Below are 144,179 nucleotides of genomic sequence, written 5' to 3'. Positions count from 1 at the left end.
CTGCCCTCAAAGAGCTTATGTTCAGCCATTTAACAAGTTTGTTAATGTTGCTACCCCTAAGACATACATGCTGACACCCACATCCCACGCCATTGATTTTGGAAAAATTCTAGACTTTTTAAAAAATATTTAAACATTTAAAAAATAAAACTGTGTAGACTGACATATTAGAAGCAATGAAAGCCATGTCATGTGGGGTTAAAAAATAACCCATGGTGACACTGTCTGGGTTTATGCCCTGATACCATCAATTATCTCTTGTAACCACGGGCAAGTTTTGTAGCTTCTTTAAGTCTCAGTTTCCTCCTATAAAATGAGTATTATAATAATAGAATCTTTCTCATAGATTTGTTGTAAGGGTTAGTGAAATCAACAGTATTAGATTCATAAAAATTGAGCAATAAGTGTTAGCTATTATTGGTAGTAAGAGTGTTTATAATTCAAAAGGAATCTTAATCTTACAAAGATCCCTTGAAAAATTAGTATTTATGTGCTGATTTACTTAAGATTAAGTCTCAGTACACACAGAGAAACTCAAAGTATTCTTATCATTAACTGAAAATCAGAAGGGTAATAAATCAGAAGGGTAATATAATATTTCTGAAATTATAATGTAAGTTAATATGATATGATTCGTTTTAAGATTTTCAGTAATTGATCTGGGCACAGTAGTACATGACTGTAAACTCAGAAACTCAGGAAGCTGAGGCAGGAGGATTACAAATTTGAGGCCAGCCTCAGCAATTTAGTGAGACCCTCTCCCAAAATAAAAATAAAACTAAGCGTGATGGCACACGCCCCAAAACCAGTGGCTCAGGAGAGTGAGGCAGGAGGATTAGAGTTCAAAGCCAGCCTCAGCAATTTAGCAAGGTCCTAACCTGTCTCTAAATAAAATACAAAAAAAAAAAAAAAGGGCTGAGGATATGGCTTTGTGGTTGAGTGCTCCTGGGTTCAATGCTCAGTACCATTAAAAAAAAAAAAGAAAGAAAGAAAAGAAAGAAAGGAAGGAAGGATTTTCAGTAATTGGCTAGAGGTTTAGATCAGTGGTAGACAGCGACAGAGTACTTGCCTAGCATACATGAGGCCCTGGGTTCAATCCCCAGCACCACAAAAACAAAAACCTACAAACCAAAAACCTACAAATTATGTAACATAAGGAATTTTTTTTAATTAAAACTGTTTTGTAAATACCAAGAGTTTATTTTTTAATTTTTATTTTTTAATGTTTTTAATGCAACTCCTGATTCCGGATGGAATTATAACTCAGGTGTGCATTTCACTGAATAACGTTTACTGTTAAGTACTCACACACTGCATTCCCAATTCAACATTGTGAAACGGTGCAATTCAACAAGAATGGTTATCTAACTTACATGTGTTGAGAATGCTGGGGCAGCACTCTATTCTCTGGGACAGAGATGGTCTGGACATTGATCATCCCACACTGGCAAAGGGTCCTCTCCAACATGACAGTGTCTGATGGCAGGGCGGTACATCCCATCTGTACATTTCTACGGCTCATTCCTTCTCGCTGATCTCTTCTATCAACATTAGATGGTAGCTATTTTGGGAGAATGCCTAGTTTATCCAGAGAAGAGGATTTGTTTTTTATTCAACAGATGCTTTCAAGTGGTAATTTAACTGTCAATGAAAAATAAATAAAAGGTGCCTCAAATTCTGTAAGATTTTAGCAATTCATAGAAGCTCTGTTGTTATTGAATGTATCTCCTGCTCAGTTGCCTGGGGAACTGCATTTTAATGTCACACATCAAGCAGTTCTTTCCTGAATGTAATTGTAGTTTATCTGATGCCTTGGTTAAAGCTGTTCAAATGTTTGGCTTCTGGCAAATATTTCCTAACATGGCTCATGACAGTGATGGATCTGAAGCAATTTTAATACATTCTTAAGTCCCATGAACTTGTTAAATAACCGGAGAAAGAATCCTATATAAATTGAAAATATCTTTATTACCAGGAGGAGTATCTAGGAAGACATATATGAATCTGTAATAATCGGATGTTTTCAAGACTGTGATTGTATGACCAGAGTCCTAGGCTAGAGAGGGAACTGACTTTGGGGAGTCCCAATAGACCAGGTCCAGCCACTCACCCCAAAAATCAAACACAAAAAAAAGTAATAGTAAAGCAGGAAAGGAATTTATTCAGCTATACTGGGAAGACAGGGGAGACCAATATCTTCAGTCCTATTTTGTTTTGGGTGTGGGGGGTGCTAACTGAGCTCCCAAATTAAATAGGGAAAGGAGCAAGAAGTATGTGTAGTCAAACAGTCTTGGTCAAATTGTGATCTGTTTGATCATTATCTCGGGATGGACCATGCAGAGCCTCATCAGCTGTTAGGTCGTAGATGGTGGCGACTTGGTGGTGACTTAGAACAAAGCAGCCCACTCGGGAAAAGAACATCATTCAGGTGCTGGTGGAAACGCCTGTCAATCAGCGAGATCTCCTGACAAACGCCTGTCAATCAGCAGGACCCCCTGGCCAATCCTGGAGTTGGGCCAACTCCCCTGACCAACTCCAAAGGGACAAGGGACCCTAAAAACACCTTTTCCTGTCCCAAGCCCTTCCCTTCCTGCTGTAAGCCCCATAAAAGTCCAGTCTGGTCGAGCTTCCTTGCAGTTTCTCCTCAGACCCTTCTCCTGTCCACTCTGTGGGTCTGATCGAGTAATATCTCAATAAAGCCTCGTTCAGTGGCCCTTTTAAATCTGCCTCCTTTGGTCGCTGCCCACCTCGCCTGATCTGACATCAGCAATGATAAAAAAGTTGCTAGCCAAATGCAGTGGTACATGCACTGTGATCACAGATACTTAGGAAACTGAGGCAGGAGGATGGCAAGGTTGAGGCCAGCAAGAGCAGCAAAACCCTGTCTCAAAATCAAACATAAAAGGGCTCAGGTTGTAGCTCAGTTGTAGAGCGCTTGCCTAGCTTGGACAAGTCCCTGGGCTCCATCCCCAGCACCAAAAAAATACCTACCTACCTATGTACATAAAAATTAAAAAATAAAACAGTCTGAGGATAAAGTGCCCCTAAATTCAATCCTCAGTATCAAAAAAAAAAAAAAAAAAGAAGGAGGAGGAGGAGGAGGAAGAGGAAGGGAAGAAAGAAAAAAGAAAACAAAGTTGCTATTGCCTGGTGGGGGAGGGGTTGATCCTTGTCACAAGATGTTTGTCCATCACGCCTCTTATTCCTGGAATCCAAAGTGACTGTAGGAGAGAAAGACTCTAAAAAGGACAAATCAGAAGATAAAGATGGAACTAGTCTCTTCAGGTTCAGGGTAATGACTGGAGACTTCTAGGCACTGTTCCAGAGAATCTGGAACAGGATGCTAAGGTGTCGCCAGAAGTTGAGAGTTGACTCTAGAGTGATCCTCAGTCCTTAGGTGTAACGCCTCAAATAGGCAGTTATGCCAGTGCAGGGACAGGTACAGCAAGCCAGGGATGGACACAGAGCAGGTTTATTGCAAGACAAGGGAAAGGCAAGAGAGAGTGAGATATGCCCTGCAGAAAGGGGCTAGGCACTAAAAGGCACCAAAATAATTAGGCTTTAGGCTTTCATTAGGAATAGAAAGTGGGAATGTGCAGTGGCTTAAAACCTTGAAGCAGCAGGTAGATGTGCCTCTTTGAGCCGGGAGCATGTGCTGCCCACTTAGAGCAAGTCTTATGCCTGCTTTATGTGAAAATGGGATATGTGTCTGTGTACGTGGGTCACTTCACATTTTCCGTCCTAGTGCCACTGGTGGAAGGTCATACAACAGGCAGATGACCCTTGGAGCAACTTGTAGGTGCATGCATGACCTCAGGAACATGATGTGTGCCCATAAGTCTATGGAGAAGTGTGATGGCCTCCTTTGGTGGAATCAGGGGAACTGGTGATATCATTCGGTGGCTCTGAGTAGTCTGCCCACCTTCCCAAGATGGATTTCCATAGCCCCACCCACACAAAAAGGGGTAGGAATTTATGTCCTTATGGTGCCTTGTAATGGGTACTGAGTCTTCCAGGTCAGTTGCCAGTCAGGAGTCCTTTTGCAACCACTCCCCTTCTTGCATTTCGTCCTTCTCCCATTCCAGCTAATCTCTAGCTAACTGTCTATGCTAACAAAAACTGGCAGATGATAGACTCTGTTGATTATCGTGTCCAGGAAAATCTTGAAAGTACCTCCATTGTTCTTATCTTGGTGCCTTCAGCCTTGAAGAAGAAGATAACCAGTCTTAGATGAACACTCCTTAAATTATTTGCATATCTACGTGCAAATTTAAGCAGGAATCTGACCGAAAGTTTAAGGTAGAAATGAGACAGATACAAAATGAAGGCAAAGAAGCAAAAGCAGTTTCTAAGTACCTGTTACAATTAGTTCTTTGCCGGACAGCACCTTAGTGGCCAGCCATCATGTCTCCTCAGGGGATGCCAGATGGCAAGATAGATCCCTGTCCTGGATGGCCCATTGGTTTCTGGCAGCAAATGATAGATGCCTACCCCAATGTCCTTTCACGCTCTTTTACTAAAAGATCTCCAACTTAGTTCAGAGAAGCGATAGGCCTGGCTGAGGGAAAAAAATATATATTTTCTAAGTTCCCTGCTGCTGTAATGGCCGTGTATTTAGTTCTGTCCAGTGAGTTATCATTGAGGTCATGTAATGAGGACTTAACAGCTGCTTTTGCTAAAAGCACTGACTCTTTCCTTGGGCCTGCAGATGCCTGATGGGTAACCACAAGCAGGAAAAAAGCTTAGCATCTCTGCCTTCATTTTGCAGCTGTCCCCTTTTCTACTTTAAGCCTTGGGTAAAGCTGGTCATCCTCCCCCTTCAAAGCTGAGGTCATCAAGGTAAGAGTAACTAAGGTATTTTCAAGATTTTTCAAGGATCTCATCATAATCAACAGATTGTCAACTGCCAGTTTTTACAACATCCTGTTCCAAATCCCAGGAGCAATATGTAAAAGTAGTCATTGTCCTTGAACCTGAAGGCACTAACATTATCTTGACTTTCTATCTTTTCCTTTCTCTCAGACATTCTCTCCTGCAATCCCCTTGGATTCCAGGAACAACAGGTCTGAGGGACAAACATCCTGTGCCCAGAGTTGACACTGTCCCTTAGGCAATAGTGACTGTCCAACCCTGAGATAATGACGGAGACTGCCTGACTCCGTACACTTTTTGCCCCCTACTTTTGTTCCTTACTCTATTTAAACCTGAAGCTCAAATCAGTCCCCCAAAGCTTTGGCTGAGGAACTAATCCCCTTGTCTTCCCAGTATGGTGATGGTGAATATTAATTTCATTCTTACTTCACCATTACTGTTTTCCATTTGTCATTTAGGACAAACGCTACCTCAGTCCTGCGACCTCTCCTTAGACCTATATAAACACACAGCCTTTTGTAATAAAGCGGAAACCTCTTTGGTGATCTGTGTCGTGTGGTGCGGCATCTTCCAGTCTTACAGTGGTGCCAAAAACCCGGGAGAAGGCGTGCTCGACAAACCGAGCCCCGTCTCTACCACCGCCATCACCAACGACACATTTCGCCCTTGTCTGTCTTTTTGGGCGCGGGCTTCCTGCACTCACCACTGATCCGGTCTAGGTAAGGTTCCCCCTCCCTGGCTCGCCAACTCCCTTCAGATAAGCACTCTCCTGACACCCAGTAGGGAGGAGGGAATGCACTCTACTAAGACCTTCACTGGTCGCAGTGGACCCTCTGGCGACCCGCTTCCCTTTGAGGCATGAGGCTTCTAGGTTTACACGAGAGAGGCTCCCTGGTCTCTTCCTCCCCCCGCCAGAGCTGTGTTCAGCCCGGAGCTGAACTTCTGCTGAGGCTCTATCTTTCCTTCCTTGACTTTCTCTCGATCAGGTGGAAAAATTTTTCTGACGTCAGGTGGCTTGCAGCCTGGACCTTACAGGGTCACACAGACTGCACTTCGTTGGTGACGACCGAGCTGTGCCCTCTGTGCCTACTCGCAGTGGACTGGTCACTTCGGGGACGCCCACGTGATCCTCCATCTGCTCTACGCTTCCAGGAAGCCTCTACGGCCCGGGTTAATTCTTTTTCTCCCTCTGCTGTCCCTTCCTCCACTCACTAAATATGGGAACCTCCCCGTCTATACCAGAAACCTCACCACTCAAGTGTCTCCTTAAGAATTTGGCTACTCTCTCTCTCCCCCCGGACCTCAAGCCCAAAATTCTTATCAGACTCTGTACCCAAGATTGGCCCACATATCCGCTAGATAATGACAATCATTGGCCTCCAGAAGGCTCGTTAGATCCAAATTTCCTTGGGAAACTTTTAACTATTGCCGGCGCCTGAAAGGGTAGAAAGAGTTCCCAGGCCTCCCCGTCCTGCCTTCTGCTCTCTGTTCCCAACCTTCCCCTCTGCGCCTTGCCTGTGCACTTCCCCCTCCTTTTCTTCCCCTCGTCCCCTCCCTGCCACCACGGCCTTGTCTGCCCGCTTCTAGTCTGCCTGGCCACCAGACACATGCACTGGTGCTCCACCTTCCCAGTGCGGCGGGTGAAACCGGCCGGCAGTGCGCCCTTGGCGGCTTGGAGAGGCCTCAGGATCCCACCTCAGCCGGTGGGCGAGCCGCCGTCCTTCACCTTCATTGCGCCACAGCAGCTTTTGCGTGAGCCCCTGACTCGCACGTCTCCCTTTGCCACCCGGTTCCAACAGGCAGGCAGGATGGGTCCCACCTGGCTGCAATGGGTGGGATCTCTGGATCCCTCAGAGCCTCTCCCCCTCCTCCCACTCTGCTCACTTCTTCTATTGATAAGCCCTTCCCCTCCCCCTACTCATGCCTCTCTTCTCCAGTCAGTGCCTCACTGATCCCTCTTATCAGATAACTCACAGTTCCTTTGTTCTCTCAGGGAAGTAGCTGGTGCTGAAGGGATAGTCCGAGTGCACGTCCCATAACTGAACCTAACTGGGACTGCATGCAAGCAGTTTCTAATAAGGTAGTTAACTTTGATAAACTGAAAGACATTACCCAGAACCCTGATGAAAATCCATCCTTATTTCTCAACCGCCTTACAGAGGCCCTAACCAAATACACTAAGCTAGATCTTGAGTCCCCCATCAGGGCTACAGTGTTAGCAACCCATTTCATTACTCAATTGGCCCATGATATTAGAAAAAGCTCAAATGAGCTGAGGAGGACTCTCAGACCCCTATCTGAGATCTGGTGAAAATGGCCCTTAAAGCAGGATCCATTGCAGAAAAGAAGGTAACACCCCAAACTCAGGCCTTGGCAGCAGCCCTGAGGCCTACATCTCCAGCAAAAGTTTCAGAGGGGAACCAGCATTCCTCTCCACCAGAGGCTTGCCTCAAATATGGATGCGAAGGTCACTGGGCTCGCCAATGCCCAAACCCATGGCCTCCTTCCAGGCCATGCCCCACCTGTAAGCAGACAGGACATTGGAAGATTGACTGCCTCTGGCTGGCCCTTCCTTGGCGCCTCTACGCAGGTGGTATGACCAGTCAGGCAGTCCCCTCTCCTGAACTTTTGGGGTTTGCAGAAGACTGAAGAAGCCCAGATTCAAAGACCCCCTCAGCCCTCTCCGAGCCCAGGGTAATGCTCCAGGCAGCGGGTAAGTCCATAACCTTCCTTGTGGACATGGGGGCTACCTATTCTGTCTTGCCTGCCCATTCTAGGCCTCTGTTTCTTTCACAGGTCTCAGTTATGGAGATTGATAACAAACCCTTCTCCCCAAACAGAACTGTAAAGCTGGCCTGTGCCCTGGAGGGACACCCATTCACTCACTATTCTGGTCATTCCATCCTGTCAGTTCCTCTCCTAGGCAGAGATGTTCTCCAATTATTAGGAGCCACCCTCCAATTACACCTCAAGAATACTACCACCCATCTCCTTTGGCCTTTAACTCTTACCCTCTCTAATGACCTGACAGTACCTACTGTGCCATTGCCCCCGATCCCTAGACATCTCCATGCTGGTTATTGCCTCCCACCACAAGCCAGTCCATACCCAGCTGAAACACCAAACTAAACTTCCTTGTGTTCCCAATTTCCTATCTCCAAAACTCATAGGGAGGGATTTAAGCCCATTATACACTGGTTGCTGGCCCAGGGACTCCTTATTCCTACCCCCTGCAACACCCCCATACTGCCGGTGCACAAACCCTCTGGAGCCCATCGCTTAGTCCAGGAACTCCGCCTAATTAATGAGGCAGTTATTCCCATCCACTCGGTGGTTTTCAGCCCTCATGCTTTTCTTTCTCATATCCCCCTTTGACCATTCACTTTACTGTCCTGGATCTTAAAGCTGGCTTCTTTACAGTGCCTCTGCCTCCTGACTCTTATTACCTCTTTGCCTTCACATGGGAAGACCTTACATTCTTTAGGTTTCAACAGCTGACATGGACAGGCCTACCCCAAGGCTTCAGGGACAGTCCCTACCACTTTGGTCAGGCCTTGACACAGGATTAACTGTTTGTAATTTGGGGATAGCACTCTCTTACAGTTGGATAGAAGCCTTCCCTACCTCCAGGAAAACTGCTGACAATGATGTCGCCTCCATCCTCATGGAGCAGATCATTCCTAGGTTCGAACTTCCTGCCTCCATCCAGTCAGACAATGGTCCAGCCTTCACTTCTCAGATTGTTTAACTAGTTTCCAAAGGCCTTAATAGCACTTGGAGGCCCCACATCCCCCACTGACCCCAATCCTTGGGTAAGGTTGAGAGGCCTAATGGCATTCTCAAGGATCATCTCACTAAACTTGCTTGAACTCAGACTGTCCTGGCCCGATATTTTGCCATTGGCACTCACCCAAATTCGGGCAACCCCTAGAGCCCCCTTTGAGCTGTTCTATGGATGCCTTTCTTAATCAACTAAAACTTTCCTGTCACTCCTCCTCCCCTTGTGTCCTACCTGCCCTATCTCAGGCTTCTATTCAAACTCCTAAGAGAACACGCAGACCGGTGTCTTCCTGCACCATCTGTTACTTCTGTTCCAGCACAATCGGGAATTAAATAGGACCCTCTTCAACCGGGTGATGCAGTTTTACTTCGAGAGCTACATTCTCAGTCATTGAAACCTTGCTGGACAGGACCCCATACAGTCATATTTCCACCATGCTGGGGCCCACCAAACTCAAAGTTTCTCGCCAACCCTCTCCTATTACTAATCATTAATCTCTCTCAAGCTTCTAAACCAACCCACAGATGGCATCTCTACATCCAAACGACATGGCAACAGGATGGCACCATCCGCTCTCAGTCTGTGGGCCAAGGTGATTGGCCTTTCACTGACTGTAATTGGGCCCTTAATGTTACGATTCAACTGGGCCACCTCATCCCACTTATGTTCAGCAATGCTATGCTTCATAGCAGATCAAATTGAGGAATCCTGTTGAAGCCATATCACCAGGAGGCCGCCCCACCTGCTGATGACAAGACTACCCCAGGGGAGCCTTAAGAGTCACCTCCTAGACCTCCCCTTTACTCCTGCTCTCCACATCCTAACTCTCCTCTAAAGCTTTGCCTGTCTCCTGTAAACGCCCATACTCCACCATGATACTTGGAGATTCAAAGTCAGAGGGACATATGTCCAAGGCATATGTAACAAGACATATGTCCTCATTACACTCGCCTAGTTTCTTCAGTCGATTGCGCCCCTACGGGATGTAATGCATCTATCTTCCTTCCCCTCTCCTCCCAGAATTCTGAACTTTTAAAAACAGCTGCTAGGCTTACCTTTGCTTCTTATATGATCAGACAGAGGATTACTGCAAATGGTGGCCAGAAACCTATGGGGGATGCCCCTACTGGTCATGCAACATTCATAACCCACATGCATGCATCAGGGATTCCTGCATTGGAAACTTCAGATTGATCGGGGGGGGGGGGGGGGGGCTATCAATTGGCTATCACTGACCCTAACCATCCACGCTGGACTTCTAGGGTAAATGCTTCCTTCTACTGTGACATATCCTCTCCCACCCACTGTGGCTCCATCTCCATCTCCCAGAGCTTCAACCCTCCCAGCCCTTAGTAGCTATAATCTCTACTGACATAAAGCATTCTGAACAGCAGTTGTTAGACTCCATACAGGATCCATGTGAGCCTAATGTCGGGAGTCCACCACAGTATTCATGGCTACGACTACTTACTGAAACTGTAACCTTAAATCTAACCCTCCCCGCCATCACACCAACTGATTGCTACTTATGCGCCTCTCTGACTCGACCTTTGCTTGCAGCGGTTCCCTTGAACTTCTAGGCTTCTGACCTTTCAAATTCTCCACTCCATCTGCCCGCAGTTCTCTCCGAACCCTTTCACCTGACGCTCTATTATGGGAGCCTGAGGAGTCTCACCATACTGTGATTCCCCAGCGCTGCCTCCTGGGCTTGGGTGTCTCCCAGTCAAAGTTTTGCCACTCTAACATCACCTTTAACTTCACCCTCTATGCACCACCTGGCTCATTCTTCTGGTGTAATGGTTCTCTCATCACTATCTTATTCACCAACACCTCTACCCCATGTATACTGGTGATGCTTGTCCCGCAATTGACTCTCTATACCCCAGCTGAAGTGCAGGCCCTCTTGTCTCCCCCATCGAGGAATAAGCGGGCTGCTTTCCTTCCAATACTGGTGGGTCTTTCACTGGCTGCATCTGCGGCGGGAGCAAGAATTTCTGGTGGAGCTCTAGGACACTCCTTATGGAATGTACAGGAATTAAGTTCTAAACTTGAACAAGCGCTCACTTCTACGGCAGAATCTCTAGTATCTTTACAAAGGCAGGTTACATCCTTGGCTCAAGTTACTCTTCAAAATTGACCAGCTATAGACTTACTCACAGCCGAAAAAGGTGGAACCTGTCTTTTCTTGAGGGAAGAATGCTGTTACTACATCAATGAATCAGGCCTTGTGGAAACTAATGTAGTCAAGCTCACCGACTTGGCTACCTCTTTGAAAAATCCACCAAACCAAAACCCATTTGCCACCTTCTTTTTAGCCCACTTCCAATCATGGCTGTTGCCTCTTTTAGGGCCCATATGTCTTCTTTTCCTGATGTGTCTGTTCCTGCCCTGTCTGCTTCGATTCCTACAGGGCCAAATACAGAAGATCTCTAACCAAACTTTCAACCAGCTTCTGCTTAGGTACTACCAGCCTCTGATGACCAATGAACCCCCAACATCCTCAAGAGAACAGCTCACTCATTGCTGAAGCTCACTACCAGGCGCAATGGAATGCAACGGACATCGGACAGTGGGAGACAATGAGCCCGGAGAACCTCTTAATCTGCCATCCTGGATTCTTGAGCCTTTATGTCCTTTTAAGCCTCCTCATGGCCCTTGACCTCTTCTCTGTCAGTCCCCCGACATGGAACTTCTGCCAAAAACTGACATTTGCTTTAATGTTTATCTTCATCCTGCCTTTGTTTGCTCTGATCTTCTTCAGGTGCTGGTGACGCCATGTCCAGGCAACGCTTCCAATATTTCCTAGAGTCTCTGTTACAGGACCAGTGGCTGATACCAACAATCTCCTCCATCCAGGACTGGTTCGACGCCATCAACAACTTGTGGTTTCAGGGAACTTTCATAGACTTCACCTCTACGGAAGTAGCTGTCTATAGCCACTGGGTTTTATTTCTGGTTGCCACGATATCCCCAGACCCGCCCCCCCCCACATTCCTCCACTTCCCCTTCTAGGCCCTACGCCACCCCTGCAGAGCCGGAAGCAGCCAGATCTGACTAACAACGCCCCAATTCCTAAGAAAACAAAAAGGGAGGAATGTTGGGAAAACATATAACGGCGGCAGCACCCCAGAGAAAAACCCCAACATGTCATCTAACGACCCTCTTTCTCCTCTTTGTTTCTTTCACTGGTGCGAAACGTTCCCGCCGGCGCCAACGTCCAAACCCTGCTGGTGGGAAGCCTTAGCCCCAATTAGAATTAACTTCTTGGGCTCCGGAACTGACATATGGAAGAGCTTGCCAATAAACGGGCGACCTGTTATCTACCTCAGCCCTGCGACCTCTCCTTAGACCTATATAAACACAGCCTTTTGTAATAAAGCGGAAACCTCTTTGGTGATCTGTGTCGTGTGGTGCGGCGTCTTCCAGTCTTACAGGTAGACCTAATTTTGGTGGAAGGGGTTCCTCCAAGTTGAGCCCTAGGCCAAGGAAAACTTTGCTGGATGGCACTTCGCCTTTAAATGGGGGCAGATAGTGTGCCTCTGGTATGTCCCATCATACCCTTCACCTTCTTTTTCTTTCTGGGAATGGAGGGGCCATCCTGGAAGCATTATTAGCCATCTTGCACCCCAAAGGCCACAAACACATGCTCAAGATGACTAAGAAAGACAGGAAGATCCTGAGTCTCTGATGACACAAACATGGGCCCTGTCCTTCCAGACTTCCCAGTACTTGAAAAACAAAATTTATCAAGTCACTGGTATTTGAGTCCTTGTCATTCCTATGCAGATGATCATTACTATGTATAATCACTATTTGATACAAAATCAATGAACCTAATCACAATGTATGTAATTAGCAAGCCAAATTTTTACACTATCTTATTGGCAGTCAGATAACAACCACTACAATCCCTGTTTGAGTATGAATTCCCTGACACAGCACAAAATACACTGACATCATGATAGAAAGCTAAAAATTAAATACCAAATGATCGGGCTGGGGATGTGACTCAAGCGGTAGGGCGCTCGCCTTCTAAAGGTTAAATTTAAGTTTTTCTCTCCTGTTAAGTTTTGCTTTTCTGTAAGTTTAATTTCTGTTTTCCTGGAACCCGAAACTTATGTTAAAAACAGTTACTATGTCAAAATGTACCCTGGCCCAACACCCCCTGACAAAACGCATGATTATTCTGTAATGGTTATTTTGCAACAACCCCACTCTCGCACCCTAACTGCCATATGAACTTCCCTGTTTAAACACTGTATAAAAACTCTGCTTAAGCTGTACTCGGGGCTTCAGTTTCTCTCAGGAGAACTCTGAGCCCCAGCATGCTGGTTCCTCCCCCCCCAATAAACCCTTTGCTTTTGCATGAGACAAATCTCTTGGTGGTCTCTTCCTCTGACGTTTGCCTGACCCCAACAGCCTGGCATGCGTGCGGCCCGGGTTTGATCCTCAGCACCACATACAAAGATGTTGTGTCCACTGAAAACTAAAAAATAACTATTAAATTAAAAAATAAATAAATAAATACCAAATGATCTTTGGCTGTATCCCGTCCCAGTCCCCCTTGGTCTCACCAAAGGCTGGGACCCTCCTGGACCAATTTCCTCTTCTCAAGGTTAACTCTATCTGCCTAGTCCTTCCTACTGAAGCCAGATTTAAAGTTAGGTAGTCAGTGTAGTTAGGTAAATCGGGTCTAATATCGAGTAAGATCCAAAAAGGAGGCCATGTTGAGAATGAATTCCGGGAAAAGCAGAACAACTCTTGGAATGTTAATGTCCCCAAGGCCCAGAGCCCATCCCAAAGAAATGTTAATAAACATCACTCCTTTGGCCCACCAGTGTCCCACCGCTAGGGCCTTCCCACCTACATTCCATCACTGAAAGAACTATAAAAAGGGGAAACAACCGCACTTCCACAGATTCCATCTCTTGGGTCCCTTTCTTCCTCTGGGAGAAGTCTTTTCTGCTGTCTTTTAATAAACTTCTACTTTCCACTCTGACCTTGCCTTGGCGTGCTTCTCTGGTGTTAATACTTCAACATTGGGGAAGCAAGGACTCGTCACCTGTCAACAGCAGTAACACTACCACCTCAATCACCAAACTCCTTCACAATGTAAATCAGTTTATCATTAAGCTCCCAAGCCTAGCTCAGTCCCGATGGCGATGTCCTTTCTACCCTCAAAAGATATTTTGCTTATTAAAGACCATTTGTTCCCTGGAAGAAGACTGCTCTGTTAACTCAAACTACCGTTTTCCTCTGCTGTATTTGTTACCTCAAAATGTTGAAGCTTCCTCAACCAGCTTTTAGCTCTTTATTGAAGTTCTTTTCATTTAATATTAGCGGAAAAGTTTAAACCACAAGGAAAACTCCTGATCAGAAAAATAAAAAAGTGGAAGGATTGAGGTTTTGGGGTTTTTTGTTTTGTTTTGGTACCAGGGATTGAACTCAGGGGCACTCAACCACTGAGCCATATCCCCAACCCTATTTTGTACTTTTTTTTTTTTTTTTTTAATTTTGAAATAGGGTCTTGCTAAATTGCTGAGGCTGGCTTTTGAACTCTATCCTCCTGCCTCAGCCTCTGGAGCTGCTGAGATTACAGGCATGCACCACTTCGCCTAGCCAGAATGATTGAGTTTAATCAAAGTCCTAGCAGTTTCTTAGTATTTTGTTTGCATAGCACAAATTACTTTTCTCAGTCTATAGAATATGCTAACTTATATTTATGTTATATGTGTTTGTACTCATATAAATTAAGTTGATGTGCAGTCCTGTTCAAGTATCAAATTCATATTATTGTAAGGAATCTAGAGACAAAAATGTTAGAATTATAAGCTGGTAGGAAGGTATTTTGAGCAGAAAGCCCTAGAGCCCCTCAGTTTCTAATATATAAGTTCCCTGTGCAGTGCTGGCTCTGGCTTCCACATACAATTAAGTATGGGGAGCTGAGAAAGGTTTTGATGGAATCAGAGAGTGGTGAATATCCCAGCAAAAGCAGTGGATAAATTCTGGGTCTTGGTTCTTTTGTTTTTATTTAATTTTTATTTCTGTTATGCTGGGTATCAAACTGAGGGCCTTGTGCATGCTAGGCAAACACTGAATTGTAACAGGGCTTCACTGGATGTTTTGATTATATCCCTTGTAGCTTTGAAACTTAAATGTTTTTTTTTCTTTTTCCCAATCTTCTTTTCCTCCAACTTCTCCTCCATGATCTTCTTTTCCCTGATTCTCTCCTCTCTAATCTCATTTTCCCTGAATAACCTCTCTAAAAACTCCCCTGTTCCTGATGGTGAGCAGAATCACAGCCTTTGGGACAGGAGTCCCCTGAGTTTTATCTTTGCTAGCAAAGCAATAAACCTTCTTTCTCCTTTTTTCTCAAGACCTTGTCTTTGTAATTAGATGGGCATGAGGACTGAGCTTTCTTTCGATTACAGTACCACTGAGCTACACCCAAGCTCTATGGTTCTTGAGAAAGAGCACAAGGTAGGTCTGTACATTTGCAAAGTTGTAGAGAATCTAAAAGAGAAATTGTGTAAACATTCCTTCCCAAGGCCACTTCATTGCTGTGATTTGGATTTGGAATGTCCCCCAAAGGTTCATGTGTTGAAGGCTTGATCCCCATGACAGCAATGTTCAGAGGGAGGTAACTGGGTCATGAGGACTCTGACCATATTGATGGGTTAATCCACTGAATGATTCGTACTAGAAGTTATGGAAACTGGACCAGTGGAAGTGGCGGAAACTGTAGGAGGTAGGACTTCAGTTGAAGGGAATCAGTCCTATCGAGCAGGCCCTTTTGGGAGTCTCAGATGCCTATCTCTTTCTGACTCCCTCCCTCCCTCTCTGCTTCTAGGTTGCCATGAAAGGAACAGCTTTCCATCATGATGTTTTGGCCTCACTTCAAATCTAAAAGCAACGGAGCCAGCTGACCATGAATTGAAACTCTGAAACTATGTTTCCTCCTTTAACTTATTTTTCTCGGGTATTTTGTCATAGCAGTGAAAAGCTGCAAACACTCATTTTCTTATCTCTAACTCCCTGATTTTAATTGACCTCTTTCCTCTTTTGGCTTTGTCCACACAGGCCAAGATTTGATGTTATTATTTTTAAATTTTTATTTATTTATTTATTTTACAGGGGATTGAACCCAGGGCACTTAGCCACTGAGCCATATCCACAGCCCATTTTTATTTTCTATTTTTTTTTTTTTTGAAACGAGTTCTTGCTAAGTTGCTGAGGCTGGCTTTGAACTTGCAGTCCTCCTGCCTTAGTCTCCAGAGCCACTGGGATTACAGGTGTGTGTCAATGTGCCTATCCTCTGTTTTTATTATATCCATAATATTATTATTTAAACATATAAAACACATTACCAAATTGTGAGGTTTTATATATAGGCATATATGGCAAGATCTTCTTATTGGAATCTGTATAGAATTACACAGAAGTAACTGTAAATTTTGTGAATGAGTTTGGGAGAAACAGTTTAACTGGAAGATCAATGAGAGTTTTTAGAATGTGAACGTAACAGAAGTGTGGGTTTAAAATAGTATATTTCAAACTTTAACTACTCCAGTACCATCTGGATCTCATGAATGTCCCTATTTCTGAGGATATTTTTAAAGCTCCATGATCTGCCTACCCCATACAACCAAAAAAAAAAAAAAAATTGGAGGAAAGTATAAAAATGTTCCCAGCCTTGCAGAGTCACCAACTTTAAATAAATTTAAACTATTAAATAGAACAGGCCCCTTTGTGTCCAGGCTGTGGCAAGGTATACAGCTGAACACAGATCAGAGGGAAATCAAGAAACATCCAGGGGGGCTGGGGATGTGGCTCAGTGGTAGAGTGCTTGCCTCACATGCACAGAAGCAGAGAACCTCAATCTCTGCCCCTACTCCCATTTCATTCCCTCTCTACACTTCCTCAAGCCAAAGGAGAAAGCCACAGATAGAGACCACTCTAGCCTCATTGTGGAAATCAGCAGTGGCACAGTCAAAGGAAGGGGGTCTTTTGCAGGAAACCCCTGATAAGCTTTGGTTCTGATTTTGGCAATGGCTCAGGGAAAGGAGGTAAATCGACATGGGACCCACCTCAGTAGGATCCCAGTTTAACCACTCATTAGTAGCTGTGCAGTCTTGAGCAAGTCCCTTAATTTCTCTGTACTTAATTTCATCTTCTAGAAAATGGGACTCACAATATCCTTCTTGTGAACTGCTTAGATGATTTTTCAAAAATATAACCTATGGTGTGATTCTGTGGATAAACTAGACCAAGATAGTGGCTGTCTTTGAGAGGAAGGGAGGTCATGCTCAGGAGAGACAGAGTGTGAGCCTCTGGGGTGTAAGAATGGTTGCAGACAGTGTTACTTTGTGTAATCCACTGATAATTTTTTTGGTTTTGTTTGGTTTGATATTTTTACTGTACTGAGAATTGAGTCAAGGGGCATTCTACCACAGAGCTACAACCCCAGCCCTTTTTATTTTTTTCACATTGAGGCAGGGTCATGCTTGGTCACTAAGTTGCCAAGCCTGGCCTTGAACTTGTAATCCTCCTGCCTCAGCCTCCTGAGTAGCTCACGGTGCCCTGCCACTCAGCTTTGTTGTTTTGTTTTGGTGTACTTACATATTCTTCTGTATATAAATAATACTTGAATTTGTTAAAGTTGAAAAAATTAACACGTGCAAGGGCCTAGCACTGTGCCCAACAGACTCCAGGTACTTGGTGAATGACAGTTTGCCCGCCATCCATTCTCAATACCAAAGTCTGCTGAAAATGTGTAAACTGAGAAATCAATAAGAATAAAGTCCAATTTGAAAGCTCCCAAAGGTTTGTTTTTCTGACATGTTATTAGCAGCCTGAGAAATACTGCTTTTAGCCTCAGAGAAGAATATAAGTGGAAGTTACACAAAGAAGGGGAGATCTTGCTGTTACATAGTACTCCTCCTAGTTCCTACATCCTATTGGAGATTTTTTCTCTCTAGTCTTCAGGCCACCCACCATGTAGGTCCACATTAAATTAGAATTGAGTTGTCATCAACTAAAACCCAAGTTGTCCTATTGAAAATCTGGGGCAAACAAAGTCTTATGAATCTTGCCAAACCCTGAGTAGTGGCCCTGTTTTTTTGCCTCACAGAGCTTTCTGTCCAGGCTGAAGACATTCAACATGAAATCCTCATCTAAATAAATGTTTTTGGTCATTGTCCCAGCTTCACAATTAGTTTAAGTGGAAGGTTTTATCCCTTTGGTGTAGAGAATCCTCAGAAATACACTTACCCTTGACTTTTGTGTAAGTCAGCTTTGCGTTGCTATGACCAATAGACCCAAGAAGAACAAGTTAGAGGAGGCAAAGTTTCTTTTGGCTCATGGTTTCAGAGGTTCAGTCCATGGTCAGCAGACTTCATGGCTCTGGGCCTAAGGTGAGGCAGAACATCACAGCAGAAGGGCATGGTGGAGGAAAGCTGCTTAGTTCTTGATAGCCAAGAAGCAGAGAGAGAGCTCTACTCACCAGGGACAAATTATAAACCCCAAAGTCATGTCCCCAGTGACCTACTTCCTCCAGCCACACCGGACCTGCCTGTAGTTACCTCCTAGTACAGTAGTCTCTTTCAAATGATTAATCCATCAAACAGATTAATCCACTGAATAGGAGGATTAATAACTCATAATCTGATTCTATCACCTCTGAACATTCCTGCATTGTCTCACACGTGACCTTTTGGAGGGACACCTCATATCTAAACCATAACAATGTTTTGTTGTTGTTGTTGTTGAGGTCCCGAGGATGGAACCCCGGTTGCTCCACCACTGTGCCACATCCCCAATCTTTTTTACTTTTTATTTTGAGACAGGGTCTCACTAAGTTGTCCAGGCTGGTGTTTGAACTTGAGATTCTTCTGCCTCAGCCTCCCAAGTCTCTGGGATTACAGGCTTGTGCCGCTGTGCTTGCCTTGACCCTTGACTCTTAACTACTCTTGCCATACCTCAGTCCAAATTTTTTAGACTGACTCCTTCTATTGTGTCAAAATCACACTGAACATTTACCTATGGAAGACAGTTACAGAGGAGCAAAATGTATCATAAAATAGGATCTTAAAATGAGCTTAATTGGGCTTACTTAGCTTAAACCCCAGTGAAAAAGTAAAAACTGGTCATTATTGCCAAGTGAAAAGAACTGATTAGAATAAACGGTTACACTTAAATAAATAAACAAAAAGAGACGATTCCTGGGGCTGGGACAAAAGGAAATTAGCGGGAAACAGCACTTCATGTTCATAGTCTCACAGAAGTGTCCTAAGGCTCTTGAGAGGAGAGAACTGTTATTCCATTTTGTAGAAGAAACTGCATTTTACTTGCAGAATATCATGATTTGTTTGATTCCCAAATCTGAGCTAGACCACTCCACCCTTCTAGCACCCAATTGAAAAAAAAAAAAAAAAGAAGAGTCCTGTTATCAACAAGGTTTCTTTCCAGGTATGGTACCTGTCTCCGAAGGGCAAGAATGAGGAGCTCCCTTCTGACCACTCACTGGCTCAGTAAGACCCTGGATTGACAGCCATGAGCCCAGCTGCTCACTGGATGCTTTATCCACATATACTTGCCTACCACCTTTCACCTTATCTCTAGATCCCCCCGAATCAAGCCAAATTCTAATGGCTGCCCATTAGTGTCCATATTGTCATTGTCCATTTGTACTTTTGTCCAGAGGGATCTGCTTTTAGGAAATCTCCTCTCCAACTTCCCTTTCACAACTTCCCTGCTCTAAATACCAAAGAAAATTCATCTTCCTCAGGCATCCAATGTATTTCTATAATACACTGCCCATCCTAGGCACCTCGAAGAGAAGCAGGCCAAACCGTTGACATCCATGTGCAAAGTGAGTGACAATAATGACTGGCTAACCCTTTGTAAGTTGATTGTTCTTAATTATTTGCTCTCATCAAAATTAAAAGAGGGCCAGGGTGAGATTATAGCTCTGTGGTAGAGCATTTGCCTAGCATGTACAAGGCCCTGAGTTTGATACCCAACACTACAAAAGAAAAAAAAAATCAAGGACCTAACTATGTCATCAGCTAATAGATCATTTAAGATAATTTTTGATTACATATTTTTTCACATATAACTTGAAAGCAAGATAAATAATAGAGTTGCTAAAACTTCAGCTAATCCCATCTATTCAGTGCTTATATTTATAAAAACAAATTGAATAGAATTGAATGGAATAGAATTATTTATGAATCTTCTTAGTCTCAGTCCAGCAATAAATAATATTCACTCAAGGCTACATGAATATAATGAGGAGAGCAGATGAGTTCTGCCATTAAGGAATTGATTTCCAACAATACTATTATTTAACAGTCATCAAATTTTGTGACATATATTTTGTTGTGGTACAAAATATACCACTAATAATGAAAATAAAATACAATCCAGAATAACTTAAATAACATCTGAGCTCTAAGTCATGGAAAATATTCCTTAAATTTGTGCAAAAATTCCTTTTTTTTTAAGTACTGGGGACTAAATCCAGAGGCACACTACCACTACACCCCCAGTCCTATAAAAATGTATTATTATTATTTTTTTGAGACAGGGTTTCATTAAGTTGCCCAGGGCCTCTAACTTGCCTCAGTCTCCTGAGTAGCTGGAATTATAGGTGTGTGCCACCACACCCAGCTTTTATTGACAAATTATTTTCAGAGCCTAATCAGAGAAATTATCAGGGCTTTGGGAAAAGTTCTGTGGAAGGAACGTGAATGGAAATGCCAGTTTAGGAAGAAAAATGAAGAAAAGTGCTTACTAAATGATATGTATAATTGAATAATAGAGAAAACAATGGGACATATTATTTTTATTCCTTTGACTGTTCTAAAAATATTCTTATACTTTGTTTTAAAGTCAATGTTTAAAAGAACTACAGGCTAAGGGTTAGCTCAGTAGTAGAACATATGCTTGGCATGCACAAGGTCCTGGTTCAATCCTAGCATCAAAGGTGGGCAGGGGGAAAAGACACTACAAATTATATCCTTTACAACTATTTAATCTTATAAAACTTGATTATCAGTCTAACAATGTGTGTGTGAAGCACAGGAGAGTTGGAAACACATAAATTTCAAAACTTCTTTAGGAGATACTTTAGCAAAAAATGTTTGTCAACAGCCTGTATGGAATTTGGAAGCCCTGGACCTACTCTCTGCAGTACGATAGTCTAGCTATATATTGTTGCTAAGCACCTGAAACATAGTCTGAATAAGATATGCTATAGGTGAAAAATACATCCCAGGTTTCAAAAATTTAGGATTGAAGAAAAATAATATAAAATATTTCATCAATAATTTTATACTGATTGAATATTGAGTGCTAATATTTTGGATATATTAGGTTAAAGTATATTATTAAAAGCAATGTCACCTGTTTCTTTTATAATGTAGCTACTTGAAATTTTTAAATTATATAGATAGCTTGCATGGGTAGCTCACATGATACTTCCACTGGACAGCACTGTGCTTACACAAATGTTACCCAATACTCAGGAATCCTGGTATTCCTTTAAGATTTTTGTGATATGTGCTATAACTGATGGTATTCACTCACCTTTTAATTTAATTTTTAAAGAAATATATAGGCTGGGTGTATTGGCACATGCATGTAACCCCAGCAACCTGAAAAGCTGAGGAAGGAGGATTACAAGTTCAAGGTAGCCTCAGCAACTTAGTGAGACCTTAGGCAACTTAGCAAGACCCTGTCTTGAATTCAACAATAAAAAAGAAATAAGGCTGGGAGATGTAGCTCAGTTGTAAAGCACTCTTGGGTTCAATTCTAGTACTTCAAAAAAAGAAGAAGAGATGGGCTGGGGATGTAGCTCAAGCGGTAGCGCTCGCCTGGCATGCATGTGGCTCAGGTTCAATCCTCAGCACCACATACCAACAAAGATGTTGTGTCTTCCGAAAACTAAAAAAAAATAAATATTAAAAATAAAATTCTCTCTCTTTTTTTAAAAAAAAAAGAAGAAAAGAAAAGGAATCTACAGATTTTAGTTCAATTTGTTAAAGTATATTAAATATATAACTCTTAAAAGAAAAAACAACTCTCTCTAATCTCTCAGCCAACCTCTGAAACCAGTAGTAAAAGGCCCACCACTGTGTACAGGGAAACCTGGCCTGGACTGAAAAAGAGAGGTTTGTGGGAATTTCTCTGGGTAGCAGAAACTTCTTGGCCACCAAAGGACTGGCCAGTTAGAGCCACAGCTTTGGGAGCAGCTGTAAGGCAACTCTGTACTTCAGATCTGAGCTTCAGAGCCGTGATGGAATTGCCTGCCTTGGGGTAACTCAATGGTAATAAACAGAACTGCATAATAAAGACTTCTCTCTGTTTTCCAAAGCAGTCTCCAACTCCATCTTCTAGTGTAGTCCTCAAAGAAAAGATTGCCCCGTCTTGACAAATAGGGATTGAGGTCAAGTAAATTTATTTAGAAAAATAATGACACTCTTACCCCAGGATTGTGGATGAAATTTAGACCCCTTAAACACCTCTGCAACATAGGTGCCATGATCCTCATGACTCCCCCAAGGTCATTCAGTAAACAAATGACATCTCACTGGTTCTGACCCTGGAAACCTCTTTACTCCCATTTACTCCTGTTTTGCATCAGCTATCAAGAGCACAACAGAGATGTGGTCCGGTTCTCCACATACTTGAACTATAATTGAGACCTTAAATGTACACCACCACCCCCATTTATGTATTAGGAAAACACCAGAAACAGTTTTCACAGGTGTTAAATTCCATTCCCACAAATAGAATCTAGATCCATATTCAGCATCCTTCAGCCTCTACAAAGAAATTGCATGTTGTCTATCTTAATACTTTCCTTTGACCATAAGGATATGATCATTCAGCAGCTTCACTGATAAGAGCCCAGGCTCAAGTCCAACTTGACATGGATTTCAAATCCTAGCTCTTCTCTTTATTACATGACCTTGGGGAGATACTTAACCTCTCTGGGTTGTAGTTTTCTCACTTGTAGAAAGGGAAAAGTTGTCTGGAAAATTAGGAATCATGTATGCAAAAGGCCTTGGTAAGTGTATTAATAATAAATGGTAGGACAATCAGATCAAGTAACCATTCTTTAGTCTTCTCTTTCCTCAAAATCTTCCATCAGCTTTCAAAACAAGAGCAAACCTTTCATCTAAGGAGAAAAAAAAAAAAAGGCTAAGTGCTGTTTGTGTGGCTGCACCTGTCTATTCACTTACTTAGTGTCACCATTTCCAGGGAATCGATACGATTATTTGCCTCTGGACATAGTTTCCCAGCAACACACATCTTGAACCAATTCAGTTGAATCTCCTCTGTCATTTATGGTCACCTGGCTCTTGCTTCAAGTGGCTTTTTGTAAGCATCCATAAATATTAGTATTATGCCTGCTCAAGGGAAATGAGCAAATGTTATGTATATACACCATCTTCCTCCTGGGATTGTCTAATACCGAGCAAAGAACCAGCAGCAGGGGCTGCCACAGTCTTTTTGAAGCCTGTTGGTGTTTTTGTGCCATGCAAACAGAGCAGAACAGATTTATTCCCAGGATTTTCTGATCCTAAGGAAAAGGAGTAGTGTCTCCATGAATACTCAACAGTCATTTTTGGTAGTCAGTAGAGGCCCAGGGAATATTCTGATTTTCCGGTATAAGGATCCACCCTGACATTTTCTCTTTCTTCCCAGTGGGAGCAGGCCGTCAAGCATCTTTAAGGCAAAATGACAGTCAAGTTATTGCCAAGCCATTTAGCAAACAGTATAGAAATTTTCCATGTTTTAAATGTAAATATTCTTCATTTAAATTTCCCTGTATTCTTCCAAGTCTGATTAAAAAACAAAACAAAATTTAATGTTGTTTGAACCTCTACAGATAGGACCTATACTTGGCTATTCATTAAGTGAATTTTGGGGATTGCTAAGCAAGCTTACAATATATTTTTTTTAATATTTATTTTTTAGTTCTCGGCGGACACAACATCTTTGTTGGTATGTGGTGCTGAGGATCAAACCCGGGCCGCACGCATGCCAGGCGAGCGTGCTACCCCTTGAGCCACATCCCCAGCCCCAAGCTTACAATATTTTTAATAAAATAAAATTTTACTGGAAAAATAATGAGTACTACTTTTAATAGGATTAAAATCTCCCATAATCTTATCACAATGTTACAATCATTTTGCTCTACTTCTTTTAAGTCAATACAGTTGTGCTTTATTTTATACTGTTACCTGCCTTGTTGTGTTTTTTTTTACCACTATATTAATTTTTCCATGTTACAAAATTTTCAATCACTGTTTATTTTTTAAATATTTCATAAGGTAGCCACTTGGATTTTTTGTATCATTGAAGTATTAATTTTAGATTAAATTTAGTTTTACCTGGTGTATAAAAACATAAGTACATGGGGCTGGGGATGTGGCTCAAGCCGTAACGCACTCGCCTGGCATGCATGCGGCCCGGGTTCGATCCTCAGCACCACATACCAACAAAGATGTTGTGTCCGCCGAAAACTAAAAAATAAATATTAAAATTCTTTCTCTCTTCCCTCTCTCTCTTTAAAAAAAAAAACATAAGTACATATGAATGGGGTAATGTGATGTTTCAATACATGTATACATTGTGTAATGTCTAAATCAGATTAAACATATCAATCTCCTCAAACATTTAGGGACCCAGGTTTGGTCCCTAGCACTGAAAAAAACAAAACAACAACAACAACAAAAACCCATTCAGACTTCTTTCTGTTAGCATTTTTATGTACTATGCATTTATCTATAGTAACCCTATTGTACAATAATAAGCCAGACCTTCATGATCCTATCCAACAGTTATTTAGAACTCATTGATGAATCTCTCTACATACTCCCTCCCCACTCTCCCCAGCCTCAGGTAACCAGTTGTTCAACTCTCAACTTGTATGATATCAACATTTTTAGATCCCACACATGAGTGAGATCATGTGATACTTTTCTTTCTGTGCCTGGCTTATTTCACTTAACATAATGATTTCCAGTTCCAACCATCTCACAAATGGCAGTATTTCATCCTTCTGTATTGGCTGGATAGTATTTCACTGTAAACATACGCACCACAATTTCTTTATATAGCCACATTGAGAAAATGTTTTCTTACTATCCAGTTAATTTGATGAAGTATCTTATTAATAAGAGTTCTTCAACATTAATGATCACTCAAGGACAGTCACCAAGATGAAACAGGGCAATAAATCTGTACCAGCTATGGATAAGCAAATTAGTTTTGCTTTTGAGAAACTTTAATTTGTACTTATAAAAATCTGAAGCCCGGGCATATCACAAGTCATGTGACTTTAAGTAAATTATTTAGCCTCTCAAAATGCAGCCTCTTTTATGTATAAAATAAGGGATGACAATAATAGTTTAATGGTTCCAGTTCAAGAAGATCTGAGATCAGGGCCTCTCACATACTGAGCTGCTGATAAATGTGGTATATGCCTTAAATAAAATTCATTTCTAGTCAAAACAAGTGAAAAAGGAAATATTAGACTTGGACTTAGGAATTAGGTTATGTTCTTGGCCAGTATGTTGTGGGGGCAGCCTAAAGATAGGCAAGTCATGTGCAGTTAATGGAAAATGTTATCTCCTGACCCAGTGGTGCCACGCTTGCCTTTGTCAGCCACTGCCAGCCTCTCTCCAGCAGAGCCACAAACAGGCGACAAGTGGCTCTCTGTGCCAGCCATGGCAGCTCAATGCCTCCAGGCAAGCTCAGCTAGCCTGCATCTCTCAACCATCAGGCAAATCTAGATGCTCTATCAGACAACACACTGTTTGCTAAAAAGAGCAGGACATTTTGCTTTTCTTTAGCCCTCCAATGTCTAAATGTTATTTATTCCAAGCAAAATTTTGTCACGGATCCTTCACTTTAAAGCAACTGTTTTTCAAAAATGCTGAAGTGCCTAATGTAGAGGAAAAGGAAAACGACTAGATTTTCCAGGAATTTTAAAAGAAATATTTAAATTTGTAATTTCTGATTTAAAAAAAAAGTTGAAAAAATAGTCTAAGAATTTCCATATACTGTAAACTTTAATCAAATACCCTAAATACTAATAGGCTTCATCATTTGTTCTCTCACTTTTTTTTTTTTTTTTGGCGGAGGTACTGTGATTTGAACTCAGGGGCACTTCACCACTGAGCTGCATCCCCAGCCCTATTTTGAGTTTTTAAAATTTTATTTAGAGACAGGGTCTCATTGAGTTGCTTAGCACCTCTCCGTTACTGAGGCTGGCTTTGAACTCATGATTCTCCTATCTCAACCTCCAAAACTGCTGGGATTACAGGAGTACACCACAGCGCCTGGCTTGCTCTCCCACTTTTTAAATCAACAATTTCTGTGTATAAACCCAGATTTTCTTCAGTGCTGGCAATTGGACCTAGGGGATCCCTACCACTGGGCTACACCCTCAGCCCTTTTTATTTTTTTGAGACCGGTCTCTCTTTACAATCCCCTGCTCAGCCTTCAGAACAGTGGGGTTACAGGTCTGCACCACTGTGCCTGGTGAAGCTGCATCTGTGTAAAAGATTCTGCAGACTGCTTGACCTTGGCTAACTACAATATCATGATTGTGGAGAGATGGAATGTTGAAGGTCAAAAGCCAAGATCATCTTGGGCTATCTTACACCCTTTAAGAGTCATTTCTCAGCTGGTCACAGTGATACACATCTGTAATTCCACCTACTTGGAAGGCAAAGGCAGGGGCAGCACAAATTCAAGGCCAGCCTGGGCAATTTAGTGAGAACTTGTCTCAAAATAAAACATAAAAGAGGCTGGAATTGTAGCTCAGTACTTGCCTAGCATGTGCAAAGCCCTGGGTTCAATCCCCAGTACTGGGGGTAGGAAGTCATTAACCTTAACTATTGTATCTAACTTTCTTCTGACAAAGACATAAACTTCCCCAATTGTATCACCAAGTTGAGCAGAAGCTAAGAATGCTGTAAGATAACATTGGAAATCTATAGAAGAGATTTCTCCACTTTGCTGTAGCTGCCTACCTAGTGTTCCCACCCATGTAACTGGTAAATTCTTGATTTATGCCTTTTTTTTTCCGTTCTGTGACTAAAAAAGTTCATGTGACCTCTTCCATGATGGAACATATCATTCAGGGTAACTTGAATCCATATTGCCAAATTCATGATCACTCATATTTGCTTCAGAATAAACCATTTTCTCATTTCTTTTAAAACAGACTCACTATGTTACATCAACACCACTACTGAGATGTTCATAATTTCTTCATCTTACAAGACAGAAAATCATGTGGCCATGGGTCACTACAGAGCAAGCAGCATGCTAAGAATCCTTCTCCGCAGGGCCAGTATCATGATCATGTGGAGAATACTCCCCCATGTGAAACCAAAATGAGAATTTAAACATTAACTTCCATCAGATCCCTTAGTCAAATTCTCATATTTTCCCATGTTATTTATTTATTTTTTTTTTTTTGCGGGGGATACTGGGGATTGAACTCAGGGGCACTCAACCACTGATGCACATCTCCAGCCCTATTTTGTACTTTATTTAGAGACTCTCTGAGTTGCTTAGCACCTCACTGTTGCTGAGGCTGGCTTTGAACCTACAATCCTCCTGTCTCAGATTTCCAAATGGCTGGGATTTCAGGCATGTGCCACCGTGCCCAGCTGTTTTCCCACATTTTTAAAATTTATTTTTATTTTTTGATTGTCAATGGATATTTATTTTATTTATTTATATGTGGTGCTGATAATTGAACCCAGTGCTAGGCAAGTGCTCTACCACTGAGCCAAACCCCAGCACCCCCTGAACATTCTTAATATGACGGGATCAGTCCTCATCCTGGCAACCACCATGACGTTTCACATGGGCTCCTCCCTCCTTGACAGACTTGTGAGCTTATAGGAATCCCTGAAAGGCTCTGGTTCTCTCTAGAAAATGTGCTTCCTTTCTTTGAGAACAGAAGCCTTCTACGAGTTGCCAAGAATGAAAGGAAATCTCGATATTTTGTCTTTTTAAAAATTATAAGAATGGACAGCCCTGGACCTTGGCAATAGTCAGGATGCAATCATTTTAGCTCCCTTCCTCTTACTTGAGTGGGCCCTGTGAGCTATGGGTTTTCAACTCGCGCTATGGAGAGCTGCAATACATCTCCTTGGCTCCAGCTCCACGCCTCACATCTCCAGCAGCATGAAGCCCCTCTCAGGTTCCACAGGGCACTGGTGATTCAACTGCCACTCACTCAACATGTGATCCACCAACCAGAATAGCCCACCATGCAGAAATGCCTGGGAGTTTCTTAAAAACACAGAATTTTGTGCCAGACCCTTGTCCAGCCAATCAGAATCTGCATTTTAACAAGTTCCCCAGTGAGTCCTATGCCCAAGAAGGTTTTGGATGGGTCTAGGCAGTTAGCTTATTTACTTTGGTTGGTTGGGGTTTTTTGTTTATCTTCCTAAATTTACCGAATTTTTTTTCATGTATGAATCTCCCCCAACCCCCTTCATGTCATTATTCATCATTGATTTTGTGGATTTATTTACTCTCTATTTTCAATTGTTTAATGGGATCTCTAGAGAGGGAAAGGTAAAATTTTGTAGGGTCAATAATTCAGCAAGTGATTCGTCAGTTTTTGGAATCCAGTCTTAAAACACTAGGGTAATAGAAAATTTTACCATGTCCTGTTTTTATTTTGTTTTATTTTTATTTTGTAGCTCTCCCCTCAAGGGCACAGATGCAAAAGGGGATGACATGTTTATGATCTTAACGGAACAAGTCCTCATGCCAGGGTCTCCTGATGCCCTTTGGTTCATTACTTTGCACCTGGAAAACACAGACAAGCTGCTTCCTGTAGGATCAGTGGCTACCATCCTGCCAGAAATACCAACATTCAACAAGCAAATGAGAAATTACAATCAAGACAAGGGGAATAAACAGCTCAGCAGAGTGGTGCGAAGCCATGGTTCTCTGTCGCTCTGGCTGTGTTTTTATTTTTAGCATCACAACTGCTACTATACATTTGTCTCAGCCAGCCATCCAAGTATTTGTGGAAATTAACTTCGATGTTATGAATGTTTCACATATGGATGAATCAAAGCCGATAAGGAAACAACCTGGCTCTGATCTTTTTCACCATGTGGGGGCCCTGAGTTTTATCTGGCTGAAAATAAGTAAGTTTCAAAAATAAACTATGCCATGTAGATTTTTTTTTGTTGTTAGAGATTGAATATTCACTAAAAGTGGCTTACACCAGGGATTCTCAAAATTAACTGCACATGAAAATCACCAGGAAGCCCAGCTCCCATTTGGTGAGACCTGATTTCTTTGGTAGAGGGTGTGGCAGGGCTTTAAGTGTGATTCCCACCTGCTTCCCAGGCTGAGAACTGTGGCTTCACACACTCACTTCCCCACAAGTCTGGAGATGGCATCTCAGGCATGGGTTAAGCATGCAGTAATGTCATCAAGGACTCCAGCTCTCACCAGCTTCCTCCTTAGTCATTCTTAGACTGTTGCCAGTGTCTCCACTCAGACACAGGGGCTGGCATAGCTCTGAGGGTAAAGAGTTCATATACAGCAGAAAAAGTGCCAGGCGCTGTGGCACATGCCTGTAATCCCAATGGTTCGGAGACTGAGGCAGGAGGATCACAAGTTCAAAGCCAGCCTCAGCAAAAGCAAGGTGCTAAGCAATTTAGTGAGACCCTGTCTCTAAATAAAAGACAAAATAGGGCTGGGGGTGTGGGTCAGTGGTTGAGAGCCCCTGAGTTCAATCCCCAGTAAAGCCCCCGTCCCCAAATACAACAGAGAAAGTGAGATAAAAATCAATTCCCCATACAGGGAGTTAAGAATAGAAATTATCTCCCATTCACTACAAATGCTAAATTAGGGGGTTTCATTGCCAATTGTAGGACATCCCTAATAGTTATTCCCACCATCCTCTCCCATTGTGAATATCTTACACAACTGGAGTATTATAATAATATCAAAACCAAGAAACTGACGTTGGTACAATTCATAGAACTTATTCAGATTTTACCATTTCAGTCTCATTTTTTTTTTGTGTGTGTGTGTGGGGGGCGGTAACATAATCACACATAGCCTGTGAAACCACCGCAGTAATCAAGATACTCAACTGGACCATCCTTACATGGCTCCCTCTTGTCACTCCTTCAGAGCCATGTCTCTCCTCTCTTCAACTCCAATAACCATTAATCTGTTTTCTGTCACTGTAATTATGTTGTCATGAATATTGTATGAATGGAATGATGTAGTATGTATCTTATTGAGATTGTCTTCTTTCACTCAGCATAGTTTCTTGAATAATCCAATTTGTACGTGTCAACGATTTATTTCTTTTTATTGCTGAGAAGCACATACTATGGCATGGGTGTACCTGCCCTAGTGTTTAACCATTCACCCACTGAGAGACAGTTGGGTAGTTTCCTGCTTTGGAGTATTACAAAAAAAGCTACTATAAATTTATGAACAAACTCATGTATGAAAATAAGTTTTCATCTCTCTGGGATAAATGTTTAAGAAGGAAATTGCTGTGTCACATGGCAAGTATATTCTAATTATGAAGGAAACTGCCAAACTATTTTCTAGAGTGCCTGCACAATTTTACATTCCTACCAGTGATACATGAATGGGTCAATTTCTCTTCATCCTCACTAGTATTTGGTGTTACCTGTTTTTCATTTTGGCTCTCCTGATAAATGTGTAGTGATATTATAGTTTTAACTTGCATTTCTGTAATGGCTAATGATATTGGGCATCATTATATGTGCTTCTTTTCCATCTGGCTTCCTTTTTTTTAACCTTTATTTTATTTATTTGTTTTTATGTGGGTGATGGGGACCAAACCCAGTGCCTCACACATGCAAGGCAAATGCTCTACCAACTGAGCTACAACCCCAACCCCTCATCTGATTTTCTTCTTAGCGAACTGTGCATGACTTTTGCTCATTTTCTAATTGGATTGTATGTTTTTGGTTTTTGTTTGTCAATGTTACATTTCAGAGACCTTTATGTATTCTAGATACACCCAACTACTATTTTTAATCAGCTGCTCTAATATTTCATTTGTGGAGGGTGGGGAATGATGCGATGGGGAGTCTCTATCTTATGAAACCACATTACTGCTCCTCCCTCCAGAAAAAACTGTATCAATTCTAAGCCAGCCGTTTGCAGAGGGGCAGATTCAAGGCTGAGCAAAACATTTTATATGCCATTAGTCCCCTTTATACTGTTGTTTTAAGAATTAGAATGCCAGCTCTTCACCCTTTTTTCTCTAATTTTTTTTTTGTTTGTTTGTTTTTTGTTTTTGTTGTTGTTGTTATTGAAACCACAACAGCAGTCATGATGATGGTGATGTGTTAAAATTTTTCTGTGTATTCTTAATTTTGCCTCTACTTTTCTGCTTTAACTAGATTGGTTTTCTCTGCTCATTGACGATTTCTCTGTATCCCTGCCACTTGAATTTTCCCTTTCCGTAGCTGTTGCTTTGATCATAAAGTTTTGTTCTTCAAATGAAATGATTCTGTTTCTGTGTCCAAATTTAAATATCTGGGAGACATATTAGCCTGCCCCCCCACCCCCACCAATAATGGGGTCAACTGTGCACTTTTAGCACATTGTAACCTGGGGAATTCTGGCAAGTGACAGGTGAGTTTTTCTTCTGGGTATGTGGACCATGCAGGTTGTCTGAGAATGAGTTCTAAGCTGGAAATCTCTGTCCTCTTTCTAATAAAGGGTCATAAGAAATGGAAATTCAAAGAAGCGAAATTTCCCTGAAATCGCTCCAGTTGTAGAGCAAGGATACGAATCCTAAACCCATCAAGCTCCAAACCTTGTACTGTGTCAACTAGGCCAATCACCCTGCCAACATAGTCCCTGCCCTCAAAAACCTGGGTTTGTGGTTGAAATAAACAAATAGATATCCACAATTACAAAAGAGACATAAAATTCTAAACAAAACATGCAAGGAGAACACCAGATAGAGATTTATTAAATAAAACGTACAAGTAAAAGAACAATAGCATCAAACAAGTCTTACAGTAGTTTAAATCTTTGCTTGTACTATTTTCCTCTGCATAAAAATATTTCAGTGTGTTTTTATGAGCCCTTGAGTGAGATGGTTCAGTGACATACAAAGTTAATTCCACAAAGTGACAGAAATATACCAGAGTACATATATGAAGTACATATCTATGCAAAAACACTTTAATTTTATCCTTGAATTAGCATAAACTGAGTTTCTAGTGTTAAACCAACTTTGTATTCTTAGCTTTAAATCAACAGGGTAGCTAAAATATATTTTTTATACATTGTATTGGGGATCGGGCCTACTAAAATTTTACTTCAGATTTTTCAACTATATTCATGAATGAGATTGGTTTAATTTTCTTTCTTTTTTTTTGGTACTGGGGATTTGGGGATTGAAGCCAGGAACACTGAGCTATATCGAAATCACACTCCTTTTTATTTTGAGAAATGGTCTCACTAAGTTTCCCAGGCTGGCCTTGAACTTATGACCCTACTGTGTGAGCCTCCTGAGTCACTCACTGCACCACCATACCTGGCTCTAATTTTCCTTCCTTCCTTTCTTTTTTCAGTACTGGAAATTGAACCAGGTGTGCTTTACCAGTGAGCTTTTTTATTTTGACACAAGGTCTTGCTAAATTGCTTAGGGCTTCATTGAGTTGCCCAGACTGGTCTCAAACTTGCTTCCTCCTGCCCCAGCCTCCTGAGTTGCCAGAATCACAGGCATGTGCCACTGCACGCATTCAATTTTCCTTTCTTGAATTAATCTTGTTGGGTTTTGATATCAAGATTATGACAGCCACTATATTTAATACTTTAAGACTATAATTTTTACTTGACTGATATAATTTTATTTTAAAATCATCTAGTTCAGGATTTTCTTTTTGAGAATTATAAATATGAACCAATTTTTTAAATTGGCTCTCAGCTATTCTTATTTTCTATTCTTTCTTGAGTCAGATTTTTGTTAATTAATTAATTTAAGAGACAGGGCCTGCCTCGCTGTTTCCCAGGCTAGCACTAATCGCCTGGATTCAAGTGATCCTCCTGCCTTAGTCTCCTGAGTAGCTGGGTGAGCACCACCATACTTGGCTTCTTTATGGTTTTGATTTGCCTTTTCCTGATGACTAAATATTTGGAACATCTTATCATGTGCTTCTTGGTCATTTTTTTTTTTTAATCTTCTTGGAGCAGTTGTCTATTCAAGTCCCATTTTAAAATTGGGTTGTCTTTTCATTATTGATTTGTGAGAGTATTCTATACAGTATAAATATACATGATCCTTATCAAATATGATTTGCAAATTCCCCCTACCCCAGTCTATGGGGTGTGTGTGTGTGTGTGTGTGTGTGTGTGTGTGTGTTACTGGGAATTGAACCCAGGGGCACTCTACCACTGAGCCACATCCCCAGCCCTTTTTAATTTTGAGACAGGATTTCACTAAATTGCTTAGGGCCTTGCTAGGTTGTTCTGGCTGGTCTCAAACTTGTGATCTTCCTGCCTCAGAGTCCCTAGAATTAGAGTCCCTGGAATTACAGGCATGCACTACTATGCCTGGCTTATGGTTTTTGTTTTCTTGTTTCTTTTTCAATCTCTTGATATTAGAGATTGAAAAATACCAATCTTTCTTGATAGAAATTGCATTTTTTGATAGGATAATGGTTCTTTAAGGCACAAGTGTTTAATTTTTATGATGTTGACTTTGTTTTTTCCTTGTCATTTGTACTTCTGGTGTCACATCTAAGAAACTAATTCAAGGTTACAAGGATTTACACTTTTTTTTTTCTATGAATCTAATAGTTTTAGCTCTTACATGTAGGTCTTAATCTATTTATGATTCATTTTTGATAGAGTGTGAGATAAGGGTCCAACTTGATTCTTCTCAATCTATCTAGTTGTCCCAGAAACATCTTAGAAAATACTATTTATCATCTCCCCATTAAACTATCCCAACAACTTTAAAACATTGACTATAAATGTGAGGTTTATTTCTGGACTATTAATTTTGTTCTGTTTTTCTGTATGTCTATCCTCATGCCAGTACTTGATCCCCATGCCATTATCTTGATTACTGTAGCTTTGTGGTAAATACTGGAGTTGTGTCTAAGACTATTTTTTTTTTTTCAAGTAAAAAGAATTTTACTCAGTTGGTAGAGTGCTTGCCTCACATGTAAAGGCCCTGGTTCAATCCCCAGCACCACAAAAAAAAAAAAAAGAATTTAAAAAATCCCTTTAAGATTGTGTTGCCTATTCTAGGTCCCTTGATTTCTCAAAAACAAAAACAAAAACCAAACAAAAAAGAAAGCCAGCTGGGTTTTGATAGGAATTACATTGAATCTATACATAAAATTTGGCATATATTATCATCTTAACAGTATCAAGTCTTCTGATCCATAACCAGAGGATGTCTTTTAATTTATTTAGGTCTTTTTTTTTGGTCTTTCAACAATGTTTTGTAGTTTTCAAAATGTAAGCTTTGCACTTATTTTCTAAAATTTATTCTTAAATTTTTATTTTTGTTGTTCTCTTCATTGTTTTAATAAGCTCTTGTTTTCTTGTCCTTTTCCATTTCATCAGTTTCCCAACTTATTGTTTTAATTTATCACCTTAAGTCAGTCAGTATTCAACCAGAGAAAAAGAACTAGTATGTGTGTGTGTGTGTGTGTGTGTGTGTGTGTGTGTGTGTATGCTGGCTCTATTTGACTGATTTATATATAATGTTGACTAATATATATATGTATATATGTAAACATATATGCAGTATCTATGTAAACACAAACACATTCAGAAAGTATTACCATTCTAACAGTATTAAGTTTCTCAACCTATTACTGTAGCCCTATTGGGTAAAGGACAGTCTTTTTCAGATTTTAGAGAGAGAGAGAGAGAGAGAGAGAGAGAGAGAGAGAGAGAGAGAGGAGAATATTATTGCAAAGAAAGAAACTGCTCATATGGTGCAGGCAAGTCTGCAATCCTGATTCCATGAAGGCATGAAATCTCCAGCTGAGTGTGGCCTACGTCAGTAAGGGCAGCTTGGAAATCTTGAGCATGAGCAAATGCTGTTATCCACATGGTAAATCCTTCTTTGTCAGTGGGGCCTCATTTCTCCTCCTAAGGCCTTTTTAACTGATTGAATCAGGCCTATATATATTATCTAGAATAATCTCCCTTATTTAGAATTCCTTGATTATGAACTTTAATATGATGTATAAAATACCTTCATGATAATACACATGCGTTTGCAGAAGGGCAACTGTAGCTAGCCTAGTTGATGCTAAAATTGACCACTACCAGCCTCTTCCTATCTGTACCATTTGTAGTTACTAAATTCCTTTCTATTTCTTTTTTTTTTTTTTTTTAAAGAGAGAGTGGGGAGAGAGAGAGAGAGAGAGAAAGAGAGAGAATTTTTTAATATTTATTCTTTAGTTTTCGGCGGACACAACATCTTTGTATGTGGTGCTGAGGATCGAACCCGGGCTGCACGCATGCCAGGCGAGCGCGCTACCGCTTGAGCCACATCCCCAGCCCCTCCTTTCTATTTCTAAGATCACTTATTTTTTCTTTTTTTCTTGACTAATCTTGCCATAGATTTTTCTTATTAGTCTTTCAAAAAAACCTGAATGGGGGCCAGTGATACTATAAATTTATTAATAGGACTATCACATGTGTTATCATATACACTATTGCCAGTGTTTGAGATAAGTGTTTATAGTCTGTGAGGACAGGAGCCTACTTTTGATTTACCCTTAAACTCGAGAGAAAGGTTAAAGGTACAGATCAGTAGTAGAGAACCTGCCTGGCATGTGTAAAGCTCTGGGCTTAATCCCTGGCACTGCCAAGAAAACAATAACCTCAGCAAGCCAGTTGTCCTTTAGGATCCTGACTTTATGAAGGGGAGAATTTTCTCTTATATACCTCACTATGGGTGAGCCAGGGGCTGTCTCCTGCTGACTGTACTCCATGAGGCCATGAAATCTCCAGCTGAGTGTGGCAGTTTGTATTTTCTAAAGATGGGCACAACGACACATTCAATTCCACATGCTCTTCTTACACATCAACATTCCTTCTTAGGAATGAACTAAGTTCCTTTCCCTTGAACATGAGCTAACCTTAAATGTTTTGCTTCTAAGGAACACAATGAGGCAGAAGCGATCCTGCTGACCTCTAGAGGCTAGAATGGGAAAGGTGATACAATATCTGTCTTTTGGGGTGCCTGTCATCCAAGTCACTACTTTGTGAGAAAGTCCAAATCAGGCCATATAGAGACTACATGCAGAGGTCAAGATGGAAAGGATCCAACATCATTTGCCAGACACAGCTAAGGGAGAGTGACTTCATTAATCCCAGGCCCTGCTTTTCATTCCTGATAGCCAGAATTCTCCCTTGAATGTGTATCTACCTTCCTAAGTAAACCTCTGCCTGTACCTTTGACTCTTGCTAAAATTCTTTTCTGTCACATATGCCAAGAACCCTGTTGGTCTTGAGTTGAGGTCCCCCTCTCCTCTGGGAACTCCTCGAATCCTTCTCTGGGGACATCTCTTCTCCCATGACATCTCTTGGTGACCCTGATGGGACTTAGAAAGCATTGATTTTGCTAAGGGTTCTCCAGTATTTTCTTTGTCTTGACTATGACTTGTTTGGTTAGTTCCTATACCTATAACCTCTCTCTCTGCTTTCTCCCCTTTCAAAGACCAGAGAGCATAATCTCGATTGGCTCATTTGCCATGGCTCCTCTTTTGGATGGCTGGGAAATCCCTAAGCTGGGTAGATTCAAGTGGCAATAGGTGAGCCATTCTAGGGATCTGGTAAGACTCTAAACAGTATTCTATAATTCAAATAAAGTTACTGAAAGGCTCTAAACTGGTCTTCTAGTGCTCTTGATTATAAACTCAATTATGATTTTAGTGAAAATCTCTACCCTTATATTTGAGCAATTGCCCAATAATGCTCTGCAAACTAACACAATGCCCTTTTGAAGAATGTAAAACTAAAATAACCTCCTTTGAGAAGCTTTTGTTTTGGGAGAATGAAATTAAGTATATAAAAACTTTCTGTGCTATACAAAAAGCTCAAAATAGGGAATATTGTTGATATGATAATGGCTAATATATTAATTTATTTCCATTTCCATTTTCTACTATCTCTTAGTTCTCTGGAAAAAAAAAAGAACTGGGGGAAAAAGAGATTTACTCTTTTATAGCAAAGACATGAAGATGTTTTTTGTTTTTTTCTGATTTGTAAGTTAAACCAAATCAATATAAAAACCTCTTTCAACCAAAGAAAAGTAGATTTAAAAAACTTGCAAATCCTTGGTATTACTTGGTTCCTAAGGTTCTAAAATTTAACACTCATGGATTATATACTATACTTTGAACAGTAAACAAGTTTGTTGGCGGCGGAGTCAGGTGGGGTGAATCCAGGGATACTATATCACTGAGCAATATCCCAAGCCTTTTTAAACTTTTGTAATTTGAGGCAGTGTCTTGCTAAATTGTCCATGTTTGCCTCATGCTTGGATTCCTCCTGCCTTGGCCTCCCAAGTGGCACAATATGCAAGTTGAGGAAATGAAGCCCATCTATAAACATGTTTTTCAAATATTAAAAAATAAATCTTTACTTCAGAAACTTGAAATTAAAAATTAGTTCATAAGTATTCAGAATCAAACTTGATTACAGCAAGATAAACTAAGCAATAGCATAGGAATAGCCAACACTTGTACAAAATATTACTGTGTCAGGAACTAAGTGCTTTTATCTCACTTAATTCTTAAAACCTGTGCTCCCAACCACTGTGCTTTATTTCTCTCCACATCAGCTACTGATCTAAAAAATCAGATATGTAGCCTTCCTAACCTTACTCATGGTGGGATAAAAAGTATCCTTTGACTCCAGTTCACCTAAATCTATAAACTACTCTTAATTTTGAGTCACCTGATTTTATTTTGCCATTTCCCCAACCTATACTTTGCCATTATGTTGCTGCATTTAATCTCTGCTTAGAATAGTCAAAATGAAATAAATAATTCAAATCTGTTTGTTCAAAATAAAAGGAGTTAAACACTTTCCGTAACTCTACTCTTATTAAGGTTTCAAAGATTTGCTCAGCAAAGTATTGCTGATGGCTGATAATCAGTGCACTGGGCTGCAGTACTCTCAAACAATGCCTTCCAGTCTCTACTGTATAGACAAAGCAGAGGTAGTGGTACAGGGGGTTTGGGGTGTAGAAATTATGGTGGTAAATGTGTAATATATTTTCTAGAAGCATTTCCACTTCATGGAGATACAATATTAAGACCATAGCAAGCCACATATGGAAAGTGAGAAAGTTTTATTTATCCAAAAAAGCCTACACTATACAGAAAATTGAAAACTGTATATAAAGAAATTTCTAAAACAAAGTTTTATTTGTAAGATTATTTACATATCTGAGGTCCATATTTAAAAAGCATGCCCCCCCAGGTCTAATATAGACAAAAAAAAAAAAAAAAAAAAAAAAAAAAAAAAGAGTCTATGCTAACATACTTGGGAAGAGGTCTACTGTGGTATTTCCCAGTACATGACATAAACCAACTGAGGAAACCCCTAGAAGATAACTTCCTTGTGCAGAAGTTTTACAATCTTGGTTTTGATGATTTTTGAAGGTAAGAAATAAAATCAAACTGACTTCTATTGGGATACAATATGGCCTGTAGTTAGTAATTACAATCATAATGCTTCTGCTCCATGTGGGGACAGAATAATTTGCACACATGCTGTTTCCTATATCAATATAATTACTACATTTTGTTTTTTTCTTTTTTTGTGCTGGAAATGGAGTCGAGGCCTTTCCTTTTGCTAGGAAAGTGCTCTACCACTGAGCTAACACCCCACTATCGTATTAATAAAAACTGTTGTCTTTAAATCTTTAAAATATATAATAATCCATTTCCTCAATATTAAAAAAAAGTTCATATTTAAAGACGAGCAAAAAAATCCATGAGGTCACTTTCTTCCTTTATACCTACTTAAATGCAAATGCTGACAGCTTTTGATTTGTAGAAAGATCTAAGGGTTTTTGCTTTTTAGGCAAATTCAGATTCTCCTTTGCTGCTTCCTTCTGGTTTTCTGCTTCAAGACTTTCATCAGCTGCATGTTTTCGCTTCTTTCCTTCAGTTTCATCACTTGGAGTTCCTCCCTTGGCCTTGTTAGTCCATGCCTTTGGAAAATATTGGGGGAGAAAAGACTTTTTACTAATAACAAGGAAATAGGATGGGAGTTATTACTTTTCTAGGAACACTTACATATATGTATATGTATATACACATATATATATATAAAAAAGTTGTCACTTGAATTGTTAAGTTAATCATTAATGGTTCTAATTGTTAACAAATCTTTTATTCTCTGGGAGAAAATATTTGTAAACTGTCCACCTGTCAAGGTGTGATATTCAGAATACTTAAAGAACTTAGAAAACTCAATAGCAAAAAACCCATTAAAAAATGGGCAATAGATTCTAAATAGACATTTCTCAAAAGAAGACATATAAATGGCAAACAGGCATATGAAAAAATGTTCGACATCATTAATCAGGAAAATTTAAATTAAAACTACAATGAGATATCACTTTACCCTAAGAAGAACGGCTATTATCAAAAAGACCAAGAATAACAAATGCTGGAGAGGCAGTGGAGATAAAGGAAAGGTTTTACACTGTTGGTGGGAATTTAAATTAGCACAGTCACTACTGAAAACAGTATGGAGGTTTAAAAATAGAACTGCCACATGATCCAGTCATCCTGCTACTCAGTATATAAAGGAAATGAAATCAGTATATTGAAGAGATATCTGTACTCTCATATTCACTAAAGCATGATTCATAATAGCTAAGAAATAAAAACAAGTGAAGTGTCTATCTGTGGATAAATAGATAAAGAAAATATAGTACATATGCATACACAATGGAATACTACTGAACCATAAGAAAGAATAATAGCTGTCACTTGTGGCGACATGGTTGGAACTGAAGATCTTTTTTTCTCTTTAGTACCATGGATTCAACCTAGGGAGTGCTTAACCACTGAGCTACGTCCCAGCCCTTTTTGTTTTTATTTTGAGATAGGGTCTCTTTAAGTTGCTTAGGGCCTCACTAAGTTGCTGAGGCTGGCTTTGAACTTGGTTTCTACCTCCCTCAGACTCCTGATCAGCTGGGATTACAGGTGTCTGCCCAGCTGGGCACAGAAAGACAGGTACTGCAGAATATCATTCATATATGGAATTTAGAAAAGCTAGAAATGTAGATCAGTGGTAGAATGCTTGCCTAAAATTCATAAGGTCCTGGGTTTGATGCCCTGCACCACAAAAACAAAACAAATATATAAATACATTAAAATTTTAAAAAGCTGATCTCATAGAAGTTGAAAATGGAATGGTGATTACTGGAGGCCAGGAAGATTAGGGGCTGGGGAAAGAATAGGAAAATGTTTATCAATTGGTACTAAACTATAGATGGCTAGAACAAAGGAGTACTCTTGAACAGGAGAGTAACTAGATACAATAATAATGTATTGTACATTTCAAAAAGCTCAAAGAAAGGATTTTGAAAGTTTTCTTCACAATTGATAAAAGAGATAAATGCTTAACCTGGTTTAAACACTACACAAGGCTTATATGTATTGAATCATCATGTCGTCCCATTAATATATAAGATTTTTGTTTTCATGCATCCCTTAAAAATCAATTTTATTTAAAAATTTAAAAACAAAACTCGATGGACATCATTACCCTAGGTAGATGTATGACTGCATGCGGTACAACGCTACATCGTGTACAACCAGAGAAATGAAAAGTTGTGCTTCAATTGAAAAAAATGAATCAAAATTCATTCTGCTCCTATATACCTAGTTAAAATAAATATTTTTTTAAAAAAATTTTAATTGGAGAACACATTAAAAATTTTGCATTCTATTTCTGTTATTTCAATCTAAATTCTTCTTGTATTTAACCATAATAAGTGCAAATAATAAAACTGCAGGAACTTTTTGAGATAATTGTGATTTACTTGGGATTATAGGAAAGATCCCAAGTAGCCTTTACCTAATTTTCCCAAGTGGTAACATCTTGCAAAACTACAGCACAATTAGCACAATCAGGGTGTTGACATTGATACAATCATCAGTTTTCCTTCTACTTATTTGTTTGTATGGGTATATCCATTTAATTTTATTGTAGGAATGTGCATTTTCCAAAGTCAAAATACAGAAGAGTTCCATCGCCACAAAGATCCCTATTGTTTCCCACTCCACCAAATTTCTATCCAGGTTCCAACCCCAAGCAACCACTATTCTGTTATTCATCCCTATCACATTGCCAATTTACAAATGTTAAATAAATGAGTTATATAGTATATATTATTTTATGATTGATTTTTATTCACTCTGAAAAAGTCAAATAACATCCACATCTATGAAGTCTCATTTAATCTATAATAGTTCCTTTCCTCTTACTGTATTTTTCTGGCCATTTATTTCTTTGAATATAAAGGAGACATTTGACCTGTAGAATTTGCTACATTAATAAACTGGATTAAAGAGAACATTTAGCATTTACCTTAAAAATATTGACTACACCATGATCAAAATGGTTCAAGAAAAAAAAATGTTGACTTCATTTTTAAATATTCAAAAACATAATCACAGGTGGGGATACAGCTCAGTGGCAGAGTATCTGTCTAGCACGTACAAGGCCCTGATCCCTGGCACTACAAAACACCCCACAAAAAACCAGAACTGATCACAACTTTTGCCCCATCTCTTCCCCTTTTGCAATATAAGGTCTTATACATTCATCTGCTAATTTATCTAATCCTTGAGAATTTTAATCCCTTTATAATAGTTAACAAAAATAAGACACACAAAACTACTAAAGAAGTTCTAAATGAGGTTAGAAGTGATTAGACCAGTTTCTAGTTTCCTCATTATACAATACCTTCATTCATAAAACCCAATTCATTAAAGCAAGTATCTGTCAGTAGGTGCCCATGTGGCACAATGCCTCCCTAGGGAAGTGAAGTCTGAGGATTATTGGTATACCAGACACATTCCTTTCCTCGTTTCTTCACAGTGCAGCAATTCACAGGAGGTGTAAGCCACCAGACTTAATTTACAATGAAATGTATTTTCCCCCCATCAAAAGGAGAATACTCATGTGTAAGTAGATAGTATTTGTCAAAATTCTACTTGCAAGGACCCTGAGGTAGTAGTCTGAAAGTATGAGTTAACTTTGTATTCAATTTTCCAAACATAGAAAAAGGCATTTCTATAAGAATTTTTTAAGCCTGGAAAATTCAGTAAGATCTCAATCTCCAGGGTCTGGGATTATGGCTCAGTAGTAGAGCATTTGCCTAGCACTCGTGAGGCACTGGATTCCCAAGCATCAAATAACAAACTAAATAAAATAAAGGTATTGTGTCCATCTACAACTAAAAAAATATTAAAAAAAAATCTCAATCTCAGCACAATTTTCCTTACCTTTCTTTCTTCAGTTGACAATACTCTAAACCGAATCATTCCTTCTTTTATTATGTCTGCTTCATCTGAAAAGTCAGGATTGTCAGACAAAATATTACTTCTGTTTTCTTCCAGCCACATTTGGAACCCAGTCTTTGGCCTAAAACAGTAATTATGAAATAAATTTATGCTTGATATACAGCTTAAAGTACTTTATGGCTTTTTAAATTAGCAATTAACAATTCGTTTTTTGCAAACCTATATAAAGGGAGACAGTTATCTCTGTTAATATTCATATTACTTCAAATTGACTGGAGACTGCTGGATTAATTAAATGACAAAATCTACTACAAGGCCAATTCAAAAGGATTACCCACATTTGTACTTTCTAAGTGCAGCAACAACCTTAATGTCATACTTGGAACTTTTTATGAATGCTGACAGGCTCAAGGTCTCCAAGCTCACTTAGCCCCTCTGGTATGATAAAACCCTTCCAACGTCCTTAGAAGGCTCTTTCTCCATTTCCAACGACAGCTATTTGAAATCTTTCTGATTTCTCTCAAGCCCCTTTCCCATTGTCTCACCCTTGTGCTCACAGCTGACCTGTATTATCTTTATGTAAAGCATGGACAAAAATCACACTTGTAAATTTTACTAGATTCTGCTTGTGACACAGATTGTCTTTAGGTCTTAAATAAAAGTTTAATTAGCCATTTGATAGTTTCTGTGCACTTATTTCTGCCAGTCATTGTTCTAAATGCTTTATGTGCACATTATCTCATTGATATAGCAACAACCCTATGAATACTTGGGAACAATTAGTTATTTCCATTCCACAGATGAGGAAATTGAGGAGAGAGATGAAATAACTTACCCCACATTAGAGATAGTAAAAGTTAGACCTGAGACTCAAAAGCCAGGCAGTTTGACACCAGAGACCCCCCATTTAACCCAACAGCTATTTTATCTTTCACTATGCTGAAGCTGAATAAATCCTAAATGACGAGTTTAAATATACAACAAAGATACCAGTGTAAAATGTTAATGATAAAAATGTCGTGTCCCCCCAACCCCACAATACTAAGGATTGAACCCAGGGGTGCACCACAGAGACACATCCAAAGCCCTTTTTTAAAATTTGAGACAGGGTCTAAGTTGCAGAAGCAAGCCTTGAACTTGCAATCCTTCTACCTCAGTTTCCTGAGTCACTGGGATTACAGATGTGCACCACCATACCCAATAATACCAAGTTTAAAATACCAAATTATTTTAAAATATTAATATTAATTGGGTGACTATAACCATTTGTCCAATTTCTGAAAATATAGATCCCAAGTAATCTTTTAATGTAATTCTTTTTCCAGAAAAATAATACAAACAAAAATCAATGCTAAAATAAACACTGAACAAAGATTCTTGAATTTGCAGAAAATAGTAAAGACTTATTTTAATTAAATTTGGAGAAATGTCACAAGTCTAATAATATACAATCATCTGCCTCTAAATAAAAGTTTTAATTTTTTTAAAAAAATATTTCTCTTCTGATTTATTTTTTCAATATCTGTGACAGAATATTTGGTTAAAAATGGTAATGCCTTGGGGCTGGGGTTGTAGCTCAGTGGTAGTGATTGCCTCTAATGCATGATGCCCTGAGTTTGATCCTCACCACCATATAAAAATAAATAAATAAAAATAAAGATGCTGCATCCATCTACAACAAAAAAAAATTCTTTAAAAAATGGTAATGGCCTTAATGATATTCCAAAAGATATGTTTTCTGTGTAATCAGTTAATATTAAAAGATGAATTACTGGGGCTGGGGTTGTGGCTCAGTGGTAGAGCATTTGCCTATCAGGTGTGAGGCCCTGGGTTCAATTCTCAGTATCACATATAAATAAATAAATAAATACAATAAAGGTATTGTGTCAACTACAGCTAAGAAATATTAAAAAAAGATGAATTATCAATTTTTTTTTTGTGGTACAGAGGATTGAACCCAGTCATCCCATATACTAGGTTCACATTCCACCACTGAGCTACATCCTCAACCCTGTCTCAATTTCCTTAAATAATAAAACTTTCACTATTTAAGATCTAAATCAAATTCAGAACAAAACAGGAAATAATCATGAATTAAAACCACAGGTACAGGTACTATAAGACCCAATTATCCCAATACACTGAGGAGTATTTATCCAAAAGAATTAAAATCAGCATACTATAGTGATATATCCACATCAATGCTTACAGCAGAAAAATTCACAACAGCCAAGTTATGGGACCAGCTTAGATGTCTGTCATTAGATGAATGGATTAAGAAAATGCAGTATATATATATACACACACACACATATATACACACACAATGGAATTATGCTCAGCCTTAAAGAAGAATGCAATTATGGCATTTGCTAGTAAATGAATGGAAAAGGAGAACATCATGCTAAGTGAAATAAGCCAGACTCAAGGTCAAATGTTTCTCTCATATGTGGAAGCTACAGCAAAACAAAGGGAAAGGGGAGGAGGTGATCAGATATCATAAAGATATAGAAAAGATCAGTGGAACAGGAGATCAAGAGGGAGGGAGGAGAAAAGAAGGGTGAGAAAGGGGAGGAAATATGTAATAAATTTAACGAAATTATCTTATGTGCATGTATAAATATACCAAGTGAATTCCACTTTTATGTAGGTCTATAAAGCACCAATCAAAAATAAACAAGTGAAAGGAAGACCAGTAGACTAAAGGAAGGAGAATAGGGGGAGGCAAAAGAGGGAGACACCAGGGATTGAAATGGAATTCCATGCATGTATGGTTTTGTCCAAATGAACCCAACTATTATTATTATTTTTTTTTTTAGAGAGAGAGGGAGGGAGGGAGGGAGAGAGAGAGAGAGAGAGAGAGAGAGAGAGAGAGAGAGAGAGAGAGAGAAGAGAATTTTTTTAATATTTATTTTTTAGTTATTGGCAGGCACAACATCTTTGTTTATACGTGGTGCTGAGGATCGAACCCAGGCCGCATACATGCCAGGCAAGCGCACTACAGCTTGAGCCACATCCCCAGCCCCCCAACTATTATTTATAATGATAATGTACTAATAAAAGAAGGAAAAAAAAAGAATTATCCCTTAAAAATACAAAAACAAGCTATTCCCTTTATTAAATTGGTTAATATAAAGCCATTAGAAAAATTAGATAATTTAATCAATGCATTTAAAACAAATCGAGAAAGCAGAGATCAAAATATTTAGTAAGCCATGTGTCATGGTGTATGCCTGTAGTCCCCACTATTTGGGAGGCTGAGATAAGAGGATCACTTGGGTCCAAGAGTTTGAGACCAGACTGAACAACACGGTGATTCCCTCTCCAAAAAAAAAAAAAAATTTAGTAACACACTGTATTGATAAGTAAAGAAGATATGGGCAAACAGAAACTCTTACATTAATAGTGGTATATAATAAGACATCATTGTAGAACAATTTTGCATTATCTATAAAATTATTAATATTAGTGCATATTAATTTGAACTGTATTCGTTGCAGTACTATTCATACTAGCAAAAGTCTAACAACTACTTTTCTGTCCACATGAAGAGATCTAAATGAATTAGGACTTATCTATTCAATGGATGTTAAAAATTAAAGAAGTTCTTTATGATCTGTAAAAGCTATTAAGTAAAAAAATCTAAGGTCTGTTATCATTTGTGTAAAAATTTTAAAAAACAAACAAATGTATCTGCACATGCAAAGAATAATTTTGGAAAGCTACATAAGAAATGTGTTACAATGATTGTTTTTGGAAAGAGAAATGGGTGACTAGGAAAGAGATTTATTTTCCATAATTTATCTTTTTGTATCTTTTGCTGTCTACCTTCCAGTATAACTACATTATTAAAAAACAAATAAAACATGAATTATAAAATAGTGTCCCAATAAAATGAATGTGCAATTTAGAACTTAGAAGTTTATTAAGGCAAATTATAATAAGTAATGTAAACAGCCATTAGTCAATATTTATTTGTGTCACAAGTATTTAAATACCTACTATCGGTGATTATAAGAATAATAGAGTTGTAAAAATTTGTACTTTGAATAATGGGTGCCTACTGTATGCTTTTTTTCTGGGATACTTAGAATACAAGTCTCCCTATTACTGACCTTTGATTTTCAGTGTTTTGGGGACAGATAGCTGGGGTTTCAGATGATTCATTTTTAGGATTTTCTTCTTTCACTTCCTCAGTCTTACTGGCTTGAGAAGTTCTTTTCTGGAAATAGGATGCTGCAGATGCCTATAAAAAAACAAACATCTTAAGTATCACATGTAGCATTTTATGTTACAAGAAAGTTCTGAAATATGTGAAGAAACAATTATAATTGTTTATTATTTAGAAGTATTATACCAACAAATAAATCTTGAGTTCTCAGTTGAAATTAACATTTACACACATAAAATCAAGAAAAAAAAGTACTTTATTTCATGTTCTGTTTTTCAAATTACATGAAATGGAAAAGAAAAATAATGAATGTATTTAACTGATGAGAATTTTGGGGTGAAACACATATGAGAGTGGATAGAGTCAGAATACAGAAGAAAGATTAGGTCCGTATACTAGAATAGTCATTAGTAAACAGGGATATGATTCAGAACCTCCTGGGAGGTATTTCTAAAATATAGGTAGATAGCTAAGTCCCCGGGGATAGGGATGTGTGTGTGTGTGTGTGTGTGTGTGTGTGTGTGTGTGTGTGAGAGAGAGACAGAGAGAGAGAGAGAGAGAGAGAGAGAGACACACACACACACACACGATTCTGGAACAAAACCATAATTAAATCCATTTCCATACTAGAATGATGAAAGACTGGTTCCTCCAATCCTATACCTGAAACAGCAAACAACGTTGAAGACAAAACAGTTCACATGCTCTTCATTGAAGATGTGGGGAGATGAAACACTACCTGCTTAGACTTTGGCTTTGGAATCAGAGGTTTTATAACTGGAGACCTTTCATTATTTGCTGCCCGATTAAGTGCAGAAGATTTCTTGGATGATTTGTTCATACTGTCCAAAATATTAGTTGAACGTGTTGAATTCAATGACACAGCTGGCTCTTTGGAACTGGCTAATACCTAAGAGCAAACTAATGTTAGCACTTTTTGTTTAAAGAAGAAAACAAAAATTCTAAGAGGTTTATTTTTCCTTTAAATTTCTGTTAAGTTTACATTGTGGTATCATCTTTGGAAATGAATACATATAATATGATTCAAATTAAGATTGATGCATGTATTCTCAAATAACATCTCAAAGAAAAACATGGAGTATCTTTTAAAACCATTGGTATATAATTAGAAAATATAATTGGTTCAGATGTGAACCAGGGCTGCTTTCTTCTTTGTTTTCATAAAGGTAAGTCTTCCGTGCTTCTAAAGAGGGTCATCTGATCATTTGGAAATATTTCTTTGTATAGTCATGTATTTAACAGAAAATAATGCTGGACAAAAATTTACCTTGAAGGGGTTTACTCGTCCTTGGTTGCTAGAGATAACTGCACCTTTCACAAGAAAGAAACCCTCACTTAATCATGGCAAAAACTAGATGACTTATGACTTTTAATACTAGAAGAAATATTTAAATCTGTATTATATGAAAGCAAAGGCACTTTGAAACTTTAAAACTCAGTAACAAATATGGATGACTTTTGTCCTACTTCCCCAGGCAAAATAATCTCAGATGGGAACTAACCTAACTTGCCACTGTGAAATATACCTGATATGTACAGACCTATCCTTTTCTCCCATTACTATTACCTTATTTTAACTAAGGTTAGTAATCCCTTTATTCTGGATTCCACCCCCTCCTGCTTTGTCAAGAAACTTGACCTATCAATCCATTTTTCATCTTTGGCTTTTTCCTGTTATAGTATCCTCAAGTTTCTCAATAAACAAAAAAAGATACCCCACATTCCTTCCAGCCACCACTTTCTCTTTCCATCCTATCCAACCAAATTTTTCAAAAGTTGTCAGCACTGTTATTCCCATTTTCTCCCTGCTCTTATAACCTACCAAATAATAATGTAGCTTTCAACCCTGTAACCATACAGAATCTCTTTTTGCTAAGGCTCCCAAAAATCTCTGTATGATCAAATATGGTAGATACTTTTCAATCATCTTATTTGACCTCTCAGTAGTATTCCATAATCGTGGAATATTCCTTTCTTCTTCATACTTCCCTTGACTTCTGAGATATGGCAACCCCTGAGTTACCTCCTTTCTCCTTGGACCAATGTGCTCATTCTCTTTCAACAGTTCCCCCTATTCCTCTATTTGATGCTTACACATGGGGGTTTTCCTAGGCCTAAGTTCATTTTTCTTCTTGCTTCATATACTCTCCCAAAGTGTGCTCACCCATGTCCTGGTTTAAACTGCTTTGCTACTCCCAGTTATTTTAATGTACATTATCTAAGCCAGACTACTTTCCTAAATTTCTGATCCAAATATCCAACTGTCTGTGTAACATTTTATGTATCTCATAATTCATCATCATACTATCTAAATCTGATTTTCCCTCATGTTTCCTGACTCAGTAAGTGGTATCACCATTCACTCAACTATTCAAGAAAGAAGTCACCAGCTGCAGGGGCTCAGGCTGTGATCCCAGCAATTTGGGAGGCTGAGGTAGGAAGACTGTGAGTTTGAGGTCAGTCTCAGTAACTTAGTGAGACCCTGTCTTAAAGGACTAGAGATGTTGCTCAGTGGTAAAGTGGTCCTAGGTTCAATCCCCAGTACCAGAAAAAACAAAATAAAAACAAAAATACCTAAGAGTCATTCTTACACTCTGAACTCCTTTACTCTCCACATCAGAAACACCTCTGTACTCTACCCATTCTTTCAACCAACACCATCACCACCCTAGTCCAAGCCACTATTCAATCTCACTTGGACTGCTTCAGCAGTTTTCTTATAAACCCATTCCTCCTCCTCAGCTGTATGCCAGGCTATGCCCCTGCTTAAAACCTCTAACAGCCTCCCAGTGTCCTTACGATAAATATCAAAATCCTTAATATGGCCTACTATGCCTGCAGAATTTCTCTCCTGCCCAAACCCCTTCAGCACCACTTTCTTCTTGCTCCCTGCGCTCTTTGTAACTTCCTCTACTCCTGCTCCTGTTCATCTTTGCCTGGCTGACATTCATCCCTCCAGTTTCGGCTTTAAACACTCCTTGAGACCTTCTTTGGGATCTCTACCACTGACTGGATTATGGTCAACTGCTATATGTTCTTTTAATAATATATACATGTTTGTAAAGTTAATATTTTTACATAAGTTAATATATGTACACAATTTTAAAAGCATGAAATGTAAATAGTTTTAAAAGTCATATGGCAGTAGAAGGTTTTTTTTGGGGTTTTTTTTTTGGGGGGGGAGGTTACTAGGGATTGAACTCTGGGGCGCTTGACCACAGAGACATATCCCCAATCCTATTTTATATTTTATTTAGAGACTGGGTCTCACTGAGTTGCTAGGGCCTCTCTTTTTCGGAGGCTGGCCTTGAACTCGCGATCCTCCTGCCTTTGCCTCCCCAGCCACTGGGAGTACAGGCATCAGTATAAGTTTTAGATTAAAAAAAACAAAAAACAAAACAGCAGTCCCCTATTCCAACCTTCCCTATCTCCCAGTCCCACTTCTCAAAGGCAACTACTTTCAACTGTTTCTCCAGCATCCTCAATGTCTCCTTAGTGATTTGCACATCTGTCTTCAACATGTTGTGCCAGCTGATCTGGAAAAGCATTAAGGCAGGGATCAACCATGAATGTCTGCTTGAGTCCTGTACCATCATTTAGCAAAATATCTAGCACACAACAGACATTTTAATAAATGTGTTCAACGATCAGTTTCACAAACTTCTCTGATAAAAACAAAAACAAAGCAAGTTCTGAAAGGGAAGGTGTTTGTAATTTAAAAAAAAAATCCCTTTAAAAAACTATCTGTAAAATTTCCTTGACATTACAAATTTACAAATATTTCTCACCTGACTTAATAGCTGACACATCAGAGGAATTTGAACTTTTGGCAAATGAGTTCTGCACTATAATTAAAATAAAAAAAATACAATATAAATGAGGAAAATAATCATACTTGATAGTCAACAATCAGACAGCAAGGATGCCTTGAAAAAGTATGGGAATTCGATTTTTAGCCTAGAAAATATATCTCACCATGCTTATGTAGTTCTGGTTTTTCTTTTGTATCATCAGCTTCTTCCTTATCCTCAGCATCTTGTTCAATTTGATTTCTGGGCCTTGGCTGGCTCCACTCTGTAGCAGTATTACTGTAACTAAAGGCAACAATATTATTCAATAACAAGCTAGTCAGAGACCAACTTAATATTCAGAATGGTAAAGGAAAATTCAAATGATTAAGTAGATTTTACCCAGCATTCAGCTTTTCCCTGAAATCTTCTTCTTCCTCCTCTTCTGCCTGGGTTGCTGCCAATTCAGCTGCCTTCTCTACAGCAAGTTCGCTAAGTTTTTGGGCCAATAGTAATTTCCGAGATCGAGAAGCATATTTAATGGCTAAATTCACAGCATTTTGAGTCATTAGATCAGCAAGTTCCACACAACGAAATTCTCGCTCCAGTTTACAAGAAAGCTAACCCAAAAGGGGGAAAATCATATTAGATTAAGCAGAACTTTTAAAACACACTGATACTATTAGCAAAACAGAGAAAAGAGTTTTCTAGATATCTTATCTCACTGATGTAAGATGCATACTTTTACATATTTTAACATCTCTAAAATTGGAAAGCATTTTACAATAAATGGCTGCATTTTTCCCTCCTTTCTCAGTGGCTTAAATGAAGAAAATAATGTAAAAAAAATTTACAATTAAAAGCTTAGGTTTGATGAAATATAATTTTAAGTTGTGAATTGCAAGGAAAGTAAAAAAATTGCTTAAAATTTAAATGTGGCTCTCTTAAGTTTATTTTCCATCAGCCACCCACCCAAATAGAGTAATAAGTTCAAAGAAAAAATAGCTGTAAAAAGAATCCATCATTACTTTGCTCAGAACTAGCAAATAAATAATAGTAAGTATATTTGGTGGGGAGAAGTTCTATGATCTTCAATGATCAGAAACAATTATATAGCTTCTAAATTAACATTATTTCATTTTGTTCTATTTCTCATGCTTACAATATTAAAAAGAATATTCATGTAAATGTCTTTAGAAAACACTGACTCTTCTCCATTTTTTTGAATTTTCAAAATTTAAAGTGGGACAACTCTAGTTCAAAGTCAAGCACACTCTTGATACTTTGAAGACCCCCAAGGGTCTTGTAATTAGAAGAAGTTTATTACTTAGATATCCCACATCTGACCTATTAGCATAGAAGCTCTAGAATGTCCTCAAGATTTCTGATATCATTTGTCTGCAAAAAGTAATTCCTTTTTCTTCTCCCTTTTGTTTCTTTTGTACTGGGGATTGAACCCAGGAGCGCTTTACCACTGAGCTAGTTCCCAGCCCTTTTTATTTTTTATTTTGAGACAGGGAAACTATTTAAGTTTCTTAGGACCTCACTAAATTGCTGAGGCTGGTTTTGAACTTGTAATCCTCCTGCCTCAGCCTCCCAAGTTACAAGCATGCACCATTGCATCCAGATGTATGCAGTAATTCTTAAACAGAGTGGAACTCTGCCTCACAGTATTTGGAAAAGAAAGGAAGACATGGTCATTGCCCTCAAAGGCTGACAGTCTAGCCAAGTCCAGAAGAGGAAAAATATATATTCTTTCCCATAAACCAACCTGGAGGACATAATCATATGAACTTTAAGATACTTATACCAAAAATAAATATACTTAAAGTATACAATGCACCAAATCTGGCCACTGGCTATAGCAAACTTTTACTACATGTAGGTAACTGAAAGATAGTAATGGGCATAGCCAAAATACCACCCAACCCTGCAGATCTAAAACCAGCTCAAACCCAAACTGAAGTATGGTTTGTACAGGAGCCAGAGCACAGGTTCTCAAACTTTATTAAGCTTCACAGTTATCTGGAGAGCCTGCTATAAAACACAGGTTGGTAAGTAAAAGCAAAAGGGATGTAGCAGGAGCTACATCCAAAGTCTATGTCAGCCTGTGATCTCAGCCACAAAGTAATGTTTTAAAATATTTTAACTGAAACATCAAGTGGGAAACAGAATTTGTAAGGGAGAAAAACACCACCAGATAAAATTTGAGAATTCCTCTTAAGAAATTCAACATATAGAAAAGCATTAACTTTCATTTTTTCAATATATTTATTGAACTCACCGCAAGCATTTTCATTAAAAGTTCCTGTTGCTCTTTTATTGCTTGATTTTTAGTGCTCTCTTCATATTCATAACCATTTTTAGCTAAGTACTCAAGGTGGTTGTGAAATAAAACTGAACGCCAAAATTGTTCCTACAAAAATGGATAAAATTACTTAAAGCCAAACATTACTTTAACATCAGGCAAATGTTAAATACTTATCTCAAGATACCAGTTTTTGAATAAAATATTTTCCGAAATTCTTTCTTTATTTTATAATTCAAATTCCAATGTAATATTACAGCTTGACTTTATCTTTGGTTCTTAAAAATGGAGGATATATGTATATATATGGTACAGTACAGTGTTTTAATTAAATAGTTCCTAGCTATCATGGCTAATGATCTTTTTAGAAGATGATTTGCTTCTCACTTAAAATAATTAATTGCAAGATTTTAAATTATTTCATTTATTTATTTATTTGTTTGTTTATTTATTTATAATTGTAGGCGGACACAATGACTTTATTTTATTTATTTATTTTTATGTGGTGCTGAGGATCAAATCCAGTGCCTTACATGTGCCAGGCAAGTGCTCCCCAATGAGCCACACCCCAGCCCTAACTGCAAGATTTTAAATGGCATTTAATGGCACAGCGCTAGGACCAAGGTGGGGCAAACCAGGTGCTTATTGCACAAAATGTATGGAGGACTTGCCTAATCCTGAGAAGGAGGGCCTTACAAATGGTTATAACCATTTATCTTGTAGATAAAGTCCCTAAAAGCAAATTGAAGATTACTAAATACTGAACACTAGACATCATAATAATTTTAAATTGTCTGTGTCACATAGATAGTGCACTGTCAAACTCAGAGTGACAAGATAAGGCTTTCACATACCTCCATTTGTCCTTTCTCAGTTGCCATCTGACAGTATGGAATCTTAAAGGATAATATAGCTATAGCAGGGCGTGGAAGGGTGGGAGGAAACCGAGAACCTTTACAAGGGATGCACCTGTCAGTAAAGGAAAAGTTCTATCATAAAAAACTTCTAATATGTCACAAAAGCTGCTAGAGATACATAATTTTCAAAAGTCAGTAACTCACTTTAGCTTTATTAAATAACAATGACTCAAAATGAAATCAGCCCTCTTTGTATTTTCCTTAGCAAACCACCCATTTTTAAAAATCTATGAACTGTGCCATAAATACATGTTATAGGGCTCATGTAATCAGCACTTTATCTTGGATATTCACTTGATCTCATTCATCTGTTACCCATGGCAGAAAAGGTCAAATAAGGGAACAAGATGATGAAATGTCCAAATACAGGTGTTTATTAGATATTGGTGAGAGTGGCACAGGAAATGCAATATCATAAAGTTTTAATCTAGACCCAACTCTGCTAAATCTAAGGTTGCCTTTAGATGGTAACACACTTTGCCTAGTTTTTTTCTGACAAGGCTATGTATAAGACATTTGAAGACACTCATTAGTAAGACTACTAAAGTTATTTAATTAAAAAGAATTCAATACACAGAATAATGTGTATATATGTATGACAATCTAACTTATGCACTCAAAATGATTTCATAAAGAATACCATGATTGTACACTCTACCACACACACATTTTCTATTTTCATAAAGTCATTTTAAAAAATAGTACTTTGGCAAGAAGTGACCGAAGATGGCGGCGGGGAATGAGTGAGCCGCTCTGTGCTCCGCGCCACCGCCGCCGCAGCGTATGTTGCTGCTTCTTAAAAGAAGAAGTAAAAATCATCAAAGGACATCTGTCGACAAGGATTCAGCACCGTGTCAAGAAAAGGGCCTAGATGGAGTGAATCCGCCACGACTTCAGCACGAGCAGTAAGGCTGCAGCCCCCGAGCTGCCGGGCTCCCTGGGCCCCTTCTCACTCCCCTCTCCGCTTCGCTTCTCCCCCCGCCATCTCTCCTCCCACGCTCACTCCCTAAATCTAGATCTCAATCTCTTTCCCCCACCCCACCCGCTCTCTCGCGTGCCCAGTACCCAGCCCGCGCGGGCCCCGAGGCGCTGCCTCCCCTCCCCCAGCCCGCACCCCCTCCACGGGGGTCCCGAAGGCCACAGCTTTGCCGCCACCGCCGCCGCCACCGCTTTCCGCGGAGCACCTTAGAACAGACTCTTAACCGAGTAAAATGGAACAGCTGATAAGATGAGTGACAATTTATAATCTAAATGATCCAACATGGCGGCGGACGCGGAGAGATCAAGTCTCTAACCCCTTCAGCTGCACGGGCATAGGGAGAAGGAAACTGTCAAAATACTGTTCGCTCAGGACCACTAGGCACGGTTGAGCTGAAGTGGACCCCGGGCGAACGGTCTAGCCTTCTCAGAACACACCGAGCCCGAATTGGCTGCATTCTAGCTCAGGTTCGCCTGCTTCATGGACTCAACACTAATGATCCCACTGAAATAACTAGTCGGCCCGCCCGAACTCAAAGAGGTAAAAGCCAACTGAGCACCACAGCCAGACCCAGGGAATCAGGAGTGACGCAGGACTAGCGGTGCAGGACTCCCAGCTATTGCTATCACCAGTGCTGACAACAGGTCCCTTGCACCAGCTATCAGGGGAGTTGCTGCTACCTGAGGGCAAATAAATTCGCTGGGGGCCCTCAGCCCCAAGCCCTACAAACTTAGGGTCTGAGGGAGGCAAACAGAAAAGGTGTGCCCAGGCACCCATGAAAACAGGGCTCCCAGGAGCAGCAGACCTGGCATGTAGTCAGTATTGTGGTGAGTGTCACAGGTGAGCGGGGCCTGGCTTGAGGAACCACAAGAGAAGGCCCTAGGCACTCAGGATTAGAGACCCACACAGTCTGGGAAGAAGAGCTGAGGCACAGTGATTGGTTCCCACCTATCAAGAAGAAAAGCCTGGCCCAGTGGGCATAGCTCCACCAACTGGATGAGAAGTTAATCGAGCTATATGACTGCATTTATTATTATTATTATTATTTTTTAATGATTATTATTAGTATTTTTTTTATTTTATTTTCACTTTTTGTTGTTGATGTAGTTGTTGTTCTTTAACGTTCCTATTAATGGTTTCAATTTTTTTAAATTCTTTTTATTTTATTAGTATTACTATTATTTTTTAAACTTTAATTTCCATTTTTTTACTATCATTATAAAATTTTTTCTTTTTTTTTTTTGTTGGTTTTAAATTTTTATTTTTTTTCGTTTCTTCTTTCTTTCTTTTCACTTTTTTTTTTCTTTTGTCTTCTCACTTCTTTCAATTTTCCTATTCCACCTTCCTTGAATTCTACCTGCCTACACTCATTCTCTTTAGTGACTTCTTCCCTCCCCTTCTAATATCTCTCCTCCCCAGTATCACACTAATTGGAGGAGGATCACAGCCACTACCTGCCCTGAAAGGGTGACTTTTCAACTATACAAGAGCAATATAATTAAATAGAGGGGGAAAATATCAAAGACACAACAATTTCACCAAGCAGAAAGAAACGCCAGCAGTATGAAATGACAAGGAAAGAAAGGACCACAGGCAATGCAGGTCAACTCAACTTTAGAAGAGGTAATAGCTGCAACAGATGGAATGTCAGATAGAGAGCTCAGGACATACATGCTTCAGATGATCTGGAGTCTCAAGGAAGACATGAGACAGCAAAATCAGACAATGAAAGATCATATTGACAAACAAATCCAGGAAATAAAAGATCAATTTCACAGGGAGATAGAGGTAATAAAAAACAAACAAATAGAAATACTAGAGATGCAGGAATCAATAAACCAACTTAAAAACTCAATTGAGAATACTACCAGCAGAGTTGATCACTTAGAAGATAGAACATCAGACAATGAAGACAGAATATTTCAACTTGAAAAGAACATAGATAGCTCAGCAAGTCTACTAAGAAACCACGAGCAGAACATTCAAGAACTATGGGATAATATCAAAAGACCAAACTTAAGAGTCATTGGGATACAGGAAGGCACAGAGCTCCAAACCAAAGGATTAAGCAATCTATTCAGTGAAATAATACAAGAAAACTTCCCAGACTTGAAGAATGAGACAGAATCCCAAATCCTAGAAGCCTACAGGACGCCGAATGTGCAAAATCATAAGAGATCCACACCTAGACACATTATAATGAAGATGTCCAACATACAGAATAAGGAGAGAATTTTAAAAGCTACAAGGGAAAGGAAGCAGATTACATTTAGGGGTAAACCAATCAGGATAACAGCTGATCTCTCAACACAGACTCTAAAAGCTAGAAGATCCTGGAATAACATATTTCAAACGCTTAAAGAAAATGGATTCCAACCAAGAATCGTGTATCCGGCGAAATTAAGCTTCAGATTAGAAGATGAAATGAAAACCTTCCACGATAAACAAAAGTTAAAAGAATTCGCAGCTAGAAAACCATCTCTTCAAAAAATCCTTGGCAAAACATTACAGGAAGAGGAAATGGAAAATAACATTGATAACCAACAATGGGAGGTAGGACAGTAAAGGGGGGAAAGTAGTCAAAGAGGATAACAAATCAGGTATAGTAACATCAATAAACAAATATGGATAGAAGAACAAACCATATCTCAATAATAACCCTAAATGTTAATGGCTTAAACTCACCAATTAAGAGACACAGGCTAGTAGAATGGATCACAAAACAAGACCCAACAATATGCTGTCTACAGGAGACGCATTTGATAGGAAAAGATGTACATAGACTGAAGGTGAAAGGTTGGGAAAAATCATATCACTCATATGGACCACGGAAACAAGCAGGAGTGTCCATACTCATATCTAATAAAATAGATTTCAAGCCAAAGCTAATCAAAAGGGATAAAGAAGGACACTTCATACTGCTCAAGGGAACCATACACCAACAAGATATAACAATCATAAATATATATGCCCCAAATAATGGTGCAGCCGTGTTTATCAAGCAAACTCTTCTCAAGTTCAAGAGTCTAATAGACCACCATACAATAATCATGGGAGACTTCAACACACCTCTCTCACCACTGGACAGATCTTCCAAACAAAAGTTAAATAAGGAAACTATAGAACTCAATAACACAATTAACAACCTAGACTTAATTGACATATATAGACTATACCACCCAACATCAAGTTGCTACACTTTTTTCTCAGCAGCACATGGAACCTTCTCAAAAATAGACCATATACTATGTCACAGGGCAACTCTTAGACAATACAAAGAGGTAGAGATAATACCATGCATCTTGTCTGATCATAATGGAATGAAACTGAAAATCAATGATAAAAGAAGAAAGGAAAAATCAAGCATCACCTGGAGAATGAACAATAGGTTGCTGAGTGATCAATGGGTTTTAGAAGACATCAAGGAGGAAATTAAAAAATTCCTAGAGTTAAATGAAAACACAGACACAACATATCGGAATCTATGGGACACATTGAAAGCAGTTCTAAGAGGAAAATTCATTGCTTGGAGTTCATTCCTCAAAAAAAGAAAAAACCAACAAATAAATGATCTCATACTTCATCTCAAAATCCTAGAAAAAGAAGAGCAAAACAACAGCAAAAGAAGTAGAAGGCAAGAAATAATTAAAATCAGAGCTGAAATTAATGAAATTGAAACAAAAGAAACAATTGAAAAAATTGACAAAACTAAAAGCTGGTTCTTTGAAAAAAAATAAATAAACTTGACAGACCCTTAGCCATGCTAACGAAGAGAAGAAGAGAGAGAACCCAAATTACTAGCATACGGGATGAAAAAGGCAATATCACAACAGACACTTCAGAAATACAGAAGATAATCAGAAAGTACTTTGAATCCTTATACTCCAATAAAATAGAAGATAGTGAAGGCATAGATAAATTCCTTGAGTCTTATGATCTGCCCAGATTGAGCCAGGAGGATATAGACAACCTAAACAGACCAATAACAATAGAGGAAATAGAAGAAACCATCAAAAGACTACCAACTAAGAAAAGCCCAGGACCGGATGGGTATACAGCAGAGTTTTACAAAACCTTTAAAGAGGAACTAACACCAATACTTTTCAAGCTATTTCAGGAAATAGAAAAAGAGGGAGAACTTCCAAATTCATTCTACGAGGCCAACATCACCCTGATTCCGAAACCAGACAAAGACACTTCAAAGAAAGAAAACTACAGACCAATATCTCTAATGAACCTTGATGCAAAAATCCTCAATAAAATTCTGGCGAATCGGATTCAAATACATATCAAAAAAATTATACACCATGATCAAGTAGGATTCATCCCTGGTATGCAAGGTTGGTTCAATATACGGAAATCAATAAATGTTATCCACCACATCAATAGACTTAAAAACAAGAACCATATGATCATCTCGATAGATGCAGAAAAAGCTTTCGACAAAGTACAGCATCCCTTTATGTTCAAAACTCTAGAAAAATTAGGGATAACTGGATCATACCTCAACATTGTAAAAGCAATCTATGATAAGCCACAGGCCAGCATCATTCTGAATGGAGAAAAATTGAAAGCATTCCCTCTAAGATCTGGTACAAGACAGGGATGCCCTCTCTCGCCACTTCTGTTCAACATAGTCCTCGAAACACTGGCCAGAGCAATTAGGCAGACGAAAGAAATTAAAGGCATAAAAATAGGAAAAGAAGAACTTAAATTATCACTATTTGCAGATGATATGATTCTATACCTAGCAGACCCAAAAGGGTCCACAAAGAAGCTATTAGAGCTAATAAATGAATTCAGCAAAGTGGCAGGATATAAGATCAACACGCATAAATCAAAGGCATTCCTGTATATGAGCGACAAATCCTCTGAAACGGAAATGAGGACAACTACTCCATTCACAATATCCCCCCAAAAAATAAAATACTTGGGAATCAACCTAACAAAAGAGGTGAAAGATTTATACAATGAAAATTACAGAACCCTAAAGAAAGACATAGAAGAAGACCTTAGAAGATGGAAAAATATACCCTGCTCATGGATAGGCAGAACTAACATCATCAAAATGGCGATATTACCAAAAGTCCTATATAAGTTCAATGCAATGCCAATCAAAATCCCAACAGCATATCTTATAGAAATCGATAAAAGAATCATGAAATTCATATGGAATAATAAAAGACCCAGAATAGCAAAAACAATACTAAGCAGGAAGTGTGAATCAGGTGGTATAGCGATACCAGACTTCAAACTATACTACAGAGCAATAGTAACAAAAACAGCATGGTACTGGTACCAAAACAGGCGGGTGGACCAATGGTACAGAATAGAGGACACAGTAACCAATCCACAAAACTACAACTATCTTATTTTTGATAAAGGGGCTAAAAGCATGCAATGGAGGAAGGATAGCATCTTCAACAAATGGTGCTGGGAAAACTGGAAATCCATTTGCACCAAAATGAATCTGAATCCCTATCTCTCGCCGTGCACAAAAGTTAACTCAAAATGGATCAAGGAGCTTGATATTAAATCAGAGACATGGCATCTGATAGAAGAAAAAGTTGGTTATGATCTACACGCTGTGGGATCGGGCTCCAAATTCCTCAATAGGACACCCATAGCGCTAGAGTTAACAAATAGAATCAACAAATGGGACTTACTCAAACTAAAAAGTTTTTTCTCAGCAAAAGAAACAATAAGAGAGATAAACAGGGAGCCTACATCCTGGGAACAAATCTTTACTCCACACACTTCAGATAGAGCCCTAATAACCAGAATATACAAAGAACTCAAAAAATTAGACAATAAGATAACAAATAACCCAATCAATAAATGGGCCAAGGACCTGAACAGACACTTCTCAGAGGAGGACATACAATCAATCAACACGTACATGAAAAAATGCTCACCATCGCTAGCAGTCAGAGAAATGCAAATCAAAACTACCCTAAGATACCATCTCACTCCAGTAAGACTGGCAGCCATTAGGAAGTCAAACAACAATAAGTGCTGGAGAGGATGTGGGGAAAAGGGCACTCTTGTTCATTGCTGGTGGGACTGCAAATTGGTGCAGCCAATTTGGAAAGCAGTATGGAGATTTCTCGGAAAGCTGGGAATGGAACCACCATTCGACCCAGCTATTCCCCTTCTCGGTCTATTCCCTAAAGCCCTAACAAGAGCATGCTACAGGGACACTGCTACATCGATGTTCATAGCAGCTCAATTCACGATAGCAAGACTGTGGAACCAGCCTAGATGCCCTTCAATAGATGAATGGATAAAAAAAATGTGGCATTTATATACTATGGAGTATTATTCTGCATTAAAAAATGACAAAATCATAGAATTTGGAGGGAAATGGATGGCATTAGAGCAGATTATGCTAAGTGAAGCTAGTCAATCTTTAAAAAACAAATACCAAATGACTCCTTTGATATAAGGGGAGTAAACAAGGACAGGGTAGGGACGAAGAGCTTGAGAAGAAGTTTTACATTAAACAGGGATGAGAGGTGGGAGGGAAAGGGAGTGAGAAGGGAAATTGCATGGAAATGGAAGGCGATCCTCAGGGATATACAAAATGTCATACAAGAGGAAAGGAGGGGTAAGACAAGATAATACAAATGGAAGAAATGATTTACAGTAGAAGGGGTAGAGAGAGAAAAGGGGAGGGGAGGGGAGGGGAGGGGAGGGGGGATAGTAGAGAATAGGACAGACATCAGAATACATCAGACACTAGAAAGGCAATATGTCAATCAATGGAAGGGAAACTGATGTGATACAGCAATTTGTATACGGGGTAAAAGGGGGAGTTCATAATCCACGTGAATCAAACCGTGTAATATGATGTATTAAGAACTATGTAATGTTATGAACGACCAATAAAAAAAAATAAAATAAAATAAAAAAATAAAAAATAGTACTTTGGTCAATGCTTACAAATAGTCATCCACTTAAATTATAGTAGAGTTTTTTTGTCAGAGCTTTAAGTCAAGGAATTCCTGAAGGCATTTAAATGGAAAATAGAAATTAGGCCCCTGAGTGTAAGATTGTTTTCATAAACATCTCCTACTATTATTAAATGCCCAGTAAAGTAATTAAAAAAATTAAGCAGCAGCTGAGTGTGGTGAGGCACACCTATAAACCCAATAATTAGAGCCTGAGGCAGGAGGATCACAAGTTCAAGGCCACCCTCAGCAGCTTAGTCAGACCCTGTATCAAAAAATATATTAAACTGGAAGCAGTGGCGCACGCCTATAATCCCAGTGATTAGGGAGGCTGAGACAGGAGGACTGCAAGTTCAAAGCCAGCCTCAGCAACAGCAAGGCACTAAGCAACTCAGTTAGACCCTGTCTCTAAATAAAATACAAAATAGGGCTGGGGATGTGGCTCAGTGGTTGAATGCCCTTGAGTTCAATCCCCAGTACCTCCCAAAATGAATGAATGAACGAATGAATATTAAAAAGGCCAGAGATACAACTCAGTAGTAGAATGCCACTGAGTTCAATCTCTGGTATCTCACCTAAAAAAAGAAAAGAAAAGAAAAGGAAAAATAAAGTAAGCTCCAGGCGGGCATGGTGGCACATGCCCATAATTCTAGCAGCTTGGGAGGCCGAGGCCTTAAGTAACTCAGTGAGACCTTATCTCAAAATGAAATATAAAGAAGGGTTAGGGATGTGACTCTGTGGTTAAGCACCCCTGGGCTCAATATCCCATACCAAAAAACAAAAAAGTAAGCTCCAGTACCCAGAAATGTTTTTTTTTTTTTTTTAAATATTTACTTTTTAAAAGTTTTCGGCGGACACAACATCTTTTTTGTATGTGATGCTGAGGATTGAACCAAGGCCGCACGCATGCCGGGCGAGTGCGCTAGCTTGAGCCACATCCCCAACCCCCCAGGAATGTTTTTGAAACTACACTGGAACTTCTTCTCATGAGACTTGAATACCTTTCCTTTTTTTATGTGACTATACAATAAAAATACAAATGTTTTCAAAGTTCCAATTTTTTTGACATATAATCTTATTTTCTTTCTATTTTCCTCCCTCTTATGATTTTATAGAAACCAGTGATTTTCAGAACAGAGTATAAGGTGGCAGCACAAACACCTTGATTTTGAAAAATTTCTGTAGCAACTGCCATGCAACTATCCAAACAACACAACCACCACGGACTTAATGCTTGGGCCAAATATAGAAGAACATGTGCATTCACAAATGTAAGTATAATTACATACATACATATACATTAACAAAATTAAAAAGGTTGCTAATTTTTGTCTACACACTCTTTTTTTTATAACATGATAAATTTTGTTTTAAAACATTTTATAGCTCAAATACTCCATTAATTTATACACAGCAAACAATGATCACAAAAGATGCTGACTGAGATTTTATTAACACTTTAACCCACATTTACATTAAAGCAGAGCACCAATTCATATTTTTTATAATTTTCTTAGCTTTAAAGACTTGAACTAAAGACTTTTTCTTCATTAAAAATCCCTCTGATGGAGAAAACAGAGGGAAAAAACACATTTTGATTGTTAATTTGATGGGTTTTGCCTACTATGAATGAATTTCTTAGAAACCATGTGCCTAAACCATTTGGAAGAGGAAATGTGAAAAAAATAAACCACTGTTACTAAGGAGACAAAATTACTTCAATTTCTTTGCAAAATAATCACCAAATCTGTTTTCTTATTATATTAAAGGGAGAGTTAAAAAAAAAAAAAAAAACAGCAGATTACAGAAAATTGGGGCCAATGTCCAAACCAATCTTCCCTAGTCAGAAAGTTTTGCTTTCTATTCTGTGTTACAAAGGACTTTGTTCACAACTTTTTTTTTTTTTTTTCTGACAGTACTGGGGATTGAACCCAGGGAAGCTCCACAAGTGAGCTATAACCCCAGCTCTTTAATTTTCATTGAGACATAGAGTCTCATGAAGTTGCTGAGGCTTGTGATCCTCCTGCCTCAGCCTCCCCAGTAGCTGGGATTCACAGGCATGCACCACTACCCTTGGCTGTTCACACCTCTTTTAAAGCACTTCGTTAAGGATTAGCATAATGATTTTACAAACCTACCTCTTCAGGGTTGCAAAATTAATTTTTGTGTAGTATAATACATATAGTCAGTACTATACTATAACAAATGCTTGTTAAATGAACACAACTAAAAAAATCTGATATTCATGTTCAGAGTTTCTAAAAAGAAGAAAGGAAGGTGGCTGTTTATATAGACCAAGTTAGACTGTAGCACAGCAAAATCAGTTATCTCTGTTATATATTAACCAGTTGCGATCATGACACAATAAATGCAGTTTTCCTAAACTGAAATTCAAGTAAAAGTGGGTAGAGGTGACAGATCTACAGATCAATAATTTCTTATTTCATAATTATAGAGAAATGTTTTGCACTGGCAAATGAATTTTTTAAAAATTACTTTTAACTAATTACACTCCCTTTTAAAAGATCCTGAACAAAAAGAAAAATTATGAATTAGGTTAGAAAATGCATGTAAAATTAAAAAACTAAAGAAACAAGTATCATTAACATGAACTACAAAGCCTTTTAGGAAGAAAACCACTGTTAAATTAATAGCTATCATTTAATGAACATTCACTAAGGTTGAGTGTTCTACAACTTCAACTTCACAGCAATTCTGTGAGAGGAGCACATTTTGATATTAGAAATGAGGAAAAGAAAAGAGGCTCAAAGAATGTAACCAGCATGGCCACGTCAAATAAAGAACAGAACAGCAGAGTAGTCACAGAGTAGTCATACTGCGACTCGGAGTCTGAACCTGGGACCACTTGCTTTCCAGAGAAACACCAATACTAACAAACAGAAGCATCAGAAATTTAAATAAACAGAATAAATTTCTTGATAACAAGAACAGGTAAACACAGGACTAGACTACTGATGGTGGGTGTAGAATCTCTAGACTTTCATGTATCTCTTTCCACAGGAAGGAAATCAATCATCTCTGAGTGTCTGTAAATATAAGACAGCTGGTATGAAAAGTGCAATAGACCATACTGAGTAGTACAATTTCCAACCTTTGAAAAATATGCAAGCCTATTTTTTTCCAGAATAAACCTGGAAAAAATGAAAACACCCTGAAATTATTCAATTTATTACAGTAGATAAAATTAAATACATTTTCATAAGCAGACTTTTTAGGACATATTCTCGGTGTTTCAAATGTTTGCTTTATAACACTCTCCTAAGAAATTCAACTATAATAGACTGATTCTTAAGGAAGAAGTAATGTACATATCAACTCAACTGCCATTGTTCCTTTATTTTGATACAAAACAATGGTTTTGTTTTGTTTTGCCATTAACTGTGTGATCCCAAATAAGTTACTTCATCTTTTTTGAACCCCAGTTTTGTCATATATAAAAACTGGGGGTAAATGCAAAGATGAAGGCAGGGGGTGCAGGACCTGGACCAAAAGAAACCAGTAGTTGGGGCTAGGGTTGTGGCTCAGTGGTAGAGAGCTTGCCTACCATGTGTGACATGCTGAGTTTGAGTCTCAGCACCACATACAAACAAACAAAGGTCCATTGACAACTAAAAAAATAAAAAAATAAATCCCTGTAGGGCAATTGAGTTATTCACACAGGAATCGTGCATTATTCATAGACTCAACACAAAACATTTTCCACATTATGTATCAGAATTTTCATATGCATATAAATGCTATGATTTACAAATACAAATTTATATTAACATACAACTTTGAGCTGGATATGGTGATACACGCCTGTAATACCAGCAACCTGGGAAGCTGTGGCAGGAGGATCAAAAGTTCCAGGCCAGTCTTGGCAATTTAGCGAAACTCTGCCTAAAAAAATAAAAACAAAGGGCTGGGGTGTAGCTTGGTGGTTGAGCACCCCTGGGTTCAATCCCTAGTACCAAATATTAGTTAATTAATTAATTAATATAGCACTTCTATAGGTCTATAGAAGCTTCTGTTATTATGAATAATCTACCAGCTGATTGTAGAACTACTACCATTTGGAGATCAAGAATGTCCAACACTTAAAAATGGCTCCTATATTTGAAAATGTCAGGAATCATTGGCACAGACAATTTCTAAAATCTTCCCAAGTCTAAAAGCTATAATTTAAAGTCCATTATTTCTTTATCCCATGTTAAATTTAACAGTTAAATGTTACCAGCTATAATTACCATGGATTCTAATGACAGTTAAACTCTTTAAAATCTTAACAGAAAAGCAGGCAAGAAAAGACTTGTTGTATAAATACTAGGGGTTTAAAAACTGAGCTTAAAAAAAAAAAGCTTGATAATTTATAATATTAAATGAAAAACCAAAATTACTCATGGCAATTGAATAATTTCACATACCTCCTTAAGATAATAACATTTGGGCCAGGATTATGGCTTAGTGGTGGAGTGCTTAACTAGCATGCGTGAAGCACTGGGTTTGATCCCTGGCACCACATAAAAATAAAAACAAATAAAATAAAGGTATAGTGTCCACCTACAATGAAAAAAATATTTAAAAAAAATCTTTCTTAAAAAAAGATAGTGAAATGCACTAACAAAATGAATTATTAACTTAAAGATGAGGAAGGATAGTAAAAAATCCTCATAGTTTCAAATCTTAACTCTCTAATAAGATAGCACATAAGTTCTTTAATTCAAATTTCTAAGCAATATGATTCCTAGAAATGAACATGCAAAACACTCCTAAGAACAAGCTATAGCCTAAGACTGTTAACTAATATAATCTTTCCTTATTTTTTGTACTGTACTGAGAATTGAACCCAAGGGTACTCTACTCCAGAGCTATGTCCCAGACTTTTTTATTTATGCTTTTTGAGACAGTTTTGCTAAGTTGCCCAGGCTGGTGTTGAACTTGTGATTCCCCTGAGTCACTGGAATTACAGGTGCCAGGATCTTTATAATGCTAAATATGTCAATGATGTAATATCTGGAGACTCTGTAAAGACAAAACATTCATAAAGAACAATTCCTCTATAGTTCTCTATGAAGTTTTTGCATTTGTACCTATCTTCTTTTTCCCTCTCATTACAAGTGATAAGATGTCTATCATTTAGATAGATAGTCTAAAATCTATCACCTTTTTCTTTATTAAAGATTTCATTCCTTTGGCTTTCTCATGTTCTTACATTGTCAATCTCACCCTCTTTATTAAATTCTGTGGCAAAAGATCATAAAAATGCTGTAAAGCTGGATACAGTGGTACACAGCTGTAATCCCTGCAACTCAGAAGGCTGAGGAAGGAAGATTGAAAGGGTAGCCCCAGCAACTTAACAAGGTCCTAAGTAACTTAGTGAGACCCCGTCTAAAAAATAAAAGGACTGGAGATGTGGCTCACTGGAGATGTAAAAAGTCCCTGGGTTCAATCTTCAGTATTCCTCAAAAAAAAAAAAAAAAAAAAAAAGAATCACCCAAGCTAAAGAATCCCCTGCTTGACTTCTTTTTAAAAAAAAAAAAAAAAAAATATATTTATTTTTTAGTTTTTGGCAGACACAACATCTTTGTATGTGGTGCTGAGGATCGAACCCGGGCCGCACGCATGCCAGGCTAGTGCACTATGGCTTGAGCCACATCCCCATCCCCTCTGCTTGACTTCTTATCCCCTTTTAGGTACCAAAATGTGCTCTTCTTCATAGCCAAACTTCTTGAAAAGAGTTGTTTACATATTCTACTTTCATTTCCTTACATCTCATGCCTTTCCTAATCTGGAATTTAACATTTTATTATGCCACTAAGACCAATTTTATGAGTCACCAATAACCTCCATGTAGTCAAAATGACAAGTTTTCTTGAACTTGACTTCTAGCCTTAAGCGATTCAGCTTATTGAATTGTTGCTTTCATTTTTTAAAAGTTCAATTTATTTAACTTTTGAATAAGGAATACATTTATATGTTGAAAAAGTATAAAAGGAATATAGGTCCAGTACAGTGACACAGGCCTGTAATCCCAGGTGCTCGGGAGGTGAGGCAAGAGGATGCCAGATTCAAAGCCAGCCTCAGCAATTTAGCAAGGTCCTAAGCAATTTAGTGAAACCCTACTTTAAAACTGGAAAAAAATTTTTAAAAAAATTTAAAAAATAAAATAAAAGGGCTGAAGATATGGCTCAAGTGATTAAGTGCCCCTGGTTTCAACCCATAGTACCAAAAAAAAAAAAAAAAGAAAAAATACAGAAGTCTCTTCTCTATATTATCCCACTGAACTTTTCTCTACCAATTAATGACTTTCCTTTCTAGAATTTCAAGAAATTCTTCAGCATATATAATCAAATAAAATTATGTATTCTTATGCTCTCCTCCCTTTCAAACAAAAGGTATTAATTTCACTGCAACACATCTTCCAGATCCTTCCATATCACCACAGTGTCCTTATCCTTTTCGTAAGTTTTACCGAGACATAATTAACACATTAGAGTTCACATGAAATGTACCTTAGTTGTGTCACACCACAGAGCATACAGGTCAGTAGTTTCCAGTAGATTCACAGAGTTGTGCGTCAATTATCACTAAATGTAAAATATTTTCATCATCCCCAAAAGAAATCTCATACCCATTAAGTTACTCCCTATTCTGTGCTCCACTCTTCCTCCCAACTCTCTACCCTTTGGTAACCACTAATATATTTGTTTCTGGATGGCCTATTCTGGATACTTCATCTAAATGAAATCAAACAGTATATAGCCCTTTGTGTCTAGTTTCTTTTACTTAGCATAGTTTTCAAGGTTCATCTGTTGTAGTATTTATTTTTACTTTATCTTTTATAGTCCAATAATAGATTAACTTTTTATTTATCTATTTATCAGTTGATGGACATTTGCATTGTTTTTTTCAGCTATTATGAATAAATCTACTATGAACATTTACATGCAAGTTTTTGTATGAATGTGTATACACATTCTCTTAGTTACATAACTAGGAGTGAGTAGCTGGGTCATATGGTAACTCTACATTTAACCTTTTGAGGAACTACCAAACTACCATTTTATATCCTACCAGTAGTGCCAATGGGTTCTGATTCTCCCACACTCTCATCAACACTTATTATTGTGCCTTTTCTGATTACAGTTATCCTAGTGGATATGTAGTAATATTTCTTGGCAGTTTTATTTTCATTTCCTTAATGACTGATAACAATGGATTTATTTTCATGAATATATTTGCATTCTTATCTGCCAGTGAATAGCTTTTTCTGGAGAAATAACTCCTCAAATCCTTTGCCTATTTTTAAATTGGGTCTCTTTTTCTGAGTTATAAGAGTTCTTCACATATTCTGGGTACAAATTCCTCATTACATATATGATTTGCTTTACTTCTTTAAAAAGCGGTAGTATTCTAGGAGTCAGATATACAGAATGTATTTGGAAATTTAGGTTTCCAGTCTTCTGCTAATAACAACCCCACCTGTAGGATACCATTTTAGTGTATCACACCTCAGGTATACTAATAGCAGTAGCTTCCCAAACTTTCATGTGTACATGAATCACCTGGGATCTTGTTAAAGTACAGCTTCTGATTCAGTAGGTCTGACACAATCCCTCATATGCAGCATTTCTAACAAGCTCCCTAGTTAAGTTGATGCTGCTAGTCTGTGGATCACACTTTAACTAGCAAGTACTACTACATCTGTAGGACAAATTCTAAAAGCAGAATTGATGGGTCAAGGAGCGTGTGCATTTCTAATTCTGGCAAATTGTCCTCCATGGGGATTATACCAACTTATATTACCATCAGGAATGTATGAACATGATTACTTCCCCCAAATATTTACCAATGAAGAATATTACCAGGGGCTGGGGTTGTGGCTCAGTGGTAGAGCACTTGCCTGGCATGTGTGAAGCCCTGGGTTCGAGCCTCAGCACTGCATATAAATAAATAAAAAGATCCATTAACAACTAAAAAAAAAAAAAAAAAAAGAATATTACCAAACTTTCAGATCTCTCTGATAAATGTTTTAAAATTCTTTAGTTTTGTATTTATATTCAATGATATTAATTATCTTTTCATATATTTGAAAGCCATTTGTATTTTTCTTCCTGACTACTGTGTCTATTTCTTGAATTTGTCTCCCCTACAGCTTCTATGATTTGACTCCTTTTAAGTAATTTTTTCCTTACTTCTGGTATCTCAATTTGGATATTTCTCAGGCATTTCAAACTTTTAATATCAAGAAAGAATTCCTTTCCATCTTAAATGGAAAAGGTTTGACATCCAGCTGTTAAAACAAAATCATTATTAATTCTTCTTTCCTATTTCTAACCCTTAATCTACTATCAAGTCTGATGTTTCCAGCTCAAATCTGCTTCTCTTCATTTCCACTACAGTCTAAATTATAGTCACAGAAGTTGGTTTTTTTTTTTTAAAGAGAGAGAGAGAGAAGAGAGAGATAATTTTTTAATATTTATTTTTTAGGTTTTTTCGGCAGACACAACATCTTTGTTTGTATGTGGTGCTGAGGATTGAACCTGGGCCGCACGCATGCCAGGCGAGCACGCTACCAATTGAGCCACAACCCCAGCCCAGGAGTTGGGTTTTTGACTCAGTGGTAGAGCACTTGCCTAGCATGTGTGAGGCACTGGTTCAATTCTCAACACTGCATATAAATAAATAAACAAAATAAAGGCTCATCAACGTCTAAAACTATTTTAAAATATAAAAAATAAATTATAGTCAAGAGTTAGATGATTGCAAAAATCACCCTCAGTGTTTCTCGGTGAAGGCCCACACAACATTTGGGGAGGGACAAACTCTAGTATGGAGCTGTCCTGAATACTACAGCATGTTTAACAACTCTGGCACCATGGCTCCAAATGCTAGGGTGGCTCCTGGTCACCACTATAAGAGTTAAAAATAATATCCCACATTTCCAAATATTCCTGAAGGAGGGGCTAAATCCCCTCATTGAAAACCATCTCTCCAATTCCAGTCTTTTTGTTTTTGTACTGGGAATTGGACCCAGAGATGTTCTAACATTGAGCTATGTCCCCAGCCCCCCTTTTTTTAAAAATTTGAGACAGAGTATCCCTAAGTTGCTGGGGCTGACCTTGAACTTGCAATCCTCCTGCCTCAGTCTCCTGAGTAGCTGGAATTGCAGGTGTATGCCACCATGTCCATCTGCACTTCCAGTCTTAACCCTTTCAATCCATTTACTACACATATAGTTTTCTTTTTGTACCATAAATCAGATTACACGATTTCCCTGGACAAAGTCCTTGATTGTTTTCTGGAAAAATGACATAAAATACAAACTGCTGAAGTATGACCTATAATACAGCCTCTAACTTTCTGATATCACCTTGGATTTATGACTCCATTATCCCTTGTTTCTTGTATCATAGCCACATTTAAATCTTTTCAATCCTTTTCTAACTTCAGAGCCTTTGTCCATGTTGCTTACTCTGCATGGACTACTTTTACTTCATTCTACAAAGAATGTAATCTCCTATAAAGACTCGTACCACTGGCCAGAGTTTTTCATAATCACCCTTCCTGGAATATACCTTTTTATTAATTCTCCATCATGGGTCTGGTCAGATTAATTAGTAGAATGTATCCAAAGCAGTAATAAATATTTTACTTATTTCTGTTATCTGTCTCTCCAGTCAAACTATAAGCTCCATGAAAACGAAGATCTCTTAGGTCACCAAATACCTATAAAATGTCAACTGACATTCTTTGCGACTAAGACATCAAATGTCAAAAAAAGAGGACAATCTTCAATACAATACTGAGTTGAGTCTATATGAACTGAGATTTCTACATTTATAATAAACAAATTTCTATTAGCCCTATCCCCTACATATGATCATTAAGCAAAAACAAAACACAACAAAACAACAACAAAAAAACATATATATCTCAAAAAGGAATAGAATTATACAAATTCCCAATTTAATGACTGTGTTATGGTTTGGATGTGAGGAATCCCCCCAAAGCTCATGTGTGAGAGAGTGCAAGAAGGTTTAGAGGAGAAATAATTGGGTTATGAGAGTCTTAACCCAATCTGTGAATTAATCATGATGGGATTAACCAGATGGTAACTGAAAACAGATAGGGTATGGCTGGAGCAGAGAGGTCATTGGGGGCTTGGCTTTGAGGTATATATTTTGTCTCCAGCAGTGGAGCCTCTCTGAATGGAGCCTGCTGTCTATGGATTGAGACCTCTGAAACTGTGAGCCACCAAATTAACTTTTCTTCCTCCATAATTGTTCTGGGGTCTTTTAGTTGCAGCAGCCAAAAAGCTGACCAAAACACTATGGAAAACAAGTAAATTCACTAAGATGAAAGATAAAGAGCCTTTAAGAAAGAATTCAAAGCACTTTTAAAATAATGGCCTACCTTAGCTGCTGGGGATTTTCATGGACACCAATCACCCAGTAGTGATCAGACTTTCCTTTGCAGTGTTCTCTCGTGTTACACACAGGAGTCCATGTATTACTAAACCCTCTGTTAAGCATTCGAACACAGCCTTCAGAATCCACGTAGCAGGGGGTACCTATATTCCAACAAAAAAGAAATTACTTGGAGATATAGCACATATTTGTTAAATAAATCCTGTTTCAAAAAAAAATACATACCAAGGACTTAACTTTTATATATATATATATATATCTTTATTTTATTTATTTATTTTTATGTGGTACTGAGGATCGAACCCAGGGCCTCCCATGTGCTAGGCAAGCGCTCTACCACTGAGCCACAATCCCAGCTCCACCAGGATTTAACTTTTATTTCAAAAAGCAAAGTAAAAAAAGGAAAATAACCCAAGACTGCCTTCTGTGAAATTTCATGAACCACACAGACTATGATCTAACAGAAGAAAAAAACTGCATGCGATATGACTGAAATTTACCCATATAAAGAGAAAAAAACACAGTTTCAATGAAAACTCTGCCATCTGCTGGAATGTAACAGTAACTACTTTAAGCCAATTACAGGGAAAAACAAGAAAAACATTAACAACAACAAAAAAACCCAACATCTGAAGGCTCCTTCCAGGTAAAGAGAGATTTGATAAAATGATTAGAAACTGATAGAAGGTAATGATATAAACAAATACCTTTGTTACTCTTTTCTTTCATAGCAAAAATGTTTCCTACTTACTATGCTCCCACCTCAGGAAGTGCATGACAAGTTATCTAATTAACCCTTTTCATACCTGTAGCTTCATACCTCTCTTACTCTGAAAACATTAATTTCCTCAGGGATTACATATGATTGGAACTTGGAAAAAGAAAAAGCTATATAAACGGGAACTATTATTATTAAAGCATAAATGACTAATAATATCCCAATAGAAAACAAATCCAAAAATGGTCAACACTTTAAAGACATATAAACCGGGCACAGTAGGGCATGCCTGTAATCCCAGGTACTTGGGAGGCTAAGGTAGGCCAGGTTTGAGGCCAGACTGGGCAACTTAGCAAACCCCTGTCTCAAATAAAAAAATGAAAAGGGTTAGGTTTGAAGATAAGTAGAGCACCTCTGGGTTCAATCTCTGATACAGCAAAACAAACAAACAAACAAACAAACAAAAAAATTGAGGTTTTCAGTGATGTAAACAAAGACCATACATTGCTAATAACAAAAATATTTAAGCCTCTGAGAGAAGAATAACAAATGCTTTAAAATATGGTATTCTTTCCTGTCTTTCAAATCATATCATAAGCCACTATAAATGGGTCTAAAATACACCATCCAACAGAAACACGTGAGTCACAAATGTAATGTATATAACAAATACATACATACATATGTTACTTAATATATGTGTGTAAACACATTGCAAATTTATTATTTGCAGTACTAGACCAGGGCAATCACTGCCCATGCTAGGCAATTGCTCTACCACTAAGCTACTTCCTCAGCCCTACACAAATATGAATTTTTAATTCATAATGCCTCTTTTAAAAAAGGAGGGATAGTTAATTTTAATGTCTTATTTAATCCAATATATCCAAAATATCACCACTTAAAAATGTAACAACAGAAAAAAGATTAGAGTTTTTTACATTTTTCTTTAATATTAAATTTGGAGAATATACTTACAGAACATTAGCCACATTTTAAGTGTTCAATAGCCACATGTGGCCAGTAGTTAATTGCAATGGACAGGACAGTTCCAGAAAATTCTTAATTTTGTGTACAATCTGCTAGGAAAGATCCTACTTTACTGTTGATTTGTATTTCTTCCTTGCTGTCTAATAAATAAATATTAGGAAACCATTTCCATTAGTAAGTTTCTAATGTGAATTCTCATAAAAAGAAATCTTATTCTTTACACATATTACTTTACCTAACAAGTGCAGTTTCAAATTCTGCCAACATGTTAAAATACAGAAATTAAATGTAAAATATAGACAACTTATCTTTAAAGAAATTAATTAATTTTATTAATGATTTTCTTCTTGAAAAGTGAGCTTAATAAAAGAAAAAATTAGCTTGCCTTCAGCTGAAAAACCAACCCAGACAAGGTAGGATTTCCTTGTAAGAGGAAGAGGATCACCATGTAAAATTTGTTTCTTCTTTTTTCCCAGCTCTAATAGTTGAACTCCAAGGCACTGATCTCCATCAAATCCTGTACCTAGTGAGAAAATGTAAATATAAATCAAGCATTGAAGGTTATTCAGCAATAATGCAATCTAAATTATTTTCTTGATTGATTTTATGTTTCAATTTTAGAATAACTAGTTCTATTTTTATAGACAACCCATGTGAGGCACCATTCAGGTATTAGAAGTAGAATAACATGTTACATGGACTATTTATATGATTATAAATGATATTCACTTAATTAAGATTTATTTATAAAGAACTTATCATGTAACCCTAGGCACTGGTCTAGACAATGGGGCTACAATGGTAAACAGTTTTTCTCCCCCCATGAAATTCATACTCAGGTTGAAAAAGAAATTTAAAAGATTCAAGAAGAGCAAAAAACACTACCAAAGATTTGAAGCAAATATGTGCTAGAAAGAACTGAGAGATTAGTTTAGATTATAGTTAGAGGTGGCCTTTATGAGAAATTAAAATTTAATCTGAGATATGAATTGCAAGTTGGGGCCAGCCATGCAAATGTTAAGGAAAGGAATACTATAAGAGAAAGAGGGAATCACTGATGGAAGGTCCTTGGGCAGCGGCAAGCTCACAGTGTTCAAAGTACACAAAGTAGCAGGTATGGCCAGAACATGGCAAAAAGAGAAAGTGGCAAGAGATGAGGCTACAGAGGGCAAAGGTCAGCTCGTGTAGGATCAGATCACCTTACCAGCTACAGTAAGAAGTCTGACTAAAAGTGAAAGAACCTCAGAGATATTTGAGCAGAAGAGGGAGATGATCTGATTTTCATGCTGCTGTGTGAAAAACAGACTGTGAAAGGCCAAGAATGAGAGCTGAAAGAATAGCTAGGCTATTATGGCAGTCTGACATGACATACTGGTTGGTCCAGGGTATGAATGGAGAAAATAAAGAGACAGATTTGGAATCTGTTACTCCATAGAACTGACACAACAATATAGCTTTTCTAATGGAGCTGATTTGGGAAGTGAGGGAAAGAGAAGAATTGAGATGCCTACATAGAGGTTTCAAGTGAGCATACTATAAAAGATATAACTTTATTTTATTAACTTTTTTGTTTTTAATTTCAATAATATATGAAAATCTAGACATGCAATAAGGTACTACTAGTGATATCAATTTAGAAGACACAAACACACAGGAACTTCAGAGAAGCCAAGAAAGTATATCTGATGGAATTGTTAAAAAAAAAAAAGTGCAAATTTATCAATGGTAATCTTGGTAAGACCAGTTTTAAGACCACAAAGTGGTGGGGACTGAAGACAACATGAAGTGAGGAAAAGGTGGCAGCAGCTTTTGAAAAGTCACATTTAAAGTTGTTTTCATCCTTTACACTAGGAGTGAGTTAATTTTTGAGTTTTTTTTTTTAAATTATGAAAGTTCACTGATATGCTTGCCCAAAGATGCGATTTAGACATGTAAGTAATCAATCAGACTTGGAATTCTCTTGACAATACCACTTAAGTTCTATAAAGTTCTCATTTTCTTTGCTATTAGTACATACAACAAAATTCTCCACATTCAAAGATTACACTGATGCAAATACTAAATAAATGCAAAAGCAAGACAAAAAATACCAACAAAAAACTCAATAATTTCCATATTATTGCAGGTCATAATATAATTTATGAAAGACTGAAAAATCTACCTCTGTGATAAATAATGAGCAGCTGTTCTCCATGTCCTGCCATTGACACCACAGGTCCAGGAAGGCTGAAGACCTCTTTTTGAACACCTCCAATAGTAAATAATCGAAGGAGCAAGGCACTAGTGGCAGCAGCAGCCCATCCCTGACCCAGACATATGGCTTCAATATCCTCATTCTGAGGCATGTCTACTATCCACTCTTTGCTTGAATCCCAAGAACTAAAGTGCAGGCAGTGAAGCTTGCTAAAAAATAAAAATAAAAAATAAAAAAGAGAGAGAGAGACAACCCAACTTTTTTGAGATGTTTTACATATACAACTAATCATGAAACCCAATAACAAAAGTTTATTTTTCTAGTATATACTTCAGTATAAAAACTGTTTTAAGAAAATAATTATGAAATATCCTGAAAATGAATTATACTAAAACTATTAAATCATATTTTTTAAGAATATTCAGATACAGGAAAATGCTCTACAATATAATGTTAATTAACTAAAAAGGCAAGCTAAAACCATTAAATGTGATTCTATGTTGCAAATGTAAAAAAAAAAAAAACACAACTAAGATTTTTTTATATTGATTTTTTAGTTGTAGTTGGACACAATAACCTCATTTATTTTTTATGTATTTATATGTGGTGCTGAGGATCGAACTCAGGGCCCTGCACGTGCTAGGCAAGTGCTCTATTGCTGAGCTACAACCCCAGGCCCACAACTAAGATTTTTAAAGATACGAAGTATGAAAATATTAAGCAACAGTTCTCTTACTAAAAAAAGTAACCAAAAAGAAAAAAGAAAAATTATTACACATAGTAGAATCAGAGACTACCAATCACTGCCAAAAATTTCATGTTTCAGTTTTTTTTCCTTTGAGCATACATATATAAATGTAAGTTCTTCTTTTTTTTTTTTTTTAAGAGAGAGAGAGAGAGAGAGAGGAAGAGAGAGAATTTTAATATTTTTTAGTTCTTGGCGGACACAACATCTTTGTTTGTATGTGGTGCTGAGGATCGAACCCTGGCCGCACGCATGCCAGGCAATCGAGCTACCGCTTGAGCCACATCCGCAGCCCAAATGTAAGTTATTCTTTAAGCTTCAGAATACGGATACCGTAAGTATTTGGAATCACAAACTGCAGTGACATTCTGAACAGTAATTTTAATATCTAATCTTATAAAAAAGGTAATATTGTATAGGGCTGTGAAATATATTTAAGGAGAACAAAAAGGATATCTAAAATCAAAACTGCACATGGAAATATATGTTCTAATTATTCAAGATATTCTGTGTTGGAGTCACTTACTCAACAGTATTTTTGTATTATTGAGGTTGTTTTTGTGGTGCTAGGGATCAAATACAGGGCCTTGCGCATGCTAGCCAAGTGTTCTACCACTGAGCTATATCCCAGGCCTGTGATTATTTGAATAACCTGATTTAACTCAGTAATAAATGAAGTATTGAATTGATTTTATAATGTGTAAATTAGCACACTAATCAAAATGTTAAAATGACCTAATATAGCATTCACTGGATTTTAATTAATGTATTCAGTCCCATAAGGATCTCATTAAAATGCAGATTCTGATTCAGAGGGTCTGGGTGAGATTTGAGATTCTGGGTTTTCAACAAATTCCAGGTGACCCACAAAGCTAGGTTGTGAGCTATACTTTGAGCACAATAAGCAATTATGTATCATTAGAAGCATTTTAATTTCAAATCACCTAGGAGAAGTAAAATCCATCCATCAAGTATATCAAGAGTATCAATAAAAGAGATCAAGAAAGACTAATCTGGCTATAATATTTTAAAAAAAGGGAAAGAAAAAAACATTTTTCCTTAAAAATAAAAAAACCTCAAAAACAGCTGCATCTAAGTCCTTATCGTGATTTTTTCCTAGCTATCTACGTATTAACTACTATCAAAACATGTAAAGACCAAAATATATTAAAAACAGCAAATTAATGAACAATACTTTTGTTTTTCCTTATTCATACTTCTTTTCCCCAAGGAGTAGATTTCAAATCTAATCCATAGCAACCGCAAAAGAAAAGAAGCTTGGTAGTGCCCGCCTGTAATCCCAGCAACTCCGGAGGCTGAGGCAGGAAGATCTTGTGTTCAAGGCCAGCCCCAGCAACTCAGTGAGACCCTATCTCTAAATAAAATACAAAATAGGGCTCGTAATGTGGCTCAATGGTCGAGTGCCCCTGAGTTCAATCCATGGTACCAAAAAAAAAAAAAGAAAGAAAAACAAAACAAGGGCTGGGGATGTGGCTCAAGCGGTAGTGCGCTCGCCTGGCATGCGTGCGGCCCGGGTTCGATCCTCAGCACCACATACAAACAAATAAAAATAAAGATTAAAAAAAATTCTAAAAAAAAAAAAAAAAAAAAAGAAAAACAAAACAAAACAAAAACATGTAAATAGTTGTAGTAGTAGTTACACATTTGTCAAACCATCATATCATATACCTAAAATAGGAACATTTACTGTATGTAAATTACACTTCAACAGGTAAATTTTAAAAGGAGGGTTCATACTGATAGATACTTTCATTTTCTAAAAATTCTGTACTTTTTTCCCCTAATGAATACATGTGACCCTTATAACACCAACAGCGTAAAAATTAATCCCATCTTTCTTAAGCTATAAATTTTGTCGTGTCATTTTGTTTGATATGTAGTTAAGAGAATGTAATTTGGAGATAATTAGAGCAAAATCAGACACATGTTCTGAAGTACTATGTGTAAGCCAGTACTTGTACCAAATGTTTTTATCTGAAATTTCATATTATAAAAGATATAACTTTATTTTATTAACTTTTTGTTTTTAATTTCAATAATATATCTAGCAGCTCACCAGTGCCAAATTCTTCCTAATAATCTTGAATTTACCTTGCTAGTTCATCAGTGCTTTCGCATGCCAACAAAATAGCTTCATGGGATAGATCTGCTACTGTATAATTCAAAGTATTTGACAAGTGTGTTGCATGGTGTATTGAGGTATCGTGGAACTCCACATCTATGGCATTGTCATGTTCATCATTATAGCAGCGAATAATTCCAATCGAGTTCCATACCTACAAATATGTAAGATAAAATACAAGTCTGAGGAAAACTGAAAATAAAAAAATCAGTAGGCTACAGGAGTATGAATTAACAATTCTGTAACTCAATCTGTATCAAGGTTTAAGTTATAGAAGCTATCACATCTCATCTAACTCTAGTTTCAGGTAGCAGTAGCAGTATCAGAACTATAATTACTAATTATTCTTTTCTTCCTGAATTATAAGCATATTTATTAACAAGTTGAGTATTTAATGTTTAAAAATAAATTACATGACTTTTTAAAAACCTCAAAAGAAACATTTCAAAACTTTAATTTATTTATGCTATGTATACAAACAAAAAAATTTTTTTTTCTGTTCCAACTAACTGGTTTACATTATAGGATAAATAATATATTTTAAGGCAACATAAATTGACAGCATTTGGAAAACTAATATTCCACTAATGTCACTACAGGCTCACACTATGCCCTAGTATTTCTAATAAAATTATTGCCAATACTTAATTTAATTATATAGTCATTTTGAATATACCTATGTATTTATAACTATAAATAAAACTACATATACTTAACTAAATAATTATACATAAAGTATTGACACTAGTAAGAAAAGATATTACTTGATGATTACTGATGGCAGCAGTTTTGTGAATATTAAACATCACCATTTTTATTTACAAAAAAAATTATGATAGGTCTTTATCTTTCAAAAAGACAATAGGTAAAATTCCTCAGAGAATAAAACCTCAAATATCCAATAAACAGGATACTAAACTTCTTAAGCTCTCAAACTTGAAGCAAAAAATAATAGTTCATCAATTCAAAAAGTATATATTTAATGCCTACTGTGCAATATCTTGTTTTAAATGCTATCAGTTTAAAAAAACAGGGTTGGGGGTATAGTGCAGTGGAGAGCACTTACCTAGCATGCTAGAGGATCTGTGTCCAATCCCCTACCACCACCACCACCACCACACACACACACACACACACACACACACACACACACACACAAACAAAAACCAGAAAAATCTCTATCCTTGCAGAGCTTACATTCCAGGAAAGTAGGGTGAGGAAAAGGGGCAGATTCCCCATCTCCATTAGTACTTATCACTCTCTAAAACATTACTAGAAATCACCATCTAAAAAGTATCTTCTACATAATAAATACACGAGAAACAAGGTTTGGACATCCAGCCATGAAGTATTTCAAGATATATAGTCATATTTATTTAGGTTCATTTTGTCATTTTGCAAAACAGAATTTTTTCACATAATTTTCAATAATGTTGAAATAAGAGTAAAACTGAGTTAATCATAAAATAAATCAACCACAAAATTATAATCAACCAAAGTGTTCCAATCCATTTAATGAAGGTTTTGAAAAAAATGTTTTTTTTTTTTTTTTTTAAAATCCAACACAATAAACTATCATTAGAAAAAATGCTGAGAAATTATTTTAAAAGTTAAATGTAGATCCAAGGCTTACCATGAATCTGTGAGTGAGATGTAAGGGTGTAGAGCCTGACTGGAATGGCTTTTGCCGGGGAGTTGGAATGGGCCCATCATAAAATGGCCTTTGGGATGTTACAAGTGGTAGATTGTGAATGCTACCTGCCTGATCTTCCTCCTCCTCTTTGAGAAGACCAGTTTTTAGCATTGTAACATCTGCAATACAAAGAATATAATGAAAAGAATCATAAATACCAATAACCTTGGAAAAGAAAAGCATTATGGAATCTAATAACCTTTCTATTCATACTTAAAAGTATGATGGTTGCCTTAAAGTTTTTTGGAAACTATTTAATGTTTAAAAATAAATGATAAACATCAGCTAACATACGGTTATGCAGACATGGATATGTGGCAAACATTTTCTTGGAAAGAATGAAGTGAGACTGTCATTTAAGAAAAATAACTGACAGAATTTGTTGCCAATGATTAAAACTGAGAAAATAAAAATATTGGAAAACTTGTATTTGCTACTATAAGCTTGACAACTTCCTAATATTTAAAAACTTCTAGTGAGGATTGGGGATATATATAGCTCACTGGTAAAATGCTTGCCTAGCATGCATGAGGCCCTAAGTAGTCCCCAGTACTACAAAACACAAACAAAAACTTCTGATGAGATTGGTTATGATAGTAACAAATATATTTTATTTATTTATTTGTTTATTTTTTTGTGCCAGGGATTGAACTCAGGGGCACTCAGCCACTGAGCCACATCCCCAGTCCTAATTTGGATTTTTTTAAATTTAGAGACAGGTTTCACTGAGTTGTTTCCTTACTTTTGCTAAGACTGGCTTTGAACTTGGGATCCTCCTGCCTCAGCCTCTCTAGCCTCTGGGATTACAGGTGTGCACCACATGCCCAGCTATATAATTTTTAATGTGCCAATGAGGAAGGTCTACAAACCCCAGTGAACCATTATTTTCCAAATTACAAAGCATGTGTTAAAAGTTAAATATGGTTTAAAAAACAAACAAACCATTCAAAGTTCAAGTTAAACTAATGATTTTATTTTTTAATATTTATTTTTAAATATTTAATTTTTAGTTATAGGTGGACACATATTCATATGTGGTGCTGGAGATCAAACCCAGTGCCTCACGCATGGTAGGCGAGCACTCTACCTCTGAGCCACAGCCCCAACCCTAACTAATGGATTTTAATAATAACAGAGCTGAAAATCAGTTCACTGAAGCTTCCAGATTCCCACACTGAAAATTATCTTTAAGCCTATCATGTAGGCTGGGGATAGAGCTCAGTGGTAGAGCACATGCATATCACATGAGGTTCTGGGTCTGATCTACAGCACTACAAATAAATAAATCACACACACACATACACACACACACACACACACACACACACACAGTATCAAAAACTATCTATAACTCTTTCAACAGGCTATTAAAATACTTCTCCCTTCACATATTACATCTTTTGAGTGAGATAAAATTTTCTTCATCCCACATACTTCAAGTACAAGCAATACATGGCAATAAATTTAGTCCAGGAGCAGATGAGAGAATCTCTCTTTTACGTTAGATACCACAAAGATTGTGATGCCACCATTCTTTCTCTATTTTTTTAATTAACAAAAATTTATTCACAGGGGGGCTGGGGATGTAGTACCATGCTTGGTACAACGCTTGCCTTGCATGCACAAAGCCCTGAGTTCAATCCCTAGCTTTGTCTCCCCACCATTTCCGCCCCCACCCCACCCCCCACCCCCCGACCCCACCCCCCACCCCCCGCCACAGGGCACAGTGGCACATGCCTATAATCCCAATGACTCAGGAAGCTGAGGCAGGAGGATCATGAGTTCAAAGCCAGCCTCAGCAACTTCATGAGATCCTATGTCTAAATAAAATATTTAAAAAAAGGATGGGGATATGGCTCAGTAGGAAAGTGCACCTGGGTTCAATCCCTGGTACCCGCCCCACGTTTACACTTAATAAATTTATTAATGCTATTTTAAAATTTGTTTTTATGTCCAATATGGTAAATAAAAATAGACATAACCCCCATAAACAAATGTTCTTTAGAGATCTTCAAGATTTTTTAGAATGTAAAGTGCTCCTGAGTCCAAAACTTATAAAGACTGCTATTCTATAAATATTATGACTTAAATGCAGGAAAATTCGCCACTGTACATTGGCATTTTACTAGTTATGTTCAAATGTATTATTTTAGTATATAAGTTGTTGCAACAGGCACTTTATTTGAAGGTGTTAAATTATAATCTCAATTTATTTAACAGACATAATAGTATTCAGTTTAGCTACTTGAATTAGCTTAGTAGTTTGCATCTTTCAAAAAACTTATTTATCTAAGTTGTGGAATTTATGAGCACAAAGTTTCATATACTATCTTCAAAATCTTATTTGGTTATATTTTATACTTTTAATGAACCTCAATTTGAACAAGCCATATTTTGAGACTGGGGATATAGCTCAGTAGTAGAGCAATTACCCAGCATGCATGAAGCTCTCAGATCAATCCTCAGCGACACACACACACACACACACACACACACACACACACACACGCTAGCCATATTTTAAGTGCTCAACAGCCACACATGGCTAGCATCTACCATAGTGGAGAGTATAAGACTATAGGTACTATCTATGTTAACTATTCCTTGTTCATTTCTTATATTAATAATTTGTCTTCTCTTTCTTGATCAGTCATGATATACAGTTTTCTATTTTATTGACCGTTTCAAAGAAGTAGGTTTTAGTTTCAGTAATTTTATGGTTTTTCTGTTCTCAGTTTCACTGGATTCTGCTCATTATTTCCTCCTTTCCTCTTTGGGGTTTAATTTCTTCTTTTTCTAGTTCACTAAAGCAGAGGCTTAGATCACTGATTTGAAATACTTTTTTTAACATAAGGATTTGTTGCCCTACATTCCACAAATTTACTTTATCGGCTTTAATAAAAAACTGAAAAATTAAACAAGGTGGATTATCACATGCACAAGTCAAACTCATACCAACTGAATTTTCATCATCTTCTAGAACATGACTTCGCTGTCTAGCATGACTGGAAGCCAGCATGAGGTCATCATCGTCGTCATCATTTATAGCCCCTCTTGAAAAAGACGGCATCTCAACTGCATTATCATTTAGAAAATCACCAGCATTACTTGTATTATCACCATCAAAAAGATCGTTGTAATCCTCTTCCACTCTGCTAGATGCCTTGAATAAATTAATATAAATTAGAATGCATTAGTGAATTATTTGGGGAAAATTACTCAAAAGGCATTTTTTTTTTTTTTTAGTGCTAGGGATTGAACCCAGAGCCTCATTCACACTAGGCAAGTGCTCTACCACTGAACTATATCCCCAGACCCCAAAGGCAATCTTCCAATATGTACTTATAAACCATGGTAACTAAGCAAATGCCTGAAATATAAGCATATTATACTCCTTAGATAAAGTGGTAAAATTAAAGAAAAACAAAGGAGGCAAAGATATCCAACATATTTAATCATATTTCCTAGAATTATGAACATACCATTGCAGGAGTTGGATGCCACTGTAAACGAGTTTTTACATCACTTTACACAAAGTAAAATAACAAGCAGATTCGTGGCAAGAGCTTACAAGTTACTCCTACAGGATAAAAGAAACTGCACAAGTACTTCTAAATATATTTAAGCATATAATTTGATGAGTAATTAATAACTAAATGTTATATTTAACCATTCCAGCTACAGTCTTAAAAGTTTATGTACTAAAGTTGGCCAAAAACTTTTTTTTTTTTAAAGAGAGAGTGAGAGAGGAGAGAGGGAGAGAGGGAGAGAGAGAGAGAGAGAGAGAGAGAGAGAGAGAGAGAATTTTTAATATTTATTTTTTAGTTCTCGGCAGACACAACATCTTTGTTGGTATGTGGTGCTGAGGATCGAACCCGGGTCGCACGCATGCCAGGCGAGCACGCTACCGCTTGAGCCACATCCCCAGCCCTGGCCAAAAACTTTTTAAAAAAATTTTCTTATTGGAAATTGAGGGTTGTGCCTTATATTTATGATGAAGGCTATAAAATATTAATAGGTGTTGTGACAGAAATATGTACAGAAATATGTGAAGAGTGAAAGCAAAAAGGAGAGAGTGGTCAGTTTTAGATAGCAGGATTTAAACATTTTATAAGAGGTAACCTTGGAATTAAAAATTTTTTTCTTAATTAAAATTTTGTTTTTATTAATGTTATACATGCTTATGTACTAGTCAGTTTTATAGTTTAATAAATAATATCCTAGTATTATTTTTAATTTTTAATCATATATAATAGATCCTATTAATTTCTTTCTACAGAAAATGAAGATTTGGTGGCCTTTTACAACCACCAGTTCATTCATGTACATTATTTTCCTATCCTAATCCTCCCAATACAGATAGGTTCTCATCTTCATGTAATCGATGAACAGTATTTACATTATTAAAACCATGCAAGTGAATAGAAGGAAGACTAATAGAGTATGGGAAGGGAATCAGAGAGAGGGAGAACAGGAAAGAAAGAGGACACGATGGGGATTAAAATAAAGAAAACTATATTCATTTATGACTATGTCAAAATGAACTCCACTATTATGTATAACTACAATGGACGAATAAAAACTAAATAAATTTTTAAAAATTATATAAATGCTATTCATGGCTGAATAATAATAGCCAATACTTACAAAGTGTTCTAGATACTCTTCTAATCTACATATTCATTTCATCCTCATAATAACGCTAAAAAGTAGGCACTATTCCTATCTTCCTTTTAGAGATGTAATATATTAGGATTGCTTTTCCTTTCTTTTACAACTTGTTGTCTTCCCTGTAATTAAGAATCTCTTGCCAGGCTCAGTGGTACACACCTGTAATCCCAGAAACTTGGAAGATTGTGACAGGAGGATTTCGAGTTCAAAGCCAGTCTCAGCAAAATCAAGATGCTAAGCATCTTGTGAGACCCTGTGTCTAAATAAAATACAAAATAGGGCTGGGGATGTGGCTCAGTGGCTGAGTGCCACTGAGTTCAATTCCCCATTACCTGCTCCCCCCAAATCCTTTGTCTCTTTAGGTATTTTTTTCTCATTTTTTGTGTACAGATTTTTTTGGTACAGATTTCCAAAGAAGATTCTTCCAATCTCCTGCCTGAAAAGCATAAGACTGGTGACAATATTTTGAGAGTCAATTAGAAGTGATCAGGAAATTTCGGCATTCAAGTACCTACACTTTGATTTAAGTCTGTGTTTTCAGTACAGTATTCCCTATTCCTCCCTTTATCCAATGCTGCTCAACTGTACTCAGTATTCCTGAACCAAGGAACTTCTGTTACTTTTTCCAAAGAACAAACACATCTCTAACATTCTGCCAGAATATATGTGGGGAGGGCAGTTACCCAGCTGTGCACAATGATATTGAGGCTGAAAGGATCTTTTTGCTTATTAAATTAACCCTGTTGTCAGTCCCATTTTTAGAAGTCCCTATTGCTACCAAGATATGCCAGGGAGTTTAGTCAGGCACTCCAAAAGTTTTACCTCAGTTTCTACCCATTGAGGTCTTAGAATCGAACTTTTTGAGAATCTAAAGGTAGTTTCTTCCGAGATCAGACGCGTTCACGGTGGTATGGCAGTAGACATAAAGGTAGTTTCTAATCATCCTTCTATCTTATAGCTTCCCAAATTCTGTTTAACTGTTTTTTGTTTGTTTGTTTGTTTTTTGTTTTGTAAACCTCAAGAGATTATTCATTTCAAAAGCATTCTTTTCACATAGGTCAAGAACTTTGTATGTTCTGGCTATACTAAATACACTCACCTACCTTGTAGATCAAGACATCACCTCCTTCAACTCAGTATGGACCAAAAGAATGACCAGAAGACAACATTCTTTAAACAAATAGCAGTCAGGGGTACAAGATATATTTCAGCAACCATCTACCAAGAAGTGGAAAACTACCTAGGGTCCAACTACTTATTTCAACTGTGGGACACAAGGGGAAGTTTCAGCATCTGGTTCTTGATTTTCTTGTACCATTATTTACATGGTCTCTGTATTTATCCTACTGGACTTACTGCTATACATGTGTTATTGGGTGGCCCAGTCTTAAAAGGTGCTTTGTGAAGTTTGGACTCATACTAAGAAACCCACAGAAAAGCATTATCCATGTAGGATTAGAAATTTCCTACTCAAGACTGTTTCAGAGAAATCTGCTAAGGCTTCCTATATTTACTTGGGACTGTTCAAAGTGTCTTTTCTATCCTTTTAGAATCAGATTGTGGTCATATATGTGCAAAATGCACTCCTTCTACCTTAGGGTTAAGAGTAGTATACCAGGAAATTTAAGCTAATAATTTTATATAATTTGAAACTAAATTACTATTTTATTACCAAAGTCAAAATTTTATATTCCCATTCTACATTATTTCTAATTATAGTTGACATAGAAATGACAAGACAAGTTTGCTTATTTTTTAATGTTTTGCATTTCTGGTTGAAGTCAACTTTTCTAAATGAAAATACTTTTTGATCCATTTATGTGTGTGCGTTAAGAAATTAGGGAATCACACATTAGAATTTTTAGCAAAATACTAGATAATAAAATATGAAAGCTGAAAAAATTTTTCTTTATTATAGTTTTAATGAGGGCTTCAGGAGAAGCGGAGATAAATGGATGCATTTAGTTTGCAACTAATTGGAGGTCTAAATTAAGACTTGAAATATGAAAAGGTATATTTGTCACATGGGGTGAATAATGAATAAAGGCAAGGAAATATAAAACAAGGTGGCTTATTTAAAGCACTGTAGCAAAGCTATATGACTAAGCAGAAGAGTTGTAGAGGGAACTGTAACAGCTTAGGCTAATTCAGAGCAGAAAAAGTTTACAAACCAAAATGAGACCTGTTACAACTATTAACTCTTAAGTTTTAGCTATAAAACATTTAACTAACAATCCTCAGAATACAGGATACTAAAATAGTATTTAACAAAGAAAATTCCTTGGGAAGACATACAGAGGGAAACAATTTCTAATACATTTGGAAAACATTAGGTTGTACAAGTTGAAATGGTTACATAAGCTTAATTATTATTAAACACTAATAATAATGTTATTACTGAGCATCTAAGTTAGTAACATGAATGGTACTTTTATAATAAAGTACGATAATTTGTGATGTCTTCCAAAGCTCCAAAAACACTTTGAAGAAACTGTTTGACCATATTACTTATTACCTTCCTGCTTGACATCTTTCCACTGGAGTCACATACATTTTCCAGGAGTCCAAGGTTTCCCTCTGCATCAGTATAAGATATTTGACCACAGGTAGGATGCCAGGCCAGGCCACAGATTGCATAACCTTTCTCATGTTTCACCCTAAAAACAAATAAAGTGGGCTCTTAAAAACTGTCAAGAAAACATAAACTATACAGTTATCCACATAATTTTAATTAGAAAGGGTGAAATGACTTTTTACAATCTAAAAGCCACTATCTTCATTCTCGTTAATAATTAAAACTTTAAAATGTTTCAAAATAAAACAATATAGAAATGAATAAAAGCAATATGTACTGAATCATACCTTTCCATGCAGTCTTTGGTTTCCACATTCCAAACTATAATTAAACCATTAATACTACCTGCAGCTAAGTATTGCCCACAGGGAGACCAGGTTACTATATTGAGGGTCTATAAAAAAAAGAGTTAATAAATAAATAACAATTGTATATAACTTGAAACTAAATTATTACTTTATTACCAAATTTAAATTTTTATATTCCTATTCAATATTATTTCTAATTTGACATAGGAATGACAATACCAAGTTTGCATTTTTTGGTGGGGGGACACCGTGGATTGAACTCAGGGGCACTTAGCCACTGAGCCATATCCCCAGCCCTATTCAGAGACAGGGTCTCAGTGAGTTGCTTAGCACCTCACCATTGCCGAGGCTAGCTGTGAACTCGAGATCCTCCTATCTCATCCTCCAGAGCCACTGGGATTACAGATGTGCTCCACAGAGCCCAGCTTCAAGTTTGTTTATTTTCAAACTTTCTTTTTCAATAATATTCAACTATTGCTAGCAGGTATTACTTTGTTTATCATGAGCAAACTATACTGCAACAATTTTAAAAGTAAAATCTAAAAAATTATTACATTAAAAAAAAATACCAAGTATCTTCTTAGCATTCACCATCAAGATAAGGAAACTAGTATCTGAAGTGAATTTTATAAGCCATGGCTGACCTATTGGGGCCTATGCTTCCTTCATTGCAAAATATTTGTATGCATGCTTGTGTGTTCGTAAGAGAAAGTGAGAGAGAATATAGATCAATAACCTTCTTTGCTCTAAAATTTCAGAGACTATGATCACAAGTCTCAATGAAACTCACTTAACAATAAAAGCCAATCAATGATAATTCAAGAATAACTTGTTATAATTCTCTGCTCGCATTAAATTTAACTTCTTATAAATTAAAAGATTTTCTTATCAAATCTCACAAAGGATAAAGGTAAGATAAGACCTATATATATCCAGTTATTGATAGAATGAAAAAAAGTTCAGGGGATAGAAGGTAGACACAGACACAGCAGACTGTAGCTGTTCTTCACTTCCAATATTTAACTGCTACTGTATTTTGTGAAGTTTTCAATAAAAACTCTCTGTAGCCTACTTAGAGTGTCAATTACAAAACCTACCTGAGAGATAAAACTGTCTGAAAGATCAAATTGATTATTCCAAGTGTCTCTTCTATATAATTTTACAGATTTTTCCACAGGAACTGCCAATAACTATTAGGAAAGATAATTTAAACAAAAGTTTGTATTAAATTCAATGTGAAGGGGGGCAAAAAGGCATATAATTCATCCAGATAAATTTATAAGGTGTATAAGCAAATTTATTCAATTCCCAGTACCAGGGGTAAAGTTCATGGGACACCAAAGGGTATGCTGAAAGTCTCCCTCTGTCCCTAAATTCTATTTCTACACCTCAATGGCAATTAAGCATAGATTACACAAGAATGTGTACATATATTTAAGTATATATATATAAATATTTAAATATATACACACACTCCCACTCTTTTTAGGTAGTAAACAGTAGCATCATACATATACCTACTATTCTACAGCTTGATGTGTTTTACTTAATATATCTTAAAGATTATTCCATTGAAGGACATAAAAGATATACCTCATTCTAACAATTAGAGAAACTCACTTTCAGAACTACCATAATTGATTTTACCAATTCTTGCAAATAAACATTCAGAATGTTTCCAATCTTCTATTACTAACAACAGTGGTGCAACATTTTTTTTTAGTACATACTTTTAGTGCATGCTATGAACATGCTCATAATATATGCACTTAGAATTATTAAGTCATCTATTCTGATAAAAACTACTGAATCTTCTTCCACACTGTATCCAATTAAATTTTTCATTTTTGACCATCTCTGATAAATAAAAATAATGTAACCCATTATTTTAATTAGTACTTCTGCTAGTATTAAAGGCTGCATATATTTTTAACTTTAAAACCTAACTGTGGGCTGGGGTTGTGGCTCAAAGGTAGAGCATTTGCCTCACATGTGTGAGGCACTGGGATCGATTCTCAGCACCACATGTAAATAAATAAATAAAATAAAGGTCCATCAACAACTAAAAAAATATTAAAAAACAAAACAAAACAAAACAAAACAACCAAAAAACTATCTGTATGGGGTTGGGAGTGTAGCTCAGTGGTACAGTGCTTGCCTAGCCAACCTGAGGTCCTGGGTTCAATCCCTAGTACCCATTCTTTACTAAACACTAAATTCTCACATATACTTTTGTCTATTTCTGTTTAATAGGTATGTGACTACTCATGAGTCAATAATGAACTTCTAATTCTCATAGTATGTTTTAATATCTGATTGGTTTAGAAGCTTTCATCACTTTTCTTTTCAATGATTTACTTTCCACATGGACTTGAAAATAAACTGTCTTTTTTTTTGTGGTTTTTTTTTTATTGTTGGTTGTTCAAAACATTACATAGTTCTTGATATATCATATTTCACATTTTGATTCAAGCGGGTTATGAACTCCCATTTTACCCCATATACAGCTTGCAGAATCCCATCAGTTACACTTCCACTGATTTACATATTGATATACTCATGTCTGTTGTATTCTGCTGCCTTTCCTATCCTCTACTATCCCCCCCTCCCCTCTTCTCTCTCTACCCCCACTACTGTAATTCATTCCTCCCCCTTGTATTATTTTTCCCTTTCCCCTCATTCCTCTTGTATGTAATTTTGTATAACCCTGAGGGTCTCCTTCCATTTCCATGCAATTTCCCTTCTCTCTCCCTTTCCCTCCCACCTCTCATCCTTGTTTAAAGAGAGAGAGAGAGAGAGAGAGAATTTTTAATATTTATTTTTTAGTTCTCGGCGGACACAACATCTTTGTTGGTATGTGGTGCTGAGGATCGAACCCGGGCCGCACACATGCCAGGCAAGCGCGCTACCGCTTGAGCCACATCCCCAGCCCCCCAAAATAAACTGTCTTATCCTGCCAAACACCTGACTGATATTTTATACTTGAATGCTGTCAAAATTTTGAATTAATTTAGGGAGGAACTGACATCTTTATGTATATAAAAAATTCCCTTCTAAGAATAGGATTTGTTTTCTCTGCTCTTAAAAGCATGTTGAAGTTTTCTTTACATACATCTTTCACATTTCATGGTATTTTAACCTGGCTACTTTATCATTTTTGGTTTAACAGTAAAGGAACTATTTACTTTCATATGTTTTCTAAGTGGCTACTGTTTGTATAAAAGACAGTTATTGGTTTTTATATTAATTATGCTTCCAATTACCTTACTGAATTTTCCTTCTCCTTCCTCTTTCTTTTTTTCCCACCAGTGCTGACGACTGAACCCAGGGCTCCTTGTACACACCAGGGAAGTGCTCTACCACTGAATTGTCCCTGGCCCCTGAATCTTATTATTAGAAAGTTTTCACTCTCAGTTGATTTTTCTTGGGATTTCCTCATACACAAGCGTCTCATTTAAAAAAAAAACAAACATTGTCTTTCTTTCTTTCAAACTTCCCTTAACATTTTGTTGTCTGTGTCAGTATCTCCAAAACATTAAATACTACCAATAAGAGTGGACATAACAAGACTGTTTCTATAGTTCTTCCATTAAACAGAATGTAAAGAAAAATATGCAATTAATTCAGGCAAAACATATACTTCAAAAACAAGCTCCAAAAAATGTAAATGTTTCTTAAAGTATTTCAATATTTTTTGACATATGGCTCAAAAATCTACAATCTAAATGAAACAGTTGAAATTTAAATAACTATTCTTACATTGAAAGTTGACAAGGATCAAAAGAAATGATTCAAAAACTGAAAAATAAGAGTAATTTACCTTCCCATTTTTTGGCTGCCAAGCAAGTCTGCAGATGGATTTTGCATTTATCATATCGTTGCATTTTTGTAGGAGTGGCCAACTAATAGCACATGTCTGAGTTTAGAAAAAAGAAAATTTATTTCCCCTTATGCAAATTTCCCCCAAATATATGCAGAACTGAGTATAATTAATAGGTGGCTTCTTCAAATTGATATATATTTCAAAAAACAAGGCAACTTAATGAACTTTAATTCAATTATAATGCCTCATTAACCTATACTGTTTTAAGTTCTTCAGAGGTATGAAGAGTACAAATTTTTAAATTAGTATTTTCTATGTCTAATGAGTAAATAACATACTGAATGAATAAACACACATACACAAATCCTCAGTATGCTAAAATCTTAATGTGTCTCAAAGAATAAATAAAATTTGAAATGTCTACCCTAAAATATCAGGGTGTTAAAGTCAGACCAATGGGAAGAAACTAAGGCATACCTATTGGGAATATTTTTCGCATTAGCCATATGTTATTTCTAGGAATGTCAAGTCCACTTTGTTTAAGGAAAACTTAACTGTTCCTTCTGCCAATTTGGAAAGCATTTTTCATAAGGCCCTTAAAGCTTTTATCAGGCTAAGTTGGAATAAGTTGTACATGTGACTCTTCAAATCAAGCATAGCTCATGCATTATTTATTTTTGTCTCCCCAACTTCTAATACTAGGTGCAACACATGGTATTATCTATAAAAATATGATGATTAAATCTTTTTTATTTACAAAGCTTTAAAGTGAAATATAAACTATAATTCCCCTTGTGATTGACAACAAAAACAATAAGTCTTTAACATATATATTCATTTTACATTAGAATATTCTGAAACTTGATCACAAAAACAATTCTTAATGCTACTTAAAGAAACAACTACAGGAGCTGGGGTTGTGGTAGAACACTTGCCTAGCCCATGAGAGGCACTGGGTTCAATCCTCAGCACCACATAAAAATAAACAAACAAACAAACAAACAAATAAATAAAGGTACTGTGTCCATTAAAAAAGAAAGAAACAACTACAGTTGAGCCGGGGTTGTGGCTCAATGGTAGGGCACTTGCCTAGCATGTGTGAGGCACTGAGTTTGAATCTCAGCACCACATATTAAGTAAATAAATTAAAAAAAGGTCCATAGGCAACCAAAAGAAAATTTTTTAAAAAAGAAAGAACTACAGTTGGCTGTGGTGGTACATGCCTCTAATCCAGCAACTTAAGAGGCTGTAAATTTGAGGTCTCAACAACTTAGCATGACCCTGCCTCAAAACAAAAAATAAAAAGGGTTGGGGCAGGAGACAAACAATAAAGAAAAATAACTACTAATTTGGCCCAACAATATAATATGTAATACCCACATTATAGAAATGGTCCAAAAGTTTTAAATTCAAATTGATGAGTTTACCTGATCTGAAATTTCCCAAACTCTGACAGATCCATCGCAACTAGCTGATGCCTGCAAGGATAAACAAGATTTCTTGTTGTAGCTAGAATATTACATGAAACTGATTCAACTCATTCACTCAAATGACTTTTTTGCCAACTGGGTGAAATTTTCCACTAATTTTAAACACATATTAGAAAGCCACAAAAAGAGAGGAAGGAAAATTAATTACCAGGAAGACACCCTTAGGGTCAAAAGAAAGACTTAAGACAGGGGCATCATGTCCTCGAAATGTCTTCTGTTGGCTGCTATCCATCACATCCACAATTTTGATGAGAAAATCACTATACACAATAGAATAATGCACATGAGTAAATGCCAATACAAACCCTCTCCTAAAAGCTATACTCAAATATTTCAAAATCACAAGAATGAATGCTGTATTTTCTGTACTGCAACTTGCAAAATTTGAAAGCCAAATATAATTTACCTTTTAGTTTTACGCTATAAAGATATCAAGATTTGGGGCTGGGGATGTGGCTCAAGCAGTAGCGCACTTGCCTGGCATGCGCGAGGCGCTGGGTTTGATCCTCAGCACAACATAAAAATAAAAAATAAAGATTTTTTGTCCACCGAAAACTAAAAAATAAATATTAAAAAATTCTCTCTCTCAAAAAAAAAAAAAAAAAAGATATCAAGATTTCCCATTTTGTTAAAATACATAAATGGCTCCTTCTCCTTTGTTACATCCTAAGTTTTCATTATTTGCTAATAACAGCCACATGCATTTTAGAAGGTATGATACCTTTACTAAATCTCACAAGTGTAACAATTACATGTTTTCCCTATGACAAATAAACTTCAAGAGATCTACAGCATACCTAAAATAATTTTGTAAAATTTGTTTCAATCGGGGGCTGGGGATGTGGCTCAAGCTGTAGCGCGCTTGCCTGGCATGCATGCGACCCGGGTTCGACCCTCAGCACCACATACAAACAAAAATGCTGTGTCTGCCGAAAACTAAGTAAATAAATAAATAAATATTAAAAAAAAAATTTTGTTTCAAGCTATCTCCTTTCTCCAGTCTTTTGCACCATTTACTCAATAGACTGTCTGCAAAGCAATATATGTCAATTCACAAAATACTACAAGTTTGTCTTCAAAAACCTCCACTAAATAGAAGACTTGCATATAAAAGTAAAATAACAATAAAAAAACAATAAGCTAACAGGGTCCTGGAAATATTAGCCTAAAACAAATGAGGCTTTTCTTCTAACATTATTTCCTTTCTCTGATGTCAAAGAGTCTTACCTTGATCCAGCAGCAATTTTAGTGCCATCCTCATTAAAGACCACATGATTTGCATTTGTAGTGAAGCGAGTCAATATACCATCTGGAACTCCTTCAGGAAATGTGTGAACTTGAACAGTATTATTAGAAACCGCAGTGACCAGTTTTCCATTCTGAAAGAAAAATAAAGGTAAGAAACACTGACATAACAAATTCAAATCAGTTGGGAATGTCTTCATAGATAAAAATCCTGTGAAAGGCAAAAACTTAATAATTATAGTTTACATCAAGAGAAAAATTACACTCAATGTTCAACTTCCCTGAAATGTATATTAGTAAATTTTGTATTCTGTAAGAAACATTTCAGTAGTATTTTTATGGACCCCAAATGTCATAAAAATGAAGGAGACTCCAGAACTTTTTGGAAAATACACAATTTCAATGAGGAAAGAGCACATCAGAAGGCACAGCCCAATGGCCACTATAGAGGTGCCCTATGTTTCCATAATAAATTCATTGTATCTTTCTGGAGTGGGATAAAAATCTAAAGGCTGAATCCATGGGAGAGATTAGAATGATGTGTCTACAAGTCAGAGAACACCAAGGACTATCACAATCTTTGGAACAGAAGACAAGCATGGAATGGATACTCCCTTGGAGCCTGGGAAGAACCAAGCCTACTGACATGACACCTTGATTTCAGTAATCTTGCTTCCTGAACTGTTGGGCAATAATGTCCTAATGTTTTAAGACAGTAAGTTTGTGGGAATTTGTTACAACACACTACAAACTAATACAAAAGTTCTTACTTTTTTCTTCCTTACAGTCTTTTTCATACACAAAAGCAACACATGCTTACTATAGGAGAAAAAAATATGAAGGTGACATGAGGAAAGAACGAGTTTCCTTACTCTTTTAAAGTAATTGCCACTAACATCCTGGTGTTTTTAGTATTTTTCTATACTCATAAAAATACAGTAATAATAATATGTGTGTATATATGTGTGCACAGACATATAATTTTAGCAAACACTATACTATAGAATGTTCTGCAACTTTCTCATTTTCAACTTCTAGCAAAATCTTTTTCAGATGAGGGCATATAAAACTATATCTTTTCTTTTTTTAGTGGTTGCACTATATTCCATTGTATAGCTTTATCAAATGTATTAACCAACTTCTTGATTAATGGAAACATCAATTTTTTTATCTGTTGCTATTTTGAAAGTTGATATTTCAAAAATAACGTGTTTTTTACTAATCCTTGTCCACATAAACTAGAAAGTATATATTTTCCTAGAAAACTAATCAGAAATGACTGTGAATATTTTAATTTTAATATATAGTATCAATTTAAGTATTCTAATTTTGATACAGTGTATCAATTTCTTTTTAAAAAGTGTCTTATTGCCAGCTCCCTGGCTCATGACTGTAATCCCAGTAGCTAGGGAGATTTAGGCAGGAGGATTGCAAATTCAAAGCCAGGTTTGGCAACCTGAGCAACTCAGTGAGGTCCTGTCTCAAAATAAAAAATAAACCTATAATCCCAGCAGCTTGGGAGGCTGAGGAAAGAAGATTGCAAGTTCAAAGCCAGCCTTAGCAACTCAGTGAGGCCCTAAACAATTTAGTGAAACCCTGTCCCTAAATAAAACATGAAAAAGGGCCCAATGGTTAAGTGCCCCTGAATTCAATTCCCAATACCAAACAAACCAACTAACTGGTTTTGGGGTTGAGTACCCAAGGGTTCAATCTCCAGTACCAAAAAAAAAAAAAAAAAAAAAACTAGTCCTGATGTCACATGGCTGTAATCCCAATGACTCAGGATACTGAGACAGCATCAACCCAAGTTCAACATCAGCCTTTCAGCAACTTAATGAAAACCTGTTTGTATGGGGATACAAAGAGGGCATGGGAGGTACCAGGGATTGTAGCTCAGGGGTAAAGCACTCCCAGATTCTATCACCTTTAAAAGTACTGCAAAAATTTTTAAAATTGAACAATTAAAGTTTTTTACTTATATTTCCAGAAACTAAATATATTCATACTTCTTTAAGCCTAAACTGTTACTGGGGATTAGCAATATATTTTATCCTTGCCAATCTTTTTTTTTTTTGGGCACCAGATATTGAATCCAGAGGGACAGGGACTTAAACACTAAGCCTCATCCCTAACACTTTTTATTTTAGTTTTTTATTTGGAGATATGGTCTCACTAAGCTGCTTAGGGCCTCACTAAGTTTCTGAGGCTGGCTTTGAGCTTGTGATACTGCTGCCTCAGCTTCCCAAATTGCTGGGATTACAGGCATGCACCACTATGCCCAGCTTCCTTGCTGATCTTATAGGGGGGGAAAAACCTGACTGTTTAATTTGCACTTCTTTGCTTATTAGTGACAGCTCATATTTAATACACATTGATCATTTATATTTATTCTTATGGAATGTATCTTCTACTATATATGACCTATTAAAAAGAATATATAAAATGTTTTAAGACCATCTCCTCTACTTTAATGAGCCTGAGTTTGGAAAGATATTTTTCTTTTACCCAAACACAATACACCCAAATTAAAATTCATCACAATAAAAATTTTAGTGGTTTTTAGATTCTTAATTTTCTGAAAACATGTCTTCACTCTCTTAGTAATCTATATCACAGTTTCTTATTTATTTCACACAAGACATTGGAAACGTGAAATGTGCATATATTGAAAGTTAGTGAAACATTACTATTTTCTTTAATAACTTCTTAAATTATCTGAGTTAGTGAGTGTCTGAATCCATTTTGTGCTGCTATAACCATATCACAGACTGGTAATTTATAATGAACAGAAATTTACTGGCTCATAATTTTGGAAGCTGAGAAGTCCAAAATCAAGAGATTTGCATCTAGTCAAATTATATTATTACACTATGTGCACGTATGAACATGTAACAAATCCCATCATTATGTACAACCACAGTGCACTAATAAAAAATGTGGAAGAAAAAAAGAGATTCGCATTCAGTGAATGCCTTCTTGATGTGTCATCCCATGACAGAAGAGCAAAGAGAGAGCAAGTAAGAGGACCCAACTCACCCTTTTAAAATTAACTAAGTTCTGCAATGACAAATTCACTCCCACAGTAATAGCATTGAACTATTCATGAGGGCAGATCATGATTAGTGGCCTAATCATCTTTCATTAGGCCCCACAACCAACTAATGTGGTGTTGGGGAGTAAGTTTGCAACATAAGCTTTCTGAGGGACAATCAAATCATAGCAGTAAGCCAAACATCCCATTGATGTTCCTCTCAAATAATAAAAGGGAACACTTTAACTTTTCTTAAAAGCGCAATTCTCTTGTAAATATCTTAATTTGTTCATCATTAATACTCATTAATCACCTTCAAAAAACCATTCCCATTTTACCCTTAAAATTTTGGGGCAATCTGTGGCGTTATTATGCATCTTTAAACATAACTTCATAAGAGAAAAAAACAAAAAGGTTCATCTACATTTAAAACTTCTATAAAAAAGATTTTCACTCAAGTAGAACTATCACATGCCAGTATCATTCACATCAGTTGATGTGACTGTTTACTACCTTCAAAGCACATGAATATGCCTTTTCTCCAACATTAATGGACTTAGGATCATCATCATCCAAGTCTTCCCAAATTCTCACATCACCATCACTTCCACAAGTCACAATACAACTGTAAAGGAAACACATAGTAAAACGTCACCCAGTTTCAGGCATATTGATTTCTTTTTAATGGTACCTTTCTATGTAATTTTTAAAAAAATTAAGGTATTACCAATATTTTCCCCCCATTTTATACAAACAAACCTCAATAACAAACATTGATAACTTCCCATTCTATAAAAGGAAGGTGAGTTTAATATTCTCCACAGTTCTTCCTTGGCATAAAATTATTCCCTTTGCCATAACATTAAAAAAAAAAAAAAAAAGCTGAGTTTACAATCTCTGCAACAACAGGGACCATTTATCTTGCTCATTATTGTATCTCCAGCACCAAGCAGTCTCTAAAACTTTAATAAATAAATGTTTACTGAATGAATAAATGGATTAATATATGAGTTGTTATCCAAAGGTGATTATCCCAATGGCTACCTGTATCTTGTTTTTTGTTTGTCTTTGCAGTGCTGGAAATGGAATCTGGGGTTTTACACATGCTAGGCAAGCACTACACAGCTGAAGTACACCCCTGCCTCATAAGTCATTTTAAACCTCTAATCTTCCCAGTGCTTTTATTTTTCCAATGTATGTCCTACCTGGACATACAAAAAGAAGTATATATAATTTTGATTATAAAATTAATATATGGCAAAAAAAGAAGCCATATAAAGAACTGCAAATTTCAGAAGATTTTTTTTAAATACCTTTATTTATTTTTATGTGGTGCTGAGGAACGAACCCAGTGCCTCACACATGCTAGGTGAGCACTCTACCACTAAGCCACAACCCTAGCCCTTCAGAAGATTAATTCCTACAGAAGAAAAATGGTGTTGAGGAGTCTAATGTCACGTGATTTAGGCAAGTAATAAATTTTCTGTTCTTTTTCCCAGAGAGAGACAGAGAAGTGGCAATTATATTGGGAAGTCAAAAGGACAAGTAGGTTACCCAAAAGGGAGTGCTTCTGTATATCCTGTCTGCCCCTTATTTTTTACTCAATGAAACAACCTGAAAAACACTCCACATATGCAAAAATCTTAACTTTCAATGGTGTAGATTGCCCAAAGTTGGAACTAATCAAATGATGGACATTCAGGCTATTTCTGAACTTCATTTCTTAACAATATTCCTGTATTGAATAGCTCTGGGAATCTATTTTCTTGCAAATGTACATTCAATGTTCAGTCCTGCAAGAAATATTGCTTTATCAATGGCTATTTTTTTTCATAATTTCAAATAATAAAGCCCAATTCACTGGGAAAAAAAAAAGGGGCAAGTAGGTTGGGCATGGTGGCACACGCCTGTAAATCTGGCACTCAAGAGGTTGAGGCAGGGGGATCATGAGTTCAAAGCCAGCCTCAGCAACTTGGTGAGGCCCCAAGCAACTTAGTGAGACTCCCTCTAAAAAAATAAAAAAGGCTCAGAATGTGACTAGTAGTTAAGCGCCCCTGGGTTCAATCCCCAGTACCAAAAAAAAAAAAAAAAAAAAAAGGAGGATGTTAAACCAAAAAGAACTGCGGACTACTGAATTTGGCAAGCTAGCAATATCAAGTGATCTGACAAAATTCATAATGTGAGATGCTGAGAAAATAAAAATATGGACAAGAATACGGGCTAGCATCTTTCCAACTCCTTTGGAAATAAGATTTTAATTTTTCTCATGGACTAAATAAAGTCCTAATATTTACACCTAAAAACATTCTTTTTCTCCAAGAAGCTTACCTTCCAGTATCATCAAAACAGACGTCTGTGTGTCCTTCTGTATGTCCATATCTCATCGGCTTCTGTGTTGCAGGCATGTTTTCTTTTCCCTACTCGAAAATGTCTTATAAAGATGGTCTATTTTCAAGGCGAGGAAAGCGGGGAGTAGGAGGGGAAAAGAAAGGTTGGTCTCCTCCCGAGCACACTCTCCACAGCCCCGATTCCTCCAAGCGACGCAAGTGGGTGCAGCAGAAGGTCTGTCACACAACAAGCCGGGAAGGGGACACGCTTCTCCGCTGGCGCTACCAAGGTGGGCGAGGACTCACTGTGGCGAAGAAGGCTCCGCGCCTGAACCAAGAAAACCCAGCGCCCGCGCAGACCGGCTTCCCGCGCTCCAGCGCGCTCGGCACGCTGCGCCTGCGCGGCCCGCCCACGCCCAGCGCAGGTCTCGATCGAGGTCGCTGATGGTGGCGTCAGCTGCGCGCCGGCCGCGAGGCAAAGAACCGGCTGCTGGGACAGTGAGCGTGGAAAAGAGGGAGCTGAACGCGGAAGTGGTGGCAGCGCCCGGGTAGCCGGCGGAGGCGGTGACCGCGAAGTCAGACGGGAACCGGTCGTCGAGGGGAGGGGCACGGGATTGGCAGGAAGGCAACCGCCTGGTAGGATCCACCGGAGGTGCGAGGAGTGGCTGGGCCTTCTTTCTCCACTTGAACGTGTGCTGAGAGCCACGGCTATGGTGATGGCGGCAATTACTCGGTCAGCCCCAGTTAAGCTGCCCTTTGGGAGGTGAGTGGGGGAAGGGTGGCCTCTGCCAGGCTTTGCAGCCGGGGTCGTGCTCTTTCCTTCCTGGCTGTCCTCCCATGCGACGGATCCAGCCCCTCCTTGGAACACAGTTAGAGACAGATCTTTTAATTTCTTCTCTAGAAAAGAATAAAGCGAGGTCCTTTAATCTTGGCATATTTCGTACCCTCAGCGTGTCACTTCTGTAGAGATGAAGAATTAATACTTATTTCTTGAGACTCTATCCAGGGATCCCTTTTAAAAAGTATCTTCTGTTTCCCGATTCATATCCCACTAAAGTTCACTGAAGTGTATGTTTAGATCCAAAAGAAGAGTTAAAATTAAACGACCTATTGTTGTAGGCTTCATTTGATCTTGACCATCAAGTTTATGCTTTTCTTGTCTTTACGTTTTCCGTATTGATAGACTGGTCTGTGATGAATATCTTCACAATGACAATCTCTCGTTAGTATTTATCTTTGAGAATTTTTTTTTTTTATGGTACCCACCTTTCAATTTCAGTCAGACCATTTTTTTTTTTTACCTCAGTGAGACGTCTTTCCGTTGCAGAGATTTCCCTATTTTCCAATCTATCTTTTGTGAAAAGTTGAGAGCGCAGTTAGACAAATTGGTGTTCTTGCCTTGGTGGCATCATAAGAGGGGTTGTTTTTGGTACTAGGGCTCCAAATAGGCTTGCTAGACGCCAAGGTTTGTGTATGAATGAAAAGGATGAGTGATTGGCTCAAATACAACTTGGAATTGTGGGGAAATACCTACTGTTCATTTCCCACAAGAGCAAACGTACCTGAGATGCTGCTCTCTAAGTGAATTAATTTTATTTAGAGATCATTCATTTTTTAGGTAGACTGATTCATAATTTTTTATCCAAGTAATTTAATATCATTAGATAGAGTGGGTGGTTCAAGATGAACTCATAATATTCATCTCTATGTTGAATAAATCATGAGATTTCAGAGTAGTACTGTTCAGAGCTCAGCATAAGAAGAATTTGCAAATTGAAACAAGAGTTATAGCTATAAAATGTTTTAAATGGAGTATCTATAAATCTGTCCATTTTTTTGTGCCTTAGCAATCAAGCCATTTGATTCACAGATTAAAGAAAATTCTGCTTTGTAGATTTCACATGTATGAATGAGATTCAGCTTTAGGATTGAACAATCCAAGGTTTTAATTTTACTCTTGACACATTGTGTGACCTTGAGTATGGTTCTCTCCCGAAGTCAAATTCCTAGCCTCTGAAATGGAGATGGTACTTAGTAGCACCCAATTAGAGTATATAGGAGATACTAATGGATATATAAAATTCATTATTATTAATGTCTTGTATTATTAATGGGATACTTTGGGTGAGTGTGTAGTAGTTTTGTTTAAAGTGGATTTAAATCATTATCCAGTAAAATGTTTTAAATATTAAAAGATTTGTTCCTGCTTTTGATAGTATGTTTTCATAATTCCATTTGCTTAAGTCAGTGCCTTTAGTGAGTTCATGATTCTGTTGAGGGAAATAGATAACTGAAACAACATATACAAGATGATAGTGCATTTATGAAACCTATGTAAATTAAATACTGTATTAGTAAAATTGTCTGGTAATTTGAGATAATATAGCTGTTTTAAAAGAAACCAATTTAGCTGTGTCACTGATATAGGTGTCAAAATTTTCCAAAGGAATGTGTTCATCCTTATTAACATGCATATCTCATAGGAGAAGGTAACTGAATGAACTAGCTGAAAATTAAGTCAAGGTCGAAAATTCATTTGCCGTGAAGGTTAGTCTGCTATGTTGTCAGGACTTTAGTACCCTTAGGCTTACAGATATTGTTGGTCTCAAGGGCAGTAGGGTGAGAAAACCGATATATCACCATTCTACCAATGGTAATATTATCTAAATCTTAACAATTTATCCAAGAGGATATATTGGTATTGCCTTATGGAAGGAGTTTTAAAAATGCCTTTTCAATAAAATATGTACTCCATGTAAAAATTAGTAATCCTTTGAAAGATAAGACTAGAAGAGAGGATAACCAGAGCTCAGGAGAACAAAGTATTGAAAAAATAACATTGAAGGCAGATTAGAAGTCTGAAAATTTCTATCTCCGAATGTATCCTGAAAATTACTAACTTACTTACTTTGGTGGTAGATATTATTGCACATAGTAAGGTGTAAAATGGTATGATACAGTAAAAGTCACCTTATTCCAAATACCCAATTCTGGCAAAAAAAAAAAAAAAAAAAAAAAAAAACACAAACAAACAGTATTTAAATCTCATGTTGACATTACTAGGTTGATTTTTACCACTGCAAGACAGATATAATAAATATTTCATAAATGAAAAACTTAAGAGTTGGAAAGATCATGGTTTATCTAAAACCACACACCTAATAGGGGTGGTAGTACATACCTGTAATTCCAGGAAGTTGAGGCAGGAAGATTGCAAGTTCAAAGCCAGCCTCAGCAACTTACAAAAGGCCCTAGCAACTTAAGGAGACCCTTTCTCAAAAATAAAACATAAAAAGGGTTGGGGATGTGGCTCAGCCCCTGGGTTCAATGCCCTGTCAGAGCATAGGTTTTTTATCTAATCCAAGATATCCTACCACAGTCTCTCCAAATAATAGTTATTGCCATAAAACTTAGAATTTAAAAACATCAGGACATAAAAACGAATTTTATTTAAATCTAGAATTCCTTTTTACTAGTTTGTAGGTGAAACTTGTTACTCAACCTTACATGTAAGTAAGCATATGTAATTGTAAAGTAGTGAAAAGAATAATCTATAATCAGTTAAAAAAAAAAAACTTGGCGCTGGGGATGTGGCTCAGCGGTAGCGCGCTCGCCTGGCATGCGTGCGGCCCGGGTTCGATCCTCAGCACCATATACCAATAAAGATGCTGTGTCTGCCGAGAACTAAGGTAAAAAATGTTTAAAAAAAAAAAAAAAAAAAAAAAACTTGCTTGTTATTTCAGTACCACTACTATTAGTACTATTAGTTAGCTTACATGAAACTACAAATTTTGGGTCATTAAAAGCTTGTGATTTTCACCCATGTTATTTTTAAGTAATTTAAAAGTGTAAAACTTTTTTAATGGACCATAATATTAGGAGTAATAGAAAAGGTTTTATGACATTTCAGAAATTCTGGAATCTCCTAAATTCAGATTTTTAAGTATGTTTTTGTTCAGATTTTCTGCCTTATATATAGCCTTTATTTCCTCTCTTTCCTTTTTCCTTGATTTTGGCACTTTTATCATGTCATTTTTAGAAAACTTCTGAGTAATAACATTTTCATTAATCTCAGTATGTTTTTTTCATATGTTTTAATCCTGGCAGTTAAAACGTGCAGATTTTACAGTGAGAAAAGTGAAGCCAAATGAGGCAGAGGGTTTTTGTTTGTTTGTTTCCCCTCCTTGCTAGAGATTAAACCCAGGGCTTCACACGTGCCAGGCAAATATCTTACCACTAAATATATTCCCAGAGATTTTTTTTAAAGGAGGTGACATATCTATGAATGGCAAGGTCTGAGTTTACCTACCATTTTACAATTTAGCAACTCATGCTATTTCATCTGCACTGTGGTGATTTTAAATATGGGATAGTGAATAACTGTAGGTTCTTAATTTTTATGGGTTTTTAATTTTTTAAAATTTCCTTTTTAGACTAAATTGGTCTTATAGAAAGAAAGAGTTCAGGGAAATAGGCCAAAATGTCAGAATTGCTTACTTCCAGGTACTTGAATTATAACCTTTTTTGCACCTTCTCAATTTTTTTCTGAACATTTCTGGTTTTTTTTGGGGGGGGGGGGTTTGTAGATGGAAACAATACCCTTTGTTTTATTTATTTATTTATTTTTATGTGGTGCTGAGGATTAAACCCAGTGCCTCACATTAAGCAAGTGCTCTACCACTGAGCTACAACCCCAGCCCTGAACATTGATTTACTACTTACTGAGTATATGTCGTTTTTATAATTAAAAATTATAAATTTTTAAGGGAAAAATACATCTTTCCAATTTATTCCATAAAATGTTTTAATAGTACAACTTTTATATTCGGCTTTCTAAGATACTATTGTCCTTCTACTTTTAGAAGTCCATGTACTGCCAGCTCTTAGTTTTCTACTTTCTTCATTCCACATTAACCTTCTTTAACAATAGGTTACTAGACATTTCAACTTATTCTTAGTAAGCTCGGGAAACATACATTCGTTTTAATAATTTCCCCAAAATTTGTTCCACAAAAAATGTTTGTGGAGAGTTAAATATAGGAAACCTTGGCATAAACAGGTTTCTTTACTGAAGTACCTCTTAGAACTTTTTGTTAAGTATGTATTATAATCTTGCAGAGGAGAAGCATTTTCCAAATGTATTTGAAAGGGGACCTCTTTTTCCCCAGAATATGAATTTTTTTAGTATCAATCATTAATTATTTGTTTGGTTTTTAAAAATATTTTTTTAGTTGTAGATAGACACAATATCTTTATTTTATTTGTTTATTTTTATATAGTGCTGGGGATCAAACCCAGTGCCTCACATATGCTAGGCAAGCAGTCTGCCACTGAGACACAACCCTGGCCCTTAATTATTTGTTTTTAATGGACAAATAATTATATGTAATTATGTGATACAGTGTGACTTTTTAATTTTTATTTTCTAATTTTATGTTTTTGGTGGTGCTGGGGACTGAACACAGTGGTTCTCTACCACTCAACTACATCCCCAGCTTTTTTTATTTTTTATTTTGAGACAGTGGCTAAGTTGTCCAGACTGGCTTCAAACTTTGTAATCCTCCTGCTGAGCTCAGCCTCTCTAGTAGCTAGAATTCATGTACACCACTGCTCCTGGCTCAATGTGATGTTTTAATCAAAGTATTTTTTAATAGAATGCTTCAGTTAAGCTGATTAGTATATCTTTTACCTCACTGATGTAGTTTTTGTAGTGACAACATTAAAAATTTTAGCAATTTTGAAATATACAGTTTTATTAACTGATTACCATGCAATGTGAAAAAGCACTAAAACCTACTTCTCTGCAGAATATGTATTAGCATCTTTCAGAAATAGTGTTTACTAGATTTAGAAACACTGGCATAATCGAACTGTAATTGGGAAAGAAAGTAGAAGAGGTAGAAGGCCAGGCACAGTGGTGCATGCCTGTGATCCCAGCAGCTCAGGAGGTTGAGACAGAAGGATCTCAAATTTAAAGTCAGCCTCAGCAACTTATCAAGACCCTGTCCCTGTCTCAAAGGAAAAAACAAAAACATGGGCTGGGGATGTGGCTCAGTGTTTAAGCTCCCCTGGGTTCAATCCCTGGCACTAAAGAAAAGGGGGAAAGAGGTAAGGAAGGGTACAAAGGTACTAAACCAATGATTACTTTTTTTTTTTTTTTAATTACCATCCAGTAAAGTCTCTTGAGACCTAGGTATCTGTTTAAAGGGAGATATTTATGGGAAAATTAACCTGTATTGCTTTTGTAATGAGAAAATTTTTTTTAGTTCAAATATTTTTCTCATGTGAATAAACTCATTTTCATATTTTTTTCTGTAAAAAATATTTCAAGGAATTCATCTGTTGTCTGCTATCCAATAAATTCCACAAATTCTATTTGCAGAGCCTACATATTTCTCCAGTATCTAATGCAAATATTACGGACTATGATCAGAATGCTTTCAAGGAGTTTTTGGGCACATGATAGCAGGTAAAATTGGAATCATGAATTTAGTAGGCAAAGTCCCAGGCTGAAATACTACCCTGAATTTATGAATTCTTTATGTAGTATACTGAATTATTCTTTATAGGATCAGTTTATTTCAATCTAGTATTTATGGGAATTCTGATCTTAGATGTAGATCAGCATTTTAGATATAGGTAGTTAAGTGAAAAAAATTAATACATAATGTTGTTATCCAGTATTCTAAAGAATACAGAATAATTTTCCAGAGAAAGTTTAACTTCTTAATTATTATATTTTAATAGTTTTCTATAGAAATCTTTAACTAAAATCTCTTTCCTAGTCTTATTGAGTAGAACTAAATATTATTTAATTTATTAATGAAAGTGCCACAGTGGGCATTGATTTTGTTATCCCTGTCATTGCAGTTGGTGGTAGAACCTGGGACCGAATGGAGAGTGAATCTGGGAACTTGCTTTTTTTTTTTTTTAAGAATTTATTTTTTACTTTTTTAGTTGTAGATGGACACAGTAGCTTTATTATATTCATTTATTTTTATGTGGTGCTCAGGATTGAACCCAGTACCTCACATTTGCTAGGCAAGTGCTCTGCCACTGAGCCACAACCCCCTCCCCGGAACTTGCTTTCTTGACAGAGCATTTATTATGTAAACTCTCTCTTTAAACATGTGCCTCTTGCTCACTAAGAAATAATGATTTTTTTAAATGTCACAGTTTACTCCCCAGGGCAGTGTAACATATCTCCCTCATAAGAAATTAATTATTGAATGAGGGATTCTTTTGCCTTCATTTAAAAAACAAACAAACAAATAAAAAAACGCTGGGATTACAAACGTGTAATCTCAGCGACTCAGGATACTGAGATCAGAGAATCTCAAGTTCAAAGCCAGCCTCAGCAAAAGCAAGGCCCAAAGCAACTTGGTGAGATCCTGTCTCTAAATAAAATACAAAATAGGACTGGAGATATGGCTCAGTGATTCAGGTATGAATATGTAACAACAAATCCCCTGAGTTCAATCCCTGGTACCAAACAAAGAAAAAAGAAAAAAAAAAGGTCTTTGCAACCACTAACAAAGATCTTCAATTTCAGTATGCCTACTTACCTGGGTTTAGTTCTCAGCACTGCAAAAAATACATAGACAATTTGTCAGACTCTTTCAAGCTATTATCTTTGATGTCTATCACAAATTGGTAGTAAAGCCATCATTTCAAAATATATCATTTTGATCTCCTACTTCGTTTATGCAGAGATTATTAAAATTCTAAGAATTGGGCTCAGGATGTAGTTTAGTAGCAGAGCACTTGCCTGACATACAAGAGGCCCAAGTTCAATCCCCAGCACCATAAAAAATGTAATTAAAATAAAATCTCAAGAATTAATCTCATTTCGATTCAGAATTCTACACTTTCTTTTTACATTTGGAGTTTACATATATAGGCAAACACCAAAGCACCTCTCTTAAAAATTTTTTGGTCTTTGTAATAAATAAAAATAATTTTATCTTTATTGAGAGCAGTATGATTGAATTTTGTATTTTTAAGAATTTTGAGTTAGTGAAACTTGTGTAAGAGGTTAGAAAATTTTCTTTCCCCATAGGCAAGTGTAAAGAAATAAGAGTTTCATTATTGTTATGACTTTTTATAACAAAATCAAATAACAAAGAAGGAAATTCTGAGTATCTTTTTTCCTAGTAAGATGTCTTCATAGCAAATGTTGGTTTTTTTGTTTGTTTTGGTTTGGTTTTGGTACTGAGGATTGAATCCAGGGGTGCCTTTACCACTGAGTTACATCCTCAGCCCTTTTTATTTTTTATTTTGAGACAGGGCCTTGCTAAGTTGCTGAGGATATTCTTGAACTTGTGATCCTCCTGCCTCATCCTCCCAAGTTGCTAGGATTACAGATGTGACCACTGCATCTGGCACATAAATGCAGAAAATTTACTGCCTCAGTAATTGTTAAGAGATTACCTATAAATAGCACAATTCACAATAACCAAACTATGGAACCGGCTTAGGTGTCCATCAACAAATGAACTGATAAAGAAAATATGATATATATACACAATGGAGTTTTATTCAGCCATAAAGAAAAATGAAATTATGGCATTTGCAGAAAGATGGATGGAACCAAACACCATGATGTTAGCAAAATAGGACAAACTCAGAGGGTTATATTTTCTCTCCTATGCAGAAGCTGGAGAGGAAAAAGAAAAACAGTGGTGGGGCTTGATCTCCTAAAAATCAAAGGGAAATCAATAGAAAAAAAAGGACCAAGGGTTGAGGGGGAGGGAGGGAGGGGGGAAATGCTGAGGAGTGATATTGACTAAGTTATATTGTTACATTGAGTACTAGTATGAATATGTAACAACAAATCCCATCAATATGTACAACTGTAATGTACCACTAAAAAGTGTGTGTGTGTGTGGCGGGGGGATAAAAATGAAGTGCTTTGCTCAGCTCCTGGTGCTGCTGATATTCTGTATCAGTGGTGAGTCCAGAGGAAGATGAGAAAGGAGAATAGGGAGGGAGGTGAGCTCTGGGGCCCCACATCTGCCACCTGTATGTTTGGTTCACATGTGATAAGTGCAGGTCTTGGTCTCTAAAATGAAGCAGATGAGGTTGAGCTCTGTGAAAGTGACAAAGATTCCAGAAGGAGAAAGGATATGTTCTCTGGTAAAGACTCATACACAGAAAGAGGAATATTGCATGGATGAATTCTAGAAATTATTGCTTGCTAATGCAGAGTTCATTTTTAATATTGAAAAATTTTGGAATATAAATTGAAAACATACCCTGAAGTAATCAGTCACAGAAAAACTATGAAGAGTTTACTTATATTATGACATTACTGATGAAATGCATGGATGTTTTCAAAATATACCTATTTGCTAAATACCTTCTGAGAATCTTAGTAAAGGTCTTAAATTTGGAGCACTTGTCATTTTGTGGAAGAAAAATGCTTAACTCCTCATAAAAGCTCAACAAGTTATGTAAGTACTTTGCCTTGAATTAACTAGCAAGTTTTGTGTGTAGTAAGATTTCTATGGTTATATCTTATTACAAAGTATTGTAAAGTTTCTTTTAAAATAATACAGTCCTAGTCTGGGGCTGAGGCTCAGTGGTAGCACACATAAAGGTCTATCAACAACTAAAAAAATTTTAAATAATAATATAGTCCACAAATCTAATCTAGATCATGTGCAGCAGTTGCAGTACTCTGATAGTGAGTAAAGTAAGGAAGACTGCCTTAACTTGACAGCTCTTGGGACTCCCACTCTTCCCTCTAGAGCTGCATACCATCAGATAAGTGAACATATGACAATGAGGGATGGTAACATTGTCAGCCATATATTCAATTTAATCTTATTTTTTTTTTTACTTTTTAGACAAATATAATTAGAAATTAAATTTTCTTCCTACTTTGAAAACTATAATAATTCAGTGACATTCTGGACTGTTGTGTCTCACAACTAAACAGTCAAGGTCACACAAGAAACAGAGATACCTTTTTCTTTGGGTCCTCTGATGGCTTCTCTGATCTTAGGGGTCCATGGAAAGAGAGAGAATACGTGCTGAACCCTTTTATTGGGGAGAAGCCATTCAAATGAGGCAAGAGGTCAGGTTTGGGGGTGGGGGGAGTCTAACTTCATGATGTCTGCTGTCTGCAGATTGACTGACATCTGGGAAGGCCACACCCAAAGGCAGAGCAAGAGAAGGGGACATACAAAGGGATTTTCCATGGAACATTCTATCCCAAATAGGGCACAGGGGTAGCATTACAAAAGAATAGATGAGTGTAGCTCAACCACAGGGGTATACCTTTTCAGAAGACTGCCCTTGCTATCTGAGTGGGGAAAAAAACTTGAGTCAGGAATCATGGCACTATCACACCAGACTACAGTGATCTTACAGTTCCTTGTGGTGCATCAGGACTAGAAGGCATGGTAACTCAATGTAGCTCCCCACACTGGACCACATATAAGATAAGGGAGAACAACATTTTACAAAAGTGATTTTGAGCATGAACTCATAGTTTTCTAGCAAAATAATAGCTAGGAAAATTTTATGTGAAACTCTAATAATTTTTTTTAGTACTCAGGATCAAACTCAGAGGCCTCACTTTTTTTTTCCTCAGTTTTTTTTCCCCTTGTCTCCATGTTTGTTGCATTTATTTTATCTGCATTGCTTTACGAAGTGATAACAAACCAAAGGAATATGTCTTAATACTGAAGGCTGTCAATCTTGACAATTTTCAAGTAGGGCCAGCCCATTATTAATGGTCCTAGTTCAGAGCACTTGACAATCCGATTTAGAAATATATTGTTAATTTATAAATAAAAATATTTATAGATTTATAACATATACAAGATCATGCAACATAGTTGCCATCATTAATTATATTTCTACTACCAAGATAGATGAGTTATTGTTATAAGTTTTGAATCATCAAAGTCACTTTAAACATAATAACCAACAATGCCTAACTCAAGTCCTGTTAAACTTATTAAAGGTTTATCCTTTGAGATCTGAACAGATTTTTATACACTTTAAGTGAAGTTTCTTTTGAAAGGGAATATTTTAAATACTTAAAATATTTGGCATAGCAAAATTTAATCTGTTTTTCTCTATTTTCAAGTTACATTTTCATTTTCAACCAAGTATCTGTACATGAAAAGCTAAGAAGAATATGTAACCTGAGACAGATGCTGCTACTGGGATTAAATTAGAGATTTTTAAAATTTGTTCTTTTATATATACATGATAGAAGAGTGTATTTTGACATGTTATACATACATGGAGTATAACTTATTTTAATTAAGATCTCATTCTTGTGGTTGTACAAGATGTGGAATTATACTGGTCATTTATTAGGGGCCTCACTTTCAAGGCTATAATTCTGAGATGAATACAAAACAGAAGAAAATTTTCACTCTGAAGTGTGTGAAAATGTTTGGAATACTCGGCCTAAAACAATGGTATTTTTCACTTTCTTTTATGGACATCTGCAGCATTAGCACAGGTAAGAAGTTCACCTAAAACCCATAGATAGTCCATCAATTGGTACCTATTACTTAAAATTTGGTAAGCCTTAACAAAGTAAACTTGTATAGAGAAAGTCTGGAGATTAGTTCTCTGGGGGTAAATGACAAATTTTCCCATAGCTTTGTGGTCTATTGAATTTCAGCTGTTATCTGGCATGTTGGTCTTTTACTTTAAAACACTGGGTTTTCTCCTCAAAATTATACTTAGAAAAAATTTTTTTTATAATTAAGTATTGGAATAGAGATATTCTGTGATTTCTTCATTATGAACTTTCTGTAAAACTGACTTAGTTACTTTAACAAAACAATATCTGTTTTATAAATACATGAAAGTATTTTTTTAAGTATTTATTTTTAAATTGTATTTGGACACAATGCCTTTATTTATTTTTATGCGGTGCTTAGGATCGAACCAAGAGCCCGCACATGCTAGGTGAGTCCTCTACCGCTGAGCCACAACCCTAGCCCCCAAAAAAGTATATTTTAACATTTATTTAACTTAATGCATTTCCATGGTTAAACTGATTACTTTATGTAAATTATTTCATCCCCAGTACCCTGGGGAAATAGCATCCATTTTGCAGTTGGATGCATTGAGGTGTCTAGATCATACACATAGTACAAAACAGGATTGGACTCAAACCGTGTTTCTAATACCTGCCATCTCTGTGCTATGAAACCACATTCTTGCCATATATGTATATAAAGATACTGAAAATGTTAAAACAGATACTGCCAGTTGATGAGATTATGATAGTTGTCACTTGGTTCTACTTTCAAATATTTTAACTCTTTGATTTTTTTACCTTCATCTTTCTAAATAGTATATTTATGCTTTTTGTGATTCAGCAATTTTTACACGTTGTGTTGAATTCCTCTTTTGGTGAATAGGAATTTACTTCTATCCTCTCTCTCTTTGCATCCTCACATTAGTTATATCATAATTTTGATGAATACTTAAATAACATGCACTGCTGAGCAGGTGGTTTTTATGTGTTCCCCCCCCCCCCCCCCGTTATTGGTGATGCTGGATATCTAATCCAGAGCTTTACACTTGCTTGCCAAGCCTTCTACCACACAGCTATACCTGCAGCTCCTATTTTCTTGGATAACTTTCTTATTTTTCTGTAATGATTTGTTACGTAGTCCTTTTTCCATTTGCTTTCACACTCTAAATTTTCTAAAAGTCAATCTATTTTCTCCTCAAGATCCTTCACCTTGGAGCCTTTGTCCTTGTGTGGTTATTTGGGCTGATTACCCTCTAGCAGCTCTAAACCCTCCCCTACACACACACACCCTCAAGAGATTCCCTTCTTGCTCCCCAGAACTCACATTTCTTTTTCCCTATCACACATCTTCTTTGGGTTAGAATTTACAGGAAGAATATATTATCTAATATGGGTTAAAATTTGCATGTCTGACAATTTATTTTAACCTCATATTTTACTGATAGTTAGACTGGTTATCTCTTCAAGGTAGGAAACTAATTTCTAGCTTCCAGTGTTGTTGAGAAACCAAATACCATTTTATTTGTAGTCCTTTGATTATAACTCTTTCCTTCTCAGGAAGTCTTCAGCACAGGTTCAGTGTTCCCTAGGATGAGAATTATTTCCCATTTCAGATTTTGAAATATTTGCATGTACATAATGAAATATCTTTGGGATGGGGTTTAAGTCTAAACATATAAACTTTATACATATAAGGTAATTTTACACAGTATTTTTATGGGCCTGTATTTTGACTGTGATGTAATCACATGAAGTCAGGTGTGGAATTTTCTACTTGTGGCATCATATTTATGCTCAAAAAGTTTCTGATTTTGGAGCATTTCAGATTTTCATATTAGGGCTACTCAGTCTGTGTACTTAGATGCTCAGTAGGCTCTTTCGTTATGGAAGCTCATGTCCTTTAGGTATGAGTTTTTTTGGGGGGGGCTATCTTCCAGATCTTAATTGGCTTAATACAATCTAGAATTGTGCAGCAACCATAGTGATTCAGTATGTTCACTAGGAAAATTTCCAGTATTGTTTCTTTGGTAATTTTACCTCTCCATTTTATTATTGTTTTCTCTGAAATACCTATATTGATCCTCTAATTTTTTCCCTGCCTATTTAACCATTATTTTTTCTATTTCTTCAACTTATCCTCCAAATTTTTCTCAGCAATCATTTTTAATTTCCAATTGTCCTCACCTCCTTCTTATGTCTTATTCATAGTTGTAATAACTTCTGTTAACTTGGAAGAAACCAGTATTTATTTATTTGTTTGTTTGTTTGTTTATTTATTTTTGTGGTGCTGTGGATGGAACACGGGCCTCCCTCCTGCAAAGTGCCACTTTACCACCGAGGCTCAGAAATCTGTTTTTATTGTCTAATCCTTCCACAGTTTAGTGTTTTTTCAAACTTTATGTTTTGGTCTGTCATTTATGTTAGAAGTTTTCCTAAATCATTTATGTTAGAAGTTTTCCTAAAACCTGATCATCTGTGAGTAGAGCACAACTATGCTTCCTGGATTGTGTATGTGTGTGTGTGTAGGCGGGGCTGTGTAGAGGTGAGCTTCAGGGCATGCTTGTGTGGCCTTCTGGCTTTTTATTAGTGGTTTCCCAGCTCTCAGCATCTATGTCTTTTCTCTTTGACCACTTTGTTTCCTAGCAAAGTATGTTCTCCTGGGCTGGGATTGTAGCTCAGTAGTAGAGTGCTTCCCAGCACAGGTGAGGCCCTGGGTTCAATCCTTAGCACCGCATAAAATAAATAACTAAAGGCTAGATTCTTTAAAAATAGAAAAGAAAAGAAAAAAGTATGTTCTCTTGTTCTAGTAGGGAAGTGTAAGCTTGCTCACCAGAGTTCTGGGAGTTACGTGGATGAAGGGACTAAAAACACTTTTTATTTAGTCCTTCTATTTTTAGTCCCCAGCTTCCCCTCTGTACTTTCCTATGTCTGGTATCCAAAGTCCTGAACCTCTGGTTTAGTTTGTCAAATAATAAATGTCTCTAAGTATGGGAGTAAAAACCTAAGAAATCTAACAGTTCTTAGACAAATTTTCAACAAACCTTTCAATTTTCCTTCCTTTTCTTTGCCCACACTTTCTGTAGCACTTCGTGCCTAAAGGTCCTGAACTTTGCCTGCTCTGTTGGCTTCCTTTTTATCCATGTCACCTCTACACCCAGCTCTCTGCCACTGAGTCAGTTATTGCTCCTCTATTTTCTCAGGTTATAGATTATCTGATAGTTTGTTGGAGATGAGGTTTGTGGACTTTTTTCCCTTGGCAACCAGAGCCTCGCACTTGCTAAGTGAGCGTTCTACCACCGAGCTACACCTCTAGCCCTAGGTTTGTGATTTTACTTTTTATTTTCTCTTATTGTTTTGGGCTGACTTCTGAGGAAAGAATAATTCACTCAGCCATTTTCAAACTTTACAATTATTTTTTGTATAATTGGGGAAAAAACTATTTTCATTTTGAGGGGAAATCCAATTTCCTACTCGTTAGGAAATTTTTAAGGAAGCATTAAAATCAAGATTTTATAAGGAGACTTTGGTGAATTTTGAAGACAATGAAGAATTAAGAAAGAAATACTGAAGCAGGACCCTGGTAAAGGTAGGAATATTATCAAGAATAGAAGATATAAAAAAAAGAATTGTCATAATTAAGAGGCAGCAAGGAGGCAAGATTAAGAAATTCACCCAGTCCAGTAAAGTTGGTCATACAGCTAATAAACTGCTATTCTGATACAAACCTTAGTGAATTTTCATATTCTATAGCTAGCTTTGTTGCTTCTGCTTATTGTTTGTCCAGTGGAATTTAGTCAATAAATAAGCAAAGTTATTGTTGAATATAATTTTGGCTCTGCTAAGTGATGGTATATCTTTGAAAATTAGATTAGAAACATTTTTCCCTAAGGATTTTAAATTATTATATATCAGTGGGCTCATTATATAAAAATAATAAGTCTAATCACCAAAAGAGGAATACTCTATTTGGAAAGTCTGTATCATTTATTCACACTTTTAAGCACTTATAAATTATTTTGTTTGCCAGTATGTTCAATCATATAATATGATTGTTTCAAAACCTACTTTAAAAGTGGATTCAAGGGCTGGGGATGTAGCTCAGTTGGTAGAATGCTTGCCTCCCATGCACAGGGCCCTGGGTTTAATCCCTAGTGCCATTAAAAAAAAAAAAGCATTCAAGTGCCTGAGAGTTACTTGACTTGGAATTTTTAATGTTCTTGCATTGTCAGAAACTTAATCATAATCAGAATGTTGCATAACTGTTTTTCCCAGTCTCAAAATTCATCTGCAATATATTTGGGATTATAGAACTTCTTCCCTTAGTTTCTGACTTAAAATCTTATTTCACTGAAAAATACTTTAATTCTACTTATGACCAATCATTGCCGTGAGTCTTTGTGAAACTCAGTATTTTACAATGTAAATTCTATCCTGTCTACCCAACTTTATAGGAGAGGTAATATCCTATAGAAATCTACTTGTTTTCAAGAAATGTTCAAGAGGGCTGGAGATGTGGCTCAAGCGGTAGCGGGCTTGCCTGGCATGCATGCGGCCCAGGTTCCATCCTCAGCACCACATACAAACAAAGATGTTGTGTCCGCCAAAAACTAAGAAATAAATATTAAAAATAAAATTCTCTCTCTCTCCCTCTCTCTCACCTCTCTCTTAAAAAGAAATGTTCAAGAGTAAAAGTCTAATTCCATATTTCTAGAAAGCTGCATAAATTAGTAGTAAAGTTGACATGTGTTGACAAAACTATATTCCTACTGCTTGGTGGTAATTATTTATTTAATACTTTCTTAACTTTGCAGCTTAAAATTGTTCATATTTTAATCAATAGGAACAGAAACAAGAAGAAGGAAGTAAAGGAACAGTATAGGGTAGACAGCATATAAGACTTGTAATTCTTACAATTCACTGATGTAGGGATGGGGATGTGGCTCAGTGGTAGAGTGTCTGCCTAGCATGCATGAGACCCTGGGTTCGATCCCCAGCACCACAAAAACAAACAAACAAAAAATTCACTGATCTGTTGTGAAATTTTAAAATAAAATGAAAAGAAAGAGGCAGGAAATACACTTCAAGACTAGAAATTATTCAGATTTAAGCCTGTGTTATAGCTGAGAGAGCAGACATGGCTTTTTCTGATACACATTGGAAATGAGCTATGGAACAGAACCTTAGACTCTTGACTGTGGAACTCCAAGATTACATTTAGTGGGAACAAAACACTTGGGACTGCTTTCAACATAGCCAGTACTCATCTTTTTCGTGTACTAATTATGTTTCCATCTGTGTCTAATTGGGGCTTTATATTATAAATAAAAGGTGGATAAAACATCGCTAATGACTTTTTTTCCCCTCTTTTAGATACATCCGGAAAGTGCTCAGAAGAAACATCCTGTCAGAAAAACTGAAAAAGCAGTATTTATAACACTGGAATCTGTGGATAAATTTGTTAAAATGGCAGAAAGTAGTGAAAATAATAGTAAAAATATAGATGTAAGACCCAAAACTAGTCGAAGTAGAAGCGCTGACAGAAAGGATGGTTATGTGTGGAGTGGAAAGAAGTTGTCTTGGTCCAAAAAGAGTGAGAGTTGTTCAGATGCTGAAACAGTGGATACTATAGAGAAAACTGAAGTTCCTTTAAGGAGCCAAGAAAGAAATCACAGCTGTTCATCCATTGAGTTGGACTTAGATCATTCCTGTGGTCATAGATTTTTAGGCCGATCTCTTAAACAAAAATTGCAAGATGCTGTGGGGCAGTGTTTTCCAATAAAGAATTGTAGTAGTCGGCACTCTTCCGGGCTTCCATCTAAAAGAAAAATTCATATCAGTGAACTAATGTTAGATAAGTGTCCTTTTCCACCTCGATCAGATTTAGCCTTCAGATGGCATTTTATTAAACGACACACTGCTCCTATAAGTCCCAAATCAGATGAATGGGTAAGCACAGACTTGTCTCAGAGTGAATTGAGGGATGGTCAGCTAAAACGAAGAAACTTGGAAGATGTAAACTGTTTCTCTCATACCAATGTTCAACCTTGTGTCGTAACTACCAACAATGCTTCATGTAGAGGTGGTCCCATGACTGGCTCTATGATGAATCTAGGTCCAAATAACAGTATAGAAGATAGTGATATGGATTCAGATGATGAAATTATAACACTTTGCACAAGTTCCAGAAAAAGAAACAAACCCAAATGGGAAATGGATGATGATATCCTACAGTTGGAAACACCTCCTAAGTACCACACCCAGATTGATTATGTTCACTGTCTTGTACCAGACCTCCTTCAGATCAATAACAATCCATGTTACTGGGGAGTTATGGATAAATATGCAGCTGAAGCTCTACTAGAAGGAAAACCAGAAGGTACCTTTTTACTTCGAGACTCAGCACAGGAAGACTATTTATTCTCTGTTAGTTTTAGACGCTATAGTCGTTCTCTCCATGCTAGAATTGAACAATGGAATCACAACTTTAGCTTTGATGCACATGATCCTTGTGTCTTCCATTCTCCTGATATTACTGGGCTCCTGGAACATTATAAGGACCCAAGCGCCTGTATGTTCTTTGAACCACTTTTATCCACTCCTTTAATTCGGACTTTCCCCTTTTCCCTGCAGCATATTTGCAGAACAGTTATTTGTAATTGTACAACTTATGATGGTATTGATGCCCTTCCAATTCCTACTTCTATGAAATTATATTTGAAGGAGTATCATTATAAATCAAAAGTTAGAGTACTCAGGATTGATGCGCCAGAACAACAATGCTAGGAAAAGGGTAGTAACATGGGAATAATTGCATATGTATTTTCATTTAACATTTTTTTTTGTTATTCCTCTTTGAATTTTTCTACAAAGGCAGTTGGAATCAAAAATAAGCCTCTGCTGGATCTGTTTATTTTCTATGCTACACTAATTGTTGGATGTTAACATATATTTTTAACCATGTATGTTCAGTTTGGGTTTTTATTGTGTAAATTGTATACTTAAAATTTTCTTTCCTTAACTTATAGATGGTCCAGGCATATTTGAAATTTGGTAGGCATTACAAATACATTTGGATATTCTGTATTTTTCTTTAATAATAAATTTATGTTCTTTTCTACATGTATAATATTTTTAACCTATGCTATCAGTGTTCCTATACATAAAATAGTTTCCTCATCCCCTTTTTGTTGAACTTTAAAATTCTTCAGTAAAGATGAGTGCTACGATTCATCCATACTAGTGTAATTGACTTTTATAATTTACTGTAGGAATGTTACAGGTAACAAAATGGCTTAAAGTCAAACTTTCTGTGTTTTTAATTTAAATATTAACTGTAAAACAGGATTAATCCAAATCAATGAGCATCAAATGAAAACATGACATTCTGGAGGTGCATTTATTCTACAATATGGCATGGTCATTTGCTATTCCTAAATAGGTGGTCTTCTCCACCTGGAAGAGTTAAATCATCCTCATGTGTACATGCGTGCACACATATGCAAACCTTGGCCCTTACCCGTGATAGTCATGTGCTATACCACTGAACTAAAACCCCCACCTGAGTTAAACCATCTTTAAAACATAAACTTTATTTCTCAATGAAAACTTTAAAAATAATAACAATATTAATACTTAGTAATTAAAGCAACTAGGGTTTTTCTGTATTCATTTATGAACTGTTGATTCTACTTAGCTATTTTTTAGAAGCTCTGAGCCTGTTACTTTCAGGAATTTCCATAGATTATAAACAACCACAGATTTCTACTGGTTAACCAAAGAGGACCTAAGTAGTTTTTCATTATTTTCAGTTGACTTGAATAAAGATTCAAGAAGTATACATGGAGATCAATATTCAGGAAGCTTTGTGTTACTTTTTGATCTTCAAGTTCCAAATAATTTTTATTATCTTCAGATGTGACTTCAAAAAAGGAAAGCTATCTGGCATACATTATACTGAACAGAACAAAAAAAAGATCATGTTTCAAATTTACTATCCCAAGAAGAGGGCAGCATTTTTAGAAACATTAGCCCAGTGTAACTAATAAAATGAAATGATATCCTATTCTTTTTTAGAAGAGTGACTAATAAGTCTAGAAAGATTCCACAGTTTTCCTTTTGGTGAACTGTCTGCCCCTTTGTACAAATTGGCATTTTTTAATATAGCCATTGATACCTTGATGCTAGTTTAGCTGTATTAGGAAACTTCTATTTGGATTGAATTTTATTTTGACCTACAAAATTTCCAAGGTAGAGCAAATGTTTTATTTATTGTTGCTTTTATGTTGAAATACCATTTCCTATCTTGCAGTTCTGCTATTAACATAAAAATAGCATTTTTCAATAATAGCTTTAAAGTAAACTTTTAGCAATTACAAAATTAAACCAGGAAAATCTGTTGCCATTATCTCCTAGCATTTTCTTCTCAGTGGTCTCAAGATTGTCTTGATCTCCACAAAAGGTAGCTACTCAAGTGGCACCTCTTCTAGAAGTGATGAGACTCAGGATTATCATAACATCAGTATCAGGATAAATATCACTTCTAAAGATGATATTTACCTTTTACAAAGGTAGAAAAGTCTCATACTACCTCATCTTTATTGTGGCACTTTTATAGATCACTGAGAAGCTTATCTTATTAATATAACACTTCCTAAATAACCATCTTTGGTGAAAGAAAAGAGCGTGGTAAGACTACCCATAATTATAGTTTTTTATCAGAATTTGATAAGACTTTCTGTTTCTGTGAAACAATTATTTTAAATATTTTTCTTTTAAAAATAACTTTTTATCAGTACTGAAAACCTAAGGAATGTCTAGCCTATGAATATTCTGTTAAAGGGTAGTTTTATAAAGAAAAATGAAGTATAATTATGTTATCTTTTATAGTGGTAAAAATTAGTGTTTCTATGAAAGTCAAGATCTAAATAACTTTTCATATAATTCAAACTGATTACTTGTGGTATATTTTCTCTGGGCTTTTTAAATTTTTTTCAATTCAAGTTATTAACAGCTCTTAACATTTTCAAAGTACTGCCATATGTGCATCCTTGAAGTATCTACTACATGAGAACAGCCAGGCAATTCATTTACTCTGAAATGATTTGTATTTTCCCTTTGGTATTTGCTACAATGAAAAGAAATTTGGAAAGTAGACATACATAAAGACTTGAGGAGGGAATTATTTATCATGAATGGAAAAGAGTAAAAACTTAATTTTTAAAAAAATTAAGGGATTAGAATATTAAAAGATTATCCCCTTTATGTTTTTGTGAGAGTACACATGGAAGAACATCAGTATTATATAAGTCATCATAAATGTATTTATTGGACTGTAACTAAAATGAGTAAATTTTGAACTAGGCCTGGTGGCTGCTGTAAGTTTAGCTATTTGGGTGGCTGAGAGGAGGTTTGCAAGGTCAAGACCAACCTGGCAACTTAGCAAGATGGTCTCAAAATAAAATAAGGACTGGAGATGTAGCTCAGAAGTAGAGTTCTTGCCTCATGTGAGCAAGGCCCTAGCACTGCAGAAACAAAACAAAATAATAAAATGAGTAAATTTTGAGAATAAAAATGTGAAAAGATACAAAATTTCTATTTAGAATCATTTATAGCACTAGACTAAACATTTGAAAAGTAGAAATCCAGAGTTGAGAAAGAATTCAACATGGTGGAAGTATGTAGAGCTTACTGGTGAAAGAGAATGGAGCTAAAAGAAAATAAGATTAAGAATTTAGGCATTACCTCAGGGAAAAGACTTGACAGTGAAAGGGAACTACTTAATAGCTAATAGCTTGTCTGGACCAGGCACTTAGCTGTGCTTTGGGAATTATCTTGTGCTAATCAGGAAATAAATTTCACTTTTCTATTTTTCTCTCAAGCTTTTCAGGATATATATCCTCTCCTCGAACACGTTCCCCCCCACTACCTTTTTAATCTATAGCATCTTAATTCATGCTGTAATTCTTGGAATATGCTGAATGGGGTTTTCTTTTTTTTTAGGTTCCTTTAGCATTTTGTATGAAAAGTCATATGTAATCTTTCTATAACCATGCATTCACCTAAATAATTCATAGAGGGAATGGTTTAATTTAAAGGAAGAACTAATAGGAAGATTAAAGGAAGCTTTTAGTCAGCCTGAGGCTAGATTTATTGATTTGGTGATCAAACCTGTGTTCTTTCCTGAATTTCAGCTAATGGCCAACTGTGGTCAAAAAAACAGCTTTCAGTTAAAGTTTTGACTTCTAATATAAAGAATGCTTTAGTAATTAAAAATCCTTTTAAAAAAAGAACAACAAATGTGGCAATAGGACTCATATAAATTATACTTCTTTTGATAAGAAAAAACAAAATTTTATCATTTATTCATGAGCCAAAGCCATTAAGATAAATCAAGTTATCAACTTCCTGTGTCTGAAGTTTGGATCATTTTATAGATCCATGTCTTAGAGCACTTATTTCCTATGAAACAAAAACCTTGAGATCTAACTCTTGTTTTCATTAAAAATATTTCTCATCACATTTAGCTATATTCAGAATCCAATAGACATGTCATATTTTATATTTTGACTTTTGTAGAGCAAATTTTACAGGAAAGTAGACTTAGTTATAATACATTCCTGCAGACAACAAAGTAATGTAAAATAGCCTACTATATAATGTTAAGTAATTTAGTTTATTTTAGAAATGTTAAGTAATGCCCACATAAGTAAAAGATTTTTTAGTCAAGGAATCTTGTTTCCACTTTGGGAAAAAAATATTTTAACCATTTTTGTTTTAACATAATCAGTTTTACATTCACTTGTATTTCTAAAGAAAGAACAAAGCACAAAATTTTTCTTTATTGATGACCTACTAAAAACAAGCAGCACTATAAATCTTTACTAAGACATTGAACACAAAAAAATTGAGGTAACTTTTAAAAATATATTGGCTTGTAAGCAACATATAGACTGCTTATAATACAATGGAAAGAGGGTTAGCTCATAAATCCTATCTCAAAGCTATTCTTTTGCTTTGTAATTTTGAATAGCTTACTCAATCTTAACATCTTCCTTTGCCTTCATTTTCTATAAAGTGTAGGTAATAATACTTTTCACTTCACTTCCTGAAGGTTAATCCTTTGGTAAGAAGTGACCCATGGAGCATACTTGAAAATAATTGCTGTACACCCATAAAGTAATAATGTGATAGTAGGTTTTCAAAATATTTCTTTAGTAGACCCTGCAGAGTCACATTCACTTTTTGTAGTCTGTAATAGGCTTTCTTGGCTTGATGCAACAATAGAAAACAGTACAATTTGAATTTATGGTTTAGACTGCAATTAAATGAACAATTGCAATTTCCTCTTGCCCTTCATAAGGTCAAATTGATGTTTGTCTTTTTAAGTTGATTACATTTGCAATAAAAATGATAATCACTTTGCCATGGTTATGATCAAATCTAAGCTTTCAGCCTTGAGAGCCATGGTGTAAAACTTAAGGAAATTACTCAAATTATGCTGATTTTGCTAGAATTGAATAAAATCTGTATTAGCCAAATACAAAATATATACTTGAATATACAGAGTTTTAAATAGTAATTTCACAAAACTACTCTTGTCAATCAGGCTTGTATGATCCACACCATATCCCCCAAAGTAGTCTATTTCCACTTTTATTTCTAATTTTGATGTTGATTGATTGTTCTTGGATGTGAGTTTAAACAATTTGATCCGAATAATTGTTCACTTAATTAAATCTTCACATGTGAAACCCAAAGACTTTGTGTTTTGTTTTTAAAATGTCCTTACCTCACACATTCAACTCGGAATTTGAAAAGGAACACTTTTGAAAAGTCCGCATCCTTACACACCATCCGTTTGTATACACTTTTAGTTTTTATCAGTTTGGGGGCTTCCAGAATCAGAGGCCAGGATGCAATTATACCTTGTGGTGAAACTAAGATTAAAAGGGAACATAAGGTAGGAAAGTCTTCCTATCACATTGCAGATCTGACAACTGTAAAGAATTGAAAGAACTGGACAGATCAGTTGAAAAAGTGTTAGATGGGGAGTTTGTAACTAAGCAAATGTTTCCTGTAGACATGTAATTCCTATAGAACCTCCAACGTGCTCCGTTACTGGTCCTTGGCAGGCAAGGAAAAGCTTTCGATACCCAAGGTCAGGACTAAGGTGAGGTGAGGGAGGCACACTAATTGGGTATAACTTTTTTTAATCAAAAGAAGGTAACATTATGATGCAAATATTTTAGATTTGATTCAAAAAATGAGAGCAAGATCAAAATTTGCATTTAAGACCAGACCATATTATTTTCTGTTACGCCAGGCTTTAATGACTCCATAAGTCACTGCTGATTCGCTGTCTCTTTTGAGGACAGGATAGGTCCTCCGTACTGGTAGGAGTACTGTAATTTTCCGAAACTGTGCCTTCATCCCAACTAGGACTACCCCAAGTCTTACGCATCCAAATTTCCTGTTACTCCTTTTCCGTTAAAAACTGGAGAGTAGGTCCACTTGGTGTCTTTAAAGAGGTTTTTAGTCACCCACTAACCCACTAATGGCTTACACACACGTAACTACATACATTTTTATATAAAAATAATGTATGTTCCGGTATTTGTTTTTATACCCACATCACTCTTATAACATCATTACTACCCAGCAGATTCCTTGGCTGGGTCCATATGTCCACCTCCTGGGCCCCACTGTATGGTACCTAATGTTTATTCAAAAATGAACATGTGAGGAGAGGCGTGAATTGGGAGAAGTCTGCAGACAACCTTTAGCAAATACTGGTCAAACCATTTACACACATTTGTTTCCTACAATGACCCTTTAGTCAGCTCTCTTCAATTCTGTCCGGAGGGTCCCGGCCTTCGGTCCAGCCAGACCGCGTCCCACACCCAAAATGCTTGGAGTCGAGAGTGGGGATCCAGAATCTGCCCTCAAGTCAAAGTCAACAAGTGGCAATTTCCATGAGGCTACCTTGAACATCGCCGACTACAGGCGATGCTCTGAGTCCTTGGGAGGTTGGAAAATTCGGAAGCTTTCCCGCGGCCCTCAAAGAGAAAACGGCAGCCCGCGGCCGGCGCCCAGGTGCAGTCCCGCCGGCGCCCAGCAGGGGGCGAACGCGGCCCGGTCAAGGGGCGGGGGCGGTGCGCTCGGCGCTTCCTGTTCCGGCGCCAGGAGGAGCCGCGCGTTGCTGCCGCTGCTGCCTCTGCTGTTGCTGCTGGTGCTGCCTCCGCTGCCGTCAGTCAGGCTCCGCCTGGTTCTTCCTCGCCCATTTCCCTCTAAACCATCGCCGCTGCTACATCCTGCTGCGGGCTCGGATATTGCCAGGTGAGGCTGCTTCGGCGCTCGTGAGGGTTGCGGAGGGGGCTGGGAGCTGCGATTGCGCGGCTGGCGGGCGCGGCAACCGGGAGACGGGCGCGATAACCGAGGTGCCTTGAGTCATCTCCACTGCTTGGGCCGTGAGCATCCTGGGGAGACGGAGCCAAGCGTTCTGTTCCCCTCCCCTCGCGCCACGGCCCCCTCCCCCCGCCGCCCCCAGGGAGAAGGCGTCGGGGAACGCTGACGTCGCGCTCCGTGGGCTTCTCGGCGCTTGACGTCAGGCCTGGCTGGGGGCGGGGCGGAGCGGGAGCTGGCCGACCCGACCCCCTCCCCCCCTTCCCGGGCGGCGCGACCCGCTCCGTGGCCGGTTCGCTCCGGTTGATCCCGGACTCCCTTTGTTCGCTTGGCTCTTCAGGGCTTCCGGCCCTGTGCCCCTTTGCCATGACCCCCACCACCCCATTCATTAATTTCTGATGAAAAGGGAGAGAAAGGCCGGAATCGATTCTTACAAGAGTCTCTGAGCTTATGATCAACCGCTCAACTAGAGTTGCTCACAGATGCATTAGATACTTCCCCTGACAAACTACAAGTGCAAAGTTCTGTTAACATTCGTTTTAGGATTTAGAAGCACGTATTATGCATGGTCGCCTGTAAGTGCCTGAACCGTTTTTTCTTTTTACCTTGAAAACGGCGTGCTTTTAATAGATGATACTTCTAATATCGAAGCATCAAATCAGATTGAACCAAAAAAAATATTACAGCCTTACTACTGGAGAAATACTTGTACACCTGAAGATTGTAAAGGCCTGTGTTGAAACCGAATCCTCATTATGGGCATAGTCCTCAGAAGTTTTTCATAAGTTCTTTGTTCAATAGTACTCTTTGGGCAGGAATAATAGAAATATTTCTAGTTATTGGTGTCTTTGAGCCTCCTATGCAAAACTTAACTTGCTTTAGAAACTTATGAGTTGTATATGTTGGAATATTAGTTTTCTTTCCAGGAGGAATGGTAAATGCGTATCTCCAGTCTGCCAGTATATTTTGGGATCCAGAAATTCTTATTTTATATTTTAGAAAGACTGGTCTATATAAATGAGGTAACACCCCCAGCAGAATCGGGGTAGCACCCCATAATCTAACATTAATATTTATGCAGGGTCTGGGACCGCACCTCAGTGGCAGAGTGTTTGCCTGGCATGTGCAGAGTCCTAGATTCTATCCTGGGCTCTGAAAATAGATTGTACAGCAGTGGGTGTGAATATTCAATCTAAGTGGGAATTAGTAAAAACTATGAATAGCTTCAAGTCAGATTTTGCCATCAAATAAGTTTTGTGCCAAACTTGGGAAAATTATTTTCAAATGTTTCTGGATTGAGAACAGCAGATAAAGGTTTATGGAAGACAGAAGTTGTAAAAGCTAGTGTTAATTGAGATTTTGTTCTATACCAGGTAGAGATTTGTTAATTTATTTTATATAAATCACATAGAAAATCTGTGAGATGAATGCTATTCCTGTCTCCCTTTACCTTTGAAATTGGGAAAGTTGTACTTGGCCAGAGTCCAGCCAACTCGGGAAGAGCAGGCAATGTACTCTTCTAATTTTATGCTATATTGTTCATATGCAAAGGAAGACAAGAGAATTTGATATTTGTTTTCTACCCACTATTTTCCAAACATGATTTTAGAACTTGATCCAAGAGTCCCATTTAGTCTCCATATAATTTTATTGGTTCATTTTATATTGATGAAGAAACAAGTCCATTCAGGTAAACTGACTTTTAAGTGAAATGATTCAAACACTTGTCTAAGAATTTTCTCCTTTTTTTGCTTTCTATAGTCTAGCTAAACTGCAGAAACACCACTTCTCAGGAATATTCATACCGTAGTACTAATTTTCCCACAGCCCAACAGTGCCTATCACATATTTTCCAGAAAGTAACTAAATAAATGTAAATGGTATTACTGGGAATTTTAAGTGCTCAAAACTTTTTCATCACAATTTCTTGAATTATCCAGTGTAGAAAATGGAGTATAATTTTATAAATTTGCTAATAAAAAATTAGCACATATTCTAATTCAAATTTTGTTTTCAATACAATACTCACAGTCTTGCCCATGCTAAACAAATGAACACAAAAATTCTGATTTACCTTAGCTCCTTTTTTTAAGTACTGGGAATTGAACCCTGGAGTGTCCTGCCATTGAGCTATATCCCCAGCCCTTTTTTGATTTTGAGGGACAGGTGTTGCTTAGTTGCAGTGCTGGCCTTGAACTTGTGATCTTTTTACCTCAGCCTCTGGAGTGTCTGGGATTATAATCATGTGCCAACACACTTGGTTTAGCTTCTCTGAATAAATATTGTATGACACTTTATATAAATAATTATTTTTTAATTATCTGTGAGGTAGCTAGGTGTCAGAAGTGGCTCTGGAAATATATACCCTTAAGTCATTTAGGAATTCTGTGTTTTATAGATAAGAAAATGACCTCTTGTTTGAAATTTTGCTTTTGTTAAAAGGATTGATATCCAGGTCTCCTAGTATATTTCATACTATTTATCACTCCATCACAATTTGATTCTTTGAATTATTACTTTTCCGATGTTGCTAGGAATTCAGCTTTCTTAACTTCTGATAATTAAATTGTCATTCCCTCTAAAGGCCTTAGGTGTCAGTGAAATGTTTTTATTTTTCTAGTGTATGTTAAAGACATTTTGTACTCTGTTTGAAATTACTATTCTTGCTGCTCAGAAATTAAGTGTTTTTCAGGTAATGGGTAGATTGTGTCATAAAGTTGTAATGAAATTGTTAAAAGTAATAGCTTTAAATTAGACCAAAAAGGAAGAATGAAAACATTTATTGATTATAAGCGCTTTTTTTGACAAATTCAAGTTTACACTTGCCTCATTTTAATAATTATTGTAGTTCAACTCTTTTAGAATAGCTGTTTAGAAAATTGAGATGTTGGGGCTGGGGATGTGGCTCAAGCGGTAGCGCGCTCGCCTGGCATGCGTGCGGCCCGGGTTCGATCCTCAGCACCACATACCAACAAAGATGTTGTGTCCGCCAAGAACTAAAAAATAAATATTAAAAATTCTCTCTCTCTCTCTCCTCTCTCACTCTCTCTTAAAAAAAAAAAAAGAAAATTGAGATGTTTTTACATTCTGTAAATTTACTGATGTCCCAACTCTTTTTTTCAATCTATTTTTACATGAAAATATAGCCTAAAAAGCAAATTGGAATGCTTCCAATTAACATGAACAATGTTTATTTTAAGCATGGAGAGCAGGTCTATTTACTAAGGCAGTGAGGAAGAACAGGAAGTGACCTATTCCTAATTCCTTTGGTCAGGGCTTCATTATTTCAACACTTGATTTAAAAACTTTAAAGCCAGAGTTGTGTATTAGTTTGAGTTTGTTATATAATTTATATTTATGAAATTCTTTAACTAGTCAATTGAATATCATGTTTTTCAAAAACTAAGAGTGAAGGAAAAATTCTGAAAACCTGACCAACAAGACCATATGAAATTAAATGGGTCACTTTAGTAAGATTCTTTGCTCCAGAATTAATGTGAGTCTTTTGGGAGGAAGGTATACTGGTGATTGAACTCAGAGGCACTTAATCACTGATCTCTTTTTTGAATTTTATTTAGAGACAGGGTCTCATTGAATTTTGCTTAGCAACTTGCTTTTGCTGAAGGTGGCTTTGAACTCTCCATCCTCCTGCTTCAGCCTCCTGAGCCATAGGGATTAAAGGCATGAGCCACCACATCCAGCAATGTGAATCTTGATGTAGAACTATTTTCTGTATTTGAACAGTATGCCAGTCTTATATAGACTTCAAACATATCGTACATTGACAGTTTCATCTAACATTGATCCTTATGAGTATTATTGTGTAATGTGATTTTAGTGGAACACAGACCTTCATGTTTAAATGAATGGATAATTATGTTTGCAATACATTCAAGGTGTGGTTTTGATATTTTGAATAAAAAGCAAGGAGATTATTCCTCATGATAAATTATAATTAAAAATAAAACCCTTAAGAATGCAAGATGGCTCAATACTAATAAGTATTCATGTGCTTAAAATAGGAATAAATAAGTATAGTAACAGGCATAAATAAAATCTCACTGTAATTTTTTAAAATCTAAAACTAAAAATGAAACTCATACTTAATCATTTCCAGGAGAGTTGGGAACAAGATCACCGTGTTCCTGTCATCATTTGACATTTCATTGTTTAAATCCTAACTGAGGCAAAAGAGAAAAGAGCCATAAATATTGGAAAGAAAATATAAAATTATTATCTGGAAACCCCAAAGAATCAACTGAAAAATATTTAGGAATAAGATAATTCAGTGATATCACTGCTTATGAAAATAATATACTAAAATTTTAAAAGCCTTTCCCATTTATATAATTAACCAATTAGAAAATATAATGGAGGAGAGCCTATTTACAACCACAAAAAAGGGCTTGCAGAAATCTCTTTTGTAAGAAATATGTAAGAGATATGATCAAGAAAACGAACTAAACCAGGTTAGCTGGCACATGAATGTAGTCCCAGCTAATGGAGGCTGAGACAGGTGAGCACACTAGTTCAACATAGGAAGACCCTGTCTCAAAGAGAAAAGGAAAAATGGCATATTTTGAAAGAAAGACACATTTTGTTCTCAAATAAGGTTTGACATTTTAAATATCTCATATGTCCCTTTGATTAATCTGTAAATTTAATGCATTTCCAATGAGAACACCAACAATTTCTTTAATTTTTTACAAAATAACATGGAAAAAATAAACATGAGAATGTTCAGGAACACCTGGGAAAAACAGTAGGGTAGCTGACACTAAAATTTGTTTTAAAAATGCTAAGTACGGGGCTGGGGTTGTAGCTCAGTGGTGGAGTGTTCGCCTTGCACATGTGAGGCCCTGGGTTCAATCCTTTTGCACTGCATTAAAAATTAATTAATAGAGTCCACCAGATCTGCAGGGAAGTGATTGAGGATCTGTAGCCTGCTTGAGGCTCTGAGGTCAGATTGTATGTGGGTTTGAACCCTTGCTCTACTTGTCATTAGCTCTAAGACTTTAAAGAAAGTAACTTGCTAAGTTTCCTTTTGTCCAGCTGTAAACTGGGGATGACAATTGAATTTGCATTAGAGAAGTAGAGACCTTGAGCATTCAATGATAATCATTCCACAAATAATAGTTGTAGCAGCAATGAAGTCTTGAAGGTAGTTTAATTGCTTGATAAACCTAGGTTATTTGGTAATAATTTCTTGGAAGAATTTAAATTATTAAACAATTTAAACCATAAACATAATTTTCTTTTTAATCTTGGAGTGGAGAAGGCCTTCATACATACATCACAAAATCCAGAAGTCATACATAGGGAAAAAATTAAAATTTTTATACCAAAAAATATCATTTAAGGGATCTATAGTTGAAAAGATCTAAGTAGAAAAAAAAAGTCTCATAAATGACAGCTGATTTCTTAGTATCTTACTAAGCAGAGGGGAGAGGAGAATGATGGTACTACTAAGTAGTGAAATTCTCAAAGGCACAAAGAGAGCCTGCTATCTTATTCTATTCATACAAAGTTAAAGAACAAGCAAAAGTAACTCAGAAGTGATGATAGGGAACAGGTGATTGGGAAAAGAACACGAATAAATTTCCTGAAGTGATAGAAAACATTCTATATCTTATTTGGGTTGGTTACAGGGAATATACAATGGTTAGGTCTTGTTAACCTGAATACTGAAGATCTTTGTATTTTATTGAGTGTTAATTATATTTCAGTTCTAAAATGATGGGGCTAGAGTGTATAGCTCAGAGGTGGAATTCTTGCCTAGAAGCCCCGGATTCAATCCCTAGCACTGCAAAAAGGTTTTAAAAATTTAAAAACTGCTAAATGTGGTCCAAGATGGCAGTAAATTCACAGAAAAAGAAATGTAAATTAAGTATTAAAAAGTTATTCTTACAGGGCATTGTGGCACTCACCTATAATCCTAGCTGCCCCGCAGGCTGAGGCAGGAGGATTGCAAGTTCAGAGCTAGCCTCAGCAACTTAGCAAGACCCTGTCTCAAACACAATAAAAAGGGCTGGGGATGTGGCTTGATGGTTAAGTACCCCTGGGTTCAAGCTCTAGTACCAAAAAAAGTTATTCTACCTTCCACTTACGTAAATTAAAATGTGATGCCAATTTTTAATCTGTCATGATTTTAAATGATTTCTAGCTAGGTGTGGTGTTAATCCAAGGGATTCGGGAGGCTGAGGCAGGAGGATCACAAGTTCAGTGCCAGCCTCAGCAAAGTAGGGAGACCCTGTCAAAAAATAAAAAGGACTGGGAAAGTTCTAGTGGAACAACCCTGAGTTTAATCCCCAGTACTACACAAAATGAAATAAAATGACATAAAAATTTAATAATATCCAGAAAAAAAAGGGTGACAATATAAATTGATATGTGTTTCTCAAATAGTTAGCGGTAGACTCTATGAATTCCACTCATGGTACTTTTTCACACATAAGCAGAGTTAAGTATTCAGAGATGTTCACTACACCATTGTTACAACCTAAACTGCCACAGAAATCAGAACTTTAAAGTGTGGATCAGGCTGGGATTTGTGGTATGTGCTTGTTGTCCCAGCTACTTGGGAGGCAGACCTGGAGGGCTGCTTGGGTCTGAGAGTTGGAGAACAGCCTGGGCAACACAGGGAAACTACTTTGCTATATAGTCATTATTACATGGTGTGTAGCCATTAAAAGGGATGAAGTTGATAGAGCTATATTAACTTCTGTCAAAATTTTCCTATAAAGAAAAACACAAAATAAAATGATAATTCCCTTTAAGTAAAAATAATACATTTATAAAATTTCCATTGTTTATAAAAGAAATAATAAATACTGATTTTGAAATTTTCTTTCTTTCTTTAGGAAAATGTCTGATGAATTTTCGGTAAGTTGATATTTATCCTTGATGAGTTATTTTTGGTTCTTAAGGAAAACATGGTCCTGTCTAAAAAGATGTTTTTTGTGATGCTTGGATTTTTTGGCATGTGATTTTAATAGGTCATTTACCTTTATTTACATAGATAACTGCATGTTTCAAAATGTATCCAGAAGTGTTTATGAATCTCTAAATGAAGTTTTTTGTGTTGCTTCTCTTGCTCCCTTTCACACTTTCTAGTAGTGATAATCCCAACATTTACTGAAACTTATTTTATAGCAGGCGCTATGTTTATTCTATTACATATAGTATCTTAAGTTAACTGTACCTCAAGTTAACAGTTGTTTTTGAAAATGAGAAATTTATGGGAGTTCATAACCCACTTGAATCAAATGTATGAAATATGATATGTCAAGAGCTTTGTAATGTTTTGAACAACTAATAATTAAAACAAGTAAAAAAATGAGAAATCTCATCAGTTGTATTTAGAGAAGTTGAGCTTCTGAAAAAAATTGCACTGATAATCAAGGTAACACCTCAAGTTTTATATTAAATACATATTAGCTTTTGAAGATGCTATTGAGGTTTGTAATCCCTCACTCTGATGGTTTACTAATCTATTTGAGTTTATAATCATGTTGACTTTTCCTGGATAAGACAAATAAGACATGTCTGTTTTGTATTCCAGTTGGCAGATGCACTACCTGAACACTCCCCTGCCAAAACCCCTGCTGTGAGCAATACCAAACCTGGTCAACCTCCTCAAGGCTGGCCAGGTTCCAACCCTTGGAATAACCCAAGTGCTCCACCTTCTGTGCCATCTGGACTCCCACCAAGTGCAACACCCTCCACTGTGCCTTTTGGACCAGCACCAACAGGAATGTATCCCTCTGTGCCTCCCACCGGACCACCTCCAGGACCCCCAGCACCCTTTCCTCCTTCTGGACCATCATGTCCCCCACCTGGTGGTCCTTATCCAGCCCCATCTGTGCCAGGCCCTGGCCCCACAGGGCCCTATCCTACACCAAATATGCCATTTCCAGAGCTACCTAGACCATATGGTGCACCCACAGATCCATCTGCAGCTGGTCCTTTAGGTCCATGGGGATCCATGTCTTCTGGACCTTGGGCACCAGGAATGGGAGGGCAGTATCCTACTCCTAATATGCCATATCCATCTCCAGGGCCATATCCCACTCCTCCTCCTCCCCAGGCACCAGGGGCAGCACCACCTGTTCCATGGGGCACTGTGCCACCAGGAGCCTGGGGACCACCAGCACCATATCCTGCCCCTGCAGGATCATATCCCACACCAGGACTCTATCCTACTCCCAATAATCCTTTTCAAGTGCCTTCAGGACCTTCTGGTGCTCCGCCAATGCCTGGTGGCCCCCATGTGAGTGTTCAATTTGTTACTTCACATGCACTAATAGTTACATAAGCACAACTGAAAGATTGCTTCTTCCCAGTTCTGGATGGAAGATTATAGAGTCTTTGAAATCTTTTTTAAGGTTTGCAAATACATAAAATGAGTAAATTTGAAAATTTAGATACAGCATTTAAAAAGATAAGAGCAAAAGTATTCCGGGTACTAATAATAGAAAAAATTTCCCAAAGATCTCTAAAGGTTTTAAAACAGTGAATAATGTTCTCAACAGCATCCTTTGGTAAACTCTTGAGATGCATTTAATTGGACTGTTTTGTTGTGGGTTTTTTAATGTCTCTCAATATTATTTTTATAGCATCACACTAAAGCATAGTTTAATAAAAGCAGTTTCTTCCTATCTGACCTGATACGGAGGGAGAGTTTTTGAGAACTTAAGACAATGAGTATGTTGCTCATCTTTCAGGCAACTCCCCCTAGTGCTTCTCAGCCAAAGTTTTGTTCAATTCTTAGTAGCATTGAGCTTGAGATTATACTGCTATTCCTGATTGTGAGTTAAATGTAATTTTTCTTGCTTTACTTTCAAGTCAGACTAGAATAGGGCTGATATTTTAGTTGAGAAGTCTATTAGGTATATGACTGGGAAAAAAAAAAAGTACGAAATATCTCCCACAAGATAAGCCAAGTGAGTATCCAGAGTCAAGATTCTCCTTACAGGAAGGGAAAAGAAAAAAGATTTGTTAATCCACAAGATAAACTAACCAGAACTCCAGCTAATAAATGCCCATCTCGGCTGTATCTGCTATATATATATTCTCTAAAAATCTTTTTTTTTTTTTTGCTAGCTGTATGCCAGAGTAAATGAGTGGACTTGCTGTTTGGGTTTATTAAACAATAAATTTATTTTAAGCCACAGCAAGGAGTTAAAGACTCCATTTATAAAATCTAGAAGTTGACTTTTTCTTTTTTCTATTGCAGTCTTACCATTAAGTTAACAGTGGATGAAGAGATGGCGCTTTGCTTTTTGAAGTACATATATATGCAAATGAATGCATATATAAAAATTGCTGGTTTCACTATTCTTAGAGGGCATTCATGAAAGAACAACTCTTGCACCTCTCAGAAGATATCTGCCTCTTGGATGTGTAGTACAAAACATAGAAGATAAACATAAAAGTAAATCATTCAGGTGTGATTTTATTTGGTTTTCATGGGGGGAAAATGATTAAATTGAATAGCTCTTTGATACAATTTGTTTGAATTATGAAACTACACATTTAAAAATCTAAGATGATATGGATTATTGTTAAAATATTTTGCCAATGAAGTTGCAGATTTTAAGTATTTTTCTATAATCACTCCCCTCCCCCAAATAAACTTCAAAAAGAATCACATTATAATTTAAACAAATGATGCCTCTGAACATTTTGAGCTGCTCTCCTATGTGATAAATAAACCTGGTCCTCTTATGGTTTTATTTTGGATATACCTTTTTTTAAACTAATTACTATCAGATGTTCATTATCCAGCCAGTGTTCATTTTTATTCTCAGATTTTTAGTAAAAAAACTTAGATTTGTTTTATTTTTGCCATATGAATTATATAGCTCAGCTCTAAAATTTGCCATTTATGAAAAATTAGTCTTATTTTGCAGTGCCAGGAACAGAACCTAGGGCCTCACACATGCTAGATTGCCACTAAGCTTCACCCATAGCCCTTTTTTCTTTTTAATCCATTCAGAGATGTATAAATCATATTCTTGGAAAACGGATATCTGTTTGTATTACTTTAGAATGGATTATAAGATATGCATATTGCTTTGGGAAGAGCTCAAGGAAAAAAATGTTTTGTTTTAAACCTCAAACTAGATAAACCCTAGAAATTGCTTCATTTCCACGAAACCAGAGGTTTATTTTCTGCCCAGACCATTCCCTGGAGTCACCCTCCACCCCCCAGTTCTTTAGAGGGAACACATCTTTTGATGACTCCCTTATATAGAAGACTAGCACACAATGTGGGGTTTGTTATCAGAACATACAGAATATATAGCAGTTATGTTTGGAGAACTTTATAAGTCGTACAGACATGACTGTTCTCTTTGTACAAGTGTGAATCAAAAATGTTTCTGTCTTTCAGAGTCTGGTTAAGCTATGTCATTGTCTCCTGCATAGTTTCCTGAATCTGTAAAGTATTTATGGCTGTTAAGTTCTGTATTTGTTGACAGGCAGATAAGTGGAATTGAGTACCATCTTTGAAAACATTATCTTCTACAGTGAAAATAATAAATTGTAGCTCTTTGCACCTGAGTTTAAAGCAGTGTGACTATGTTGTTAAATATTGAGTATTGTTTATAACTACCAAAACAGCTTTGGTTGCTTTTTGGCACCTTGCCTTTAAATCAGTCTTAGATTTGGGGTAGATCTGATCTTATTTATCAATAATGATTTGAAAATTTGAATGTATCCATTGGGTTACTAAAATGTGTTGTGGATTTCTCAGATAATTATAGAAAACATTTATGCTGGAGCTGTTTTTTCTTTGAAATAAAATATTCAGTAGTTTATTTCTCCAGTAATTAAAATGTCAAGAATGCCTAGTGCTACCAGTTTAATGATTTGATAGCTACCTCCTTTTAAGAAAAGAATATGGTCACCTTTGAGAGGAACATCAGCATTTAAACGTCCCTTATTTTAAGCAGGTGATAGATTCAAGCTTTCAGAATTGGCAAAGGTAGAAACTAATTTATTTATCTTCAGACTGGGAAAGGTTCTTACATAGTGGCAAAAGTATTCTTTTGTTGTTGTTTCAGTTCTTTTTAAGAACAGATAGTAACTATATCTACCGTACTCAAAGGACTCTAGTCAAAGTAGTCTCCAGTCTGCAAAACAGGTAACTTTATGTATCATAGTTTAAACTTATCAGTCAGTATTAAGCTATCATTTAACTGGAAGGATAAGATAGGAAAATGAGAAAGCAAAGATACCTCTATTTATAGTTAGTGACTGTTCTAAATTGAGATAACTCTAGCTTTAGATGAAATGTTTAACGTAACACCACTAAAAGAGGTAGCAAGTGTGGAGATCTATAATTGTGGAGTCCATTTATTATGGGAAAAAATATTTTACTAAACAATTTGAAGGGCTATAAGGCCAAGATTTGAAATTATTACTCCTAAAACTATTTGCCAGTGACCCAGACTGCCATTTTAACGTTTTTTTCCCCAAGAACCTTACGACTGGTACTTGTATCTTTGTGTAGAGCTCATTTCTCTAATTGTCTAGGGTTTGCAGTGGGGATGTCTCAGTTCTGGCGAGTACTCTGGGCCAAAAGATATTAGGTTTAGGGTGGAAATAAGAAAAGCAAAAGTTTCAGTAAACAGATGAGGAAAAGCATATGGGAAGGGTTTTACTCTTTGTAGGGGAATAATGCTTTTCAAACAAGTTATGCCAAATGTGAAGGCACGTAACTGTAACCCCAGTGACTCAGGAGGCTGGGGCAGGAGCATCACAAGTTTGAAGCCAGCCTCAGCAACTTAAACCCTATCTCAAAAAGGACTGGGGATGTAGCTCAATGGTCAAGGACCCTGGGTTCAATCCTCAGTACCAAAAATAAATAAAACAAGTTAGGCTAGGCTGAGGTTGGTTTATGGAAGGACATTGCCAAGCATATTTGGTCTTAAGGGATACACACTATCAAATATGCTTACATTTAGGCTTCAAACAAGAATTTCTAAATACATTTGATAAAAATAATTACAATATGTTCAGAAACAATGGTGTTCTGGAGTTGGAATCTTTTTCAAGTTTTAAAATGCCAAACCCACAAATAATGAAAAATGGAAACCTAGACTGTAGATCCTCATTCACAGAGTTGTTAAAAATTCAGTGCTCCTTAAAGGAGGACTTCATCCAGGCATGATGTCACATTCCTGTAGTAGGAGAATCACAAGTTCAAAGCCAACCTAAGCAATTTAGTTAGATCCTGACTCAAAACATAAAAGGGGCAGGGGATATGGCTCAGTGGTTAAGTGCCCCTGGATTCAGTCCCCAGTACCTAAATAATAAATAAAGGACGACTTACAAATACTTGGACTTGTCCAGGTCTTACCTGCCTCCTTTTCATGCTTTTGAAGTTGCTATTTACAGCTCTGATTTATTGTGTAAAGTAATATATTGGTTATTCAGGAATAAACGTTTTTTAATTAACTGAGGACCATCTTTCTTATTTCTCCATTTTGCTATTGTTTGTTTTCAGTAGAGAATAATAGTTCAGAAAAGAAAAGGGCCTGAGTCACAACTACAATGAAATATTTTCTAGAAATCATTTGCCCATGATACATATTACCTCAAAAATAATTAATTAGGGCTGCCTTTTGACCTCAAATATACAGTTTTTAAACTTGGTATAGGTGAAAATAGCTCTACTTAAAGTTTCCATTAAAAGACTGGTTTGCATATTAGTCCTTGCCTGCACTTCTAAACAGTACCACTGTCTTCCTCACCCCGAGTGAGGTAGAACCAGCTTCATGAAATGCCAGGTTATAAATTCCAGAAGTTAAGCACAGACTTTCAAGTATTACCATTAATTTGAAAAGCATAAGGCTAAACTCAGAAGAATCATTAATAAAATGCTTAGAAAATGATGGGCATCTTTCAAAGGAAGACTATATAATCTTAGTAAAGCAATATTATCAAAAGACACTGTTCTTTCTATTTTCAGAATTCTGTCAAGGGAAACACTGCCAATAAAATAATCAGTATTAAAATGCCATGCAGACTTCTGGCTATAGAAAACATGTGAGGTCTGTGTTCATTCAATAATCACATATTGTGATCAGGTGCTATGCCAGAGGTCGGAGAAAGCAAATCCCTATCCTTGAGGGGCTCCTAGTCTAGGGATGACTTTACATAATTCATTAGGACACCTATTATTAGTTACCCATTATAAGAGTATTTTAGAAGAGCTGCTAGTAGAAATTACAAACCAGTTTTGGAGCATTTTAAAGGGCGGTGTGTGATGCCCTTTTTTCTTTTTTTTTTTTTTAAAGTAAGAAAATATGTTTCAAGAAATTAGTGTTGATCATTGCAGCTATTCAAGTGTACAAAGTAATAGGATGTTTTTCCCTCTCACACTACTCCTGGTTAAAAGTACTTTGCCCATCATTGATAAGCAGGTACAGATTTGTTGCCATTAAGCAAACATGATTTATGTGTGCTCTACAAAGGTTTTTTGTAACTTCTTAAAATTGTGATTTTTCTTCATTGACTTAATGACAAACTTAATGTATGTAATTGTCTATGCATTTTAAGTTAAACTGCCTAAAATGTGATTTAAGACATATACATTTGTTTGTATTATGAACTGTAAGCAATCTGAGATGTTAGGTTTTATCACTGCTGCTGTATCTGTAAACAAAGAAATGTTGCTTTAAGAAGTAATTATAATTAGGAATAGGCTATGGATGTGATACTTGATATTTTTAAAGATAAACTTGTTTGCTTTTGTGTATTATACCTGAAAGCTTTTTTTAAAAAATGTATTTTCATGGTTTTGCAGTTTTCCCATGTATTTATTCTCCAGGCCCAATTCTGGGCTTCCCTGAAAAGTCTTGAGTCTAACTGCATATTTATTGTCAAAGAAAACAAGGCTTTTAGATGCCTGTGTGTGTGACCTGCGTTCACTTAGGAATTTAGATTGTCTGTTTTGGAAAGAGCCCTTCCTCCAAAAACCCTTTTTAGAAACAGTGTCCACATAACAGTACCTTTCCTCCCTTCGAGGCTTGCTGTTCTTTGTAACCAGATTATCTCTGCAAAGTCATGTGACCTTCCCACTCTGCCCCAGTTGCCACTACCCTGCTTGCTGTTAAAAACAAGAGCTATTATGGCTACAACTTCTGCACGTTTAGTAAAGGTCATATTAAGCCTGGAATAATTGGCCATTTCCCACAAGAGTTTCTTGGAACTGCAGTGTGAGGATTAACAAATAATTTGTAGTCCATTCTACTATTAGCAGAGATTTCTTTTCTTTTTACCTTGTATCTGAACAAAAAGGCTATCCTGTATGACCTGACCCAGGCAGGTCCATTTTTACTACCATATAATACTCCTACTATCAGGCCTCTTGCAACATGTCTAAATTAGAATTGAATCCCATTAGCTACCTATTTCAAAAAAGACATGCAATAGAATTCTAGTGCCAGAATAGAATTAGGGCTGTCCCATGGAGTTTATTCCTGTGGCATTTAAACCTTTTCCCTCATTTGGACAAATTGAGTAATCTCTTTTCACACTTGGAGAGCTCTGGGGTTCCAGAACCAAGGAGAATACCAAATGAGTAAAGCTTAGTCTCTCCCCCTTGCATTTGCTAGAACAATTCCACTTTTATGTATTTTACTCACTGATAAATTGTTTGGAGTGGAAGTAAAATCAAAAACTGCTACTGAAGATGACCATGGCTCCTAGTTGAGGTTTGCTTAAATAATTTATAGTCACAGGTTCCCAAGTATAGTAGAATTTGAGGCCATCTTGGATTGTAAGCCATACTTAAGTGTTAGTGACACACAAGAAAAAAATTTTTTAATTTAAGCTCTTTCTATGGTGGTTTTATGTCAGACCTCATTTTATTTAATGGTTATTTTTATAGTAATTTTAAAATAGCCTCTTTAGAGATAAGAAACCCACTTTAAAAGAGGCAAAGTAAATTCCCAATGTCATATCATGTAATATGACATTAGGAATAATAGAGCAATAGAGCCAGCCTCCTTGTCATTGAGAACATGTCCACTACATTAATATTATGCTCAGGCATGCAGTACCTATTTGTGCAGTTCCTGGGTCAATCTAGACCCTTCCCTTTTCTCTTCCACAAGACATCCTGACTTGTTTCTTGTCCTCTTATAAGGTACCACTGAGCAGGTATCAAAGCTGTGGGAAAACTTCTCCAGGGTAACACTGGTTAACTTTCTAGAGGAGGAAGCTAAAATCAATTGAGCTTCATAAATTGTCCTACTTCTCAACTGGCTTCATATCCTGAAAGCTAAGGATAACTCCTCTGTAGACTATTTGTACTACTGCTCATGTTGCTCAACACCCTAGGACAAATACCTACCAGTTTACACACACTATCCCATTTAAGCCTCACAACAAAAGAGCAAGTACAATTCTTACCCTCATTTTATAGGTGATGTATCCAAGAGGTTGTAGAGATCACATAGTTCCTGTGTGGAATTGGGATTAAAGTCCTGGATGTGACTTTTATCAAAGCTTTTTCCCTAACAGGAGGAAACTATTCCTGAGAACAGTTTCCCATATAACGTGCCTTAGTGTGATGCTTCCAAAACTGTACCCAGAAAGTCAGATCCCTAACATTGAAGGTTATATATAGCATACCTTCCATGTATTTTGTCTCAAGTTTTATTGGCTATTCACTGAAAAAAAAAAAAAGCTGGTGTTTGAAATGCACAATGAATAATCACAATTCTTAAAAGCACCAATTTAGAACTTTAAAAATGTATTTTTATAAAAGAAAATAATGTTCAAAGGTGTAGCAGTTAGGAGATTTAAGAAACAGATATGAAAATTTTAAAAGGTAGCAAATGGTCAAACCACTAGCTCCCATAAGTAGGCAGTCACTGGAGACATGAGCATCCAGCTGTGGTAAAGACTAGACCATGGGTGGCAGAGTGGTGAACAGAAGAGGGTTCTGTTAGCAGCAGCTGTGCAGCCAAGATGCACATGAACTGGACAGAGGGTGGGAGAGTCAGAGGGAAGTTCTGCCAACTGTGGCTTGACAGTCCTTTTTTTAAACTTGCCAATGCAGGACAGGCTGAGTTAAACCATCTTCACTGTTGCTTGGTTACTGCAACATACAAAATCCCAAGTATTAAATGAATACCTGGATCCTTTCTTGAAGGTCCAAAGAAATCTGTACCAAAAGAGAAAAACCACTGAACTATTTAACTTAAAAATGATTAGGATTGACTTGAGCTGGTTCCCCCCACCCCTTAATAGATGTAAGATGAAGAAGGTTAATGTTAACTAGGAAAAGCCACTTAACTTCACAGATTTCTTATCAGAAAAGTGGTGATAGGTCTTCATGTATGGTGGATCTATAATTTTTAAAAAAGATGAAATTCTACAAGGCAGACCATTATGGTTCAGTGAAAAAAAGTGTTGGGAATGCACAGAGTAGTTTTATGTTGAGCTTTGAGTTGAGTTCTGGACTGTGAGTTGGGATAGTTGGCTAGCTTTCTGTGCTCATTTGCCTTGTTTGTAAAACAAATACTAGTGCTCACAGAACCATTAGAGGAAGAAATGGAACATTGTTTGCTCTAACCTAAGAGGTCTATGTGGTCTTATCAGTATAGCTGAAAGAATGCACATCTAATATGGTGCATAATATTAACTTACCATTTTAAAATCAGATCTTTAAACTTGAGGGTTAAAAGTGACATGGCGAGGGGCTGGGATTGTGGCTCAGTGATAGAGTGCTTGCCTACCATGCATGAGGCAATGGGTTCGATCCCCAGCGCCACATAGACGTAAAATAAAGATATTGTGTCCACCTAAAACTAAATAAAATATATTTTTAAAAAGTGACATGGTGAAGCAGGGCACGGTGGTACACACCTATAATCCCAGCAATTTGGGAGGCTGAGGCAGGAGGATTGCAAGTTTGAGAACATCCTCAGCGATTTAGCAAGACCCTGTCTCAAAATTTTAAAAAGTCTGGGGTTTGTGGCTTAGTGGTTAGGTGCCCCTGGGTTCAATTCCCAATATCAAAAAAAAAAAAGAAAGAAAGAAAGTGACATAGTGAGATGAAGATATTTTTGAACACCAAGATTGCACTATAAATAGTCAGGCTTCCCAGTTTGTCTAGAACAATTCTGGTTTGTTTTTCAGGCATAATTATAATATTCCCTTACCTTTTAAAAATGCCCTGGTTTTCAAGAATAAGTTATGTCGTTATCTTAAATATTGCAAAAATTGGGGTTGGGGTTATATATAGCTCAATGGTAGAGAGTGCTTGCCTTCCATGTGTGAGGCCCTGGATTCAATCCTCAGCACAATGTAAAACTAACAAAGTTATTGTGTTCATCTACAACTAAGAATATTTAATATATGTGTATACATACAATACATAGCAAAAATAATAAGTTCTAGTGAAGAGTGTCTATTTCCTTAGAGAAAAAACTTGTCCTAAAAAACACGTTTTAGCTTAGAAGCTAACCTTCAATTCATATGCATTATTTAGGGTATTACTTATTTTGACTCTTATGAAAGTAAAGAAAAATATCCAAGTCATTTAATTACAACCACATTATCTTCAGTAAATCTCAATGGCAAGATGAGAGCCCCTTTCCGTCCTAGATCCGGAAGCCAGGTATTTCTAGGACAGAGAAGCTAGAGAAAGATGGGAACAAGGTTTCCAAATTTTCTGGGCATCCCTCCAAGATTGTGCCTTACAGCCTCAATTGTCTTTTTCTCCAAAGTCAAATTACCCCTAACAGCTCCAAGTTTTTTCTCAACTTAATCCCCACACAAACTGAGTAACTCCTAAAATTATGTCCAATTTTCCTGGTCTCAGTGGCTGCTGCATACATGAACATTACCAAACCCATGGTAGAAGTGCAGTTCATTTCCTGTGTGAGTTTCTAATTCACAGTAAGGAAGAAAAAAGGAGAGCAGCAAAGTTATTTTGTAGGGTGTTTCAACAGCAGGAAATAAATGGCAAAAACTTGTTAAACCACTTAAATATTAATTGGCTGGACTCATCATTGTCAACTTTTTGGTGTTGGAGAGGTTTTTTTTTTTTCTTTTTCTTTTTTTTTAAAGAGAGAGAGAGGGAAAGAGAGAGAATTTTAATATTTATTTTTTAGTTCTTGGTGGAGACAACATCTTTGTTGGTATGTGGTGCTGAGGATCGAACCCGGGCCGCACGCATGCCAGGCAAGCGAGCTACCGCTTGAACCACATCCCCAGCCCCAAGGTTCTTGTTTTGTTGTTGTGTTCTTGTTTTGAGACCAGGTGTTGCTGTATTGCCCAGGCTGGTCTCAAACTCTTGGGCTCAAGCAGTCCTCCTACCTCAGCTGGGACGACAGGCATCACTGTTGGAGGCACATTTTTGTGTACTAGAATACGTGACCCTCTTGAGCCAGGCACAGTGGCACACACTTGTAATCCCAGCAGCTCGGGAAGCTGAGGCAGGAGGATCGAGAGTTCAAAACCAGTCTCAGCAACTTAGTGAGGCCCTAAGCAACTCAGTGAAACTGTCTAAGTAAAATATTCTAAAAGGGATGGGGATGTAGCTCAGTAGTCTAGCACCCCTGGGTTCAATTCCCAGTACCAAATAATAATAATAATAATTTGTGACCCTCCTATAAGTATTAAATGCCTCAGGGATTATCAAACTAGTTTTTTAATCATCAGGCAGTTTGGGGTGGAATATCTACTGCCCTGACCAGATTCTCTCAAATAATGGCAAAGTTCTTGCTCAGCAATTTAGGCCCTAAGCAACTTGGGGAGATCCTGTCTCAAAAAATTTTAAAAATGTCTGAGAATTTTAACTCAATGGTAAAGTACCTTTGTGTTCCATTCCCAATACAAAACAAAAAACATACAGGGTCTTTCCAGCAGTCCACTTGGCCTCATGTCCAGTCAGACAATGGCACCAAGAGATATTTTGTGAAAGAACATAATCAGGTCATAAATCCAGCACTAGACAAATGAAGAGGCGATTGTTAAGAGATTCCATTCTGTAAGCCATTGTGTTGATCCTGTCTAAAGAGAATTGCAGAATAAACAGAATCCCACAATCACAAGAGACAATAGGGGTGGTATTTCTCATTGTGATATTAGGGTAAGTGGAGAAAAAATTAATGAGCACAGGTTCTGAAACCTGGTTAGCTATGTTTAAATCCCACTGCTTTCCTAGACATAGCACATTGGATGAGTTACTTAACCTCTCAGTGTGTTCATTTATTTAACTATAAAACAAGAATTGCCGTTAATACCTAACTCCATAAGGTTATGAGAATTAATGAAGTAATCCATGCAATGCACTGAGTGCCTGGCATCATATGTGAGCTTATCATGGGATCTGGAAGATGTTTTCTAGATATTTGGTTTTGTAAGAGTGTTAAGAGTCTAGCAGAGAAAACAAAAGCAAGCAGAGCTCTTTCATCCATTGTGAAATTACTGATGCAGGAGACACAGATTACTCTGTGATGCCCAAGGTGCACCTAA

The 144,179-nt window shown here is 37.0% G+C and overlaps 3 protein-coding genes and 1 non-coding gene across 6 annotated transcripts; 3 read left to right on the top strand and 1 right to left on the bottom strand.

Annotated features, from left to right (window-relative positions):
- Positions 1-38,613: 38,613 nt before the first annotated feature.
- On the bottom strand, positions 38,614-100,034 carry Wdhd1 (WD repeat and HMG-box DNA binding protein 1). Of its 2 annotated transcripts, XM_026384129.2 has the most exons (26): positions 99,768-100,034; positions 97,953-98,064; positions 94,391-94,542; positions 93,312-93,423; positions 93,101-93,151; positions 91,671-91,766; positions 88,948-89,040; positions 87,830-87,936; positions 87,483-87,624; position 85,707; positions 83,252-83,347; positions 80,237-80,415; positions 78,573-78,757; positions 75,683-75,924; positions 73,907-74,044; positions 71,800-71,956; positions 53,389-53,503; positions 52,511-52,642; positions 50,629-50,846; positions 50,414-50,532; positions 50,227-50,283; positions 47,706-47,749; positions 47,157-47,327; positions 46,362-46,492; positions 42,229-42,367; positions 38,614-38,915 (listed from the first exon to the last, which is right to left on the bottom strand). In XM_026384129.2, the coding sequence occupies exons 1-26, from the start codon at positions 99,842-99,844 to the stop codon at positions 38,721-38,723; spliced, it is 3,261 nt and encodes a 1,086-aa protein (XP_026239914.2). In that variant the 5' UTR covers positions 99,845-100,034; the 3' UTR covers positions 38,614-38,720. The 2 variants fall into 2 exon arrangements, with proteins under 2 accessions (XP_026239914.2, XP_026239913.2); XM_026384128.2 differs by lacking the exon at position 85,707 and having other exon boundaries at positions 83,252-83,459.
- A 207-nt stretch (positions 100,035-100,241) lies between these two features.
- Socs4 (suppressor of cytokine signaling 4) lies at positions 100,242-118,361 on the top strand. 2 transcript variants are annotated; one of them, XM_026384135.2, is made up of 2 exons: positions 100,242-100,499; positions 116,649-118,361. In XM_026384135.2, the coding sequence occupies exon 2, from the start codon at positions 116,742-116,744 to the stop codon at positions 118,059-118,061; it is 1,320 nt and encodes a 439-aa protein (XP_026239920.1). In that variant the 5' UTR covers positions 100,242-100,499; positions 116,649-116,741; the 3' UTR covers positions 118,062-118,361. The 2 variants fall into 2 exon arrangements, with proteins under 2 accessions (XP_026239920.1, XP_026239919.1); XM_026384134.2 differs by having other exon boundaries at positions 100,242-100,529.
- Trnaa-agc (transfer RNA alanine (anticodon AGC)) lies at positions 116,208-116,280 on the top strand. Its single transcript has one exon. It is a non-coding gene; the product is annotated as a tRNA-Ala (tRNA).
- A 13,182-nt stretch (positions 118,362-131,543) lies between the features above and the next one.
- Positions 131,544-135,043, top strand: Mapk1ip1l (mitogen-activated protein kinase 1 interacting protein 1 like). Its single transcript, XM_026384106.2, has 3 exons — positions 131,544-131,561; positions 132,241-132,948; positions 133,915-135,043. The coding sequence occupies exons 1-3, from the start codon at positions 131,544-131,546 to the stop codon at positions 133,924-133,926; spliced, it is 738 nt and encodes a 245-aa protein (XP_026239891.1). The 3' UTR covers positions 133,927-135,043.
- The last annotated feature ends 9,136 nt before the right edge of the window (positions 135,044-144,179 follow it).

The sequence above is a fragment of the Urocitellus parryii genome, chromosome 6 (assembly GCF_045843805.1).
Source record: "Urocitellus parryii isolate mUroPar1 chromosome 6, mUroPar1.hap1, whole genome shotgun sequence".
Taxonomy (NCBI): domain Eukaryota; kingdom Metazoa; phylum Chordata; class Mammalia; order Rodentia; family Sciuridae; genus Urocitellus; species Urocitellus parryii.
This window is presented reverse-complemented; position numbering and strand designations above follow the sequence as displayed.

Coding starts and splice junctions, on each gene's coding strand:
- Socs4 (XM_026384135.2), top strand. CDS start 116,742: ATGGCAGAAAGTAGTGAAAATAATAGTAAAAATATAGATGTAAGACCC.
- Wdhd1 (XM_026384128.2), bottom strand. CDS start 99,844: ATGCCTGCAACACAGAAGCCGATGAGATATGGACATACAGAAGGACAC. Junction 93,152..93,311: donor ACCCTAAGGGTGTCTTCCTG/GTAATTAATTTT, acceptor TTATCCTTGCAG/GCATCAGCTAGTTGCGATGG. Junction 53,504..71,799: donor GAAAATCCCCAGCAGCTAAG/GTAGGCCATTAT, acceptor CTTTACTGACAG/GTGCATCCCTTGTAAAGGTT.